Raw genomic sequence first — 129,917 nt, 5'->3', positions numbered from 1 at the left:
TTCAATGAACATTCGAACAGTCCGGCCCTCGGCTTGTAGCTAAATTTTTTATTTGGCCCTCCGTCCATTTGACTTTGACACCCCTGCTCTATAGCATCCGAACGGTTTTGGCTACACACATGACCCTTTTCTGGAAAGATGACACTCACACGAACACGATGATGTTCTCTGTTTTGCTCTAAAATCCCCACAAGTGTCAAGGGACTCATAATCTGGTACCAGGCAAAAGAATGTATAGAAGTGAATAGGGCATTTCCATGTAAAAGGTATATTGCTAATTCCACTGAATAAATATATACACTGAACAATAATATAAACGCAACATGTAAAGTGTTGGTCCAATGTTTGATGAGCTGAAATAAAATATCCCAGAAATGTTCCATACGCTCAAAAAACTTATTTCTCCCCCCAACAAAATGCACAAATTTGTTTATATCCCTAAAATATTCAGAACCCTTGACTTTTTCCACATTTTGTTACGTTACAGCCTTAGTGTTAGTCTTAGTGTTTGCCTAAGGGTGGTTAAAACTCACTATTCTCTTACGTATGCTGCGGTGGACAGCCATGATATTCATGGTTGAGGGACAATGTTCTTTCAAAATTCCTGAGTAATGGCATTTTTTTCACCCTGCGTCCCACCTGGCACTGCAGACCCTCTTACTCAGATAGTGGATGGAGAGCAGTCAGGAAATACAATGCATTTGGAAAGTATTCAGACCCCTTGACTTTTACACATTTTGTTACGTTACAGCCTTATTATAAAATGTATTAAATAGTTTTTTCCATCAATCTACACACAATACCCCATAATGACAAAGCAAAAGCGGGTTTGTAAAAATAAAAAATAAATCATATTTACATAAGTATTCAGACCCTTACTCAGTACTTTGTTGAAGCACCTTTGGCAGCAATTACAGCCTTGAGTGCTCTTGGGTATGACGCTACAAGCTTGGTACACCTGTATTTGGGGAGTTTATCCCATACTTCTCTGCATATCCTCTCAAGCTCTGTCAGGTTGGATGGGGAGTGTCGCTGCACAGCTATTTTCAGGTCTCTCCAGAGATGTTCAATCGGGTTCAAGTCCGGGCTTTGGCTCGGCCACTCAAGGACATTCAGAGACTTGTCCCGAAGCCACTCCTGCGTTATCTTGGCTGTGTGCTTAGGGTTGTTGTCCTGTTGGAAGGTGAACCTGTAGCCATTATGTTCTTGGGGACCTTCAATGCTGCAGAAATATTTTGGTACCATTCCCCAGATCTGTGACTCGACACAATCCTGTTTCGGAGCTCTATGGAAAATTCCTTCAAGCTCATGGCTTGGTATTTGCTCTGACATGCACTGTCAACTGTGCAACCTTATATAAACAGGTGTGTGCCTTTCCAAATCATGTTCAATCAATTGAATTTACCACAGGTGGACTCCAATCAAGTTGTAGAAACGTCTCAAGGGTGATCACTGGAAACAGGATGCACCTGAGCTCAATTTGGAGTCTCATAGCAAAGGGTCTGACTACTTATGTAAATAAGGCATTTCTGTGTAAAGACATTTCCTAAAATTTCAACAAAAACTTTATGTGCTTTGTCATTATGGGGTATTGTGTGTAGATTGCTGAATATTTGTATTTATTTAATGCATTTCAGAATAAGTCTGTAACGTAACAAAATGTGGAAAAAGTCAGGGGGTCTGAATACTTTCCAAAAGCCCTGGACGTCATAAAATATATAATATTTGTATCATATTTGTACTATGTACTTGAGCTTGTGTCCTCAAAAGTGACGACACCTCAGCAATTTATAACTAGAGTATGCAGCATTACTAGCTATTGTTTATGGTCCTCTCATAATAAATAATTTATTTTGGGGATTACGTAGATTACATTTTAGATTACATATAGTTACATTAAATTAAAGGCAGTGAAGTACTTCATGTTATTTAGGATGTTGCAGCTGAACATTTTGAAATGGCAGCATCCTGATCCTCAGGACTGTTGATAGAGCATACAGCTGATAATGCTATCTCACTACAAATTACTTTGAGCAAATGCTTATCAGAGAGAAGCACATTATAAAAGAGGGAGAGGTTTGAGTCAATAAGAAGTGTCTACAGTCATGCTCATGGAGATCCTATTAAATTACTAGAGAGGCCATGTCATAAACTCTCAAAGTTTCAGAATGGGGTGGAAATAGCAGCCATGTTGGCCAGGGAGAAATCCACACCAGTCTAATTGGAATTAATGGCAGTAGAGACATAATACTGATTCTATGGTCGTGCTACTATGTCATGTATTCTATAGGGGATATTTTGTTAACTCTCGTGCTCCCCCTGTAAAGACAACACACACAGTATGGGAATGTGTCATTGGGTTGTGTAGCCTACTGGCCTCTATGCAAAGTTTTGTTTAAAATAATACAATATCCTACAGCTAATCAAACATTAGTCCTGTCTCTCTCTCTCTAACACATACACACACACAAAATGTGAAATTATAAATTATAGGTTTACTAATGCTTACTAAGGTAACGGTGCATTCGCATGTCATTTCGAGGTAGCGCAGTGCATTATTGTTACCATTAGAACTTCAGCTATAAACATATGCTATTTGTGATCTAGGCTACTCCGTACAGTTTACATGCACAGTGTTTGGTAAATTCGTTTGTTAAAATAATTTAATCCCAAAAACTGTGCATCGAAATTATTAGAAGTTTCTCTGACAAACGCTTGGCTACATCATTCGGATTCTACTCATATCCTCTCCCCAATTAGACTCTTAAGAGCGTTTGGCATGTGCAGTTTCAGAGTTCGTTATGAGTAAAACGATTTACTTACATGAAATGTGGTGGGATGCTATCACATTCAAACGCGCTCAATTTTCCCCACATAAAGTTGGTGGGTGTTATTCTTTTGACCCAACAGATTTGCTCCAGTTGTCGACTCGAGTCATTTGTCCCAAAAAATTGCAAACTGGGGCTGCATTCATTCCTAAAGCGGTATGGTGGTGGTGGCGGCGGGGGACACATGCAAATAAGCAGGGGACCCGGCTGTTGCAAATTCCACCAGAAACAGGGATTTTTACAAATCCAGGATTTAAATAATTTTGCCTACCTACTATAAGAATTTGCATCATAACATGTACTGAAGTTTATTGGCTTACAATGGAACGTTAGCCTACACAGATGTGGCATTGAACACTATCCATTCTGATGATAAGCATCCTAATATGTGAAAAACAAAGCCAGAGCAAACTCAATGTTTGAAGCAAACCTCCCTGTGGACACTGGCGGAATTAGCATTAGACAGAATATGCAATTGCCTGCCTTATAGGCCTCATCATCAAGGGGCGTCATGAGCTGGGCATAAAAAAACATTAAATCAACACTTTTGTGTTTGTTTTACTAATTTCCCCGCTTGAGTCCACCCCCCCCCCCCCCCCCATGCTCTGCTTAAGGCATTTTGATTGTGATTTATATATATATATATATATATATATATATTTAAATCACAATCTATCTAATCTAATATATATATATATATTTAAATCACAATCTATCTAATCTAATATATATATATATATATATATATATATACTGCTCAAAAAAATAAAGGGAACACTTAAACAACACAATGTAACTCCAAGTCAATCACACTTCTGTGAAATCAAACTGTCCACTTAGGAAGCAACACTGATTGACAATAAATTTCACATGCTGTTGTGCAAAGGAGCTAGACAAAAGGTGGAAATTATAGGCAATTAGCAAGACACCCCCAATAAAGGAGTGGTTCTGCAGACGGTGACCACAGACCACTTCTCAGTTCCTATGCTTCCTGGCTGATGTTTTGGTCACTTTTGAATGCTGGCGGTGCTTTCACTCTAGTGGTAGCATGAGACGGAGTCTACAACCCACACAAGTGGCTTAGGTAGTGCAGCTCATCCAGGATGGCACATCAATGCGAGCTGTGGCAAGAAGGTTTGCTGTGTCTGTCAGCGTAGTGTCCAGAGCATGGAGGCGCTACAAGGACACAGGCCAGTACATCAGGAGATGTGGAGGAGGCTGTAGGAGGGCAACAACCCAGCAGCAGGACCGCTACCTCCGTCTTTGTGCAAGGAGGAGCACTTCCAGAGCCCTGCAAAATGACCTCCAGCAGGCCACAAATGTGCATGTGTCTGCTCAAACGGTCAGAAACAGACTCCATGAGGGTGGTATGAGGGCCCGACGTCCACAGGTGGGGGTTGTGCTTACAGCCCAACACCGTGCAGGACGTTTGGCATTTGCCAGAGAACACCAAGATTGGCAAATTCGCCACTGGCGCCCTGTGCTCTTCACAGATGAAAGCAGGTTCACACGCACATGTGACAGACGTGACAGAGTCTGGAGACGCCGTGGAGAACGTTCTGCTGCCTGCTACATCCTCCAGCATGACCGGTTTGGCGGTGGGTCAGTCATGGTGTGGGGTGGCATTTCTTTGGGGGGCCGCACAGCCCTCCATGTGCTCTTCAGAGGTAGCCTGACTGCCATTAGGTACCGAGATGAGATCCTCAGACCCCTTGTGAGACCATATGCTGGTGCGGTTGGCCCTGGGTTCCTCCTAATGCAAGACAATGCTAGACCTCATGTGGCTGGAGTGTGTCAGCAGTTCCTGCAAGAGGAAGGCATTGATGCTATTGTCATGACGTTGGGTTGGGGGTAGGTTTACGACAGTCATAAATACCTCTTTCCCCCTTTTTCTCTCTCCCCACTATAACTGATGTGACATAAGGAAACCCATGGGTTAACATAGAGATTCTGGGTAACATCAGAAGTTGGGGGAAATGAACTATATTCTGGTAATCCAACCAACTGTACATATGCGGTGGTACTTAAGGTATATTATGTCAGTTCGGTTGCCCTCTGACACATTCTCATCAATGATAGAATGACATAAACGCTACTGTGAAAAGTCTAAACGTCAGAGGTATCGGATTCACATGGAATTGTTGTTTAATTCAAATGTTTGAATATGACATTGTTTGTGAAGAGGTGAAATGTAATTTTACCATCCAAATGAGAGATCTGTGTTTTCATAAATGTGGCTTCTGCTCAACCAGGGGCCCGCCCCTGTGAAGAGACCTGGGTAATAGACTTTTCACACACACCCCTCTACCTCCACTATATAAAGGCAGTGACAAAAATGTAACTTCCTGTTCCGGGTATGCTAGGATGACGATCCAGTGTCAGAATGGTTCAGATAATCACTTTAGATGAAGCCAACATCAGCATGGACTTTGATTGCGAATGGTATGAACTTTGAACTCGTGTTCACTACAGAAGTGATATCTCCTAGCCGTTGAGTTGGCAACAGCTGCTACAAACGCAGGTTAGGAAGGACCGTCCGAGTATCCCGTCTTCCACACACAAGGGTACTACGAAGTATCCCGTGACTACCAGAGACCAGAGACATCCTCCAAAGGACAGAGGACTCGGGTCGTCGATACGGCCTTCCATCTACCACCAACCTACTGAAGCGCAGCTCAGAGTAAATATGTATTGCATTTTCCTTGTCAAATGGGCGGTATTTAGAATGCATAAGAAACTATATTTACGAGAGCACAGCTTTTGCCCTGTTCCGAATCTCCCGCTCTTTCACTAAAATCCCGCCCCTTCCCTTTGTGTAACAAGCTGTCATATCTATTCCGCCCGCTAGGGACGTTTTCTGTATGACGTAATTTGTGATCAAGTTATGATTTAATCGTATATGTGTGATTCTGTGTGATTAGTTAGGTATTTAGTAAATAAATAATTAAACCCAATTTTGTATTGCTGATTCAACTTGTTAGCCAGGATTCTTGCAGACAATCAAGGACTTACAACCTTCAGATGAGACTGAATAAAATGACGATTAATGTGACTGTTATTTAGTAAAATATTACAAAATCTTTAAGAGTTTATTCGAAAGATAACAGCTCTATAAATATTCTTCCGTGGTGTCCCTCTCTAGTTAATTAATATTTACATGATTAGTTCAATCAGGTAATATTGATACCGGAGAAATTATTTTATAGAATAGCATGTCATAGCAATCAATCTGGCATAGTCAAAGACACGACACTATGGACTGGCCCGCCCGTTCCCCAGACCTGAATCCAATTGAGCACATCTGGGACATCATGTCTCGCTCCATCCACCAACGCCACGTTGCACCACAGACTGTACAGGAGTTGGCGGATGTTTTAGTCCAGGTCTGGAAGGAGATCCCTCAGGAGACCATCCGCCACCTCATCAGGAGCATGCCCAGGCATTGTAGGGAGGTCATACAGGCACGTGGAGGCCACACACACTACTGAGCCTCATTTTGACTTGTTTTAAGGACATTACATCAAAGTTGGATCAGCCTGTAGTGTGGTTTTCCACTTTAATTTTGAGTGTGACTCCAAATCCAGACCTCCATGGGTTGATAAATTTGATTTCCATTGATAATTTTTGTGTGATTTTTTTTGTCAGCACATTCAACTATGTAAAGAAAAAAGTATTTAATAAGAATATTCCATTCATTCAGATCTAGGATGTGTTCTTTTAGTGTTCCCTTTATTTTTTTGAGCAGTGTGTGTATATACAGTGGGGAGAACAAGTATTTGATACACTGTCAATTTTGCAGGTTTTCCTACTTACAAAGCATGTAGAGGTCTGTCATTTTTATCATAGGTACACTTCAACTGTGAGAGATGGAATCTAAAACAAAAATCCAGAAAATCACATTGTATGACTTTTAAGTAATTAATTTGCATTTTATTGCATGACATAAGTATTTGATCACCTACCAACCAGTAAGAATTCCGGCTCTCACAGACCTGTTAGTTTTTCTTTGAGAAGCCCTCCTGTTCTCCACTCATTACCTGTATTAACTCCACCTGTTTGAACTCGTTACCTGTATAAAAGACACCTGTCCACACACTTAATCAAACAGACTCCAACCTCTCCACAATGGCCAAGACCAGAGAGCTGTGTAAGGACATCAGGGATAAAATTGTAGACCTGCACAAGGCTGGGATGGGCTACAGGACAATAGAAAAACAGCTTGGTGAGAAGGCAACAACTGTTGGCGCAATTATTAGAAAATGGAAGAAGTTCAAGATGACGGTCAATCACCCTCGGTCTGGGGCTCCATGCAAGATCTCACCTCGTGGGGCATCAATGATCATGAAGAAGGTGAGGGATCAGCCCAGAACTACACGGCAGGACCTGGTCAATGACTTGAAGAGAGCTGGGACCACAGTCTCAAAGAAAACCATTAGTAACACACCACGCCGTCATGGATTAAAATCCTGCAGTGCACGCAAGGTCCCCCTGCTCAAGCCAGTGCATGTCCAGGCCCGTCTGAAGTTTGCCAATGACCATCTGGATGATCCAGAGGAGGAATGGGAGAAGGTCATGTGGTCTGATGAGACAAAAATAGAGCTTTTTGGTCTAAACTCCACTCGCCGTGTTTGGAGGAAGAAGAAGGATGAGTACAACCCCAAGAACACCATCCCAACCGTGAAGCATGGAGGTGGAAACATCATTCTTTGGGGATGCTTTTCTGCAAAGGGGACAGGACGACTGCACCGTATTGAGGGGAGGATGGATGGGGCCATGTATCGCGAGATCTTGGCCAACAACCTCCTTCCCTCAGTAAGAGCATTGAAGATGGGTCGTGGCTGGGTCTTCCAGCATGACAACGACCCGAAACACACAGCCAGGGAAACTAAGGAGTGGCTCCGTAAGAAGCATTTCAAGGTCCTGGAGTGGCCTAGACAGTCTCCAGACCTGAACCCAATAGAAAATCTTTGGAGGGAGCTGAAAGTCCGTATTGCCCAGCGACAGCCCCGAAACCTGAAGGATCTGGAGAAGGTCTGTATGGAGGAGTGGGCCAAAATCCCTGCTGCAGTGTGTGCAAACCTGGTCAAGAACTACAGGAAACGTATGAACTCTGTAATTGCAAACAAAGGTTTCTGTACCAAATATTAAGTTCTGCTTTTCTGATGTATCAAATACTTATGTCATGCAATAAAATGCAAATTAAATACTTAAAAATTATACAATGTGATTTTCTGGATTTTTGTTTTAGATTCTGTCTCTCACAGTTGAAGTGTACCTATGATAAAAATGACAGACCTCTACATGCTTTGTAAGTAGGAAAACCTGCAAAATCGGCAGTGTATCAAATACTTGTTCTCCCCACTGTATATATTTTTAAATCACAATCAAAATCCGTCTGTTTAAGATTGAGATAATTTCTGTTTTGCATGGGCTTTGTCTGCATCCGCATTCCGCATAGCTACAGCTGTGTTTCAGACCAGGAGACATCCCGAAAATCCGGTATTCTCATGAAAACTTCTATAGCATCTGAACGGTTTTGGCTACACACATGACCCTTTTCTGGAAGGATGACACTCACACGAACACGATGATGTTCTCTGTTTTGCTCTAAAACCCCCACAAGTGTCAAGGGACTCGTAATCTGATACCAGGCAAAAAAAATTATAGAAGTGAATAGGGCATTTCCATGTGAAAGGTATATCGGTAATTCCACTGAATAAATATATACACTGAACAAAAATATAAACGCAACATGTAAAGTGTTGGTCCAATGTTTGATGAGCTGAAATAAAATATCCCAGAAATGTTCCATACGCTCAAAAAGCTTATTTCTCCCCCCAACAAAATGCACAAATGTGTTTATATCCCTGTTAGTGAGCATTTAACCTTTGCCAAGATAATCCATCCACCTGACAGGTGTGGCATATCAAGTAGTTGATTAAACAGAATCATCATTACACAGGTGCACCTTGTGCTGGGGGACAATAAAAGGCCACTCTAAAATGTGCAGTTTTGTCACACAACACAATGCCATGTCTCAAGTTTTGAGGGAGCATGCAATTGGCATGCTGACTGCAGGAATGTCCACCAGAGCCGTTGCCAGAGAATTGAATGTTAATTTCTCTACCATAAGCCGCCTCCAACGTCGTTTCAGAGAATTTGGCAGTACGTACAACAGGCTGATGGAGTGCTGCATCAGATAACCTGGCCTCCACAATCACCCGACCTCAATCAAATTAAGATGGTTTGGGTTGAGTTGGACCCCAGAGGGAAGGAAAAGCAGCCAACAAGTGCTAAGCATATGTCGGAACTCCTTCAAGACTGTTGGAAAAGTATTCCAGGTGAAGCTGGTTGAGAGAATGCCAAGAGTGTGCAAAGCTGCCATCAAGGCAAAGGGTGGCTGCTTTGAATGATCTCAAATATACAATTTATTTTGATTTGTTGAACACTTTTTGATTTCTACATGATTCCATATGTGTTATTTCATAGTTTTGATGTCTTCACTATTATTCTACAAAGTAGAAAATAGTAACAATAAAGAACAACCCTAGAATGAGTAGGTGTGTCCAAACTTTTGACTGGCTCATTGTTTCAATTTGCCTCCTTGTTCATTTCACTCTCCATTACTGACATGACTCAGCACCTCCCAAATAGGAAGCCACTGACACTGGTGGTGACTCACAAAAGTCTGACATAAAGATCCATTTGAGGGGCTATTTTGGTGGGCCTTATTTATTTCTATACCCTCTCCTATACAACTGTGCTAGTCCACCAAGAATATCAAAGCAACTGTAACAGCATCACGTTGTCCTGTTTTAATAGCAGTCACTCAGCCAACCCTAACAGTAGTGACATCTAGGGTAGCAGGTGTGACCTCCTCTAGTGATATTGTTTATGCATTATAAATTAATGCAGGCTCATGCAGTCAAGGGCAAGGAATTCCAGAGGAGATAAAGAGTTTTGTCTTGCTACTGAGCTGATGTGTAAATACCACATGAACTTCTCCATCAAGGCAACATTAGTTGTTTTGTTTGAGTAGGCCTATGTGGACTGAAGTTTTTGAACTACCTTACCCTACTATACATTATGACAAGAATGTAGAAGCACTTGTGAAATCCTCTTTAAATAAATGTTTTATTGTGGATTGTAAGTAAATCCCATTTCTTTGATAACTTTATGGTTTTGAAAAAAGTTTAAAATATTTTTTTCATTCACATAAGAATTGGATGATGAGTCAATCGAGTCCAGAATACATGTGAGGAACTTGGTCATTTCTCCTTGTCAGACCTTCCTCCTCAGAACACCACTCCCTAGTCATGTCTCACCCTTCCTCCTTAATCCTCACCCTATTGGTGAGATTGACTGATGCACGGGTGAGAGAGGTGAGGCAAATGGGTGATACCTGACCAATGCAGGGGTGAGGGTTGAGGAGGGGTGACACTTGACCAGTGCAGGTTTGAGACTTGACTAGGGGAGGGTGACGTCTGACTGGGAGGAATGACAACATTTATAATATCTATTCTATAATCCAGACCTCATGTCTGCCTCATTCAACAAGTCATTCTGTTGTGTATGGGGGGTTGGGAAGTTTCAATTAAATACTTTTTTGAAACAGTACTTCTGTGTCCTGTTTCCAGATAAGTTTTGCAGTTGTCTACTTCCTCTGTCTCCCTCTCTCACCTCTGGCTAAAAATAGCACAACATGGGTGTGACATGACCGCCCAAACGGCCAGATGGTTTTTGGCTCTGGTTGTGTAGGCACCAAACTCCCCTCTGAAAGCCCCCCAAATCCTGGTAATCTATGGTGACATTACAGTCGCTGGCCTGACCCTTATAAAGACAATCCTTAAAATTCTCTTGAATAATTAGCACATAATTTAACTTTGCAGGAGATTAACTTTTTTTCTGAAACATGTGTGGCGGCCAACCCCAGGAAGCCTGATGGAAGTCCTGCAGCCAGAAGTTATTTAATCCACTGTAATACCCTAGTCTTGTATGAGGAATTTTAGCAACCTGGGGGGCAGACAGTGAAATATGATTTTAAACCGGTGTGTCTGATCTGTCTTGTGATAACATTGTCTTCCATTGTTAAATCAAGTTAATTGTGCCGTTGGGGTGATTTTTGTAGCTAAGGTAGATAGTTGTTTCCCTATTTTGGCAGGGGCACCAAGAATAAGTCCTATAGTTGGCACTTTGGGCTTGTATTCTTTGAATCATCCCTCTGTAAGAAAACTACTACTACTTATGTTCCTTGCATTCCAATCCTCATTGTCCAAAGAACCAAAAGCTTTGCGCAATAGCCAAATCTGGTGAAATATAATATGTTTCATGCTGCTCCCAGTCCCTGCCACTGAAAAACATCCCCACAGCACTTTGCTGCCACCACCATGCTTCACCATAGGGAAGGTGCCAGGTTTCCTCCAGACGTGACGCTTGGCATTCAGGCCAAAGAGTTCAATCTTGGTTTCATCAGACCAGAGAATCTTGTTTCTCATGGTCTGAGAGTCTTTTGGTGCCTTTTGGCAAACTCCAAGCGGGCTGTCATGTGCCTTTTACTGAGCAGTGGCTTCCGTCTGGGCACTCTACCATAAAGACCTGATTGGTGGAGTGCTGCAGAGATGGTTGTCCTTCTGGATGTTTCTCCCATCTCCACAGAGAAACTCTAGAGCTCTGTCAAAGTGACTATCGGGTTCTTGGTCACCTCCCTGACCAAGGCCCTTATCTCCTGGTTGCTCAGTTTGGCCGGGCGGCCAAAGGAAGTGCCTTGGTGGTTGCAAACTTCTTCCATTTAAGAATGATGGAGGCCAATGTGTTTTTGGGGACCTTCAATGCTGCAGACATTTTTTGGTACCCTTCCCTAGAACTGTGCCTCGACACAATCCGGTCTCGGCGCTCTACAGACAATTCCTTCAACCTTATGGCTTGGTGTTTGCTCTGACATGCAATGCCAATTGTGGGACATTATATAGACAGGTGTGTGCCTTTCCAAATCATGTCCAATCAATTCTATTTACCACATGTGGACTCCAATCAAGTTGTAGAATCATCTCAAGGATGATCAATGGAAACAGGATGCACCGGAGCTCAATTTGAGTCTCACATAGCAAAGGGTCTCAATACTTATCTAAATAAGGTATAAAAAACAGTTTTTGCTTTTTCATTATGGGGTATTGTGTCTAGATTGCTGAGGATATTTTTTTATTTAATCCATTTTAGAATAAGGCTGTAAAGTAAACAAAATGTGTAAAAAGTCAAGGGATCTGAATACTTTCCGAAGGCACTGTATGCTGTATGAAACTGTTACTAGTAACACATTACTTAATCTGTAAGTAGGCGTATTCAATTAACTGCAAAGTTAGATGGATGTTTCCTCCCATCTTCTGGTCAAACAGGGGATTGGTTCCAGGTTTCTTTCTATAAACCAGGGGTTTCCATGGAGGGCCGAGTGTGCTGGTTGTTGATTTCACCTTTCAATTTGTGTCCAATTAAGACATATACAACCAGGTGAGGGGAGTACCTAACTAATCAGTGACCTTAATTAGGAACAATGGAGTGAAAACCCGCAGACACTCGGCCCTCCATGGAACGAGTTGGACACATAAACAGTAAACACAACAGTCAAAGTGATCAGTAAAACAGTCCTGGGGCCTGTTGCACAAAAGTAGAATTAAGACATCCGGGATAAATGACTCAGCTGAGCTCAATGAAGCCAAAACATGTGCGTCCAGGCTTAATTGGTTGCACAAAGACCAAGCCAGGATGAGCAGACACGGATTCATTAAGCCAGGTGAAACCAATCCTGGATAGGTGCGCGCTCACGGCTCACTCAAATAGACCCCGCCACAGATCACAGATTAACTGATTTACCATGGCAACTAGAGCCGCGTACTTTTCCCCGTCGGAAGCACAAATCCTCATGGAGGCATACGAGGAGGTAAAATATATAATTAAGAAGAAAGGCAACACCGCCACAGTGATAAAGCAAAGAGAAAAAGCGTGGCAAAGTATTGCAGACCGCCTGAATGCGTAAGTAGTGCACAATTACACACTCACCGCTCCGCTGAAACATCACAATTACAATTCAAATATTTAATTCACATCTCCAAAAATGCAGTTGTACTGTAATTATGAAACGGTTAAATTTTTAATTGAAATGCACTGCAGATATGAGTGAAATTGTGTAAAGTAACTCCATCACACTGTATAAAGCTATGATAAATTTTTTGATATTTTTACTGAAAACAAGACAAAAATACCAAGTAATTTTTTGCAGTGTGACTCCATTAAATGTGTGTGTGTGTGTGTGTGTGTGTGTGTAGATTAAACATGAACGGGCCAAAACGGACATGGCAGCAGGTCAAAATCAAATACAAGAACATTCTGCAGAATGGTATGGTCCCTGACTAATATTTAACAAAGCACAAGCATATATTGTACCCAGAAGGTGCCTGCTCACACATTGTCTGTACTGTTTTAGCAGTGAAAAAGAATACCCACAGACAAGGCACGGGTGGTGGGTCACCAAAGGCTGACCTTACCCCAGCAGAGGACATGGCCTTGGAGCTAAATAAAGGCAGGCCCGTCTTAGAGGGGATCCCTGGGGGGAAAGAGACGAGCATAGGTTCCTCCCAAGATGCCACCCGCTTCATTCAAGGTATGTCCTTCCATCTCTACATGGGATACAACCACATTCATATTGAATCAATTTGGACTGTCTGACTTTGGTTTACCTATTGCCTTGCAGTGTCTGGCAGCACTGTGTTCCTGTTAGAGCCACCAGCACAAGCACCAGACGATGCTGATCCAGTGAGTACTCCATCAAAGGCATACTGTAGGCCTGGCATGTCTTGTCTACTAGCTTCAATATTAATCCGATTAAATGTGATAGGGTGAAGGCCCCAGTGCAGCAGCAACAGCACATGATGGAGACGATGATGAGGAGGAGACCATCTCTCTGGATTCCAGAAGGCATGAGGTATCATGTTAAGACTGTGAAAGTACTATTTACTCTACAATGGTGAGGAGTCCTCATCAAAATCAAAAAATCTAATTTCTTTTACAGGACCCAGATGCTATACAGTGGGAAAACCAGCCTGGCAACATAGTGCGTATTAATAAAAGGACACCACATCCTGCCAAATTCCAGCTGCGCTAATTGTATTGTGTTCACAGAGCTCACAAGCTATCAGAAAGTTGTATGGCAACCACCTCCGGCGCCAAATAGAACTGGCAGACATAGACATTCAGTACAAGAAGAAAAAGATGGAAAATCTTGCACTGGAGTCCGAAATAAAAGAGGACAATTAGGAAACTGGACCTTGAAATAAAAAAACTTGAGAGGGAGGTGAGATATGCCTTCAATGTACACTGTATGCTAACTGTAACACAAATGTATTAATCATTATTTTTCTTTCCTCCCCCAGCTCCAAGAAGATGACACAGCTCAAAATAAAAATTAGGTATATTCTCGTAAAGTCAAGTGAGCCATGACATGAGCTCTTATTGTGAGCACACAGGACGGTGGCATCTTTCTAAGGTTTTTTTTATTTTCCCAGCAATCAGTACAACCAAGTCATCGTTATAAGGCATCGCCCTCTTTTGCCCACCCCCCCAGCACCAGGTGTGGCCACTAGCCTATATGAAGGCCCAAAATTGTGTGTTCCTTTCTGCTCTGACAATGGCATGCCCATTCGTGCGAGATGTGGTGGATGAAGAAGCACTTGTGCTGAGGAGAGCCTTCAGGCGAGAAAGGGTCTTCAGGGACCGGTTGGACCCACTGGCCTTCCCTGATGACCATCTATATGAAAGATACAGGTTTTCTGCAGATGGCATCAGGTATCTATGCAGACTACTGGGTCCCAGGATTAAGCACCGCACTGCACGGAGCCATGCACTGAGTGTGGAGCAAATGGTTTGTGTGGCCTTGCGCTTTTTTGCTAGTGGAGCCTTCCTGTACTCAGTGGGGGATGCAGAACAGCTGAACAAGGCCACAATTTGCCGCACAATAAGGAGTGTGTGTCTGGCTATCAAAGCATTAGCAGATGTCTTCATCTCCTTCCCTGGCCACAGAAGACTCTGTGACATCAAAGAGGAGTTCTATAGGATTGCAGGTAAGAGGATCTACAAATTACAGGACAACTGTTAACACATAGTAGGATACTCATTACTTTGTGTGACAGGTTTCCCCAATGTCATTGGTGCAGTGGACTGCACACACATAAGGATAAAAGCCCCCTCAGGTGCCCATGAGGCCGATTTTGTGAATAGGAAATCCTTTCACAGCATTAATGTTCAGGTGAACATAACTTTTTGATATTGTCCATTGACGAACACTCTGCATTGCCAGTGATGTGCATTGATTGGTGTAATATTCCTCATCTTATGATTTCAGATGGTCTGCAATGCTGACTGTGTGATCAGCAATGTTGTGGCAAAATGGCCTGGCTCAGTCCATGACTCCAGAATCTTTCGGGCCTCTGAAATCTATCAGTGCCTATCACAAGGTAAGCCACACAACCCCTATTTATAACCATCATGGCTGTGTCAAGAATATCACTGTGTTTATGAGGTAGTAATGATGAGATTTTGTGTTGACAGGTGAATTCTCTGGTGTGTTGCTGGGAGACAGGGGGTATGGCTGCCAGCCTTTTCTCCTGACACCTTTCACAGACCCCCAGGAAGCACAGCAGGCCTACAACCATGCCCATGCCAGGACCAGGGCCAGAGTTGAAATGACCTTTGGCCTCCTGAAGGCACGCTTTCACTGCCTTCACAAATTAAGGGTCAGCCCTGTTAGGGCATGTGATATTACTGTGGCTTGTGCTGTCCTCCACAATGTGGCCTGCCTGAGGAAGGAGAGGGCCCCCAGAGTGCCACCAGCCATGGACTGGGACAATCCGGCAATCTTCCCTGATGACGACAGTGGTCGGCTGCTGAGGGACCAATATGTGTTGAATTATTTTAGTTAGTATGTGTGCTTTCCATCTTGTAGAGTCACTGTGACTTCAGTTTCGAAAGGAGCTGATGGTTTACCTGCTTTGTTTTGTCCTTATTCAATAAAGGAACATAATGTTACACATTGTGTTTTTATATTCATATGGAATGTGTATTTGTTTATATGACAGAGTACTAGGGCCACACTGAAGAAAAAGGATAAAGTCATAAATTTATGAGGCTGGTTCTTTCTGCAGAAAAGCTACATATTGTTTTTACAGTTTTGATACTTATGACAATGTGATACTTAATATTCTGGCACATCAGCATGTCTTTGTTTATGAAACCATACTGAAGTACAATTTCACGAAATGCCCCACATCTGTCATTTTAACAACTGTCCTCCTTTAAAACAACTGGTTACAATATTATGACTTGTGTTTTTTTCCCCTCTGTGGCCCTAATATTCTATAATTTTATATATAGCCTTATAGTCTATGGGAAACTGTAAATTATCTAATGATAGCAACATCATCTAAAAATCATTTTTTATCCAAAATCATTGAAATTAATGATCACAAACGTTTAAATAATAACAGTGGGTCTAGTTATATGTGATAACAATGTATAGTGAGCAGTGAAATAACTATTGGTTTCCATTTGTGGTGACTGCTGACTGACATTAGGGATGAGATTAAATAGATCCTGGAATTTAGCCTGGTCTGGAGCAGGCTAGCTCCACAGAATAAATCTCCATGGTAATTTATACCATAACATATCCTCCTGCCCCCTATCCATCTTTAGTGCAACCGGATTACGGATCAATTGAGCCAGGATCACCAAGATATCCTGGCTTAATCCCTTATCCTAGTTTTGTGCAACAGGCCCCTGTGCAGCGACACATTAATGTTTTGATATTTTAATGTTTTATACAGATTACGTTTTAACACAATGCAATACTATACTACTGATCAATGTTTATGTTTTGGCTACATGTATTTGTTTACTTATGGTAATCTACGTTTTGAGAATGTAAATAGTCTGCAACTTTTTTTTTTTTTACCTTTAGTTAACCAGGTAGGCCAGTTGAGAACAAGTTGTCATTTACAACTGCGACCTGGCCAAGATAAAGCAAAGCAGTGCAACCAAAACAACACAGAGTTACACATAAACAAACTACGCATGTGAAAAGCAACATGTCAGTGCCCTTGAGCATCAAAAAATTATTATAAAAACAACACTGTCTTTGGTGATGGTTAGCTAGCTAGCTAGGATAGGTGAACATCCAGACATAAATGTGAATGGAAAATAGTTGTTATGGTCGACACAACTGCAGCTACATACTATCCAAAAAGCTTCAGAACATCATACCACTTCAATTAGCTGTCGTTGTGTAGTGTTAACGTTAGCTAGCATGATAAAATGCAAAACAAATCAACAAATGATAGTAATATTTTTCCAATGTTGAATTGAGCCTTTAATGCAAACCCTTGTGTAGTGTGGCTTTTACACAAGCTGTCAAAATGCACTTAGAGAACGTGTATGGCCGATCCTTGATGTTGTAACGGCTTTCATAATCTTCCTCCTCGGTCGAGGAGAAGGAGTAGGGATCGGACCAAAACGCAGCGTTGTATGCAGACATAATGAATTTATTTAAACAAGACGAAAACACGAAGAACACTTGAATAGATTACAAAACAACGTAGACAGACCTGAACATAAGAACTTACAATATAGCACGCACGCACGCACGCACGCACGCACGCACGCACGCACGCACGCACGCACGCACGCACGCACGCACGCACCAGTCCCGTGTGGTGCGACAGACACAGGAACAATCACCCCCAAACAAACAGTGAGAACAGCCTACCTTAATATGGTTCTCAATCAGAGGAAACGTAAAACACCTGTCCCTGATTGAGAACCATATCAGGCCAATAGACAAATAACCTAAACATAGAAACACATAACATAGAATGCCCACCCCAACTCACGCCCTGACCAACTAAACACATACAAAAACAAGGAAAACAGGTCAGGAACGTGACAGATGTCCTCTAATCAGAGGTAGTCCACTGTCATGTTTCAAAGAGATTACCGAGCAGTAGATGCGGTAGATGCCGAAATCCGTCTCCAAAGCTTTGCCCAAATAGTAGAGTTATGCATGCAACTCAGCCGTTGATGATTACGAAGTTACTGTCTGTGGACGACATCTTTGCTAGAAGATCACTACAGGACTAACGTTACTTGAAGAAGACGTAGACAGAGTACTGTGATAGTCTGACAGACAAAGAGACAGCAGGATGGTGAAGAGGAATTGAGAGTGAAGAGAACATCTCCTTCTGTACTAGCCCCAGTGATCCAATACTTCAGAGAGCTTCAGACAAAACAGCAGAAATTTGGTGAAACTGAAACATTACTGAAAGGTGAGGCCACACCTCATGTGTGATATTCTATCAACAGATGCAGAAGGACTTTGGGAATCTCATGGCCATTAGGTCTCAGCAGCTTGAGAGTTTGCTTATGTCATAAACTACTCATTCCTTCATTCGGTGACTGTCGGCCCTTCATGGAACGAGTTTGACACATAAACAGTAAACACAACAGTCAAAGTGATCAGTAAGACAGTCCTGTGCAGCGACACAGGACACAAACTACACACATACAAGAATGTTGCTGTTCAAAATTGTTATGTCAGGAATGGATATCAAAATCCAGTTAAAAGTTTAACGTATGTTTCCTACATAGTCATATATAAAACCTAGGATTGAGCTTGCCAAAAGAAAGTGTTGAATAAAGACAATGGACAGCAATCTAAAATCACTTTTTTTTTTTTTTTTACCTTTATTTAACTAGGCAAGTCAGTAAAGAACAAATTCGTATTTACAATTACAGCCTACACCATGGGCAACAATTAATATGGTTTACACTGAAAGAATAGAATAGGCATGACTGACAGAGGTAAGAAGGTTGTCTCTTGGAGGGGTATTTACTGCTTTGAAAGTGGAAGGTGAGATGGGCTTGGGTGTGTTGGGGAAGAGGGAATGCAAATAGTTGCCAGCTGTCTGTTGGATACAAAAGTTTTATATTAAGTGTTGGTCTATACTGTAGCACATTTTGTGTATTGACTTTTTTAATCTATCCTTTTTAATATATCCAAAGGTAGATCTGAGAAAATCAGGAACTACAACTTTCCCCAGGAACCGAATCACAGATCATTGGATTGGAAAAATGGTGCATGATGTCCGCGAGCTCCTTGAGGAAATTAATCACTACAGGAGCTCCCTAACCAGGAGAGTCATTGACATTCTTGGAGAAAATGACTCCGATCAATAATAGCCCAGTGTATTTGTTTGCCCAACTCACATACTTAGAGCTCACTTAACACATTCCGCCCACGAGTGTGAAATGCCAGTCCTCAAACTGCTTTTGTTGCTCATTTTGCAGGAAAACGTCAAAATATGTCAGTATAGAACTTTTCTAAAATCCTTTCTTTTGAGAACCGAACACCATCATCAAGTTTGCCAATGACACAACAGTGGTAGGCCTGATCACCGACAGCAATGAGACAGCCTATAGGGAGGAGGTCAGAGACCTGGTCGTGTGGTGCCAGGAGAACATCCTCTCCCTCAACGTGAGCAAGACAAAGGAGATGATTGTGGACTACAGGAAAAGGAAAAGGAGGACCGAGCACGCCCCCCATTCTCATCGACGGGGCTGTAGGGGAGCTGGTTGAGAGCTTCAAGTTCCTTGGTGTCCACATTACCAACAAACTATCATGGTCCAAACACACTAAGACAGTCATGAAGAGGGTACGACAAAGCCTATTCCTCCTCAGGAGACTGAAAAGATTTGGCATGGGTCCTCAGATCCTCAAAAGGTTCTACAGCTGCACCATCGAGAGCATCCTGACTGGTTGCATCACTGCCTGGTATGGCAACTGCTCGGCTTCCGACCGCAAGGCACTACAGAGGGTAGTGCGTACGGCCCAGTACATCACTGAGGCTAAGCTGCCTGCCATCCAGGACCTCTACACCAGGCGGTGTCAGAGGAAGGCCCTAAAAATTGTCAAAGACCCCAGTCACCCCAGTCATAGACTGTTCTCTCTACTACCGCACGGCAAGCGGTACCGGAGTGCCAAGTCGAGGACAAACAGTTTTTACCCCCAAGCCATAAGACTCCTGAACAGGTAATCAAATGGCTACCCGGACTATCTGCATTGTGTGTATGTAAAATTCTGACCCACTGGCATTGTGATACAGTGAATTATAAGTGAAATAATCTGTCTGTAAACAATTGTTGGTAAAATGACTTGTGTCATGCACAAAGTAGATGTCCTAACCGACTTGCCAAAACAATAGTTTGTTAACAATAAATTTGTGGAGCGGTTGAAAAACTAGTTTTAATGACTCCAACCTAAGTGTACGTAAACTTCTGACTTCACCTATACTGTATGTCTATAGGCAGCAGCCTCTGATGTGCTGGACATGGCTGTTTAACAGTCAGTGGTGTATTATAGAATACAATACAGTATATACATATGAAAAGGATGATGCAATATGTAAACACAATTTAAAAGTGACTAAGATACCGTAGAATAGTGTGGAGTGTAGTTTATACATATAAGATGAGTCATGCTAGATACTGAACATTATTACAGTGGCTAGTGATCAATTTCTAAAGGTGGCCAGTGATTCCTATAGGCAGCTGCCCCTGATGTGCTAGTGATGGCTGTTTAGCAGTCTGATGGTCTTGAGATAGAATTAAAAACAGCTTCTAACGGTCACAGCTTTGATGCAACTGTACTGATCTCGCCTTCTCGATGATAGCGGGGGGAACATGCAGTGGCTCGGGTGGTTGATGTCCTTGATGATCATTTTGACCTTCCTCGGGTGCTGTAGGTGTCCAGGAGGGCGGGAAATTGCCCCCGGTAATGCGTTGGGCGGTGCAGTTGCCGTACCAGGTGGTGATACAGCCCGACAGGATGCTCTCAATTGTGCATCTGTAAATGTTTGTGAGGGTTTTAGGTTTTATGTCAAATTTCTTTAGCCTCTCCTGAGGTTGAAGAGGCGGTGTTGACCCTTCTTCACCATACTGTCTGTGTGGGTGCACCATCTCAGTTTGTCAGTGATGTGTACGCCAAGGAACTTGAAGCTTTCCACCTTCTCCACTGCAGTCCCATCAATGTGGATAGGGGGGTGCTCCCTCTGCTGTTTCCTGAAGTCTACGATCATCTCCTTAGTTTTGTTGACGTTGAGTGAGAAGTTATTTTCCTGGGACCACACTCCCAGAGCCCTCACCTCCTCCCTGTAGGCTGTCTCATCGTTGGTAATCAAGCCTACTACTGTTGTGTTGTCTGCAAACTTGATGATTGAGTTGGAGGCGTGCTTGGCCACGCAGTCATGGTTGAACAGGGACTACAGGAGGGGGCTGAGCACACACCCTTGTGGAGCCCCAGTGTTGAGGATCAGCAAATAGGTGTTGTTTCCTACCTTCCCCACCTGGGGGTGACCCGTCAGGGAGTCCAGGACCCAGCTGCACAGGACGGGGTTCAGGCCCAGGGCCTTGAGCTTGATGATGAGCTTGGAGGGTACTATGGTGTTGAATGCTGAGCTATAGTCAATGAACAGCATTCGGGCCTCCCGTGTGGCGCAGTGGTCTAAGGCACTGCATCGCAGTGCTAGCTGTGCCACTAGAGATTCTGGGTTTGAGTCCAGGCTCTGTCGCAGCCGGCCGCGACCGGGAGGCCCATGGTGCGGCGCACAATTGGCCCAGCGTTGTCCGGGTTAGGGAGGGTTTGGCCGGCAGGGATATCCTTGTCTCATCACGCACTAGCAACTCCTGTGGTGGGCCGGGCGCAGTGCACGCTGACACGGTCGCCAGGTGCACGGTGTTTCCTCCGACACATTGGTGCGGCTGGCTTCCGGGTTGGATGGGCATTGTGTCAAGAAGCAGTGGGGCTTGGTTGGGTTGTGTTTCGGAGGATGCATGGCTCACGACCTTCGCCTCTCCCGAGTCCGTACGGGAGTTGCAGCGATGAGACAAGACTAACTACTACCAATTGGATACCACGAAATTGGGGAGAAAAAAGGGTGGCACTGTATTATCCTCAAAGCGAGCGAAGAAGGTGTTTAGCCTGTCTGGAAGTAAGACGTTGGTGTCTGCGACGTGGCTGGTTTTCCCTTTATAATCCGTGATTGTCTGTAGACCCTGCCACATACGTCTTGTGTCTGAGCCTTTGAACTGGTACTCAACTTTGTCTCTATACTGACATTTAGCCTGCTCGATTGCTTTGCGGAGTGAATAACTACACTGTTTGTAGTCTTCCATATTCCCAGTCTTCTTGCCCTGGTTAAATTTACATTTACATTACATTTAAGTCATTTAGTAGACGCTCTTATCCAGAGCGACTTACAAGTTGGATGCGGTGGTTCGCGCTTTCAGTTTTGTGCGAATGCTCCCATGTTTCTTGGCCCAAAGCAAGTCTCTTCTTCTTATTGGTGTCCCTTAGTAGTGTTTTATTTTGCAGCAATTCGACCATAAAGGCCTGATTCAAACAGTCTCCTCTGTTACTTGAACTCTGTGAAGCATTTATTTGGGCTGCAATTTCTGAGGCTGGTAACTCTAATGAACTTATCCTCTGCAGCAGAAGTAACTCTAGGTCTTCTGCTGGGCCCTTGAATGAGTAGGCGTGTCCAAACTTTTGACTTGTACTGTATATATAAAAAAACATGTTTTATCTCAGTAATGTTGTGAAGAGGTTCATTTGCAGAATGAGAGGTAACTCTGGGTCTTCCATTCATGTGGCGGTCCTCATGAGAGCCAGTTTCATCATAGTGTTTGATGGTTTTTGCGACTGCACTTGAAGAAACTTTAAAAGTTCCTTAAATATACCAGATTGACTGACCTTCGCGTCTTAAAGTAATGATGGACTGTCGTTTCTCCTTGTTAATTTGAGCTGTTCTTGGACTTGGTCTTTTACCAAATAGGGATATCTTCTGTATACTTTTTTGGTTACTTTATGATTCCATATGTGTTATTTAATTGTTTTGATGTCTTCACTGTTATTCTACATTGTAGCATGAGTAGGTGTTCTAAAACCTTTGACTGATAGTGTATTTCTAACAAAAAAGAAAAAACATTGCACCAATATTTTAACGAATCTCCTCTACCTCGGTGTATTTCTATTCTATTTGCAAAGAAAGATAACTAGTACATGTTTGAAATGGTCGGAAAAAAATGTAGTGGGCCTTATGCAGTTTAAGCTCTGACGTCAGACGTCAGTTTGCGCTTTTCTGTTCTCTCATTGGTTCCCCGGTTTAAAGGTAACTTCCCTCATTGGTTTGTGACATTTTGGATACGGATTTCAAAGGTGCAGCGAACTGGCGCTTTTTCCATATTTTCCTCATTCAAGTATCAAGAAAGTTGCCGAACCCAGTCTAGCTGCTAATGTCGGTGGCAGACCAGAAATAGGTGAAGTTACCTTAAAGGTATGCAATATTTTTCTTACCTCAATCAACAAGCGTGTTGTTATATTGTTTGCTAGGCTAATAGCTATTACTCATTTCATTTGATTCAGGCTAGTTACGCAAAACGTTTGACGTTAATTTGAGAAAGCATATCCTTATAACCATGATGACCCTAGTTTTGTTACAATGTTAGCTAGCTAACGCTACTCGCTTGCCAACTTGTCTACCAAGCTAGTTATCTACTTGACTAACTAGCTAACTAGCGGTAGCTAGCCATACCTGGCCTAGCTATGTCACTGTAGTTATCTAACGTTAGTTAACTGTGTAGGTAACTTAACTAGGTAGTTGTAGTTAGCCAACTATTGCAAAGTGTACATGTGTATTTTTGATGTCGTTATAGATTTGTTTTAAATCCACCTAAGTTAACTGCTCAATTAGACTAGTTCGCATTACCAATGCCATTGGCTATCCTATGAATATAGCTAACATGATGGTGGAAACGACTGAAGTTATAACTATTAAAATAATTTAATACGTTATGGTACGTTAAATGCTTATTTTGTACTAAATTACTATGCATGTAACAGTAGTTATTTAACGTTAGCTATTGTGATATCAAAGACCTTAATGCCAAATTAGTTGGCTACCTAGCTATGCTACAAAGTAAATTTGGGGGGAACAAGGAAGGCGCACTATTGAGAGATTGCAGCTAGTTGGCAACTTTTTTATAACTAGGTGTATGTTATATTGGTTTAACGTTAATGTTATGTTTTATTTAGCTAACTCGAGTAACTGAGTTGGGCAATCCACTCTGGTTTGAAACAATTTATGTACTGTAGCTAGCCATTTTGGCGCGTTTTGATTGTGAGATGGAACTGGCTAATGCAGTGTATCTTCACTACTGGCTCAGGGATACAGTTTGAAGTCAATGAAAAATGAAGTGTCAGTCCAACAACAATGAACTCCGGTTTCCGTGCAACATGAAGAAACATGTCACATACGAGGAGTCAGTCCTCAAAACCTCACCACTCATGGGATGCATCCAAGTAGTAGTCAAACAACTCTCTCCAGGTGTCACCTCTGCCAACATTTGCCTCAACGATGACGTGAAATGTGTTCACAATAAGGAGAACAACCAATATGACCGTATCCTTGACGAGGTGAACCTAGGCTGTGAAGCATTCGAGGACAGTGGTTACTTGTCTTTACAGAACAGCCAGATGGAGGACTTTTATAATGTTAAGGAACAAGGGGAGTCTCTAGGACTGGAGATATTCTCCCCATGTACTCCAGTAGCTGATTATCACAAGGCTAAGCACTCTGCCTCTCAACTCCCCATACTGAAGTTTCAACATGCCATATGCCAAGAACTCACCAATGGCTTCAAGAGGACCCAGAGCTATGACTGGACTGTCATTAGCTGGCTAGCAGAGGACTCTGGCCTTGAAAGGGTTATTGGTGGGAACATGGGCCTTGAGTCTATGGATGTTTTAAAAGCGCTGCTGGAGAGGGACATGAAGCACATCCTAACCAGGATCCTGCGTCTTCTTGATATTGACTTGATAAGGTAAACATTTAACCTTTACTGCTCTTATGATTTTGTAGAGGTTTTTCAACATAAATTGTTTTGTACTCTAATCATATATTCATGGTTGTTTTTCTTTTTTTCTTCACAGCTGTAGAAAAGTGAGCAAGAGCTGGAGAAAAATAATCTGCCAAGACAAGTCTGCACTCCGTAAATGCGACCAGGCTGAACAGAGACTACAGGTAAGTGCTAACATTTTTTATGGATTTCCTTTAGTCATGTATATCGGGTATCAATGGTTTCAATTCACATTGACGGTTCAGTTTTTTAAGCTTGCAGAGGCTCCCAAATTTGCTGATATGTTTGATATTTACATTTATTTAGAGGCCCTTTCCAGTACTTAAATCTTAATTGCCTAACCATAGGGTAATCCATTGTATGCTAAATAGCAATGTCCTTTTTTGTTATAGGACTCAAGAATCCCTGTAGGACTGGAGAATGTGGGTTCTTTGACACGAGACACCACCCTGTCCAGGGTTGTAATGTCCTGTATGCAGAGAGTTGCTTCAACCCCTATCCAGAAGTCTACCAAGAGGATGCTCTCCCAGAGAGCATACACGCAGGTGCCACACTGCTCCCAGCAATCTCGCTTCAGAGAATACCAAGAGGTGAGGGTTCCTCTATTCACTTTGCATGTGAAGGTTCAGAGGACATGATGGTGATCAGTGTGTGTGTACTTATTGGGTTGGTCACCTTCCAATCAGTTCCAAAAAATAAATTTACATTGTTCATGTTACCAATGATACATATTGTGAGTTATTCTCTGTAGCCTTATACTTTGTTTGTGTTCTCTAGGCTGCCAGTTCGCTGAAGCAGCACGAGTCGCTGAAGCCCTGTAAGCGCTGCGGCTCTCCAGCCAAGCACAACGCAGACGCAATGAGGGCCACCTGTACCCGCTTTAGTTGTGCCTTTGACTTCTGCACCCAGTGCCAGGGCCCCTTCCACGGCTCCTCAGCCTGCTGCACCCGACTGACATGGCGGCCTAGCAACTCCACAGCCACCCCCATCCTCATTGGCAGCGCTCGCAGTAAGAGGAACGTCAGGCGCCTGTGAAATGAATGCAGCCTGGGATAAGACCCAATCGCTCACCTTTTAAAACTAACATAATTTCTATGGAATATTTGTTTTATTCATAGCCCTTTTAGCCACTGCTGCCTCCGCCGAAGACCAAAGGTATCTCGGCTATTGGAATACTCTGCATTAGAGTACACTGTATTCTGTGACAATCAAGTGATTCCAGTTGTCCGACAATGTCATCAGAAAGCGACAATCATACTGAAAGCACCAAAAAAGAACATCCCACTGGATGCAGGGGAATTTTTCCTAGACTTTTATTTTTCTAATGAGATGGCCTTGTCCTCGTCGGATATTTGTAAATATTTTAAATGTGAGATATGTAAATATTTATATTGTTTAAATAAATGTCTCTTGGGATTTTCAAGAACTGATCTTTTGTTTTTCTCAAATTTTTCAAGCCACATACTACCAGAAATCACGAAACATGCACCCACTTTCTTTCAGAATTTAACAAGCAGAACATGTGTTACAATGCCAATAAGGGTATGAAAGTTACGTCATACTTCCAGGGTCAGTTCCCAGATATTGTCATTCCCTTTAAAAAAATATATATCTTAATTTGTGAAAATGCAGCCATTTAAAAAAATATATGTATAGATACTTTAAGTTATTGCACTGAAGACCATTGTGCTATGTATTTGTCTGAAGACTATTCAAAAAGCCTACAAATGTTCAAAAACTACAAAGCTACTTCCTGGAAAATGACATCACTGTCGTAGCTTGTTTGCCACTTGCTTCTAAAGCTGTAACAACTAGTGAAACTAAGCCATTCATCCATTAGATGGTGCCATAATGTAGCTCTAAAAACCTCATGGCTCACTATCTGGAAAGATTAAGGAATTTAGAAGACTACATATAGCTGAGAACAGCCAATATTTACACACACTTAATGGTGATTTAATGATTCACGGTTATAATACCAGTATTTTCTAATAACAAAATTACATTCAATGTGTAGGCTTATCTGAAAGTAAGGTCTTCTACAGCTGGATGATTCAGTTCAGTGAAGGAGTAGCGTCGATGGTACAGCCAGGGAGAAACAGTCCGATAGGCAGGCCCAGAGCTCTTCATCAGGCACCTCCGTTTCTGTTCACAGCTAGTCCTCTAAGTAGGCTGGAACAGATCCACCACCGAAAGGGTAGCACCCACCTACCTATTAGGGGCATTTAAATTCATAATTGTGATTTTTATTTAATCATTATTTAACTAGGCAAGTCAGTTAAGATCAAATTCTTACTAACAATGATGGCCCACCCCGGCCAAACCTGGACAACGCTGGGCCAATTGTGCACCCGCCCTATGGGACTCCCAATGACAGCCGGATGTGATACAGCCTGGATTCGAACCAGGTACTGTAGTGACGCCTCTTGCAGTGAGATGCAGTGCCTTAGACTGCTGCGCCAATCGGGATATGTAACATGTTCAATTAAAATGTCTGGGTAATACAGTTTCTCCCCAGTCTGACTGAAATTGATTTCATAGGCCCCATTTCCTGGTTGAAATATTCTGTGGTGCACAGAATATTCCTGGGAAATGAGAAGGGACAAGAAATATGTGTCATGAAGAGAGGTTGTTTTCTGGGTACATTTTAGAGGAGGCTCAAATTTGGGTGGTAAGCCTACATATCTTTCAATAGTGATTAGTGATGCCAATCTACATATTTTTTTAAATGGCTATTAGTGATGCCGAATACAATATGTGACCACATGAAACATGCTATCTGTGCATTAAAAGCATTTTGCTGTCATTTTAAAGGGTTGTCATTGTTTTTCTCCTGCAGACCCAATACATCAGTGTTTTTTCCAATTAGCCTCCCCCTCAGTGTGTGTCTGCCCCTTCCATCAGTGTCTGGCCACAGTTGTGTCAGTTCCCTCTGTGCACCTCTATCCTGGGGCTACACTCTTTAGCTGCCTGCTACACAAAATGTCAATGTCCAGTTGACTGTTCTATCACTGTCCCTAAATGTCCTGCCAGCCGTGGTGACAAGTAGCCATTTTTGTGACTTCCCCCTCCTGCTCTGGGCAACGCCTACAGTGGTGGAACTAAATGTAGCACTCCCACCTCTCAACCACCCCCTGTTTATTTCTTCCACTAATTGATTGGATGGAGTGTATGGGCAAAGGAGAAAAAAATAATTCATATATGTAGAGTATACAAACAAGAAAATAAGATGCCCAACGTTACCACTGTATCTGTTTGCTATGAGTCAAACACGGCTGTTGATTGGGATTTTCTGTCAAATTGGATTGTTTGCTCTTTCTCACATACACAGATGCATTCTTATTCTAATCTAGATAGTTTCTTAAAGTGAGTAAAGCCATGCAAATTGAATTAAATGTTTAATGGATGCCCCAAATGCCATCTCCATCTTTCAGGACACTGCATTTGACTGTGCGTATGTATCAGATGGCCTTTTTGCTCTCAGCACACCAGATAATTGATCTCTTAGCTGCCCTTTCCAGGACAGAGCACCACATGGGTCATTCATTACTCTGATTTATTGAACTCCAGCGACACTGGGACACTTCTCCAAATGAAAGCTCATAATTGAAGTAATTAGACTTTCACACAATCAGGTGTTTACCTATTGTTTACCATCCCTGTTTACGTCAACAGTGGAATTGTGTATGAGTCATACAAGGCTTGTAACTAGTTACGACAGTAACTTACTTTCACTGATCTGATTCGGACAATTTTCTGATAGTAGCCTTTTTTCTGCCATGACAAAACAGACAATTTCCATGATTGTGTTTGTCAACATCTGCAGCGACAGTCTTATGTACCAGCAATACTTTCCCTGTTTCCACAAAGATGCATAGGTAGATACACTATATACAGTACACACAAGTATGTGGAGACCCCTTCAAATTAGTGGATTTGGCTATTTCAGCCACACCCGTTGCTGACAGGTGTATACAATCGAGCACACAGCCATGCAATCTCCATAGACAAACATTGACAGTAGAATGGCCTTACTGAAAAGCTCAGTGACATAGGATGCCACCTTTCCAACAAGTCAGTTCGTAAAATTTCTGCCCTTGTTAGAGCTGCCCCGGTCAACTGGAAGTGCTGTTATTGTGAAGTGAAAATGTCTAGGAGCACAAATGGCTCAGCCGCGAAGTGGTAGGCCACACAAGCACACAGAACGGGACCGCCAAGACCTGAAGTGCGTAGCACGTAAAAATCATCTGTCCTCACTAATGAGTTCCAAATTGCCTTTGGAAGCAACGTCAGCACAAGAACTGTTCGTCAGGTGCTTAATGAAATGGGTTTCCATGGCCGAGCAGCCGCACACAAGCCTAAGATCATCATGCGCAATGTCAAGCGTCGGCTGGAATGGTGTAAAGCTCGCCACCATTGGACTCTGGAGCAGTGGAAACCTTCTCTGGAGTGATAAATCACACTTCACCATCTGGCAGTCGGACGAATCTGGGTTTGGCGGATACCAGGAGAATGTTACCTGCCCCAATGCATGCCAACTGTAAAGTTTGGTGGAGGAGGAATAATGGTCTGGGTGTTTTTAATGGTTCGGGCTAGGCCCCTTATTCTTAACACTACAGCATACGATTACATTTTAAACGATTCTGTGGTTCCAAATTTGTCGCAACATTTTGGGGAAGGCCCTTTCCTGTTTCAGCATGACAATGCCCTTGTGCACGAGGTCCATACAGAAATGGTTTGTCGAGATCGGTGTGGAAGAAATTGACTGGCCTAAACAGAGCCCTGACCTCAACCCCATCGAACACCTTTGGGATGAATTGGAACGCCAACTGCGAGCCAGGCCTAATCGCCCAACATCAGTGCCCAATCTCACTAATGCTCTTGTGGCTGAATGGACTAAGTCCCTGCAGCAATATTCAAACATCTAGTGGAAAGATTTCCCAGAAGAGTGTTGTTATAGCAGCAAAGGGGGGACCAACTCCATACGTGCACCTTTACTACACGGAACCCTACTAATCCATCACTGCTGGTCTGCCGACGGAACCGCACGAGGAGGCTCTGCACGAGGAGGCTACAACAGACTTCTTCCGTCGCGACGTACCTCTAAGGCCCTTCTGTTAGCTTGCTAGCCCCGGCCCGCTAGCTGTCTGAATCGCCGTGTCTCCAGCCAGCTTAACTACTCACTGGACCCCTATGATCACTCGGCTACGCATGCCTCTCCCTAATGTCAATATGCCTTGTCCATTGCTGTTCTGGTTAGTGATTATTGTCTTATTTCACTGTAGAGGCTCTAGCCCTGCTATATATGCCTTAGCTAACCCTTCAGTTCCACCTCCCACACATGCGGTGACATCACCTGGTTTAAATTATGTTTCTAGAGACAATATCTCTCTCATCGTCACTCTATGCCTAGGTTAACCTCCACTCTATTCACATCCTACCATACCTTTGTCTGTACATTATACCTTGAATCTATTATATCGCGTCCAGAAACCTGCTCCTTTTACTCTCTGTTCCGAACGTACTAGACGACCAGTTCTTATAGCCTTTAGTCGTACCCTTACCCTTACCCTACTCCTCCTCTGTTCCTCTGGTGATGTAGAGGTTAATCCAGGCCCAGCAGTGCCTAGCTCCACTCCCATTCCCCAGGCGCTCTCATTTGTTGACTTCTGTAACCGTAAAAGCCTTGGTTTCATGCATGTTAACATTAGAAGCCTCCTCCCTAAGTTTGTTTTATTCACTGCCTTAGCACACTCTGCCAACCCGGATGTCCTAGCCATGTCTGAATCCTGGTTTAGGAAGACCACCAAAACCCCAGAAATTTCCATCCCTAACTTTAACATTTTCCGACAAGATAGAACTGCCAAAGGGGGCGGAGTGGCAATCTACTGCAGAGATAGCCTGCAAAGTTCTGTCATACTATCCAGGTCTGTATCCAAACAATTCGAGCTTCTACTTCTAAAAATCCACCTTTCCAGAAACAAGTCTCTCACCGTTGCCGTTTGCTATAGACCACCCTCTGCCCCCAGCTGTGCCCTGGACACCATATGTGAATTGATTGCCCCCCATATCTTCAGAGCTCGTGCTGCTAGGTGACCTAAACTGGTCACATGCTTAACACCCCGGCCATCCTACAATCTAAGCTTGATGCCCTCAATCTCACACAAATTATCAATAACCTACCGGGTACAACCCCAAATCCGTAAACATGGGCACCCCCATAGATATCATCCTAACCAACTTGCCCTCCAAATACACCTCTGCAGTCTTCAACCAAGATCTCAGCGATCACTGCCTCGTTGCCTGCATCCGTAATGGGTCTGCGGTCAAACGACCACCCCTCATCACTGTCAAACGCTCCCTAAAACACTTCAGCGAGCAGGCCTTTCTAATCGACCTGGCTCGGTATCCTGGAAGGATATTGACCTCATCCCGTCAGTAGAGGATGCCTGGTTATTCTTTAAAAGTGCCTTCCTCACCATCTTAAATAAGCATGCCCCATTCAAAAAATGTAGAACCATGAACAGATATAGCCCTTGGTTCACTCCAGACCTCCAGACCTCACTCTAGACTGCCCTTGACCAGCACAAAAACATCCTGTGGCGTACTGCATTAGCATCAAATAGCCCCCGTGATATGCAACTTTTCAGGGAATTTAGGAACCAATATACATACACAAGCAGTTAGGAAAACTAAGGCTAGCATTTTCAAACAGAAATTTGCATCCTGTAGAACAAACTCCAAAAAGTTCTGGGACACTGTAAAGTCCATGGAGAATAATAGCACCTCCTCCCAGCTGCCCACTGCACTGAGGCTAGGAAACACTGTCACCACCGATAAATCCACAATAATTGAGAATTTCAATAAGCATTTTTCTCCGGCTGGCCATGCTTTCCACCTGGCTACCCTTACCCCGGTCAACTGCCCTGCACCCCCCACAGAAACTCGCCCAAGCCTCCCCCATTTCTCCTTTACCCAAATCCAGATAGCTGATGTTCTGACAGAGCTGCAAAATCTGGACCCCTACAAATCAGCCGGGCTAGACAATCTCTCTTTTTAAAATTATCTGCCGAAATTGTTGCAACCCCTATTATTAGCCTGTTCAACCTCTCTTTCGTATCGTCTGAGATCCCCAAAGATTGGAAAGCTGCCGCGGTCATCCCCCTCTTCAAAGGGGGAGACACTCTAGACCCAAACTGCTACAGACCTATATCTATCCTACCCTGCCTTTCTAAGGTCTTCGAAAGCTAAGTTAACAAACAGATCACCGACCATTTTGAATCCCACCGTACCTTCTCCGCTATGCAATCTGGCTTCCAAGCTGGTCATGGGTGCACCTCAGCCACGCTCAAGGTCCTAAACGATATCATAACTGCCATCGATAAGAGACAATATCGTTCAGCCGTATTCATTGACCTGGCCAAGGCTTTCGACTCTGTCAATCACCACATTCTTATCGGCAGACTCAACAGCCTTGGTTTCTCAAATGACCGCCTCGCCTGGTTCACCAACTACTTCTCTGATAGAGTTCAGTGTGTCAAATCAGAGGGCCTGCTGTCCGGACCTCTGGCAGTCTCTGTGGGGGTGCCACATGGTTCAATTCTCGGGCCGACTCTCTGCTCTGTATACATCAATGATGTCGCTCTTGCTGCTGGTGATTCTCTGATCCACCTCTACGCAGACGACACCGTTCTGTATACTTCTGGCCCTTCTTTGGACACTGTGCTAACTAACCTCCAGACGAACTTCAATGCCATACAACTCTCCTTCCGTGCTCTTAAATGCAAGTAAAACTAAATGCATGCTCTTCAACCGATCACTGCCCACACCTGCCCGCCCGTCCATCATCACTACTCTGGACGGTTCTGAATTAGAATATGTGAACAACTACAAATATCTAGGTGTCTGGTTAGACTGTAAACTCTCCTTCTAGACCCACAATAAGCATCTCCAATCCAAAATTAAATCTAGACTCGGCTTCCTATTTCGCAACAAAGCATCCTTCACTCATGCTGCCAAACATACCCTCGTAAAACTGACTATCCTACCGATAATCGACTTCGGCGATGTCATTTACAAAATAGCCTCCAACACTCTACTCAACAAATTGGATGCAGTCTATCACAGTGCCGTCCGTTTTGTCACCAAAGCCCCATATTACTACCCACCACTGCGACCTGTACACTCTCGTTGGCTGGCCCTCGCTTCATACTCATCGCCAAACCCACTGGCTCCAGTGTTTAATTGCTATATCGTAATTACCTCGCCATTATGGCCTATTTTATTGCCTTACCTCCCTTATCTTACCTCATTTTCACACACTGTATATATACTTTTTTCCTACTGTATTATTGACTGTATGTTTGTTTATTCCATGTGTAACTCTGTGTTGCTATATGTGTCGAACTGCTTTGCTTTATCTTGACCAGGTCGCAGTTGTAAATGAGAACTTGTTCTCAACTAGTCTACCTGGTTAAATAAAGGTGAAAGGAAATATATGAATGCCCATGATTTTGGAATGAGATGTTCGACGAGCATGTTTCCACATACGTTTGGCCATGTAGTGTATGATGTGTGTGTCCTGACCTTCAGGTTTGCCATGGCCTTATAGAGCAGTTTGACAGTCTGGAACCCAGCGCCCAGAGACAACAGCCTATACAATTAGCCTGAATGACGGTTTCATGAGCCAGAGGAATTCTGAACATGTTCCTCTGTAGTGTGACTGAGGGGGCATTGTGATCGACAGATCTTCCACTCTACTAGAACATTGGGGTAAGGCTGGCTGTTTGGGTAATTTCGCTAGCCTGACAGCCCATCCATATTGCTCCAGCCAAACGCCACGTCATTAGTGTTTCTGAATCTCCTTTCCTCCCCAACGTCTTGTAGTGAACACTGACCCTTCTGATTGGTCACAGAAACTGATGGGTTGTGCCAGAGCCGGCCTAAACAAATCATGAGTCACATTAAATACAGTACCTGCGAAGGGCCTCCCGAGTGGTGCAGCTGTCTAAGGTATCACTACAGACCCGGGTTCGATCCCAGGCTGTGTCACAACCGGCTGTGATCTGCGAATAGAACACAATCGCCTCAATCTCTCACTAAAGATAGGAAAACAGCAGCAGAAACTACAGATCACTTCCTCCTTCATTGTCAAACTTATGAACATCATAGGCAAACACTCAGAAGAACAATCACATCCCTGGGAATAAGCTTCACCCTCTCCAATTTACTGAAAACCCGGCCAGAACAGACTGTAATCCATTTAGCAGTCATTTCCTTCCTCCAGTCATGTAGGCTAGTGCAGAATCTAAGAACACCTCCATAGTCTCATCACACTCCAACCCGGTAGGTGGCGGCAATAAACCTAATACTGGTTCTCACACTGCCATAAAGCCCCAACGCAGAAGAACAAGACAGTACAGTATGACGAGAGGAAATCCCTTATCACACTTGTAGGCGATGTCATGGCGTTGGCTAGCTAAAATCAAGATGTAGAAACACGTCATCGGGTCTAACGTTCATCTCGTGCCAAAAGCCACTCCTTCAATATAAGGTCATTTTTATGAAAATGAAAACGTGTCAGTTTGTCACTTTCGCGAGGTTGGAGTAATAACATGTTCAACTACTTAAGATGTTGTCTCGAATCTAGGTTGTGCCTTCAGATTTTGAGAAAATTAACAACTAAGGAAGAACCTTTCACTCTCTCATTGACTTCTCAAACCCCATCGCAGCGTTCCCAGAGGTCTTGCGGTGTTGCACCTTTGGGTTTAGAAACGCTGTGATCACGTCATTGGCTTTCATCAAACTCTGTGCTTTCATACTCTGTTTAGAGATGATCCAATTGCTGATGAATTTGTTTTGTACAACGCCTCTCATCTAGGCAACCATTTAGCTACCTTTCTCTATTCTCTGCTTCTCTCTCAACCTCATATGTCTCAGAATGTGATGGTGAAAAGCACACATCATTAATCACACACAGTGGTTGATGCGCATGTACAGACACAACCCGCAGGTTGGTGTATGATGGAGCTTTGGACGATGTGACACTGATAAGGAGTGACCGGCACCTGTCGCCCGGCCATATGTCACACAGCCAAAGGTCGATCCCGTTACACGCTGTCACAAACATTATGTGGCAACACCGCTGGGCAAGAAACAGGGAGTGGGGTGGCCAGGAAGAAGTACTATCCCCCCTTGAAATCAGCAACCCCCCCCCCCCCCCCCCCCCCCAAACACTCTGATCCCCTGAGTCAAGACTGAATCACCACACACTGACCGTATCATTAGAGTGTAAAACTGGTCTAGGAAGAGTGGCCCAACACTCAACTAAGTAATTACCAAGATATGTTGAGAGCATTAGAAGGGTACACTTATCAGGATGCCAGTCACATTGCGACTGAATATTTGTTTTCCCACATTGAGAAAGAAGTGTGGTTGGAGGGCTGGGTGGAAAGGCATAGGTACATACTGTAAACGCAGGGGCATACACACACACTGTCCATTTGTCCATATCTGTAAGGATGGGTCGCTTTACTGGTAGTGTTCCAATTACTGCCCGGAGCCCGTGAGAGCAGTCAGTTAGAGCTCAGAGTAAAAATGCTGGACCTGACCGTGCTTGAGCCTCTCTATTTTTACACCCAGGGGGCCTGCAGGGGCCATTAAGATCAACAGTAATGAGAGTTAATGAGTCTGGCCTCCACAAGGCAGAGAATAATGACATATCATTCGCTTTACACTGGGGAGTGGACACAAAAACACACATATGCACAGGCCAGTGGTGGCTGGTGACACTTTAAATGGGGAGGATGGGGTTCATAGTAATGGCTGGAACGGAATAAATTAAATGATCTCAAACACATAAAACACATGGTTTCCATGTGTTTGATACCGTTCAATTTACACCACTCCATTCATTATTATGACCCGTCCTTCCCTCACCAGCCTCCTCTGGTGCAGACACGCACACACGCACACACACACACACACACACACACACACACACACACACATTATTTTACTTATTGGGGATTGATTGAATAGGGCCCTAAGGTTGACCACCCTATTCAACTGGAAATGTTTGTGTCTTTGTTTGCTGTCCTTAGTCACCGCCATGGAGTTTTGCTTAACCCCAAGCACCGTAACGATGGGAATATGATGTGACAAATTGAGATGCATGGAGCCCAGAAGAAACTTTATCAGTGTAAAGTGTTTTTGTTTGCCCTGCCTTCAGAGAACATGGTTGTTGGTGATACTGAAAGATGATGGAAAACAAAACCAACCAGTGCACAGCACTGCTGTATTTGATTTATAAGGACATTTAATAATCACAAAGATAGGTAATGTCAAATTGTGCTTGAAACAGGTGCATGGTTACCACAGCAATGTGGTGAGAGGATAGTTTTGATAATGTGTTGGTCAAAGAAATCATCATGTGATTGTTTTCCATATCTACAATATGTGGATCCCTGTACATACTGTTGGAATTGTTGTTTCCTGGTAATTAAAAGCTTTGACATAAATGCAACTTGACAGTGATTTGAATGTATTTTCTCATTTTAGATCCCACATAAGTCCCTGCTAATAATGTCATTTAATTTTGACCCCCCTCCCCCCTCCCAGCGTATTGCTTATGACATTTATGAGTCAAATATCCTGTGCCATTTCGATACTTGTAAACACACTGAGTCATGACTTTTGTGGCACGTTTTCACACTGGCTTCGATGATTCTAACATAGTGAGTATTCATCCCAAAATAATGTAGTAAATGTGATTGTGTTTTTTGTTCATATGAGTTAAGAATTTAACATCACCATGTAAGAGGGTTAGTGAACACTTTTTTACTTGTCGATGAAGAAAGCACATTCTATTCAAAGAGGTAGGATAGTAGGTCTCATACCATGCCAGAAACTATACAGTGAACTAAGCATTGTACAATTAAGCAATAAGGCACGAAGGGATGTGGTATATGGCCAATATACCACGGCTAAGGGATGTTCTTAAGCACGACGCAACGCGGAGTGCCTGGTACAGCCCTTAGCTGTGGTATATTGGCCATATACCACAAACCCCCGAGGTACCTTATTGTTATTATAAAATGGTTAACAACGTAATTAGAGCAGTAAAAATAAATGTTTTGTCATACTCATGGTATACGGTCTGATATACCATGGCTGTCAGCCAATCAGCATTCAGGGCTCGAACCACCCAGTTTATAATACATTATAGTCAATGACATGGATTGTTTACAGTCCTTTTCACTCCCATGATTACACTTAGCTTGTTAGGAGGCCGAGGAGGCCATCAAAATAGCCCTGGCGGCTGGCACGGATTACGATAGTGATTGTACACAGGTTAACATACAGTGAGATAGACACACTACCACACCATATGTAGCCTACACTGTATACAGTGGGGAGAACAAGTATTTGATACACTGCCGATTTTGCAGGTTTTCCTACTTACAAAGCATGTAGAGGTCTGTAATTTTTATCAAAGGTACACTTCAACTATGAGAGACGGAATCTAAAACAAAAATCCAGAAAATCACATTGTATGATTTTTAAGTAATTAATTTGCATTTTATTGCATGACATAAGTATTTGATACATCAGAAAAGCAGAACTTAATATTTGGTACAGAAACCTTTGTTTGCAATTACAGAGATCATACGTTTCCTGTAGTTCTTGACTAGGTTTGCACACACTGCAGCAGGGATTTTGGCCCACTCCTCCCTACAGATCTTCTCCAGATCCTTCAGGTTTCGGGGCTGTCGCTGGGCAATACGGACTTTCAGCTCCCTCCAAAGATTTTCTATTGGGTTCAGGTCTGGAGACTGGCTAGGCCACTCCAGGACCTTGAGATGCTTCTTACGGAGCCACTCCTTAGTTGCCATGGCTGTGTGCTTCGTGTCGTTGTCATGCTGGAAGACCCAGCCACGACCCATCTTCAATGCTCTTACTGAGGGAAGGAGGTTGTTGGCCAAGATCTCGCGATACATGGCCCCATCCATCCTCCCCTCAATACGGTGCAGTCGTCCTGTCCCCTTTGCAGAAAAGCATCCCCAAAGAATGATGTTTCCACCTCCATGCTTCACGGTTGGGATGGTGTTCTTGGGGTTGTACTCATACTTCTTCTTCCTCCAAACACGGCGAGTGGAGTTAGACCAAAAAGCTCTATTTTTGTCTCATCAGACCACATGACCTTCTCCCATTCCTCCTCTGGATCATCCAGATGGTCATTGGCAAACTTCAGACGGGCCTGGACATGCACTGGCTTAAGCAGGGGGACCTTGCGTGCGCTGCAGGATTTTAATCCATGACGGCGTAGTGTGTTACTAATGGTTTTCTTTGAGACTGTGGTCCCAGCTCTCTTCAGGTCATTGACCAGGTCCTGCCGTGTAGTTCTGGGCTGATCCCTCACCTTCCTCATGATCATTGATGCCCCACGAGGTGAAATCTTGCATGGAGCCCCAGACCGAGGGTGATTGACCGTCATCTTGAACTTCTTCCATTTTCTAATAATTGCGCCAACAGTTGTTTCCTTCTCACCAAGCTGCTTGCCTATTGTCCTGTAGCCCATCCCAGCCTTGTGCAGGTCTACAATTTTATCCCTGATGTCCTTACACAGCTCTCTGGTCTTGGCCATTGTGGAGAGGTTGGAATCTGTTTGATTGAGTGTGTGGACAGGTGTCTTTTATACAGGTAACGAGTTCAAACAGGTGCAGTTAATACAGGTAATGAGTGGAGAACAGGAGGGCTTCTTAAAGAAAAACTAACAGGTCTGTGAGAGCCGGAATTCTTACTGGTTGGTAGGTGATCAAATACTTATGTCATGCAATAAAATGCAAATTAATTATTTAAAAATCATACAAGGTGATTTTCTGGATTTTTGTTTTAGATTCCGTCTCTCATAGTTGAAGTGTACCTATGATAAAAATGACAGACCTCTACATGCTTTGTAAGTAGGAAAACCTGCAAAATCGGCAGTGTATCAAATACTTGTTCTCCCCACTGTACATGCTGAGGCCAATGCATATTGCAAAACAATTTTACCTTGATCAATATGCTTACTATGTAACTGTAAATAACGACCAAAATATATTTTAAAATAACTATCATAATATGTCAATGCTTCATAATGCAAATTGGATATGTTCATTGTGATTGAGATTATACTTATAGAGGTGAGATTAGAGGTGTACACAAATGTCATGTCTGTTCAGGTCCCTATTTTTATATATATATATTTATACATTTCTCTAGCAAAAAGCTAAATGTAGATGTAAAATCCAAGGCTATTCTTTGTTATTCATTATGCCAATTGAATCCTTCTATAATGGCAAGAAGAATCACACATAAAAACAATTGCACAAGTATAGCCTATGTCATTTTATTCACTGAATATATTCGAAGTTACATTCGTTTAAAAAATGGAACAATAATTCTCGCTTTGTGGAAACAATCTTTCTCACAGTCCTCTAATAATTTTGATGATTAGAAGACAGCCTATGATTTATCTATGTCTGTTGAAATAAATCTATGTAAATGTGTATCTGTTATGCTATTCTTTGTCTCATGTCTTTGAAGTGAATAATGAAAAAAGTTAAGATCCGTGCCAACCTTAATTGAGACAGAAGGTAGTTACATTCAAGTCCTTCTCTATGTTTTGATCATTTGATCTGATAGCCAATAACATGCTAATTTAGCATTTGTATTGTCATGAAACTGATCATGTCATTTCAAATGGTATGAAGTTGATATGAAATGAAATCAAATGTAGTATTCTTTGTTTACCATCTTCATTCAGGTGAGCAGGTCATCAAAGCACATGTTGAGTGCAACTAGAAGTTTGTGGTGTAATTTGTCCTTTTGTGCAATACTTTTTCACATGAAAAGAAATAATCAACATCAATATTGACTTACAAAATTACTCAGCTTTGAAAAATAAATGGACATCTTTTATTTGGATGCACGGTTTTACATAACTAAATGCTCTAGGTAAGTTTATGCACAAGGTATAGCGTTGTTCCACATGGATATGAAGTGATTATATGCATCAGTGTCGCTCTAAATGTGGTCCTCTACTGTAGGAGCTGATTATACTTTATACCAATATAAAGTTTGTTTTAGGAATGCATTTATTGAACTACCATTTACAGTCCTGGTCAAAGCAAATCTATCTGATCCCAGGTGGACGTATATAGTATTTACTGTGGCCTACATCTTCAGACCAATATTTGTAGTTTTAGTATATCTTGTATACAATGTAAACATTTCCTTTATACTGTAGAGATAACCACACTTGACTTTGAAACATGTCCATTGTTGAAGAACTTAAATATTGTTTTGGATGGCAAATCGATGAGGTTGATGGATTGAGGTAATCGCACCAGTGGGTCTTCCTCAGAGTGGCTGAAAAAGACAGTTGGAGCAGAGGGAAAGAGTGAGGGAGAGAGGGAGGAAGAGAAAGGTGCAGATAATTGATTATTGATCAGAATAGTGAGAGAATCACAAGTACATGCAACAGAGTTTCAAATCATGGTATGAGAAGACGTGATAAGGGCATTCATTTAGTAGAAACATCATACTCTATTGCCCATACATTTTCAATAGCTGAGCTCCTGTAGTAAAATGAAAGTAGCCCTATGGCTATACAGTATGTTCTTAGCAGTACAATGTACTGTAAATGCAGCTACGTTTGTCCCACTACAACTCCACTATACAGATGTCAGGTCTTGCTGTCTGTATGCGTAGCAGTGCGACCACACTGTGTTCCATACCCTCTCTATGCAATGACCACCACAGTAACAACCCAATTGATATGGCGTTCAACTAAACTTATAAATGAGAGTGGAGTGAAAGTGAATGGAGAAGGAGGAGGAGAGAGACTGAACCTACCAATTGGAAGTTATTGAGAAGGTGATCTACATCGACGTCATCATAGCTCTCAAGAAATGAGGGCTCACTTCTGGATTCTTCTTGCATGGGAGGGTCTTCTTGACTGAAAAGACAAGAAGGGTACATTTGACTTTCCTCACACTGTGGAGGCACACTGCAAAAATGCACATTCGGACATACACATGCATGCACACTGGCAAACACACAATACATTATTGTGCTCTGTACTTGTTCCCACCTTCTCTTTCCCGTCAGAACTGAGTTCAGGTATTTCTTCACAGCCATCTGTTTGCGGAAGCGACTGTAGTTGTCTGTGAAAATGGCATCTGAGTGGCGCTTCACTGGTACCTGGTCCTCCATCATATCATCACTGTGACAAATTAACCATAACACATTTTAGTCCATCATTTTTGAGACATTTGCTAACCTGTTTTGGCTTTTACTGAACTTATCCAATAAATAGGGGTTTTTAAACCAGAAGTAAATCACAATTGTGATGACAAATATAATACAATTACAACAATTGAGATTATTAACCGTTTTCAAGGCAGATATGCTAATACAACTTTTTTAAGGATATTTCAATTTTTTTTCAATGAGACTAAAATCCCAAAATAGGCATACCGGAAGAACATTTTGTGGAATATATATTTCTGTCATGATTCCTGACTCTAAATGTTTTCAATAAACCTGAATGTCCCTGAAAATATGTTGATATCAATATTATCATACTGTTAAAATACTTTGAATTCGAGTTTAATAGGGGCATTAAACTCTGCGCGCTAATCTGAAGGAAAAGCATAAACTACAGTCTACCTGACTCGCATAAACTACAGTCTACCTGACTCGCTTTCCAATCAAGGATTCCAGGTACCGCCGCGCCGATAGCTGTCCAAGAAGTTTGCTGTATCCACTTGTAAAGAGACCGTCTGCGTGTCTCGTCGGTCTGCCAACAGATTAAAACAGTTATTAGTCACACTGTCTAGCATAAATCTGAAAAGGTGGTTTAGGAGTCATTTATGGGCGGAGCGTTTCAATAGGCTAATATTGGGGTAAAACAAATATGGGCCTATGTCGATTACTCTTAGACAATACCAAAACGACATTAAGTCACGAGGCAGACATTTTTTGTATCCTGACATTCAATATTCCATTGGAAGAAATGACCACGTTCCACTGATTATTCATCACTTTCTTAATCATCCAGAGAACACAATCAATATTCACGTATATGAAAGTAGCCTGTGGAAAACAATTACATAACATTTCTCAAGACTTAAATGTTATTGTTAGAAAGTACTATTGTTCTAGGATATAGTCGACGAATTAATTGTTGACTATCTTGTTTATGGATTAATCCAGATTTAGAATAAGTTAAAACACGTTAACACTATAGCCTATAATGTATTTGTCCATGATGATATAAATTCCTATTGGTACACATAAAGTTATTGGCCGATAGCCTATAATAGAAAAAGTTAGTACATCGTTGCAGTTCTTGAACTCTTTGGCAAAAGTAACTAATGATGCTCTTTTAAACCTTTATGTCCTCATGCACAAAAACAATACATTTTTAAATGAGTAATAGTGGTATTATTCCTACCTCATAGATGCATATGGCAAACACTGAGTCCGGGAATATAACACACTGCACAGGGCTATTAGGAAAAGGAGCTGGGAGCCGTTCCTTTGTAACATCGCTTTATACCTGTAAAAAGAGATATGGGTTTCATTCAATAATGTTTCTTTCAGATAGCCTACATTCTTATGGTCAATATGAAAACGAGAGGGAATTCTTAAAACTATTGTCTCGTCATTCGGTACCACGTTATGCACAGAAAAACAAGTTTATCAACACTTTCTATTGTATATTTTTAAGGAATAAGAGTAAACCAGATGCGCAAACCACAAGATTCAAGTTCGCCAATTGTGCTACCCAGTGACACCAGAAAACAAAAACGTTGAGAATGAAGACAAATGTGCAGTTGCGCACGTATCCAATTGGTGAGGACTTGTTTTCAACTATTGTATGAACATTTGTTTATGTGATCAAATGCTAATGCCAATCAAAAATAATTCTTATATTTGGAATCAATAACTATTTACAGTTATTTATTTGCTGGAAGATGGATACAATGACAAAAACTTTAGAATATAGAATGTGATGTGAAGCCTAACTGAAAAGAATATCTAACAAATATCATAATTATCAAAAACCAATAGCATCATTTGAAAAAGTCTTACATTTTCTTTAGTAAATGATCTGCTGTTCCTCTTGGGTACCGGGTGCTGTCCAAGGTCCTGGAATACTTTGTGTTTGTATCTCCTAGAGAAGTCACGGAACACTGTTCAGTACCTCAGTTGCTTCTTCGCTGGTCAGCGTCTCTTACTATACCTTCAACCCTTCCCTCGTTTTATACATCTGAATACTTTTCATCAAGCAGGAAGGCAATCAGATTTGATCAGGGTTGATACGTCATATAAGTCCCATTGGGAGTGATGCATTCGTCATTGGCTTGTTGGCATGTTCATTCAAATCAACCTTATGGTAAAATTAGGTTTTGCTCATACAATAATTCCTTATTTCATATCATGGGGGTTGACTCATCTTATATTATACACATTTGAAATGGTATAGGCCTAATAGTAATGAATAGGGGGAAACAAAGCACTAAGATACATAAACAGTAAAAATACCTTTTAACATTTGGTAAGCAAAGTAAATATAATGTTATACACAATGTGGACACAGTGGCTATTTCCATCTCCCCAGATTGTATTTCCGGTACATAACTTGAAATTGGTTTATGTCATTTTGTGATATCTTGGACTATAACTCCCTCTGAGTGGTTGTACAGTGTCTGCCTGATAGCCACGAAGAAAAAAACAATTCTTGAAACCATGAATAGTCTTTATCAGTTTCAGCACCTACATCTCCTTCCCTTTCTCCTCTTCTACCACCTCTCTCCACCTTTCTCATCTCATCATCTTTCTAATCTATATCACTCTCTCCTCCTAACCACACTCTCCTCCTAACCACATTGTCTCTCCCAATATAACGACATTAAACATTGACATTCCTTTACACAATGCAGATAAAAGGCTCAGTTGACACAGATGTCAGATACTCTCATGCAATAACTTTGCACACTTCCATTACACAAGAACCAATCACATACAAATCCCATCATCCCCTCATTAGGTTGAACTAAGTAAAGATGTGCACAGATGTTCTGATTGGAGAGAGTGTATTGAACAGAGTTTATCCCAGAGGGAATTAATACTATAGATTTTGTGATCTTATTTGTAGTCTGGTAGATGAAAGACCGTATGTATGGCTGTTGTGCTGGAATGTTGGTGGTTCCATGGGAAAATAGATCAATCATGTATATCTCTCAAGGCTCAAGTACTGACAAATGTGTTTTTATAACTCATAATGGTTTTGCGGGTTAATTTTAGTGATATGCTTCAGGTTTGAGCCACAGTGTTGTACTTCGGCATCTGGATTCAGTATCAGCGTTGGACTCTAGTTTAGCTGTACTGATTCTCAGTGTTGGGTCCTATGTTTGCATCTCATGTCTTCAAGACTGGGTGACATTGTTGAATGCATCTCATATATTCAAGAATGGGTGGCTGTAGTCCTATCTCAACCAGCAGCCTCTGGAAGCCTAATCACAATTGTAATGTAATCATGCCAAACATCAAGTAGATTACGGACAAAGGACTGGGAAACATGCTCATTTAATTGACAGTGATGATTTCTGGATGAGTCTGGAAAGGACCCTGTCATACAGGAAACACATGCATTATTTTTTTGGAATGTGCAGAATTTGCAAGTTCCATTGGATGAGCCAGTTATAGATCCTCATAAACTACTGCGTTGCTGAAACCATACCTTTGGTGTTATGATGCACAGACATCCAGTCATCCAGCAATAATGTCAGCATCACGTCACATGAATATGGATAATACATTACGTGAGCTATAAATTGATCCTTCGTCATGCTCCAATACCTAATGGACAGAACACACAACAGAAAACACCTGGCTATGAGTCGGATGCTGGGGAATGCCACAGCTTGTTAGAGCCTATTGTGGTTTAGATTATCTAGCCGCTGAATAATGGAAATGTGTTTGTTGCCAAATTGGCACTGACAGACTGATTTACGGGCCAGGGTCTAATATGACAGACAGCCACGCCCTCATGGTGAGTCAGTTTTACATAGTTTGCCTGAGGAACTCACTACCCAGTGGATTACTTTATTCCCATTTATGGGTTCCTTCACCAGGGTAAAGGTCCACCTGGATCTTCTGAGTAATGGATCCCAAATAGAGGAAATTATATGGCAAAACTAGGTCCAATAAATCAAGACTGAGGGAGAGGACTTTCCTCAGATTGAAGACCATGATTGATACATATCATCTTCCGTTTTGCTGGCAAACCAAGGGCAAGTTGAACATGGAAATTGAACATTTACAAACATAGATCATTGGTATGTTCTAAACCGTGTACTTAGTTTTATTTAAAGAACAAAATCCACATTTCATTCCCATGGGGGACCTGTTATCATTGTCCTGTTTTAGGCTGAAATCTATGCAATGGATCAATTAAGCAAAGTTCTTCTTCATTGCATCCCAACTAATTCTGTAAATACATTTGTGTCTCAAGCCATATGGAAAACATTATGACCAGTAATGGTCTCAGTGCTTCATTAGTCCAGTAATCAAAGCCACAAACCACCCTACAACACTCCTGAGATCACCAGTCATCAGATCCAATCACATTACAGCTTTGCCTCTCTGCTCTGCTCTCAGAGGTAGAGCCATGCTTTACATTTCCTTCAATACTAACAAGATAAATAGTGAATTTAACTCTCTGAGGAGTTGGCTCTCTGGATATCATCTACACTGTATATAGTGCATTCGGAAAGTATTCAGACCCCTTCCCTTTTCCCACATTTTGTCATCATTCTACACACAATACCCCATAATGACAAAAAACAGAAATACCTTATTTACTTAAGTATTCATACCATTTGCTATGAGACTAGACATTGAGCTCAGGTGTATCCTGTTTCCATTGATCATCCTTGAGATGCTTCTGCAAATTGATTGGAGTCCACCTGTGGTAAATTCAATGGATTGGACTTGATTTGGAAAGGCACACACCTGTCTATTTAAGGTTCCACAGTTGGCAGTGCATGTCAGAGCAAAAACCAAGCCATGAGGTCGAAGGAATTGTCCGTAGAGCTCTGAGACAGGATTGGGTCGAGGCAAAGATCTGTGGAAGGGTAAAAAAAATATTTTGCAGCATTGAAGGTCCACAAGAACACAGTGGCCTCCATCATTTTTAAATGTAAGAAGTTTGGAACTACCAAGACCCTTCCTAGAGCTGGTCGCCTGGCCAAACTGAGCAATCGGGGGAGAAGGGCCTTGGTCAGGGAGGTGACCAAGAACCCATTGGTCACTCTGACAGAGCTCTTGAGTTCCTCTGTGGACCTTCCAGGACAACCATCTCTGCAGCACTCCACCAATCAGGCCTTTATGGTAGAGTGGCCAGACAGAAGCCACACCTCAGTAAAATACACAACAGCCCTCTTGCCAAAAGGCACCTAAAGACTCTCAGACCATGAGAAGCAAGATTCTCTGGTCTTATGAAACCAAGATTGAACTCTTTGACCTGAATGTCAAGCGTCACGTCTGGAGGAAACCTGGCACCATCCCTACGGTGAAGCATGGTGGTGGCGGCATCATGCTGTGGGGATTTCAGCGGCTGGGACTGGGAGACTAGTCAGGATCGAGGCAAAGATGAACTGAGCAATGTACAGAGAGAGATTCTTGATGAAAACCTTCTACATAGCGCTCAGGACCTCAGACTGGGGCGAAGGTTCACTTTCCAACAGGACAACGACCCTAAGCACACAGCCAATACAACGCAGGATTGGACTCGAGGCTGTAATCGCTGCCAAAGGTGCTTCAACAAATACTTATGTAAATGTGATATTTTCGGTTTTACATTTTTTATACATTTGCAAAATATTCTAAACACCTGTTTATGCTTTGTTATTATGGGGTATTATGTGTACATTGATGACGAAAGAAACGATTTAATACATTTTAGAATAAGTCTGTAACATAACAAAATGTGGAAAAAGTCAAAGGTGTGAATACTTTCCGAATGCACTGTATGAAAAATCAATAACAGGTGTGGAGGCACACTCTTTTGTGATGTACCTCGGGACAAACAGGATTATTGGCAGCGAGGTCTACCTAGTTTAGCAGGCACACTGTGGGAAGGAATAGCTTACTAAATCTTTCTATTAAACTCATATTGATCAGGCACATCCGTCTCTAGTCCCTATGTCACCTGCATTTGTGAACATCAATCACAATGTAAAATAATGGAGACAAATATAAGAATTTGGGCATGGCCTATATTAAAATCTCTACGGGATCGGTGTCCCCCCGCCAGATAGTTGAGCTAACGTAGGCTAATGTGATTAGCATGAGGTTGTAAGTAAAAAAAAAAAAATCCCAGGACATAGACAAATCTGATATGGGGAGAAAGCTTAAATTCTTGTTAATCTAACTGCACTGTACAATTTACAGTAGCTATTACAGTGAAATAATACCATGATATTGTTTGAGGAGAGTGCACAATTATGTATTAACAAACCAATTAGGCCCATTTGGGCAATCTTGATACAACATTTTGAACATGTATGCAATGGTTCATTGGATCAGTCTAAAACTTTGCACATACACTGCTGTCATCTAGTGTGCAAAATCTAAATTTCTCCTGTGCTGGAATAATACATTATGGCCTTTCTCTTGCGTTTCAAAGATGATGGTACAAAAAAACGCATGTTTTTTTCTTTGTATTATCTTTTACGAGATATAATGTGTTATATTCTCCTACATTAATTTCACATTTCCACAAACTTCAGTGTTTCCTTTCAAATGGTATCAAGAGTACGCATATCTTTGCTTCTGGATTTGAGCTACAGGCAGTTAAATTTGGGTATGTCATTTAAGGCAAAAATGTAAATAAAGGGTAAATAAATAAAATAAAAGGTGGCCTCCTATGATGGTGTCACGTTGAAAGTCAGTTAGCTCTTCAGTAAGGCCATTCTACTACCAATGTTTGTCTATGGAGATTGCATGGCTGTGTGCTCGATTTTATATGCCTGTCAGCAACGGGTGTGGCTGAAATAGCCGAATCCACTCATTTGAAGGGGTGTCCACATACTTTTGTATATATAGTGTATGTTCCATAGTCAAACAGACTTAATTTACTTTGTACATTCTCTCTGGCTACAATGTATCTATTGCTGAAAATATAAATATGGAAATATAACCACTTGACACGTCACTTTCCTCCTTCGTACTTGATTGGTTGATAAAGTGAGGAGAAGAATCTCGGGACAGCAAGATGTCCGCGCACATTTGAAAAACTGATGTAGCTAGCTATATTCTTATTTTATGTGTTGCTTTAAGGTGTTTTTATGTTGACAATACTGACTAAGTGGTACTCCAGGAAGAGTCATATAAAGAAAAGACAAGGACTCCAAGACAAGAGCCAGACTATTCCTTATTATCAGGTTCGCGCCTGTGCCACGGTAGCATGCTAGCTAGCTAACGTTAGCTAGCCAGCTAGACACTGCATGTATGACAGTATGCTAATCTAAACATGGTTGCTAGCTAGTTAGCCAGACACAAAGATGCGACACTCAACGTTATTTATATGTGTACTTGAAGTTTACGCAATGTGTCCAGCTAATATTAGCAATCTGTTATAACGTGAGTCTTTCATGCTGAACGTTTTGCTACTGAAATAGTTAACCGGCTGGCCTAGCTTCAAGCCAATTGCTTGCTAGCTAGTTAGCTTAAGTCATGATACAACAAAAATAATGATGACCACGGACAGTAGCTAGCTACAATTATTATATTATTATTATAATTACTATATCTTTAAGGCTATTGCTAGCTGTAGTATTTTAATAGTTATCTAGCTATAATTAGTAAGTTGTTATAGTTAGCTACGTGTCTTCCGTTGAGCATGTTCTATCTAAGTTAGCAGTTGAGTTGGCTACCAAAATAAACAATTCACAATGAGCTGCCCAACTAACGTTAGTATAACTTATTGACTCTGACCAACATGTTGTCATGTCAATTCACTCAAGTTTCCAGACCTGAGCATCCCTTCAGTCTGGTGAACACTCTGCCTCATCACTGGTCTCATTGGATTTTCGAAGTATTTCACAGCATTCTACAGGTGAAGTGTAACAGGATATCGCTAAGTGATGTACTGTCAGATGTTTATAATGTATTTGACTTCATGCTGTAACATACACTATCTCTCTCTGTCTCTCGCTCAGAAATAATGCTGATATCTGGAACTCATGTCGAACGTCTATGAAGAGAGAGCCACAATGATAGCCGCAGGGGAATTGCAGTCGTTTGGCCCGTTTGGCCGTGAGCACTGCAAGAACCACCCAAACGCTGTGAACCTGCAGCTCCGGCAGTTGCAGCCAGCCTCTGAGCTCTGGTCCTCAGATGGAGCAGCCGGTCTGGTGGGCTCTCTCCAGGAGGTCACTCTACAGGAGAAGAAGAGGGTAAGACTGGGGGGAAACTCTTGGTCATCTTCTCTCACATTTACAGGGTGCTACTGATAAATATGTATAGCTATATCTAGGATAAATAACATGTTTGCCAGATAGCTTCCTTGCTTTGGTTCAAATAAGATCTCCTTCCTCGGCTTATGGTTTCAGGTGCATACTTTTCTTTAAAGCGCTTTCTATTGTGTGCTGGTTCTGTTTGATACATAAGCCGAGTAAGGAGATTGTTTTCACTATTGTGTGTCTGTTTGCAGGAATGCTGGTTGCTGAGAAAGGGTTCCAGTGTGGACAGTGATGAGATGGAGTATGATGAGGAGCTCTATGCAGCAGGAAACATGGTCATATGGAGCAAAGGGAGCAAGAGTCAAGCCTCCCATGTCTACAAAGCTTTTACCGTGGACAGTCCAGTACAACAGGTAATCAAAATCACCAGATCAAACTAAACATGTCATATTAAACATACATGCATACCTACATACTCTGTGTGTATATTATATGGCATGTCTGTTGTCATCGTCAACATTAAGATTTTAGTCAGCTTATCAATAAATACTTTTTTTTCAGGATGTATATCCAATAATATCTCTCTCCCTCCCTTTTCAGGCATTATGGTGTAACTTTGGTATTCCACAAAATAAGAAAGATGGTAAGTAGGCCGATGCCACATCCTCATCGTCACAATTTATTTACATTAAATTCTAGAGCTCATTGATGTACAGTACCAGTCAAAATTTTGGACACACCTACTCATTCAATGGCGTTTCTTTATATCGACTATTTTCTACATTGTATAATAATAGTGAAGACATCAAAATAACACATGGAATCATGTAGTAACCCAAAAAGTGTGAAACAAATCAAAATATATTTGAGATTTTTCAAAGTAGCCACACTTTGCCTTGATGACAGCTTTGCACACTCAACCAGCTTCACCTGGAATGCTTTTCCAACAGTCTTGAAGGATTTCCCACATATGATAAGCACTTGTTGGCTGCTTTTCCTTCACTCTGCGGTCCAATTCATCCCAAACCATCTTAATTGGGTTGAGGTTGGGTGATTGTGGAGGCCAGGTAATCTGATGCATTACTCTCCTTCTTGGTGAAATAGCCCTTACACAGCCTCGGTGGAAACCACACATGCAGAGATTATCCGTTAACCTACTCTGCGTCTCATAAAATCTATAATTTGGCCTCATCAGACCAAAGGACAGATTTCCACCGGTCTAATGTCCATTGCTCGTGTTTCTTGGCCCAAGCAAGTCTCTTTTTCTTATTGGTGTCCTTTAGTAGTGGCTTCTTTGCAGCAATTGGACCATGAAGGCCTGATTCACGCAGTCCCCTCTGCAGTTGGTGTTGGGATGTGTCTCTTACTTCAACTCTGTGAAGCATTTATTTGGGCTGCAATTTCTGAGTCTGGTAACTCGAATGAATTTATCCTCTGCAGCAGAAGTAGCTCTGGGTCTTCTGCTGGGCTCTTGAATGAGTAGGTGTGTCCAAACTTTTGACTTGTACTGTATATTTAAAATATATATATATATATATTTTTTTATATCTCAGTTATATTGTGAAGAGGTTTTAATTTGCTCTATTGTACTCCAGAGCAGGAGATTTTGGAACAGACAGTGTGTATTGTCCAGAGCAGCTGTGTGAATGTGCACAGTGTGACAGGGAAGGACTTTATCTCCCCTCTACCCTTTCAGGTGAGTTCCTCATCACTGATTGGTATGCTGTTACATTGTCTAAAATGTGTGCTATCATCGCTGGATGATCTGTCATTTGACGTTTCATGGTGTTCATTACATGTTGAATTTGGTGATGTACTACTTGTGATGAAATGTGATTTACTTTGAACATTTGTTAGATAAATCCTTATTTGTACATTTTGTAAAATATGTCTCCTAGTCCTGGCTGTTTTAATTTCCTCGTTAGAATCCCTTAAGGAGAACTAGCAGATATGGACAGTAATTATTGTTGTTTACACAGTTATTGATATTCTCCAGGACCAGTCCATTGTCTTTTTAACTAATGGTAATGGGGGATTTGGCTCACTGACAGCTGACAAGAGGCTTCAGATTACAATGAAAAAAACCATCATGCAATTAACTGCCTCTGCATTTATGTGTGATTCTTTTTCACATCGAAGTCCACTTGATATGATTTGAATTTGGTTTTGTTTTCCTGGTGATTTGCGGGGAAAACATTGCGTAAGTCTACGTTGTGACATGCAGGGTAGATTACGTTGCTTTCTTGGGAGCTAATTTAGCTGATGTTGATTGGGTCCACATTTACAGACCAGATTTGTATTGGTGGATGCATTTTTTTTTTTAAATACATTTTTTAATCGGTTCAGTTGTATTTGATAAGACATGACTCACTAGCTGCCGTCAGACTCCACCATTATTCTACTGTAAATAGGGACATGTCTCTTTTCCCACGAGATACTATGAAAATGCAAACTGCCTGTTTCTTTAGTGAGCCATTCAAGTGTTGACAAATCATGTTTATCAAATTTTTCTCCAACATCACCTTGATAGAATTTCATGAAATTAAGTTCTGTGACTCTCGCCTTTTACAGGTCTCTAATCTGTGGCCTACTAAGTTTGGTCTGCTGTTAGAACGCAAAAACTCTGCACCCGATGCTTCTCAGAGTCCTCCCAGGTACACAGCAGAAACCTGTAATGCACACACCCTGCTGTTTCTGATATATTTTGGTTCATGCTAGTGTGTCAGTAGTTTGTTTTGAACATACCACTGTTTGTTTCTCTGTTATCAGGGAACCTCTTCCCACAGTATTCAGCATGCTGCACCCTCTGGATGAGATTGCCCCAGTGGTGTGCAGGCCTACAGGTGAGACTCTCAAACACGCATACATAGAAATTGTCACAATTTGTTTGACATTGTGTTTACAAAGAGCACGGCGGAAACCACCATACAAATAAACTATAATGGATGTTGAAACATGAATGTTGGAGCCAGCATATTGTTGGCCCTCTTGCACTCCTTGGCTGCCCTGTTAGCTGACTACCGGTACCTTAATTGCTGGCCCCATTATGGCTTGTTAATTGCTCATCTCCTGTGTCTCTGGCAGGTCTGTTCGAGGCTGCACGTGTGCAGTACGTCTCTGACAGCACCATGAAAATCGTCTTCTCCAACTGCGAGCCCTCCATAGTCATGACATACGACACCGTGCAGTGCATACACTCTGTGTGGGCGCTGCGCAAAGTCACTCCAGATGTAAGATAACATGCAAGAACAACACTGTTATTACTGTTCCATTACTGCTTCCTCTGTGGTTCTTCAGTAATAGAAAATGTAATGTTCATGGCATCAATGGAATTGGTAAATAATCCTCATCATAGCAAGAGTGATGACTCAAAGGCCTATCTACGACCCCTAAGGATGGATTTAAATTGGTCCGACTTGGCCAGGGATAATTACAAAAGGACACATTGGTTTCCTTACACCAGTGGTTACTTAACTTTTTATAGTCCCGTACCCCTTAAAACATTCAACCTCCAGCTGCATACCCCTTTTAGCACCAGGGTCAAATGTTGTTTTTTTGCCATCATTGTAAGCCTGCCACACACTATACGGTACATTTATTAAACATAATAATGAGTGTGAGTTTTTGTCACAACTCGGCTCGTGGGAAGTGACAAAGAGCTCTTATAGGACCAGGGCACAAATACAGTTGAAGTCAGAAGTTTACATACACCTTAGCCAAATACATTTAAACTCAGTTTTTCACAATTCCTGACATTTAATCCTAGTAAAAATTCCCTGTCTTAGGTCAGTTAGGATCACCACTTTATTTTTAGAATGTGAAATGTCAGAATAATAGTAACGAGAATGATTTATTTCAGCTTTTATTTCTTTCATCACATTCCCAGTGGGTCAGAAGTTTACATACACTCAATTAGTATTTGGTAGCATTGCCTTTAAATTGTGTAACTTGGGTCAAACGTTTCGGGTAGCCTTCCCCAAGCTTCCCACAATAAGTTGGGTGAATTTTGGCCCATTCCTCCTGACAGAGCTGGTGTAACTGAGTCAGGTTTTTAGGCCTCCTTGCTCGCACACACTTTTTCAGTTCTGCCCACAAATTTTCTATAGGATTGAGGTCAGGGCTTTGTGATAGCCACTTCAATACCTTGACCTTGTTGTCCTTAAGCCATTTTGCCACAACTTTGGAAGTATGCTTGGGGTCATTGTCCATTTGGAAGACCCATTTGCGACCAAGCTTTAACTTACTGACTGATGTCTTGAAATGTTGCTTCAATATATCCACATAATTTTCCACCCTCATGATGCCATCTATTTTGTGAAGTGCAGCAGTCCCTCCTGCAGCAAAGCACCCCCACAACATGATGCTGCCACCCCCATGCTTCACGGTTGGGTTGGTGTTCGGCTTGCAAGCCTCCCCCTTTTCCCTCCAAACATAATGATGGTCATTATGGCCAAACAGTTCTATTTTTGTTTCATCACACCAGAGGATATTTCTCTAAAAAGTATGATCTTTGTCCCCATGTGCAGTTGCAAACCGTAGTCTGGCTTTTTTATGGTGGTTTTGGAGCAGTGGCTTCTTCCTTGATGAGCGGCCTTTCAGGTTTTGTCGATATAGGACTCGTTTTACTGTGGATATAGATACTTTTGTACCTGTTTCCTCCAGCATCTTCACAAGGTCCTTTTGCTGCTGTTCTGGGATTGATTTGCACTTTTCGCACCAAAGTACGTTCATCTCTAGGAGACAGAACACGTCTCTTCCTGAGCGGTATGACGGCTGCGTGGTCCCATGGTGTTTATATTTGCGTACTATTGTTTGTGCAGATGAACGTGGTACCTTCAGGCATTTGGAAATTGCTCCCAAGGATGAACCAGACTTGTGGAGGTCTACAATTTTTTTCTGAGGTCTTGGCTGATTTCTTTTGATTTTCCAATGATGTCAAGCAAAGAGGCGCTAGGTTTGAAGGTAGGCCTTGAAATACATCTACAGGTACGCCTCCAATTGACTCAAATTATGTCAATTAGCCTATCAGAAGCTTCTAAAGCCATGACATCATTTTCTGGAAGTTTCCAAGTTGTTTAAAGGCACAGTCAACTTAGTGTATGTAAACTTCTGATTCACTGGAATTGTGAAACAGTGAATTATAAGTGAAATAATCTGTCTGTAAACAATTGTTGGAAAAATTACTTGTGTCATGCACAAAGTAGATGTCCTAACCGACTTGCCAAACTACAGTTTGTTAACAAGAAGTTAGTGGATTGGTTGAAAAACAAGTTTTAATGACTCCAACCTAAGTGTATATAAACTTCCCACTTCAACTGTAATAATAATCAATCATTTTGCTCTTTATGTAACCATCTTACATATAAAACCATATTTGTTAATCGAAAATTGTGAATAACTCACCACAGGTTAATAAGGAGGGTGTGCTTGAAAGGATGCACATAACTGCGATGTTGGGTTGTATTGGAGAGAGTCTCAGTATTAAATCCTTTTCCACTCGGTCTTTGCCTGTATTTAGTTTTCATGCTAGTGAAGGCCGAGAATCCACTCTCAAATAGGTACATGGTTGCAAAAGGCATCAGTGTCTTAACAGCTCAATTTTCCAAGGCAGGATACTCTGAGCGCAGCCCAATCCAGAAATCTGGCAGTGGCTTCTGATTTAAATTAAATTTTCACAGAACAGTTTGTTGCATTTTCGGCTCTCTTGTTCAGACATCGCTAAGTGGATTGGAGGCAGGGCATGAAAGGGATAACAAATCCAGTTGTTTGTGTCATACGTTTCGGGAAAGTACCTGCGTAATTGCGCACACAACTCACTCAGGTGCTTCGCTATATCACATTTGACATTGTAAGCTTGAGTTCATTTGCACACAAAAAAATCATACGATGGAAAGACCTGTGTGTTGTCTTTGTTAATGCAGACAGAGAAGAGCTCCAACTTCTTAATCATAGCCTCAATTTTGTCCTGCACATTGAATATAGTTGCGGAGAGTTCCTGTAATCCTAGATTCAGATCATTCAGGTGATGAAAAAACATCATCCAGATAGGCCAGTCGTGTGTGAAACTCGTCTGACCGCTTGCATGATGACAAGTGAAAATTATGGGTCAGTAAAGAACTTTTAAGCTCGTCTCTCAATTTAAAAAGAAATGTGTCAATACTTTGCCCCTTGATAACCAGCGCACTTCTGTATGTTGTAAAAGCGTTACATGCCCATATCATTGCATAGTGCAGAAAATACACGAGAGTTCAGGGGCCTTGCTTTAACAAAGTTAATCATTTTCACTGTAGTGTCCAAATCGTCTTTCAAGCTGTCAGGCATTCCCTTGGCAGCAAGAGCCTCTCGGTGGATACTGCAGTGTACCCAAGTGTTGTCGGGAGCAACTGCTTGCACGCGCGTTACCACTCCACTATGTTTCCCTGTCATGGCTTTTGCCCCATCAGTACAGATACCAACGCATTTTGACCACGAGAGTCCATTTCATGTCACAAAGCTGTCCAGTACTTTAAAAATATACTCTCCTGTTGTCCTGGTTTCCAGTGATTTGCAGAAGAGGATGTCTTCCTTAATTGACCCACCCATAAACGTAACGGACATATACCAGGAGCTGTGCCAGGCCCGCCACGTCTGTTGACTCATCCAGCTGTAACGCATAGAATTCACTGCCTTTTATGCGAAGCAGTAATAAAAAATAAAAAAACATCTCCTGCCATGTCACTGATGCATCGTGAAACAGTGTGGTTTGATGAAGGCATTGTCTGTATAGTTTTTTTGGCCTTTTCCCCCAGCATTGTCCCAGCCATATCCTCAGCCCGCAGGAAGAATTAAGTCCTCCACAATAGTATGGGGCTTGCCTCTCCTAGCCACTCAGTAGCTCACCATATAAGACACTTCTAGCCCCTTCTTGTTAATGGTATCTGTTGGTTTTATACTTGTCTTACTACTTGAAAGTTGTCTTAATTCTCGCTCAAAAAACTCCTGTGGCTTATTTTTCAAATGGGCATGTTTTGTTTCTAAATGTCTGCGCAAGAGTGAAGGTTTCATTGAGTTGTGAGATCGTACTTTTGCACATATAACACACTGTGGCTGAGGAAAGGCACTACTCACAATATAAGTAAACCCCAAATCAATGTAGTTATCATATTTGCGCCTCTTCGATGGTCCAACGTCCCGGTCTGTTCGGTGCTTTACCGGGTAAAGGGGCAGTAGCTCTTCGGCTGCGTCAGATTCACAACTGTCAGTGTCCATGCTAGCTGGGCTAACAACAAATTTAGAATTACTGATGCTAGCATTGGATGTGTGGTCGTGGAAGCAGAAGAACTTGTGTCGTTGACAGGTGCAGGTGTAGTACTGCTGGTAGTAGCAGTACTACTAGTAGAGCTGGTATGTGTCTTTATGGCCTTACTTTTTTTTCACCATTTATCAATTTTCGCGCAAATGGAATGAGCAGCAGCTACGTTTGGCTACATATGGACCGTTAGTGGAATTCCCGCAAGAGAGTAACGGTTAATGTGATTGGATGTTAATTATTTGACTAGGCTACCTGTATTTGACATTGTGTTATTTCGCTTAACACTAGATGGTTTAATTTTGTTTTTGGCGGTGAAACGAGGCAACTCGGGTGAGGGGGAAAAAAACTCACCCAAATGTATAGCCCCGTTGGAAATTATAAATGGACTGTTTGAAAATGTGAAGAAAATCCTAACAATGAAAATAATATATATTTAAAAAAAAAACTTTCACCTCTAAAACACACTAATTCCCCTAAACTCAATGATTTGAGTTGCTGACATGAATTGACCAGGTCGATGACCTCTTGCAAAGTAGTCGCACATTTCTGTCTTAAACATTATGATTAGGCTACACAGCACACTCTAGATTGGGAGTAATAGATTAAGAGCTCAGACACAGCAATTGTGTTTTCTGGCTGAGTGTACTTAGCACCTATGAACCTAATTAGCGAACCGAGTGTGCACTGATTTAACATTTTAGAATCACGTGAAAAAAGTTGGCAGTCATACATCTACAGCGAGTTGTCCCTAAAACAAAGCACGATGAGTGATTGGCAGACGAACGCTAGATCCACGTTCGTGTGTGAGCCTTAAGTACTCTGAAAGCCAGCCTATGGAACAACCACCCTGGTCTCCCCTATTTACTGTGCATGTTGTTGGAAGATCAACAAATGTGACGATTGGGACACTCAAGTTATACTCCATGATTAGACTATCATAGATGGATTTAAGGTGAGCATTTTTGTCCAATAAATGACTTGCATGTATACATGGTTTTGTTTAGGCATTTTAGTTAGTTTGACATTTTGACAAAGGAAACCAACTGGACCAAATGGGGGTAAAAAATACAATGTAACAAATATTCCAACTCTGACCCGAACTATAGCAACCAAACTGTGTGAAAATGGCACCCGGACCCTGCCCCTTTTTGTTTGCGCACCACCAGGACCACGTCAGACTGATCTAAATTGCTAGTTTGGTCATAGGGTGGGGGCTTTCTGATGAGTTGTGTCTGGGGGGGTTGGAACAGAATCTGTTGCTTGTATATCATTTGAGTTGAACCTTTCACCTTTTAACTCTGTCCCACAGGAGCAGTCCACAGTGCTGAAGTGTCCGGAGCAGGTAGCCACGCCCCAAGGCCTGATGCCACCCAGCTTTCTGACCACACACCTGAGGAACGTCTCCAGGATGGACTCGCCCGGTTCACCCTTTCATTGCCACGCCCTGCACAACCAAAACAGGATGACCTCATCACCAGGCCTCCACTCACGGACACACTCACCCAGCATCTCCAGCATGGCTGCACTCAGGTGAGTTTATACCAGGTGTCTTCAGTTGTGGTCCTCAGTTGTGGTCCTGGAACGCTACAGAGTGCAGGCTTTGAGTCAAATACCCAAAGAGGATGTAAATACCATATACAGAAAACAGGATCTCTGCCGTCCCACAAGATTATACACAGTTTCCGTCAAACATTCACCCTCAAAAGCTCATGACTCATTTACAACCACCACACTATGGACCATAACCAACCATCCTTCTGCGCTCTTCTGACATGTCTGTAGCCGGTCCCACTCCCCTGGCATGGCGGCACCCTCCTTTTCGGTCGCGGCACGGTTTAACATGTCGTACCACTCATCGTCCCCCAGAGGGCACAGCTTCCTGCCCTCGCCCAACAGCACGGCCAATGAGTCTGTGCTGGTCCCGGAGATGGAGCCCATAGTGCCTGACCTATGCATTGAGCAGCTGTGGAGTGAGACGGCTTCCTCCCACAGGTCAGTGTCCGACATTCACCTCTGCACTGCTGGCTACAGTAGTTGTCATGAATCCTGCTCTGGGGTCTAGTTGTTTGAACCACTCCTAGTTTATAATTAGGGCTGGGAATTACCAGGGACCTGACGATACGATATCACGATACTTAGATGCTGATACGATATGTATTGCAATTCTCGCTATTGCATATGTATTGAAATTCGATATTGCGATTTGATGTTTCAAATGTTTTGATGTTTCAATGTTGCTCACTATATACCACCCTGCATACCACTGCTGGCTTGCTTCTGAAGCTAAGCAGGGTTGGTCCTGGTCAGTCTCTGAATGGGAGACCAGGTGCTGCTGGAAGTGGTGTTGGAGGGCCAGTAGGAGGCACTCTTTCCTCTGGTCTAAAAAATATCCCAATGCCCCAGGGCAGTGATTGAGGACACTGCCCTGTGTAGGGTGCCGTCTTTCGGATGGGACGTTAAATGGGTGTCCTGACTCTCTGAGGTCATTAAAGATCCCATGGCACTTGTCGTAAGAGTAGGGATGTTAACCCCGGTGTCCTGGCTAAATTCCCAATCTGGCCCTCTAACCATCACGGTCACCTAATAACCAGTTTACAATTGGCTCATTCATCCCCCTCCTCTCCCCTGTAACTATTCCCCAGGTCGTTGCTGTAAATGAGAACGTGTTCTCAGTCAACTTACCTGGTAAAGTAACGGATAAATAAAAAAATATACAGTTGAAGTTGGAAGTTTACATACACTTAGATTGGAGTCATTTAAAACTCAATTTTCAACCACTACACATTTCTTGTTAACAAACTGTAGTTTTGGCAAGTCGGTTAGGACATCTACTTCGTGCAGGGCACAAGTACTTTTTCCAAAAATTGTTTACAGACAGATTATTTCACTTATTATTCACTGTATCACAATTCCAGTGGGTCAGAAGTTTACATACACTAAGTTGACTGTGCCTTTTACACAGCTTGGAAAATTCCAGAAAATGATGTCATGGCTTTAGAAGCTTCTGATAGGCTAATTGACGTCATTTGAGTCAATTGGAGGTGTACATGTGGATGTATTTCAAGGCCTACCTTCAAACGCAGTGCCTCTTTGCTTGACATCATGGGAAAATAAAAAGAAATCAGCCAAGACCTCAGAAAAACCATTGTAGACCTCCACAAGTCTGGTTCATCCTTGGGAGCAATTTCCAAACGCCTGAAGGTACCACGTTCATCTGTACAAACAATAATACGCAAGTATAAACACCATGGGACCACGCAGCCGTCATACCGCTCAGGAAGGAGACGCGTTCTGTGTCCTAGAGATGAACGTACTTTGGTGCGAAAAGTGCAAATCAATCCCAGAACAAGAGCAAAGGACCTTGTGAAGATGCTGGAGGAAACAGGTACAAAGTATCTATATCCACAGTAAAACGAGTCCTATATCGACATAACCTGAAAGGCTGCTCATCAAGGAAGAAGCCACTGCTCCAAAACCTCCATAAAAAAGCCAGACTACGGTTTGCAACTGCACATGGGGACAAAGATCATACTTTTTGGAGAAATGTCCTCTGGTGTGATGAAACAAAAATAGAACTGTTTGGCCATAATGACCATCGTTATGTTTGGAGGAAAAAGGGGGAGGCTTGCAAGCCGAAGAACACCATCCCAACTGTGAAGCATGGGGGTGGCAGCATCAGGTTGTGGGGGTGCTTTGCTGCAGGAGAGACTGGTGCACTTCACAAAATAGATGGCTCCATGAGGAAGGAAAATTATGTGGATATATTGAAGCAACATTTCAAGACATCAGTCAGGAAGTTAAAGCTTGGTCGCAAATGGGTCTTCCAAATGGACAATGACCCCAAGCATTCTTCCAAAGTTGTGGCAAAATGGCTTAAGGACAACAAAGTCAAGGTATTGGAGTGGCTATCACAAAGCCCTGACCTCAATCCTATAGAAAATTTGTGGGCAGAACTGAAAAAGCGTGTGCGAGCAAGGAGGCCTACAAACCTGACTCAGTTACACCAGCTCTGTCAGGAGGAATGGGCCAAAATTCACCCAACTTATTGTGGGAAGCTTGTGGAAGGCTACCCAAAACGTTTGACCCAAGTTAAACAATTTAAAGGCAATGCTACCAAATACTAATTGAGTGTATGTAAACTTCTGACACACTGGGAAAGTGATGAAATAAATAAATCACTCTCTACTATTATTCTGACATTTCACATTCTTAAAATAAAGTAGTGATCCTAACTGACCTAAAACAGGGAATTTTTACTAGGATTAAATGTCAGGAATTGTGAAAAACTGAGTTTAAATGTATTTGGCTAAGGTGTATGTAAACTTCCGACTTCAACTGTATCTGCTCCAGAGAGACGAGAGCGCATGAAAATATTTGTCTTGGAAATAAAAGCGCTGAAAACATTTTGGCTCACTATTTGTAAAGAAGAGGAAGAACAAACTATAGGATGAAAAATATCCAGATTTTGATTTTGAAGTCCTATATATATATATATATATATATATATAGATATATCGTTCCATAATAATATTGCGAAAAAAATCTATGAATGTTTGTCACTATTTTTGTCAGTTAGACACTGCTGATCTTTCCATGTTACTGTGTTTTTTTAGTTGGACTATATTATGATAACATTATCTATTGTCGATGATAGATGACAATTGTGATGCAACAATGGTTTAGCCTATTTGAACTTGACTGACGCAGCGCAGTAAAGAACGGAGTCTTGCATTGCACAGCAGGGCAGCACACAAGTGACGTTCTCAGTAATTTGCCTATTCCTATTTGCTATAGCCTATTTCAATAAATATGTTCTATACAGAACGCAAGAGAGGAATGTAGGACAGACGGAGCAGAGAATTCCACCAAAACAGCACAAAATGTCCAGAAAATATTGTTTGTCTCTCTCTCTCTCTCTGTCAGATGTGTGGGCCTCATAGCCTAAACATTTTCATTGGTTTTTATAACGGACACTCCTTAACTATCTTTTCTAGTTGTTTAAAAAAAACGTAGCCTATGTTCCCTTCTCTCTCCATTCGATACGTTAGGAATATGACTTTGGGCTATAGGCTGCGCTTTCTTTGTTTTATGCATGTCTTTCTCCCGCTCAAACAATGAACGTAACAGAGTTCCATGTCAAAAAGTTGTTTGAATAGCCTAAAAACGTAAGGTAGCCAGGATAATAATAATGAGAGGGAAAAAATCGTATCAATAGCCTATGAATGACAGTTTCATCAAGTTAGAAATGATCTATGGGAAAAACATTCCTCCATGCCAGGTTGAAGACCAAATGGCCAATAACCTATCCTCCTCCGAGGCCTATCATACAATCTTTAAGACAAGTTAAAGTTATGAACAGTAACACATTTCTCAAATAGTCTAACCTGAGAAGGTGTTGTGCTGAAATTGACGCTTTCAAAAATAACAAGAATGAAAGTGTTTAGCCTAGGCATAGGTTTTTCTCAATCATAGCTTTATGAGAGAGAGGACAAACAATATTATTCATTCACCTTTATTTTGAGGCATATAAAGCAATTATTATCCAGTTTTGAAGACGGTAGACTCCATGATCTATAACCTAATCAGACTGTCATGACTCCATCATGTGTGGCCATAATGGGGTCGGCCAATAGGGGCCGATAACATTTTAAATCACAATGTTTTATGGGTACATATTCACGATGGGACAATGGTTGACATCGCTCAACCCTACAGTGTTTACAATATGTTTTTAAATGCTGAAAAATATTTTATTACTCCTAAGGTTGGAATAATTAAAGTCCTGAGAACATATAGCAGAATTGTAATGACATTTCTAGTACCATGGAATCCATAATTGTAGGGCACAATGTGATCATAGGTGTGAGAATGCAATTAAATATATCTTTATTGTCTCTGTGGGGCAATTCTTGTGCTGAATAAATGTACATACATATACACAGCAACTATCCATTTGACAAGGGGAAGATAAAAAATAATTGAACAGTAAATATATGGCTGTTATACAGTTATGGTGTTTAAAGGTGATGCTGTGTGTCTGAGAGAGAGGTTAACAACACTCTGCTTCTACAGGGAGATGAGCTGCCAGGCCTCTAAGGTGTTCATCACCTCTGACTTGTGTGAGAACAAGTACTTGTGCTTCCTCGTGGAGTCCCACCAACAGCTCAGGTCAGGGAACACGCATCTTATCTTTGTAGCTTTCGGTGTCCTATCTCTGTCTTTCTTTCTCAGTCTCAGTAAATCACTCTCTCTCACATGTTGATTTGTTTATCTTCACAGATGTGTAAAATTCATTGAGAGCAACAATCCTTCCCAGCTTATCTTTGCATCTGTTGCCACTATCCCTGCAAAAGACGCAGCACCATTGCAGGTAAAGTCAATTTGACTAATTGCTTTGCGTTTCCCTTAGCGGTGGCAACGATTCTATGTCTCTCAGGACCCAATTAAGCTATTTTAGGCTAGATCTTAATCCTCTACTTATCAAAGGCATACTGTACTTTTATGATGGTCAAGGTCCTATCTTATTGACTGCTTTATTCTGCATGTGTAAAATGGTGTGTTGCTGTGTCCATACAGTGTATTCGGAAAGTATACAGACCCCTTGACTTTTTCCACATTTTGTACCATACAGCCTTATTCTAAAATGTATTAAATAGTTTCCTTCCCCCTCATCAATCTACACACAATACCCCATAATGACCCAAAAATTGTTTTTAGATTTTCTTGCAAATGTATAAAATAAAAAATAACTGAAATATCACATTTACATAACTATTCAGATCCTTTACTCAGTACTTTGTTGAAACAGCTTTTGGCAGTGATTACAGCATCGAGTCTTCTTGGATATGATGCTACAAACTTGGCACACCTGTATTTGGGGAGTTTCTCCCATTCTTCTCTGCGGATCCTCTCAAGCTCTGTCAGGTTGGATGGGGAGTGTTGCTGCACAGCTATTTTCAGGTCTCTCCAGAGATGTTCGATCTTGTTAAAGTCCGAGCTCTGGCTGGGCCACTCAAGGACATTGAGACTTGTCTCGAAGCCACTCCTGCGTTGTCTTGGCTGTGTGCTTAGGGTTGTTGTCCTGTTGGAAGGTGAAGCTTCGTCCCAGTCTGAGGTCCTGAGCGCTCTGGAGCAGGTTTTCATCAAGGATCTCTCTGTACTTTTCTCAGTTAATCTTTCCCTTGATCCTGACTAGTCTCCCAGTCCCTGCCGCTGAAAAACATGTTGCCACAACCATGATTCATAGTAGGGATGGTTCCAGGTTTCCTCCAGATTTGACACTTGGCATTCAGGCCAAAGAGTTCAATCTTGGTTTTATCAGACCAGATGGAGTGGTGGAGTGCTGCAGAGATGGGAGAACCTTCCAGAAGGAAAACCATCTCCACAGAGGAACTCTGGAGCTCTGTCAGTGACCATCAGGTTCTTGGTCACCTCCCTGACCAAGGCCCTTCTCCCCTGATTGCTCTAAGAACAGTCTTGGTTCCAAACTTGATCCATTTAAGAATGATGGAGGCCACTGTGTTCTTGGGGACCTTCAATGCTGCAGACGTACCCTTCCCTAGATCTGTGCCTCGACACAATCCTGTCTTGGAGCTCTACGGACAATTCCTTCTACCTCATGGCTTGGTTTTTGCTCTGACATGCACTGTCAACTGTGGGACCTTGTATAGGCAGGTGTGTGCCTTTCCAAATAATGTCCAATCAATTGAATTTAGCACAGGTGTACTCCAATCAGGATGATCAATGGAAACCGAATGCACCTGAGCTCAATTTTGAGTCTCATAGCAAAGGGTCTGAAATACTAACTTAAATAAGGTATTTTAATTTTTTATACATTTGCAAAAAATTATATAAACTTGTTTTCGCTTTGTCATTAGGGGATTTTGTGTGTGTATTGATAATAAAAAAAAATATTTAATACATTTTAGAATAAGGCTGTAATGTAACAAAATGTTGAAAAAGTCAAGGGGTCTGAATACTTTCCGAATACACTATGTGCTTGTGTACTATGTTATTACATGATTATTACATCATTGGTTTGGTCTCATCTCAAACTGTTACTTTTCCTCTCAGGATATAGATGCCATGCTAGTTCTGGAAGCCAATGGAAGCTTGGTTCTGTACACTGGAGTGACGAGGGTAACTAGAAAGTAGTGCTCACACTGTTTAAATGTGTTTATTGGTGATGCAAGTTCAAATGGTAAAATGTGGTCTGTCCACAGGTGAGCAAGGTGTTTGTTCCTGGCCTCCTGTCTCCCACCTTCAGCCTGTCCAACCACGTAACCCACCTGAGTACCCCCATGGACAGTGTGAGCACTCCCGCCAAGGCCACAGGGAGACACATAGGAAGACTAGAGGAGGTACCACTGAAACCTGAGATAGGGGTGTATATCTATTGGGTTGGTTATTAGAATGATAAGTGCAATTGCAATGAATGCATCAAAATAATTAAGCTGCTGTCATGGAAATTAAGTCAGATTGCTATGACAGAGTATAACTAACCACCAAACTGAAAGCAGGTAGTTAATGGAAATGGTGCAATCTCAATATGAATTACAGTGAAGAACTGCTGTCCCTCTGACGTCCCTCCATTGACAGTCGAGTGAAGCTGCAGTATTAGTCTGCAGTAGACCAGCCAGTGACTAATGGAGACTATATTATGGATCCTGATCAATACTCTAATTAGATTTAAACTTCAGACTGTGTGACGTCTGTTTTTTAAGGATATAGATTGGGAGAAACGAACAGTAGATTAATCAATTTAATATATGTTGCATTCATTACGGAATTGCTTTAGAAGGTAGAGTTGAAGTGTATGGATTAGTTCCCCTAACTTGCCACAAATTATCTTGATTGTGTCTATATATCCTGGGTAGCTGAGTTCTTGTTTGTCCCTCCTCCACTCCCTTCCTGTTGGCCAGGTGGCCATGCCCTCCCCTGTATCAGAGCTGAGGGGCTTCACCAAGCACCACGAGACCTCCTGGCTGGGCGACTACACCTTTCAACAGTCTGTACCCTACATCCACGCCCTCAGAGACCCCGTCAGCAGCAGAGTCACCCTGGTGTGTGTGTGTGTGGGGGTCGGTGGGTGGTTGGGTGTGTGTGTGTGGGGGTCGGTGGGTGGTTGGGTGTGTGTGTGGGGGGGTCGGTGGGTGGTTGGGTGTGTGTGGGGGGGTCGGTGGGTGGTTGGGTGTGTGTGTGGGGGTCGGTGGGTGGTTGGGTGTGTGTGTGTGGGGGTCGGTGGGCGGTTGGGTGTGTGTGTGTGGGGGTCGGTGGGCGGTTGGGTGTGTGTGTGTGGGGGTCGGTGGGCGGTTGGGTGTGTGTGTGTGGGGGTCGGTGGGCGGTTGGGTGTGTGTGTGTGGGGGTCGGTGGGCGGTTGGGTGTGTGTGTGTGGGGGTCGGTGGGCGGTTGGGTGTGTGTGTGTGTGGGGGTCGGTGGGCGGTTGGGTGTGTGTGTGTGTGGGGGTCGGTGGGCGGTTGGGTGTGTGTGTGTGGGGGTCGGTGGGTGGTTGGGTGTGTGTGTGTGGGGGTCGGTGGGTGGTTGGGTGTGTGTGTGTGGGGGTCGGTGGGTGGTTCTGTTGGGGGTGTGTGGGGATGTCGGTGGGTGGTTGGGTGTGTGGCTGGGTGTGTATGTGGTGGTGGGGGGGGGGGTTCGGTGGGTGGCTGTGTGTGTGTGTGTGTGTGGTGGGGGGGGGTCGGTGGGTGGCTGGGTGTGTGTGTCTGTGGTGGGGGGGGCCGGTGGCTGGGTGTGTTTTGTGGGGGTCGGTGGGTGGTTGGGTGTGTGGGGGTCGGTGGGTGGTTGGGTGTGTATCTTGGGTGTGGGTGGTTGGGTGTGTGTGGGTCGGTGGGTGGGTGGGTGTGTGTGTGTGTGTGGTGGGGGGGGGTCTTTGGGTGGCTGGGTGTGTGTGTCTGTGGTGGGGGGGGCCGGTGGCTGGGTGTGTGTGTGGGGGTCGGTGGGTGGTTGGGTGTGTGAGGGTCGGTGGCTGGGTGTGTGTGTGTGGTGGGGGGGGGTCGGTGGGTGGCTGTGTGTGTGTGCGTGTGGTCGGTGTGTGGCTGGGTGTGTGTGGTGGGGGGGGGGAGGTGGGTGGCTGGGTGTGTGTGTGGGTGGTTGGGTGTGTGGTGGGTGGTTGGGTGTGTGTGGTGGGTCGGTGGGTGGTTGGGTGTGTGTGGGTGGTTGTGTCGGTGGGTGGTTGGGTGTGTGTGTGTGTGGGTGGTGGGTTGTGGTTGGGTGTGTGTGTGTGTTGTGTGGGTGGGTGGTTGGGGGTGTGTGTGTGTCGGTGTGTGGTTGGGTGTGTGGGTTGTTGGGTGTGTGTATGTATTGATATGAGTGAAAGGTGGAGGGTATAATGAGTTTGAGTCTGGCTGGTTGATATGTGAGTACTTAGACCTCCAGGGGTGAATGTTTTTTAAGCGGACACTAATTGAACGTCTTAATTTGATGAATTGGAATGGAGAAAAGCTCAGCCTGTGTACAGAACTGAGCACCAGAGGCCTGTCAGTATGGTTACTGGGTCCAATAAGGTTACAATTCTCTTGGTGGACATCGCTACCTGCAGGGGCAGTTTTGTCAAGACCGGTAAAGACATGCCGCTCAGCCAAGGGACCTTTTTCCTCTCAGACCTGTCAGTCATTTTCAAGCTCTTTTGAGAGAGCCCCTCTTGACTGAGATGTTTATTTTTTAAGATTTTAACTGTCAAAGTCCAACTGCATATGTTATGACATGTCAAATTGATTCGATTTTTTTTATCCCTTGATGTCATTTATGTCAAATTATTTAATTGATCAAAGCTTTCAAGAGTTGACTGAAAGGTAGTGTGTAGACATCTCTAACTTATGGTGAAATGATCTATATCCCTCTGATTCATATGTTATTTTTTTTTGTAGGAGCTAAGCAACGGCACAATGCTGAGGATAACTATCCCTGAAATTGCTACCTCAGAGCTGGGTAAGTTTTAACACAACAATGTGCAAAACCAATGTGCGTGACAAGATATTGTGTATTGGATTAGGTGTCTCACACAGCTGAGTCATCCAGCGTTGATGGCCTGAAAATTGGGTTTAAGTGCTGCCAGCCTCCCGCTGTCACATTGACGTAAACCTAAGGGGACCCCACCCCACTGTTCCTCGCTCGTACTTACACACTCACCATTCCCCTACACACACTTGACATCCCCCACCCACTCTCATTTCTCCTGTCATGCCACATGACGTACACACACAGTGACTATATACATTCCATTCTATCTGGGTAAGCCACAGCATTACCCAGATATTACCTATCAGCATTACCTATCACAGGGTAAGCCATTGGCTTCCTATTCCGCAACAAAGCATCCTTCACTCATGCTGCCAAACATACCCTTGTAAAACTGACCATCCTACCAATCCTCGACTTCGGTGATGTCATTTACAAAATTGCCTCCAAAACCCTACTCAATAAATTGGATGCAGTCTATCACAGTGCCATCCGTTTTGTCACCAAAGCCCCATATACTACCCACCACTGCGACCTGTACACTCTCGTTGGCTGGCCCTCGCTTCATACTCGTCGCCAAACCCACTGGCTCCAGGTCATCTACAAGACCCTGCTAGGTAAAGTCCCCCCTTATCTCAGCTCGCTGGTCACCATAGCAGCACCTACCTGTAGCACGCGCTCCAGCAGGTATATCTCTGGTCACCCCCAAAACCAATTCTTCCTTTGGCCGCCTCTCCTTCCAGTTCTCTGCTGCCAATGACTGGAACGAACTACAAAAATCTCTGAAACTGGAAACACTTATCTCCCTCACTAGCTTTAAGCACCAGCTGTCAGAGCAGCTCATAGATTACTGCACCTGTACATAGCCCATCTATAATTTAGCCCAAACAACTACCTCTTTACCTACTGTATTTATTTATTTATTTTGCTCCTTTGCACCCCATTATTTCTATCTCTACTTTACACTTTCTTCCACTGCAAACCAACCATTCCAGTGTTTTTTTTATTTTTTACTTGCTATATTGTATTTACTTCGCCACCATGGCCTTTTTATATTTTTATTTATTTATATATATATTTTGTTTGCCTTCACCTCCCTTATCTCACCTCACTTGCTCACATTGTATATAGACTTATTTTTCACTGTATTATTGACTGTATGTTTGTTTTACTCCATGTGTAACTATGTGTTGTTGTATGTGTCGAACTGCTTTGCTTTATGTTGGCCAGGTCGCAATTGTAAATGAGAACGTGTTCTCAATTTGCCTACCTGGTTAAATAAAGGTGAAATAAAAATAAATAAATAAAAATTACGAAGGCATTACCACAGCAGCTACTCCACACTAGGCAGTTGTAGTTGCTGTTTGTTATGGTGGGATTCCCATGCCCTTATTCAGCCAAATATTCGATTGGGCCCTGGAGTGTCGATTCTCCAGCTCAGTTGGGGGGGGCGGGGGATGCTCTGGAACATGTTGATGAGGGTGGAAAGGAGGGAAGGGGGAGTAGATGAGAGGGAGAGATGATTCTGCTCCGTTCCTATCCTGCCCAATGACATGCTCTGTAGTGCTGGTATATAATGGAAGTCTGTGTTCAGGTATATTATTGCTTAAGCAAAAGACCATTTCTGTTCCTGTCAGTAAGTGGGTATATTGACCTTGCTTCCTTGCGTTTGTGCGTGAAGAGTCTGTGACAGTAATATCTAAAGATGGGTACTTTTTTTTGTAAATGACTTTATGTATGGCGACCTATACTGAAACCATGCATGTCTTTCCTGTGGCGACATTTGAGCCTCTGCTGACGCAGCCTTATCCACCAGTGCATGCATGTACTGTAAAACATGCTGTGGCTCATCTTTCTACCCAGCTGTAGATAAGTGTAATAGCGTATCATTTTACACTGTAATTGAGGAAATGGAGCACTCGGGTGTACCGGTATTTGCCTTACAACCCTAATTGGCTTTTTGTGCGTTTTTTAAGGTCTCTGTCTTTGTTTAAACCATGAACTTTCGACTCTTTGATTCCACATCTTTTGTTTTGTGAAACCACTACTGATTACAGCGTAGTGTTGTTCCCAGTTCCCACATATTAGTGCCTAATTGATCCAAAAGCCAGGACTTCTCAGTCTAATGAAATGGCATTTCTCCTGCTTTGCCTTGACCTTTTGGAGTTTGTTGTCCAATTAGAGATTGCGGGTGGAGTTAATTACCTGTATGATTGGGTGGACCTGGGAGACGACACGGACACTAATCACAGACCTTCGTGTAATTTGATGTCAATGTAGGCACAATGAATATATGTACTGAACAAAAATATAAACACAACATGCAACAAGTTAAAATCAGTCACTTAAAATAAATTCATTTGGCCCTAATCTATGGATTTCACATGACTGGGAATACAGATATGCATCTGTTGGTCACAGATGCCTTTAAAAATAAAAAGGGGGCATGGATTAGAAAAACAGCAGTATCTGGTGTGACCACCATTTGCCTCATGCAGCGTGACACATCTCCTTCGCGTAGAGTTGATCAGGCTGTTGATTGTGGCCTGTGGAATGTTGTCCCACTCCTCTTCATTGGCTGTGCGAAGTTCCTGGATATTGGCGGGAACTAGGACATGCTGTCATACTTGTTGATTCAGAGCATCCTTAACAAGCTCAATTGGTGACATTTCTGGTGAGTATGCAGGCCATGGGAAGAACTGGGACATTTTCAGCTTCCAGGAATTGTGTACAGATCCTTACGACATGGGGGCCGTGCATGAACATGCTGAAACATGAGGTGATGGCGGCAGATGAATGGCACGACAATGGGCCTCAGGAACCTTGTTACGGTATCTCTGTTTGAAATTGCCATCGATAACATACAATTGTGTTCGTTGTCCGTAGCTTATGCCTGCCCATACCATAACCCCACCATGGGGCACTCTGTTCACAACGTTGACATCCGCGAACCGCTGGTTCACATGACGCCATACACGTGGTCTGCGGTTGTGAGGCCAGTTGGACATACTGCCAAATTCTCGAAAAACGATGTTGGAGGAGGCAGCTTATGGTAGAGAAATGAACATTACATTCTCTGGTAACAGCTCTGGTGAACATTCCTGCAGCCAGCATGCCAATTGCACGCTCCTTCAAAACTTGAGACATCTGTTGTGGTGTTTGACAAACCGGCACTTTTTCGAGTGGCCTTTTATAAAGCTCCTTTCTGTGTTTGCAAACATTGCTGCACGAGGGCGACGCGCACAAGGTGGTGGCAGAACACAGGGGAGTTCTTATAGAACGCCAGCAACAACAAAAAAAGTATTTTGAGTGCATTTCACACTACTTTAGGATTCTAATAGGATTTTGAGGCTTGTATGAATGTCCTGCCTTAAATAATGTTTGTCATCGCAAATTAATTGCATTATACTTAAACACTTCAACCAGTAAAATGGTTCTTTGGCTGGCTTTTGCTACAGCCTATGTCAATGACCGTTAGCATTCTAGCTAACAACTGCTGCATCCTAAATAGTTATTTAACAAAGATCACAACCAAATATAGTCTTAGCGACTGTTAAAGAAGGAATCAAAACATAATTTGTAACCGTGTGAGAACCCAAAAATGTGTTTTGTTTAGAAGTAATAAAAAAGGTAAATCTAGGCCATGTTGAATGGGCTCAGATGGTGAAAGCTTTCTTACTGCAGCCAAGAGTTGCGCGCATCTGTGCGTGACATCAGTGTGTTGTGAACTGTAAAGGGGTCAATCCACCCTAGCACAAGGTGGCTGCTGTTTAAGCTGCTTCTAGATATGCCACATGTGTCAGGTGGCTGGATTGTCTTGGCTAAAGAGAAATGCTCACTAACAGGGATGTAAACACATTTTTTGCATATGGAACTTTTCTGTGAAATTTTATTTCAACTCATGAAACATGGGACCAACACTTTACATGTTGCGTTTATATTTTTGTTCAGTGTAGATCTTTTTTTTTTAACCACGCCACTTTAAAAAAACATGACAGTTATATAAATCAGCACAAGTTTGATACATACAAATGTTCATTTTCTGTGTGAAATGGATGTAATTGTGCACCGTCTTACATATGCTTCCTAATCCCCCTCGTGTCCGTAGTGAGGAAGTGCCTCCAGGCGGTGCGCTTCATCCTGCCCAAGGAAACGGCCATGAAGGTGCTGATAAAGTGGTACAACATCTACAACGCCCCCGGGGGGCCCAGCGCACACCTGGAGTGGAACCTGTTTGTCACCTGCTTCATGACTCTCATGGGCTACAACACAGAGCGGCTGGGCTGGACACGTAACGTGAGTCGCCTTGGCAACGGTGCTGTCATTCACAGGAGAGGGAGTGACTTAAAGTAGAGAGTTCAGATCCCGTTAGGAGGATAGTCTTACTGAATGTACAGTATACCCAAGTACATAGAAGTTCCTCAATCTAGGTCATACCGATGTCACCTTAGCCTGCACATCTCTGAAATCCAGACATGGAGACTAAGCCACAAATGGTAGGTTGGCAAGGCAACACAGGAAGGACCTATGTTGTTTATCAGATGGTTAATTGGTCTGTAGCCCTACCATGCTCTTGACCTTTGTTTTCCCCCCACAGCTCCATTTTGAAGTGTCCCTCTCTCCTGTGATCGCACCAAAGAAGGCCCGGCCTTCGGACACAGGGTCTGATGAGGTAGGTAGGGGTTACCCCCGTAGACCATGCTTTACGTGGAAAGCATAAGACTATTCATGTTACTCTCAAGCTCTGAATCCAGACAGAGGCTAAAAGGAGGTAGCGATGAGGTCAACTTATGAGTGAATTCGCTTTTCTGTCATGCATAATAAGCATTTCAGTAATATGTTGAGTTCATATACAGGCCACTACTTTGAAATGGTTGAAATCTGCTCCAAGTGCACTGTTATTTATAGATGTATAAAAAACTAAAGTATTGAAGATGATGGTTAGGTTGATAAATAACCTGTAGTCCATCTTACCTTCATCTGTTTGCCCTGTGCATTATAAATTAATGTGGTATGTTAGTGGTGTTGTGGAGGGAAAGTGGCGCTCTGCTGTAGCATGGAATCCTGGAAGGGGTCATGGCCCAGGGTTAAGGGTGCACAGTTGAACTGGGGAGGTGTCGTGTAGAGTTCACCCTCTGGCTGAGAGCTGTTACTTAAGAAAGGAAGTGCATGTTGGGAAACTGCTGATTCAGACCAGGCACAAATATTGGTCCTTAACCCACTGACCTTTTTGTATGTGTGGCTTTGGGCCCTGTTTCTGTGTATGCATTTAATTTAAGTGTGAGTGTTTCTGTGTGGCTTTGTGCGTGTGTCTATGCATATAATCCACCAGGACTGGGACTACATGTGGTGCTCAGACTACCACAGACAGGTGGTGTTCAGGCATGCGTGTGGTGCTGTGAGTCTGGAGTCCACCGACACCTCTGGCTGTGAAGAGTCTCTGTCTTCCACCCCTGCCCTGCGTCTGGACCCCTCTGCCCCACTCTTCCCCCACATCCCAGCCCTGTTCTACGTGCTGCACTTGCTCTATGAGGAGCTGAAGCTGGACGAGCTGCAGAGGAGCGGGGGGCGATCACTGGTGGGCCTTCTGCAACAGCTGGCCAGGTACTGGTGCTCTGTCTTCACAATCTAGGTTAACGCTCTTAAATAATCTTGGAAACCCATAAATAAAACCTTGCGTAATTGCGTCAGATGCTCGATTAGGTTCTAGGGAGATGAGAAAAGAAAATATACTAATGAGACTAGTGAAGGTCCCCCCCTAAACGTAAACTCTCAGCCAAAGTATGTGCCAAATGTCCCCTCTCCCTCTGAAATTCAAGAGATGTGAAATCGTAATTTTTCCAAATAATAATTGAAGGAATCTGCACACCAGAACAAAGTTCCTCGTTAGTTGTCGCATCCCACAGTCTATTGACAGACACCTGGATAACATCCTGTCCACGAGAGAATTACTCTCAAATGACTCCAGTTAAATGTTGTGGATTTATTATTGTCACTCGGATAGCGATGGCCATTCAGAGGCGAACTAAAGCGACAGGTCGCAGGTGCATCTTTTCAATTCAGATATTCAATTCAGAACGAACACAACAATTTCATGAAGCTGTTAAACATTTAAATGGAGAAGTATGTCCGATGAGTCACTGCTCAATAAAACCTGATGAGTTTGGTCTCTCCTAAAACGTTAATATTACCAGGATAAGAAAATGGCATTAAAACGGTTTCAAGTGTGTCAAGTGACCTCGTCAACAGTCCCATTTTACATTTAAAAGAAGAGCTGAAGTGGGAGAATCAACTGGCACTTGAATTGCTTAGTGCTTATTTGGGCCTTGTTTTATTGTCCTGGTCATTTAGTATTACCAGGCTGGTTGACACAACAGTTGGTGCTTCAGCCAATTAATAATTGTATTCACTGTCATTGCCATACATACTGTACAAAGAGATACAGTAGCTAAACCAAAGCACAGACCAATCTGGTAACCCGGCTAGGCCTGTACCGTAATGACCTCACTACATCTAACCCAGCCTGAAACCCCCACGTTAGTACTAGAAGTTTACGTGGGTGTTCGCTTAGTCATAGTTCTGATTGGTTTATCTGCTTCTGGTTGTGGTTAGCTGTCTGTGTAAGTGCTTCACGGTGAGGGTAGAGCAGGTTGGGTATTAAAAGTATTGATTCAATGGCTCAGGTTAGATTAACAGCCCCTCTTATGACCTGCTAATTGTTGTACTGTTTATTAAAAGGGATCTGCAGCTGGAGGAGTATATCGATCTGTACTGGCGAGATTACCCCTCATTCATCACCACGTTCAAGGAGTCCTGCATCATAGATCAGGGTAAGAGGCAAATCAACTTCTAAAGCATGTGTAGTCCTCTCTGCTCACGTAGAAGAGAGGGCATGTCTACCACTTTGACTTTTCATTTTCTTGATATTGATTGAAAGGATGGTCTGACTGAGTGATAAGGACAGGTGTGTCTGTAGTCGCAGAGCCTGTTGTGACACTTTGAATGACAGTCTCCGTGGCCCCTCCCTCTCCTGCAGCCCAGATGGAGCAGATGCTGCGTCCGTCCTTCCTGAGGGCGGAGCCTCCGTGCGTGTTCAGCTGGCTCAGCAGCTGTCTGAGGGGTGAGGAGGTAGCACCCTTCCCCTACCTGCCCGGCATCTGTGAGAGAACCAAACTACTGGTGCTGGTATGCTATCATCGTCTATCTTTTCTAACTTTGCCTCATGATGACAAGGGAAATTGATGACACCGTCTATCGCTAGGGATATGAATACAATACACTTTTTTTCTCAAGGGACAATGGCCATGCAGGTGGGAGTTTTAGAGTTGGGTTGCGATATAGACATCTCCAATAGGGGGTGCCACAGACAACTGAAAACCCTATTAGGGAATTACTATTTATGTTGTCCTTGGTGTTGTGTGAGGAAAGTAGATTTCCCATCACCTTGGTTAGCTACAGCATGTGTGCCCAGCTAGATGACCTCACCACCTGACTGACATGTTATATAAATACTGTTTGGACAACAAATAATTCCTGAATATTTTGAGTGACCAATGTCAACACGTAGCCATTCGTGTTCTAAATAAACATTCTACTCCCTGGGTTGGTTTGCGGGCCCTAGCCCCTGTGTTGCCAATGGCAGTTTCTGTTCAAACATGATTTCCCAATTAAAAGGGGTCATCAAGCATTGACACACACACACACACACACTGCTTAAATGTCAAAGGGAGAGAGAAAGGCATTTTGCCTATTCGTAAAGACTAGGGATGTGCATCTCTCCTTTCCTTCGATTCGATGGGCATCTACATACAGTTGAAGTTGGAAATTTACATACACTTAGGTTGGAGTCATTAACTCGTTTTTCAACCACTCCACAAATGTCTTGTTAACAAACTATAGTTTTGGCAAGTCGGTTAGGACATATACTTCGTGCATGACACAAGTCATTTTTCCAACAATTGTTTACAGACTTATAATTCACTGTATCACAATTCTAGTGGGTCAGAAGTTTACATACACTAAGTTGACTGTGCCTTTAAACAGTTTGGAAAATTCCAGAAAATTATTTCATGGCTTTAGAAGCTTCTGATAGGCTAATTGACATCATTTGAGTCAATTGGAGGTGTACCTGTGGATGTATTTCAAGGCCTTACCTTCAAACTCAGTGCCTCTTTGCTTGACATCATGGGAAAATCAAAAGAAATCAGCCAAGACCTCAGAAAAAAATTGTAGACCTCCACAAGTTTGGTTCATCCTTGGGAGCAATTTCCAAACGCATGGAGGTACCACGTTCAAATTAAATCCAAGTGTATTTGTCACGTCCGCCGAACACAACAGGTGTAGACCTTACAGTGAAATGCTTACTTACAGGCTCTAACCAATAGTGCAACAAAGCTGTTTGGTGAACAGTAGGTAAGTAAAGAAATAAAACAACAGTAAAAAGACAGGCTATATACAGTAGCGAGGCTATAAAATAGCGAGGCTACATACAGACACCGGTAAGTCAGGCTGATTGAGATAGTATGTACAGTGAGGGAAAAAAGTATTTGATCCCCTGCTGATTTTGTACGTTTGCCCACTGACAAAGAAATGATCTGTCTATAATTTTAATGGTAGGTTTATTTGAACAGTGAGAGACAGAATAACAACAAAAAAATCCTGAAAAACGCATGTCAAAAAAGTTATAAATTTATTTGCATTTCAATGAGGGAAATAAGTATTTGACCCCCTCTCAATCAGAAAGATTTCTGGCTCCCAGGTGTCTTTTATACAGGTAACGAGCTGAGATTAGGAGCACAGTCTTAAAGGGAATGCTCCTAATCTCAGTTTGTTACCTGTATAAAAGACACCTGTCCACAGAAGCAATCAATCAGATTCCAAACTCTCCACCATGGCCAAGACCAAAGAGCTCTCCAAGGATGTCAGGGACAAGATTGTAGACCTACATAAGGCTGGATTGGGCTACAAGACCATCGCAAAGCAGCTTGGTGAGAAGGTGACAACAGTTGGTGCGATTATTCGCAAATGGAAGAAACACAAAAGAACTGTCAATCTCCCTTGGCTTGGGGCTCCATGCAAGATCTCACCTCGTGGAGTTGCAATGATCATGAGAACGGTGAGGAATCAGCTCAGAACTACACGGGAGGATCTTGTCAATGATCTCAAGGCAGCTGGGACCATAGTCACCAAGAAAACAATTGATAACATACTACGCCGTGAAGGACTGAAATCCTGCAGCGCCCGCAAGGTCCCCCTGCTCAAGAAAGCACATATACATGCCCGTCTGAAGTTTGCCAATGAACATCTGAATGATTCAGAGGACAACTGGGTGAAAGTGTTGTGGTCAGATGAGACCAAAATGGTGCTCTTTGGCATCAACTCAACTCGCCGTGTTTGGAGGAGGAGGAATGCTGCCTATGACCCCAATAATACCATCCCCACTGTCAAACATGGAGGTGGAAACATTATGCTTTGGGGGTGTTTTTCTGCTAAGGGGACAGGACAACTTCACCGCATCAAAGGGACGATGGACGGGGCCATGTACCGTCAAATCTTGGGTGAGAACCTCCTTCCCTCAGCCAGGGCATTGAAAATGGGTCATGGATGGGTATTCCAGCATGACATTGACCCAAAACACACGGCCAAGGCAACAAAGGAGTGGCTCAAGAAGAAGCACATTAAGGTCCTGGAGTGGCCTAGCCAGTCTCCAGACCTTAATCCCATAGAAAATCTGTGGAGGGAGCTGAAGGTTCGAGTTGCCAAACGTCAGCCTCGAAACCTTAATGACTTGGAGAAGATCTGCAAAGAGGAGTGGGACAAAATCCCTCCTGAGATGTGTGCAAACCTGGTGGCCAACTACAAGAAACGTCTGACCTCTGTGATTGCCAACAAGGGTTTTGCCACCAAGTACTAAGTCATGTTTTGCAGAGGGGTCAAATACTTATTTCCCTCATTAAAATGCAAATCAATTTCTAACTTTTTTGACATGCATTTTTCTGGATTTTTTTGTTGTTATTCTGTCTCTCACTGTTCAAATATACCTACCATTAAAATTATAGACGGATCATTTCTTTGTCAGTGGGCAAACGTACAAAATCAGCAGGGGATCAAATACTTTTTTCCCTCACTGTACATATGGTTAAAGTGACTATGCATAAGCCGATGTGCGGGAGCATTGGTTGGTCGGCCCAATTGAGGTAGAATGTACATGAATGTATAGATAAAGTGACTGCATATATGATAATCAGAGAGTAGCAGCAGCGTAAAAAGGGGGGTTGGATGGGGGGGGGTTGGGGGGGGCACACTGTGGATAGTCCGGGTAGCCATTTGATTACCTGTTCAGGAGTCTTATGGCTTGGGAGTAAAAACTGTTTGTCCTAGACTTGGCACTCTGGTACCGCTTGCCATGCGGTAGAACAGAGAACAGTCTATGACTGGGGTGGCTGGGGCCTTTGACAATTTTTAGGGCCTTCCTCTGACACCGCCTGGTGTAGAGGTCCTGGATGCAGGCAGCTTAGCCTCAGTGATGTACTGGGCCGTACGCACTACCCTCTGTAGTGCCTTGCGGTCAGAGGCCGAGCAACTGCCGTACCAGGCAGTGATGCAACCAGTCAGGATGCTCTTGATGTTGCAGCTGTAGAACCTTTTGAGGATCTGAGGACCCATGCCAAATCTGTTTAGTTTCCTGAGGGGGAATAGGCTTTGTTGTGCCCTCTTCACGATTGTCTTGGTGTGTTTGTACCTTTCTAGTTTGATGTTGATGTGGACACCAAGGAACTTGAACTTTCATCTGGACAAACAATAGTGCGCAAGTATAAACACCATGGGACCACGCAGCCGTCATACCGCTCAGGAAGGAGACCGTCCCAACCGTGAAGCACGGGGGTGGCAGCATCATGTTGTGGGGGTGCTTTGCTGCAGTACACCTTAGCCAAATATATTTGAACTCAGTTTTTCACAATTCCTGACATTTAATCCTAGTAAAAAATCCCTGTCTTAGGTCAGTTAGGATCACCACTTTATTTTAAGAATGTGAAATGTCAAAATAATAGTAGAGAGAATTTTTTTTCCTCAGCTTTTATTGCTTTCATCACATTCCCAGTGGGTCAGAAGTTTACATACACTCAAATAGTATTTGGTAGCATTGGCTTTAAATTGTTTAACTTGGGTCAAACGTTTCGGGTATCCTTCCACAAGCTTCCCACAATAAGTTGGATGAATTTTGATCCGTTCCTCCTGACAGAGCTGGTGTAACTGAGTCAGGTTTGTAAGACCTCCTTGCTCGCACACGCTTTTTCAGTTCTGCCCACAACATTTCTATGGGATTGAGGTCAGGGCGTTGTGATGGCCACTCCAATACCTTTACTTTGTTGTCCTTAAACCATTTTGCCACAACTTTGGAAGAATGCCTTGGGTCATTGTCCATTTGAAAGACCCATTTGCGACCAAGCTTTAACTTCCTGACTGATGTCGTGAGATGTTGCTTCAATATATCCACATAATTTTCCTTCCTCATGAAGCCATCTATTTTGTGAAGTGCACCAGTCCCTCCTGCAGCAAAGCACCCCCACATCATGATGCTGCCACCCCCATGCTTCACAGTTGAGATGGTGTTCTTCGGCTTGCAAGCCTCCCCCTTTTTCCTCCAAACATAACGATGGTCATTATGGCCAAACAGTTATATTTTTGTTTAATCAGACCAGAGGACATTTCTACAAAAAGTACAGTCTTTGTCCCCATGTGCAGTTGCAAACCGTAAGTCTGGTTTATTATTGCAGTTTTGGAGCAGTGGCTTCTTCCTTGCTGAGCGGCCTTTCAGGTTATGGCGATATAGGACTCGTTTTACTGTGGATATAGATACTTTTATACCTGTTTCCTCCAGCATCTTCACAAGGTTCTTTGCTGTTGTTCTGGGATTGATTTGCACTTTTCACACCAAAGTACGTTAATCTCTAGGAGACAGAACGCGTCTCTTTCCTGGGCGGTATGACGGCTGCGTGGTCCCATGGTGTTTATACTTGCGTACTATTGTTTGTACAGATGGACGTGGTACCTTAAGGCGTTTGGAAATTGCTAGTCTGTAAACAATTGTTGGGAAAATGACTTGTCATGCACAAAGTAGATGTCCTAACCGACTTGCCAAAACTATAGTTTGTTAACAAGCAATTTGTGGAGGGGTTGAAAATAGAGTTATGTCTCCAAACTAAGTCTTTGCAAACTTCTGACTTCAACTGTGTATAAGGTCCATGAGGTTGATAGAATTGTCCGTAGAGCTCTGAGACAGGATTGTGTCGAGGCACAGATCTGAGGAAGGGCACCAAAAAAATTATTGAATGTCCTCAAGAACACAGGGGCCTCCATCGGTCTTAAATGGAGGAAGTTTGGAACCACCAAGACTCTTCCTAGAGCTGGCCGCCCGGCCAAACTGAGCCATTGGGGGAGAAGGGCCTTTGTCAGGGAGGTGATAAAGAACCTGATGGCCACTCTGACAGAGCTCCAGACTCCCTCTGTGGAAATGGGAGAACCTTCCAGAAGGACAACCATCTCTGCAGCACCACCAATCAGGCCTTTATGGTAGAGTGGCCAGACAGAAGCCATTCCTCAGTAAAAGGTACATGACAGCCCACTTGGAGTTTGCCAAAAGGCACCTGAACGACTCTCAGACCATGAGAAACAAGATTCTCTGGTCTGATGAAACCAAGATTAAACGCTTTGGCCTGAATGTCAAACGTCACATCTGGAGGAAACCTGGCACCATCCCTACAGTGAAGCATGGTGGTGGCAGCATCATGCTGTGGGGATGATTTTCAGTGATAGGGACTGGGAGACTAGTCAGCATCGAGGGAACGATGAACGGAGCAAAGTACAGAGAGATCCTTGACAATAACCTGCTCCAGAGTGCTCAGGACATGTTCCCCGGGCGCCGAAGACGTGGATGTCGATTATGGCAGCCCCCCGCACTTCTCTGATTCAGCGGAAGACGCATTCAGTTGTACAACTGACTGGGTATCCCCCTTTCAACAAAGTACTGAGGAAAGTGTCTGAATACTTATGTAAATGTGATATTTCAGTAAAAAAAAAGTTAAAATGCCTAAAAACCTGTTTTTGCTTAGTCTTGGGGTATTGTGTGTAGATTGATTAGGGGGGAAAAAAACAATTTAATCAATTAGAATAAGGCTGTAATGTAACAGAATGTGGAAAAATTCAAGGGGTATTTTCCAAATGGACTGTACATGTGTGAGAGTAAGAGACAACGCGTGTGTGTTTTTGTCTATGTACTCTGCCATAATTAAGCCCTGGTCGGATGGAGGGCTGAATCACTAGCGGGTTAGGTGTAGGTGGATCAGGGGGACTGTGCTGATGACCAGGCCTTGTGCGTCTCCTTCCATCAGGCTAAGTGAGGTGACGCACGTCACCACTGAGAGACTGACAGCCTGTCATGCAATTACAGATTCTCTTTACCACATCACTGTCTCGTTCTCTCTCTCTCGCTCTCTTTCTCTCTCTCATTGACCCTCTCTCTCTCTTGTTGACTCTTACTTGCACACACACCCTTTCGTTCTCTGCCCCTGTCTCTCACTCACCCTTTCTCTTGCACACTAAGCATCTCTCTCTCTCTCTCTGTCTCTCTGTCTCTGTCTCAATAGGCCAGACACTGACATTTGTTTCTCTGTTCTTCTGCCTCTCCCTCTCTTCCTCCCCCTCTCAGAGCTACGCCCTGTACATCATTGGAGATGACAACGCCACTTCAATTGATGTGTCCAAGTATCTGGCCAAGCTCTCTGCAGGTGGGTTTGTGTGTGTCTGATTACTGAGCAGTGTGCGCCCAAGATAACGAACAACCATCCCTGGGACATGCCTCCCACATGCCTTATGCGTGCCCACATGTTTCCCACATGCTTGTCACAGCGGTCAGTCATTTCCGCACATGAAAGGGAAGAGGTTGTAAGGCAGTACTGCCATGCTGTCTCTGTCCTGTTTCTTTGTTTAAAGAGAGACTGCGAGATTCTGCCATTTAAGGCCTTGTTCTACTTACCAAGAGTTAGATGAACGCCGGACCTATTGGCTCCCGAGTGGCGCATCGGTCTAAGGCACTTCATCTCCGTGCAACAGGCGTCACTACAGTCCCTGGTTCGAATCCAGGCTGTATCACATCCGGCCGTGATTGGGAGTCGCATAGGCCGGTGCACAATTGGCCCAGCATCGTCCGGGTTTGGCCGGGGTAGGCCGTCATTGTAAATAAGATTTTGTTCTTAACTGACTTGCCTAGTTAAATAAAGATTAAAATAAATAAAATGTCCAGTCATTGTGCTAACGCTAGTTAGCATTAGCTCGCAAACCAACCGCTAACTTCCTTCATACTGCACGCAGATACAAATGGTATCCACGAGTTCATCTGACTCTGGGTAAGCAAAACAAATGCCAGAGTCTCGCAGTATTCCTTAAAGTCAAGTCTTCATTTGGCTATTGTTACTTTTACCTTTTAAAGGGGCTGCTATCAGCAGTAGCAAAGCGCTAATAGCAAAGCGCCCTCCTTGCCCCATTTTGGTAAAAAGCTGAGGGATGGGGCTGGAGAACTGTAACCACTCTCAAATTCATAGACTGACCATGATCCATGATATTAAAATTATAGTTTTAACCATGTTTTGAGGCTATATAGTGTTTGTAAACAAAGTATATTTAAACAAGCTTATTTTTTGGGTACAACAGTTGAACTAAGCTCATGAGGCATTTATAATTTATATTCTTCAAGAATCAATGGGTACATGTCATTTTAATTTGTAAGTCCAAAAATGTGTGTAGCAACTGCAGATTGCCCTTTTAATGAAGTTTCCAAAGAAATGTCCTTTGAAGTAGAGCTGTACATGTAAAGCTTCATTATTTGCAAGCATGATAATCTAAATGACATTTTGGAATCGAGTATGGGCATTATGGTGAGTCTTTGTCATTCTCCTGTTTTCTGACCCATTTCACAATTCCTTTACTGTGACAACTGAACTACAGCACTTGTGTGGCGTCTCTCTCTCTCACAGGCCAGAAGAAGACTGTCATTGAATCAGCTTTGAGGAGGTAAAAACTTACCAGGAGCACATCTTGAATCACTTCATTCTTAGACTCTTTATTCCCCATAAAGCATTTCCCCATAAAGCCAAAAGAAGGGTTCACTCCGTTTTATTAACTGCGTAGTTTGCTGATTTGCTGAAAGCCATGGTATTTCAGACAATATACAATGGGTAGGACTCAAAAATACTTGTTTACTGTTATATTTATGTTGGTAACCAGTTTATAATGGCAGTAAGACACCTCTCAAGTTTGTGGTATATGGCCCAATATACCACAGCTAAGGACTGTATCCAGGCACTCCACGAGGCGTCGGGCATAATAACAGCCCTTAGCCGTGGTATATTGCTTAAATATACCTCTAGTAATAGTAACAGCTATAAACTAGACTCTTGTCCTAACATTTTAACCATGATTTTCCAACTTGAGACTGAGAAATGTAATATCTGTTTCTCTTCCAGACCGAGCTGTATGAAGCCTGATGCTCCAAATGAAAGTTTGGCTGTAACGCTTGTGGTTTGGCTAACATCAGAAGGTACGACTTTACATCAGGCCTAGAAACATCTCCACAGCCTGTCTGTTATTGCTATGCTATGGAGTATTTGCTGGTGTGAGACTCTTTTACATTCATGTGTTGTGTTTAGGTTTCACATTGAAAGACCTGGAATCTGTGCCCTTTGGTGTGGCTCTGCCCATCAGAGATGCTATCTACCAGTGTCGAGAGCAACCCTGCTCTGACTGGTCAGAGGACGTCTGCCTATTGATTGGGCGACAGGATCTCACCAAACAAGCACACAAAGTGACCGTGGCCAAAGGCAAAGCTGTAAGTGTGAGTTTCTGGGGTTATTGGATGGTTTGGGCTTCATCCTTTACAACCTTGTGGATTTAGAGTTAATGTTTCTGTTTCGTGTGTGTTTATTTCTCTCTGTGTGTGTGTGTGTACTCAGACGGTGGGTCTGGGGCTGATGCTGGAGGCTCCGGCCACCACAGAGGCAGAGGAGGAGGAGGATGGTATGACAGATCTGAACCAGGACGTAATTGGTCTTATCTGGAGCCAGGACCTGCGCGTCCATGAGGCCAGACGTCTACTCCAGAGCTCCCGACCAGTCAGGGTCAGTGTGGTCCACCTGCCCGAGGTCAGTGACCACGAGTACATAGAGGAGAAGGAGAACAAGTGAGTAATATCGTTCAAGTGATGGCAGCTATCGTTCAAAAGCAGTCTGGGCCCACGTTACAGGCTATATCCAAAATCTTCTTAGTTTCAACCTTGCTTTTAAATATATATATTTTTTTTTTGGTGTGCTCTGTAGTTAGCGGTTGGTATGTAGTTGTGTTGGCTATTGTTCTGATGCCTCTGTCTCTCCATCCCTCTCTCTGCTTTCTCTCTGGGCAGACTGTTGCAGCTTTGCCAGCGTACCATGGCTCTGCCAGTTGGCAGAGGCCTGTTTACCCTCTTCTCCTACCACCCTGTGCCAACGGAGCCCCTACCAGTGCCCAAACTCAACCTTACTGGTACTGTATCCCTCAGGCCTTTCTCATACGTGTGTGTCTGAGAGAACGTGTCTGTCTTCAAACTAGGGCTGGCCGATATATCAAATTCAAATGATATATCAAATGTTTTTGCGTGATATTTCAAATGCCTGTATCGCAAGAATCAAGTTTTTTGTATTTTTGGTGCACCTTCCCATTTACACCAGAGAGCTGAATATAATGACAAGATGCTCATGTCTCCGCCCTAACAATGGGAGTCATTGTCCCAAAACCGGGAAGGCAGGTGACAAGCTTAGGTCCAAAATTAGCCCATAGAAACGCATTGGGCTTATTTTGGACAGGTTTTGGCAAGTGTGAAACCTCTCGCTTTGCCTCTTCCTCTCTGTTTACACACACCAAGCCTCTGCCACTCACACCAACAAAGTTGAGAGATCACTTCTTCCTCTCTGACAAGTGGTTTCAACTCGCTATTTGCATTTGAGGTTTGGTCCAACAGAATTGGTAGTATGGCCACTGAAACACATGGAGACATTATTTTACTGTAACAGAGAAGATAAGCCTTCTAACGAGACCCTTTTTTATGTCTCAACTACACAAATTGCGCCCAGAGCAGACACTACTAAAACAGGAGTATCAATGAACATTGATTCTGGAAAATGAATGCTCAGTTTGTTGCACGCGGCATTGCGGTACCACATACCACAAACAGCATTTTAGCCAAAGACTGTTATATTAGCTGTCTAGTCTGTGTTTTCTAAATGTGCAATAAGCATAAAACACAATTATATAAGGAATGGGCAGCTCGTTCTCATTCTGAGGAATAAGGTAGGCCACTTGATTTGAACATCTGAACAAAGTGGACAGGCTAGCATGCTGTTCAAACAGTTGGAGACGGACAGAAGGTTGTGTTCATAACGATTCCACTGTTCTACCTTGTTAGCTAGCAAATGGATCCAAGTTGGCATATATAAAGATTAGCAAGCTACTCACTAGCACGTTGACTTGTGCTTGAGAGATTGTTTGAGACCTGTTTTTAATTTTCTATAATGCCTGCTACAAGAAGTTAGTCATTACATTTGTAACAAAAAGGGCATTTTCATAGACAGACTTGAAATCCAGATCAGGGGTTATTGCAAAAAAGCAGGTTAAACTAACTAACTATTTTGATAAAATAATTAAATTGTTAGTGGGGCTTATATTTAGCCTTCATTTCACAGCCCTCAATTTTTGAAATGCAGTGTATTTGACATTTAATTGTACATAAAGCTTATTTAGAGAAAACAAAGAAATCGTAAGTTTGAATTTTTTGGGGATATTTTTAGGCCATACCGCCCAACCCTACTTCAAACACGTTTACAGAAATAGTTATGAAAAAGCATCAAGTACAGGAATATGTTGTTTTTCCTTTGAAGATCTGAGTAAAAAGGCTTTTCCCAGTCTGTCTATACAAGTTCAATCTCTGGGTGTGTTTTTAACAGCAGCCCACAAGAAAGCTCACTTTAGTCAGTCTGGATCTGTAATTACAGCTGGTGCTTCAGTGTGTTGTGTTTTAGGACAAGGGAAAGAATGCAATGTGTGTGATCACTGTGATGAGAAGCAGAAACTTATTATGAACCCGGCAGGCCATGTTTACATTGCTCCTTGGTGCCAACGTGATTATGGCCTAAATGTCGAGAATGCGTGTAGAGTTTGTCAGAATCCGATATGGAGTCTTGTGTTTCTGGTGACAGGTCGTGCGCCCCCTCAGAACACCATGGTAGATCTGAACAGCGGGAACATTGACGTTCCTCCCAACATGACGAGCTGGTCCAGCTTTCACAATGGGGTGGCTGCGGGCCTGAAAATCGCTCCGGCCTCCCAGGTGGACTCTGCCTGGATCGCCTACAACAAACCCAAGAGCCCCGAGCTGGCCAACGAGTATGCAGGATTCCTCATGGCTCTGGGCCTCAACGGACACCTCACCAAGCTGGCCACACTCAACATACATGACTACTTAACCAAGGTGAGCATGCATGCAAACACAGGTTCTGCGGTTGAGTTTTGTCGTCGTACTTTTTCTCATTACATGTTTTGAAGCTTCTCTAGATTGCACGTTGGTTTTAGCAGAAATTGTCTCTCGGCATCCTGTTATTTTTCTCACATGAAAGTGGGAAGGCCTCAGCGTGCTGAGAGCGGAGTTTCACTTTGACTTTTCCCTGGCAGTGACGCATAGCAACTTTCTCATTTCCAGTTAGGCCTGCCATAGAAGGCTGTGTGGTCATATCTATCACATCTCTCAGCTCAGGAAAGATCAGTGGTTATTTACTACAGTATACGATTTTACTACTATTCTCATTCTTGCTAGCTTATCACCTGTGCCAGGACAGATGAGCCTACATTGGAGCACAACGTGTGGACTTTTAAAGGTCTACTGCTGTACTGTTAATTAGGATATAGTACAGCAGTCTTTGATGGCTGGAAATTAATATTGAATTATTTAAGTATGAAAGGGATCAGGTGATTTACGCAAAATTAGTACTTTCAAATGTTTTCATTCATTTTGTTATGTAACGTAATTCTGTGATGAAGGAGAAAATAACTTATTTTAGGCTGAACTACAGTATAGTTTGGTTCCCCCAAAAAGAGGATGAGGGCAAAAAATGACCTCACTCAGCACATGTTGAGCAAAGAGCTCTGATCTGTTATAACCTCGTTGTTTTATACTAGCTCTCCATTCAGCCCTACACAGTAACTCATAATCTCTCTATTTGTTAATAAACAAGTGAACCCCTCTGTGTATAAAGTCCATGGGGGACTAATGAAAATGGCTGCCGGTGTGTCCTCAGGGCCACGAGATGACAAGCATCGGGCTGCTCCTGGGTGTGTCTGCAGCCAAGCTGAGCACCATGGACATGTCAATCACCCGCCTGCTGAGCATCCACATTCCCGCACTGCTCCCGCCCACCTCCACTGAGCTGGATGTACCGCACAACGTTCAGGTTGCGGCCGTGGTGGGCATCGGCCTGGTCTACCAGGGCACAGGACACCGCCACAACGCGGAGGTGCTGCTCGCTGAGATCGGTCAGTGATAGATACGTCCCTAATGAAGTAAATGTTTTGTTGTCCCGTGGGGATATTTGCAGGGAGGAGGGCATACAACACTAAATACAATACAAGACACAAACTGTTTTGACATGGAACTGCTGGTACCACTTAAAACAAACAACTTATAATTGCTTTATAATAGCATATGTAGACTTCAGATGCAACAGATGCGTCACATATCATTTATAAGCTTATGTCATGTTGTAAAGGGTGACATAACAGCTCTCAACGTAGGATGCATTGCACAACCTAATTTCTTATGAGATTTTAGGATGGTTGCCCAAATTGTCGCGTTTAATTCTTCAAGTTTTACTGGGAAATGTCCATACAGCATCTGCATGCCAACCATTTAATTTCATGGGGATATTCATTTAGATCTTGGGTTAACAACAGTGTTGTTTTGAATTATGTACGCTGAGCAAATTTTAGCGCAGATGGTGTTAGCAAACTGTAGGATACCTGTATTTTGTTTCAATCGAAGCACATATTTTGCCTAGTGGTGCACGCTGTTGTTTTGGCCGCATGAGAGAGAGATTTGACCATTTGTACAATCATCCAGTAAGAAATTAGATATTTGTCTTACGGTAACTTTCTATGCTATTCGGTTCTGTTATGTAGAGTACTATCATGTGATCTTGCAGACATTGATTTGCTCATGCGCAGAATCATCTGACCTTTAGCTGTCGGAAGCAGGGTTTCTGAGAACTCTGATCCGCAGCTTTGCCCTTTTATTTATTCACCGTCTTTATTTAACCTGGTCAGTTTACTTAGAGCATGTGTCATTGGCTTAGCATCACACTGTAGGCCTCACATGCCAGTTAGCCCTGACCTGCTCCAGGCCAGAACACAAGGTTTTCACCAGGTATGGCAGTTGCATCACATCAATACAGTTTCACACTGTTTCGATGGGGCAAGTAATGTCAGGTGGAATCTCACACTTCATATCAGCATCTTCATTTGCATGGGTTATGTCAGCCTTTTATAAAGCACATTCTTTTTGGGGGGAAATATACATAGTGTGTTATCACATTTAGCAACGCACCCTACATATGGAGCTGTTATGTCACCCTTTAATAGTCCCTTTAGTTACAGTATGCTTATACCAGATGATTTGTGAAGCGTCTATGTTGTCCCTGGATATTGAATAGATTATAGGTGCTGGTGCTCCAACCAAGATTTAAAAAATGGTCTGGACTGCTGAAGTGGTGCTCAGTCCTTAGAATGTACAACTGAAATGTCTAAGGAAGGTTCAGCACGGCAGCCTTATTCTCTTCAATGATATGTATTGCTGACACGTTTCGGAGCAAGCTTTGTTGTCAAGGCAGAACTTTCTCTAAGATGCGCCAGCAAAAAAATATATAATTGAAGTAAAATGTATTCCTTCAAATATGGTGCTTTGATGATGGAGCTTACTCCGAAACTCCAATAAATATTGAAGTTAACAGATGTTGCTGCTTCCTGCAGGTCGACCCCCTGGTCCTGAGATGGAGTACTGTACAGACCGCGAGTCCTACTCCCTTGCCGCTGGGCTGGCCCTGGGCATGGTCTGTCTGGGGGTAAGTCTAGTTGTACACACTGCAATTACACTACTGGATCAGCTCTGCAGTAAGTAACTTACTCCTGTGTATGTAGAGAGGTAATAGAAAGAGGAAATGTTCTCACGTGGAAAGCACTCTTCATACGTCAAAAGGCTGAGAAATCATAAAAGGGTGCTGAATGAAAAAGGTGACTAAATGCATCACTAGCGTTCCCTCAGGACGTGGATCATCTAAAAAAACAGAAGAGGAGAGTTTCTCAGTCACTGAATGACCCCTTCTCCTCACACCCTCTCTCTCTCTCCATAGCATGGCAGTAACCTAATAGGTATGTCTGACCTGAATGTCCCTGAGCAGCTCTACCAGTACATGGTGGGGGGGCATCGACGCACCCACGCCGGCATCAACAGAGAAAAACACAAGTCCCCCAGCTACCAGATCAAGGTAAAGGGGGAAAAAAGCAAATTGCGAGACAACTTTCCTCACTTGTAGGCTGTTAGGTTTTAAATAAACGGAGTATAAACTCACGGACCGCTAGTAAAGCTCAAACAAAGTTTATTCACCCAATGGGTCAGACAGCTGAACAGACAAAGACATGATCGCACCAGTACAAGTTTATATATACCCCACTTTAGGTGGAGTCCTCCTTTCCTCTAAACATTACATCTTTGTTGCTAGGCAGGAAGTTAAGTGATGTGGGTAATAAACTGTTCCTTCTCCCGTAATCTGACCTGACCTCAGCCCCCATTCCTCACTAATCCACAGCTATCCACCCTTATCAGTGACCACAACCATGTGATTGCCTTTTCCCTTAGTAACATTTCAAGCCCCTGGCTCATATCCAAAGTCCATTGACCCCACCATATACATTCCTTCTATATATAAACATTAACTTATGGTGTAGCAAGTATTTCAAATTATAACCCAACAAAGCCTACTGTCCAGTTCATCCCCATCTAACATATAATTTTTTTTCCTGATGGCACAAAACCAAGGTCTGACAGAATACACTGCCCCGATACTTTGTCCCAACTGTGAGGGTTTCTGGTTATTGTCTCAGGTTGAACTTTTTTTTAAACTAATGCCCATGTTCTTTGTGACAGGAGGGTGACACCATCAACGTGGACGTCACCTGTCCTGGAGCGACCCTAGCCCTGGCCATGATTTACCTGAAAACCAACAACAGGTGAGAATGGATTCCACCACCACCACTCTTACTCTCATATTAGATTAGCCTTCAACGAGACACAATGTCCTATTCTCTCAGTATGCTCCCTGTAAGTAATGGACTCCATCTAATCTTACACGGTGCATCACAGCACATCTTGACCCCAGCGCTCCAGCACATACAAAATTACTTCTTCAGTTAGAAGCTATCACCTGGTTCTGGCTCAGGCTGCCATTAACACCTATTTGTCACCCCTTCACAGGTCTATCGCTGATTGGCTGAAAGCTCCAGACACCATGTTCCTCCTGGACTTCATCAAACCAGAGTTTCTGCTTCTCAGGGTGAGTCAGTGCAGAGAAGCTCAGCTACTGTAGCCACTGTGTACTGGCCACTACGGATCTGCCTTATTCACTATGCCAGAACCCAGAGTGTGCAAAGCTGTCATCAAGGCAAAGGGTGGCTACTTTGAAGAATCTAAAATATATTTTGATTTGTTTAACACTTTTTTGCTTTCTACTTGATTTCATACGTGTTATTTCAGAGTTTTGATGTTTTCACTTATTCTACAATGTAGAAAATAGTAAAAATAAAGAAAAACCCTGGAATGAGTAGTTGTGTCCAAACTTTTGACTGGTACTGTATATAATTCAAAATGTCTGATCCACTACCCTCACACATTGTCACTGTCTCCTCTCCCTCCTCAGACACTGGCCAGGTGTATCATCATGTGGGATGAGATTCTACCCAACTCGGAGTGGGTGAGCAGCAATGTGCCTCAGGTAACTGCCCTGAATATGCACACATGCACGAACTCCTCAGCTCATTAGACACAAGTCACTGCCAGCACAAACCTCTACTCCGGACAACTGGTAATATCATTTCGGCCTCGGGTTCTTGGGGTCAACAGTGCAGATGTCCCAGTCCATAGACATTAGAGGTTCAATATGAGGCTCTTAATGTTGTTAGTTAGTCATACTGTGTGATGAACTTGTTAATGAATGACATCAGTGCTAATAAGGAAACCAAGTTTCAGTCCTCAAATTACTCTTTACTGCCAAGCGCATACGACTGAGGCAACGAGGCTCAATGGCATTTCCTCCATCTGGACCATTTACACGTCAACAAGATCAAATTAGTTAATATCCCCAAAACAATGATAACAATGATTATAGAATCAAAGATCAATTTGCTTTGTTTTGAATTCAGATAATCCAAGAGAACATTGGGAACCCAGTGGTTTCAGAGGATTTGAACATGGAAACTTTAGCGTGAGTACAAACTGACTTTACTTAAAGTTTCCTTAGCTCTCTCCGCATGGCTGGATTTGAGTTGATGTGTGTGACGATTCCTGTCCTCAGCCAAGCCCATGACTACATAATCGCTGGAGCGTGCATGGCGGTGGGATTTCGCTTCGCTGGCTCGGCCAACTCAGACGCATTCGACTGCTTGGTAAGAAGCGCGAACTTCAAAATAAGTTTGTTATTTGGCTAGTTCGTCTCTAACCCTTCTGTTTCTCGCACAGTACAAGTTTGCAAGGAGTTTCATGCAGTGTTTGACATCAGCGACAGCGACGGTTGTAAGTTTCACTGCTTTCATATTTCTCCCAACCATAATGTCCATTTAAGCCAATAGAATACACTCAAGCTCCAAATCACCACAACCAATTTTTCTCTCTCACCTTGTCTCTGTGTGTCTCCTATGCCAGACGGGCCACTATAACCTGCAGACATGTCTGAGCATGGTGCTGCTGGCCCTGTCCATGGTGATGGCTGGCTCTGGTAACCTGAAGGTGCTGCAGCTCTGCCGCTTCCTCCACAAGAGGACCAGTGGAGAGATGAACTATGGCTTCCACATGGCCCACCACATGGCCCTGGGCCTGCTCTTCCTAGGAGGAGGGAGGTGAGACATGTTTCCACAACAGGTTTCAGCCAGCCTCTCCAATGGTCATAGCTGACATAAATATGGCTTGTACTGTCTTTTGCATTGAAAGTAAATCAAACATAATCTAGTCAATGGATATTTTACTTTTCACCTGTCATTTGTACCTGTATCAATATTGATTGCATGTTTTGCTACAACACGTGTATAATGTGTTGACGTGTTAGGGGTGTCCTGTTATGTGAGTGTTCTTTATAACAAATAGTTCAAATATCCCAGGGCTATGCAAACAGTGACTATGGGGTATCTAGTTTTATGTAACAATACTCATTACTGATGCTAAATCTGTCTCCTTATCAACATTTACTAGACAAACCCTTTGATTTTAGACTTGCTTATTTTAGGGCTGACAATTGCAGGCCCACAACTTCAAGGTCGCAATTTGAATGGCCTTATTGTAGTATTCTCAGCCTATTCCGGCCTTGAACATACGCCTGCGTAAGGAAAGATTGTAGTGGGGAGCAGACACATGGCGTCTTTCTTTTAATATTTTCTTGCACTCACTCTATCTCTTTTTCTCTCTCTGGATGTGGTCTGTGGAGAATTATTTCATCCTGCATAGTAACCAATCACCATACAGCCCTGCCAGTCTGGCTTTCATCATAGAACCTGAAGTGAAACAATTATCTTCTCATTTTGTGTAGCTACAGAGTTCCACAATGAGCCTAGTCTCAGCATAGGGAATGGGTCAATTCAAACATAGTAATATTGCTCAGGGACAAGTTTCTGAAAATGAATTTGAGAAGCGCTAAATGAGCAGCCATTCTCAGTGAATATGTTACTCTACAGTTCAAGATGAGATCAGTGTTGAGCAAACAGAAGTTGACTGTTGCTCTGTATGTTTGTGGGTCTTGTTATCAAGCTGACTCGTGTAGTAAATAGTGCTGTTTTTTACACCTCTGTCTGTAATACACTTTGTAAAAACAGGTACATCCCAGCCAATTCTCTTTATCCGTTGCCATGGAGAGCGGATGAGTGGCAGCTCGTGGGTTGAGAACTATTCTCTTCAGTTGGTATTTTAAGAGGAGGCGAGGCAACCCCTCACCTACACTAACCCAAACAAGTGATTTTTCTCTCCAAGCCGACACAATGGTTTGAACCAGCCTAAGCACACACTTAGGTGCTGTCATTTTTTTATTTAATTTTTTTATATTTTTAAGTAGGGCTTTTATGAGCACAAATTCAGGTGCCTAGCAATTCAAAACGGTTTTGCCCAGGCCAAATTCCTCATTTGTTCTTTGGACCTATTCACCAAAAAAGGATTCTATTGTAATATGTGCCAACATCAACACTCTGATGTGATGTGCCTGTTTGTTTACATTTATGTCTGTATCCATTATGTAGTGGTCTGATGTTAGCCCATTGTCCTCTCCCAGGTACACTCTCAGCACCTCCAACTCGGCCATCGCTGCCTTGCTTTGTGCTCTCTACCCCCATTTCCCTGCCCACAGCACAGACAACCGGTAAGACACACAACCGCAGGGAATACAAACAGTAGGTACAGCTTATCAGAGCTCGAAAATGGCAGGACAGACAGAGCTCTAACGTAACGGCATAGACTTTCAATGACCATAATGAATTTGGTGTGTACTGTTTGAAAGTATTGCTGTTTTGAGCTGCAGATTTTAAGAATAACAAAATGGGCCGTGTGAGTGTTACACTCCCTCCCCGTCACACGGCCCATTTTGTTATTCTTAAAACTTGCAGGGAGATAAGAAATTCATCAGAACTTCTACTGACAGAGCCAAGTCAAGCGCTCTAAGTCAATGACCATAATTAAGAATAGTTAAAGAATACCATATAGACGAGGGCTATGCAAGTATTGCAGATTTTTCGTTTCTACCTGGTTGGTGGTTTTTCAATTGATTTGTAAATGATTAGACAATGTTCACTCATCTGGTCAGTTCCGACCGGGTCTGACTCAGTTGTTGATTAAATCCAATCAAGTTGATTTGATTTAGAAGGAAAGGGTGAAAAGCAGCAATGCTGTGGCCCTCCAGGTCCTTAATGTAAAATGTTTATGTGTGTGATCTCTGTGCTTCAGGTACCACCTGCAGGCTTTGCGTCACCTGGGTGTCCTGGCGGCTGAGCCTCGTCTGCTGGTCCCAGTCGATGTGGACACACTGAAACCCTGCTACGCACTGCTGGACGTCACATACAAGGTATTCAACTCAATGAGTTAGTCCCCAGTCAAAATACAACCCGTTGAGACCAATGCATGGTCATAACGCCCATTTAGTGTCAACCTAGCTGTGTCTGCTATGACCTTCATATGTGATACCTTCAAGATGAGTCTGACTCATTCATTCAGAATTAAAGCCACGTGTTAAAACAATCACTGGAGACCCATGAACTTGAAAATGATGAAACTAAACAGGTGTTAATAGAGGGAAGTTAACATTTTGGAATGCACTTCCCAGTTTCAGTTTTGCATGTACTCATCTGATCCCTCACTATAGAGTTGATTGGTACAGTGTGCACTTGTATTAGTAAGAGGCAATAGCAGAAGTGCTACATGTAATACCTCAGAATTTGGCCCTGCTAATAGTAGTAACAACAAGCAACTGTTTACTTCCCTGTATTTAATAGTGATCTTGTTACACAGGAGAACTCAAGTTGAACCTTTTCGCTCTCATTTACTGAAAGCGTCATAGGTGTCCGACTGGGCGCTCTCTTGCGTCATACATTTTCCTGTGAACATAGCCATAGTTGTCACTTCCTCTATTTAGCCTTATTTGAGGAGGCTTTGGTACTGTATGTCTGTCATTTCATTATTAGCCTAAAATGGCATTACATGCGCACAATCTTTTTTGTTACCTTTATTTAACTAGGCAAGTCAGTTCAGGACAAATTCTTATTTACAATTATGGCCTACCAAAAGGCCTCCTGCCGGGACGGGGGATTAAAAATAAAATTAATTAAAATAGAAATATAGGACATAACACAGATCACGACAAGAGAGCCAACACAACATTACATAGAGTCCGAAGATGACAACACAGCATGGTAGCAACACAACATGACAACAACATGGCAGCAGCACAACATGGTAGCAGCACAAAACATAGTACAAACATTATTGGGCATAGACAATAGCACAAAGGGCAAGAAGGTAGAGACAACAATACATCATGCAAAGCAGCCAGAACTGTCAGTAAGAGCGTCCACGATTGAGTCTTTGAATGAAGAGATTGAGATAAAACTGTCCAGTTTGAGTATTTGTTGTAGCTCGTTCCAGTTGCTAGCTGCAGCAAACTGAAAAGGCGAGCGACCCAGGGATGTGGGTGCTGTGGCAGAACAGGTGTTCTATGTGCTCAAGATATTGTTCTTGGGCACAGGGACATACAACAAGGTAACCTGCCTAAATTACTACCGACCCGTAGCATTCACGTCTGTAGCCATGAAGTTCTTTGAAAGGCTGGTCATGGCTCACATCAACACCATTATCCCAGAAACCCTAGACCCACTCCAATTTGCATACCACCCCAACAGATCCACAGTTGATGCAATCTCTATTGCACTCCACACTGCCCTTTCACACCTGAACAAAAGGAACAGCTATGTGAGAATGCTATTCATTGACTACAGCTCAGCGTTCAACACCATAATGCCCTCAAAGCTCATCACTAAGCTAAGGACCCTGGGACTAAATAACTCCCTCTGCAACTAGATCCTAGACTTCTTGACGGGCCGTCCCCAGGTGGTAAGGGTAGATAACAACACATCCGCCACGCTGTTCCTCAACACGGGGGCCCCTCAGGGGTGCGTGCTCAGTCCCCTCCTGTACTCCCTCTTCACTCATTGCACGGCCAGGCACGACTCCAACACCATTATTAAGTTGGCAGATGACACAACAGTGGTAGGCCTGATCACCGACAAAGATGAGACCGCCTATAGGGAGGAGGTGTGAGACCTGGCCGTGTGGTGCCAAGGCAACAACCTCTCCCTCAACGTGATCAAGATAAAGGAGATGATTGTGGACTACAGGAAAAGGAGGACAGAGCACACCCCCGTTCTCATCGACGGGGCTGTAGGGGAGCAGGTTGAGAGCTTTAAGTTCCTTGGTGTCCCCATCACCAATAAACTATCATGGTCCAAACACACCAAGAGTCGTGAAGAGGGCACGACAAAGCCTATTCCCCCTCAGGAGACTGAAAAGATTTGGCATGGGTCCTCAGATCTTCAAAAAGTTTACAGCTGCACAATCGAGAGCATCCGGTCTGGTTGCATCACTGCCTGGTATGGCAACTGCTCGGCCTCCGACCGCAAGGCACTACAAAGGGTAGTGTGTATGGCCCAGTACATCACTGGGGCCAAGCTTCCTGCCATCCAGGACCTCTATACCAGGTGGTGTCAGAGGAAGAACCTAACAATTGTCAGACTCCAGCCATCCAAGTCATAGACTGTTCTCTCTGCTACCGCACGGCAAGCAGTACCGGAGCGCCAAGTCTAGGTCCAAGAGGCTTCTAAACAGCTTCTAGCCCCAAACCATAAGACTCCTGAACATCTAATCAAATGGCTACCCAGACTATTTGCATTGCCCCCCCCCCCCCCCCATCTTTTACGATGTTGCTAGTCTCTTATCTATGCATAGTCACTTTAACTCTACCTACATGTACAAATTACCTCGACTAACCGGTGCCCACTGCACATTGACTCTGTACCGGTACCCAAATCAAAATCAAATCAAGTTTATTTTATATAGCCCTTCGTACATCAGCTAATATCTCGAAGTGCTGTACAGACACCCAGCCTAAAACCCCAAACAGCAAGCAATGTAGGTGTAGAAGCACGGTGGCTAGGAAAAACTCCCTAGAAAGGCCAAAACCTAGGAAGAAACCTAGAGAGGAACCAGGCTATGAGGGGTGGCCAGTCCTCTTCTGGCTGTGCTGGGTGGAGATTATAACAGAACTATGCCAAGATGTTCAAAATGTTCATAAGTGACAAGCATGGTCAAATAATAATCATGAATAATTTTCAGTTGGCTTTTCATAGCCGATCATCAAGAGTTGAAAATAGCAGGTCCGGGACAGGTGGCGGTTCCATAACCGCAGGCAGAACAGCTGAAACTGGAATAGCAGCAAGGCCAGGTGGACTGGGGACAGCAAGGAGCCATCACGCCCGGCAGCCCCGACGCACGGTCCCAGGGCTCAGGTCCTCCGAGAGAGAGAAAGAGAGAGAGAAGGAGAGAATTAGAGAGAGCCAAGATTTTCAAAATGTTCATAAATGACAAGCATGGTCAAATAATAATCAGGAATGAATGTCAGTTGGCTTTTCATAGCCGATCATTAAGAATTGAAAACAGCAGGTCTGGGACAGGTAGGGGTTCCATAACCGCAGGCAGAACAGTTGAAACTGGAATAGCAGCAGGGCCAGGCGGACTGGGGACAGCAAGGAGTCATCATGCCCGGTTTGCCGTGACGTATGGTCCTAGGGCTCAGGTTCTCCGAGAGAGAGAAAGAAAGAGAGAACGAGAGAATTAGAGAGAGCATACTTAAATTCACACAGGACACTGGATAAGATAGGAGAAGTACTCCAGGTATAACCAACTGACCCTAGCCCCCCGACACATAAACTACTGCAGCATAAATACTGGAGGCTGAGACAGGAGGGGTCAGGAGACACTGTGGCCCCATCCGATGATACCCCCGGACAGGGCCAAACAGGAAGGATATAACCCCACCCACTCTGCCAAAGCACAGCCCCCACACCACTAGAGGGATATCTTCAACCACCAACTTACAGTCCTGAGACAAGGCCGAGTATAGCCCACAAAGATCTCCACCACAGCACAAACCAAGGGGGGTATACCCCCTGTATATAGCCTCGGTCTTGTTATTTTACTGCTGCTCTTTAATTATTTATTTCTTTAGGTATTTTTCTTAAAACTGTATTGTTGGTTAAGGGCTTGTAAGTAAGCATTTCACTGTCAGGTCTGTATATATACCTGTTGTATTCGGTGCATGTGACAAATAAAATGTAATTTGATATGGAGGATGAGGGCTGCAGTTAATATCTCAGATAGGGGGGAGTGAGGCCTAAGATGATGATGTGGCCGGGGACACTTTGCTTCTTCAAAGTCCAATATCTTGAAAACATGACTGCTGACATGCAACTGATTTTGGGACTGTATCAACAGTGGACTAATTGAAAAAATACCAAAATATAATTTTCGACTGGAGTTTTCCTTGAAGGTCTGCTGAAGGTTGGGTTTGCGGGTTCACCATGAAGTGCTCCTTATTTCAATTACTCTGGAACAGCAGAGGGAGAGACATGTTGCGCACATCAATTATAATGACACCCCCTGCATATGTGCAATCACACACTTCACCTCTGCACGTACACACACACTGCATATTTCGAAGTTCACTATGATGTTGCATGCAGCACACGTGTACATGATTTGAATGTGTACATGGTGAATTTACATTTTAATTTTTTGGCACGCACAGCTTTAGTCACAGTTTCAGTTCATGTTATGTATAATGGCTGTGTGTTTCTGTGTTAATTTCTTCTTGAAAGTCTTCAGAGTATATTTATTGTTTTTTTCTCCATTTCAGGAGACTCCATGGTATGAGGAGACTACAGTGGAACTGATGGCCCCCACCATGTTGCCTGAGCTGCAGCTCCTCAAAAAGGTAGAAGGAAATGTAGTACTTTATCAGACAAATGTAGTCAGGCTGCACAATCTTTCTGTTTAGTCTTGTCAAGCAGGATGGTTGATGTCAACATTAAGATTTACAAAATGTTTGTTTGGAAATGAGTAATGCGATTTGGACTTGTATGCAATTTATAAGCTTTTCTTACTTCCTTTTTATAATACAATACAGGGAAGAAAGGTCACTTAGGGCGGTCAAACTCAGCTATTACAAGAAAATAATATGATATTTTCACATTGTTCTCAAAATAAAGTTTAAAAAAGTATTGACTGACCTACTTGTTTTAATGTGCTTACAGGTGAAAGTAAAAGGACCAAGATACTGGGAGCTGTCCATAGACATGAGTAAAGGGACTCAACATCTAGAGTAAGTCCTCCACTTGTATGTGAAAGGTTTCTGGCCCAATATACAGATTCATATCATGATATTTCTGTGTGTGAGAAGTTCCCAGGTCTATGTTCAGTGATGTCTTTACGATACAGAGAGTTTGTGATGTGCTGCTGTAATGGTTGATAATGGCCGCAAATGTTGTTTTGTCCATCCTAACGGGCGACCCAAAATGTGTGTATTTGACTATATAAACTCAGCAAAAAAAGAAACGTCCCCTTTTCAGGACCCTGTCTTTCAAAGATAATTTGTAAAAATCCAAATAACTTCACAGATCTTCATTGTGAAGGGTTTAAACACTTTCCCATGCTTGTTCAATGAACCATAAACAGTTAATGAACATGCACCTGTGGAACGGTCGTTAATACACTAACAGCTTACAGACGGTAGGCAATTAAGGTCACAGTTATGAAAACTTAGGACACTAAAGAGGCCTTTCTACTTACTCTGAAAAACACCAAAAGAAAGATGCCCAGGGTCCCTGCTAATCTGCATGAACGTGCCTTTGGCATGCTGCAAGGAGGCATGAGGACTGCAGATGTGGCCAGGGCAATAAATTGCAATGTCCGTACTGAGATGCCTAAGACAGCGCTACAGGGAGACAGGACGGACAGCTGATCATCCTCGCAGTGGCAGACCACGTATGACAACACCTGCACAGGATCGGTACATCCGAACATCACACCTGCGGGACAGGTACATCACAACTGCTCGGGCAGTTATTGTTGCCATCCAAATCAAATTGTATTGGTCACATACACATGGTTAACATTTGCTAAACATGTGTATGTGACCAATAAAATTTGATTTGATTTGGATGGCAACAACAACTGCCCGAGTTACACCAGGAATGCACAATCCCTCCATCAGTGCTCAGACTGTCCGCAATAGGCTGAGAGAGGCTGGACTGAGGGCTTGTAGGCCTGTTGTAAGGCAGGTCCTCACCAGACATCACCGGCAACAACGTCGCCTATGGGCACAAACCCACGGTCGCTGGACCAGACAGGACTGGCAAAAAGTGCTCTTCACTGACGAGTCGCGGTTTTGTCTCACCAGGGATGATGGTCGAATTTGCGTTTATCGTCGAAGGTATGAGCGTTACACCGAGGCCTGTACTCTGGAGCAGGATCGATTTGAGGTGGCGGGTCCGTCATGGTCTGGGGCGGTGTGTCACAGCATCATCGAACTGAGCTTGTTGTCATTGCAGGCAACCTCAATGCTGTGCGTTACAGGGAAGACATCCTCCTCCCTCATGTGGTACCCTTCCTGCAGGCTCATCCTGACATGACCCTCCAGCATGACAATGCCACCAGCCATACTGCTCGTTCAGACAGGAATGTCAGTGTTCTGCCATGGCCAGCGAAGAGCCCGGATCTCAATCCCATTGAGCACGTCTGGGACCTGTTGGATCGGAAGGTGAGGGCTAGGGCCATTCCCCCCCAGAAATGTCTGGAAACTTGCAGGTGCCTTGGTGGAAGAGTGGGGTAACGTCTCACAGCAAGAACTGGCAAATCTGGTGCAGTCCATGAGGAGGAGATGCACTGCAGTACTTAATGCAGCTGGTGGCCACACCAGATACTGACTGTTACTTTTGATTTTGACCCCCCCTTTGTTCAGGGACACATTATTCAATTTCTGTTTGTCACATGTCTGTGGAACTTGTTCAGTTTATTTCTGTGGTTGAATCTTATGTTCATACAAATATTTACACATGTTTGATGAAAATAAACGCAGTTGACAGTGAGAGGACATTTCTTTTTTTGCTGAGTATATTTCTCTCTATACAGTGGGGCAAAAAAGTATTTAGTCAGCCACCAATTGTGCAAGTTCTCCCACTTAAAAAGATGAGAGAGGCCTGTAATTTATCATAGGTACACTTCAACTATGACAGACAAAATGAGGAAAAAAAAATCCAGAAAATCACATTGTAGGATTTTTAATGAATTTATTTGCAAATTATGGTGGAAAATAAGTATTTGGTCACCTACAAACAAGCAAGATTTCTGGCTCTCACAGACCTGTAACTTCTTCTTTAAGAGGCTCCTCTGTCCTCCACTCGTTACCTGTATTAATGGCACCTGTTTGAACTTGTTATAAAAGTATAAAAGACACCTGTTCACAACCTCAAACAGTCACACTCCAAACTCCACTATGGCCAAGACCAAAGAGCTGTCAAAGGACACCAGAAACAAAATTGTAGACCTGCACCAGGCTGGGAAGACTGAATCTGTAATAGGTAAGCAGCTTGGTTTGAAGAAATCAACTGTGGGAGCAATTATTAGGAAATGGAAGACATACAAGACCACTGATAATCTCCCTCGATCTGGGGCTCCACGCAAGATCTCACCCCGTGGGGTCAAAATGATCACAAGAACGGTGAGCAAAAATCCCAGAACCACACGGGGGGACTTAGTGAATGACCTGCAGAGAGCTGGGACCAAAGTAACAAAGCCTACCATCAGTAACACACTACGCCGCCAGGGACTCAAATCCTGCAGTGCCAGACGTGTCCCCCTGCTTAAGCCAGTACATGTCCAGGCCCGTCTGAAGTTTGCTAGAGAGCATTTGGATGATCCAGAAGAAGATTGGGAGAATGTCATATGGTCAGATGAAACCAAAATATAACTTTTTGGTAAACTCAACTCGTCGTGTTTGGAGGACAAAGAATGCTGAGTTGCATCCAAAGAACACCATACCTACTGTGAAGCATGGGGGTGGAAACATCATGCTTTGTGGCTGTTTTTCTGCAAAGGGACCAGGACGACTGATCCGCGTAAAGGAAAGAATGAATGGGGCCATGTATCGTGAGATTTTGAGTGAAAACCTCCTTCCATCAGCAAGGGCATTGAAGATGAAACATGGCTGGGTCTTTCAGCATGACAATGATCCCAAACACACCGCCCGGGCAACGAAGGAGTGGCTTCGTAAGAAGCATTTCAAGGTCCTGGAGTGGCCTAGCCAGTCTCTAGATCTCAACCCCATAGAAAATCTTTGGAGGGAGTTGAAAGTCTGTGTTGCCCAGCAACAGCCCCAAAACATCACTGCTCTAGAGGAGATCTGCATGGAGGAATGGGCCAAAATACCAGCAACAGTGTGTGAAAACCTTGTGAGGACCTTGTGAGGACTTGACCTCTGTCATTGCCAACAAAGGGTATACTGTATAACAAAGTATTGAGAAACTTTTGTTATTGACCAAATACTTATTTTCCACCATAATTTGCAAATAAATTCATAAAAAATCCTACAATGTGATTTTCTGGATTTTTCTTCTCATTTTGTCTGTCATAGTTGAAGTGTACCTATGATGAAAATTACAGGCCTCTCTCATCTTTTTAAGTGGGAGAACTTGCACAATTGGTGGCTGACTAAATACTTTTTTGCCCCACTGTATGTGTTGTAGGTCCATTCTTTCCAGAGATGGGGTTCTGTATGTGAAGCTGCGTGCGGGGCAGCTGCCCTATAAGGACGACCCTCGGGGTTGGAAGAGTCTATTAGCCCCCAACGTCAATAACAGGAACTCAGAAGTCCGCACATTCAAGGTACAAACATCCTGGCCCTCCGCTTACAATCCAATCCTTTTATGGTGCAAAAAAGGCACATGTTTCTACGTTAATGCTACTTTAGCACTATAGTAATATTGTATACATAGAAGGTTCAGTCATACTTTACCATTCAGGTCATATTTGAGAAGGTCTGGTCACAAATTTCCTAGGTGGCAAAGGTCCTGTTGAGAATGGCTGGCATACAGTATTTTTTATTTGAACATTTATTTAACTAGGCAAGTCAGTTAAGAACAAATTTTTTTTTTTACAATGACGGCCTACCGAGACAGAGGGTTAACTGCCTTGTTCAGGGGCAGAACGACAGATTTGTACCTTGTCAGCTCGGGGATTCGATCCAGCAACCTTTCGGTTACTGGCCCAACGCACTAACCACTGGGCTATCTGCTAGACCAGTACACACATTTATTTTCATTAGTATGTCAAGGTTGAGGAAATTGAATAGCTGAAATCAGTATAATAGACCTAGTATAATGAGTCAGAAAGGGTAAAAATAGGTCATATTGATGCTCATATAATCCCAGTATAACAAGGAGTAGTCACTTGACGTCACTCTGGAGTGGCGGAACGAAACCAATATGTCTTGACAGTATGTGTGACCACTTATTTCCCTGTTCAGTCAATGTCAACATCCGTACCTGTCTATTGCCCAATAGCCTTCTCAGTCAATATGTCCCACTAGGTGCAATACATCATCCCTCATTGGAAATCTCCCAGAGCCCTTCAGTGTGAGTGCACAATCAGGAGACCTTGTTGTAGCAGTTTTTTTTCTCCCACAGCCCGAGGCCATCTCAACCTTCACCTCCGACGCTGCCTTGGTCTCCTTTGCTGAATACTTTTGTAAAGCCTCGGATAGCGTGAAACATGTGAGTTGATTAGGAAAGTATGGTATATGGTGCAGCAGGAGGCACGTTTCAGCTATAGGTTAACATGTCTCTCCCCTTGTGAATGCACTTGTTAATCACTTGAATCCCATTTACATATTACATCCGTATATGTAATTGGAGACACTGTGAAATTGAAGGAGATTGGTGATAACCTTTTTGTTCATGATTCTATTTAAATTATTGAAACACCCTTCACTGTCCTATTTTATAATTCCAGTTTGTTTCTGATTGTTCAATTGATAAGCTCGCACTGAATGGCGCTTATATTTGCTGTTGTTGTCTTTGTCCAGAAACAGGACACTTTGGCTTTATTCTCTGCCATTCTATATGAGTGTGTCACTCAGGAGAACCCTGAGATGCTGCCGACATACATCGCTATTGATCAGGTAAGAAACATAGAAATTACCCATACAATAGCAGCAGTGGTCTCTCCAACCCTGTTCCTGGAGAGCTAACCTGTAGGTTTTCGCTCCAACCCCAGTTGTAACTAACCTGATTCAGTTTGTCAACATGCTAATTATTAGAATAATGTGCACTAGATTAGGGTTGGAGTAAAAACCTACAGGACGGTAGTTCTCCAGGAACAGGGTTGGATAGCCCTGATGTACATGCTCCCACTCATAGAATGCAACTGTATTACTGTTAGTTAAAGATTCACTTTGCAGAAATTGCTCTGCCATTTCCTGGTTGCTAAAGTTCTAATAGTTCCCTAATTTCCGTTTATGTGACGAAACAAGCAAGTATAGTGTAGAGAATCATTCACCATCTAAACCGCTGTGAAATATACTTTCCGTAACCAAAAGTAAAAGACACAAAAAACAAAACTTAAGCACGGGAAGCATAGAAATAGAGTACATGGAACAGATCTACCGCTTCTTAGACTTGCTTTCAATGAGAATGACAGATCTATAATAAGTTTTCATAGATTGACTTTTCCCAATGCATACTGATGTCACTTTAATGTGCTCTCGATTGTATTTCTCCAATGTCTTCTCTCTGTGTGTGTGTGTGTGTGTTGACTGTTTTCTCCCCCAGGCGGTACGGACCCTGGAGCAAACGGAGATGTGTGAGACGTTTGCTCTGTGGCAGATGAGACTGGTGTTGGAGCTGTGTGAGAGCAGGGTGCTGCAGCACAGACTGAGGGAGGGGGCACAAGGCAGGGGGCTGCTGCTCAGCTCTGAGTTCCTGCCTGTCATGAAAAACTCTGCTGATGGCACCCTGGACCGCTGGCTCACTGGTGAGCAGTCTCAACACAGTGGGAGAGGCACAGAGGATAGACTGTTAACACATCAATTTGAAGGAACTGTACATTTGAATGTACACAGGGCAGTTTGTACCAGTGTGTACCTGTACTGTGACACACAGTTCCCATCAATGGGACTGTACGTGCCAGAACATGTCTTTGGGTGTGACAACTAAAGACGTGGGAGGTGATTATGGCAGGCTTTCTTTCTCATGAAATATTTGCAAGTGGCAACCATCAATAGAAAACGGATTGTGATAGTCTTAAATTAGGAATAAATAAAATAAAATGTTATTTGTCACATGCGCCGAACACAACAGGTGTAGACAATACCGTGAAATGCTTACTTACAAGCCCTTAACCAACAACGCAGTTTTAAGAAAATATTTATAAAATAAACTAAAGTAATTTTTATTAGATTTTTTTTTTGTAAGATAATAAACTAACAGTAACGAGGCTATATAAAGGTGGTACCAGTACCGAGTCAATGTGCGGGGGTACAGGTTAGTCGAGGTAATTAGTATGGGTAAAGTGACTATGCATAGATAATAAACAGCGAGTAGCAGCAGTGTAAAAACAAAGGGGGCAGGAGCCTTTTGGACCTAGACTTGGCACGCCGGTAATGCTTGCCATGCGGTAGCACTGAGAAAAGTCTGACTTGGGTGACTGGAGTCTCTGACAATTTTTTGGGGCCTTCCTCTGACACCGCCTAGTATATAGATCCTGGGTGGCAGGAAGCTTGGCCCCAGTGATGTACTGGGCTGTACGCACTACCCACTGCAGAGCCTTATGGTCAGATGCCGAGCAGTTGCCATACCAGGCGGTGATGCATCCGGTCAGGATGCGCTCAAGGGTGCAGCTGTAAACTTTGAGGATCTGGGGACCCATGCCAAATCTTTTCAGTCTCCTGAGGGGGAAAAGGTGTTGTTGTGCCCTCTTCACAACTGTCTTGGTGTGTTTGGACCATGATAGGTTGTTGGTGATGTGGACACCAAGGAACTTGAAGCTCTCAACCTGCTCCAGTACAGCCCTGTCTATGTGAATGGGGGTGTGTTCGGCCCTCCTTTTCCTGTAGTCCATGATCAGCTCCTTTGTCTTGCTCACGTTGAGGGAGAGGTTGTTGTCCATGCATCACACTGACAGGTCTCTGACCTCCCTATAGGCTGTGTCGTCGGCCTACCGCTGTTGTCTTGTCAGCAAACTTAATGATGGTGTTGGAGTCGTTAGGCCACACAGTCGTGTGTGAACAGGGAGTACAGGAGGGTACTGAGCACACACTCCTGAGGTGCCCCCGTGTTGAGGATCAGCGTGGCAGATGTGTTGTTTCCTACCCTTACCACCTGGGGGCGGCCCGTCAGGAAGTCCAGGATTCAGTTGCAGAGGGAGGTGTTTGGTCCCAGGGTCCTTAGCTTAGTGATGAGCTTTGCGGATGTAGCCTGTAATCAATGTCTTCTGGTGGGGTTATGTATGTACGGTCACTGTGGGGACGATGTCGTCGATGCACTTATTGATGAAGCCGGTGACTGAGGTGGTATACTCCTCTATGCTATTGGATGAATCCTGGAACATATTTCAGTCTGTGCTAGCAAAACAGTCCCGTAGCTAAGCATCTGCGTCATCTGACCACTTCCGTATTGAGTGAGTAACTGGTGTTTCTTGCTTTAGTTTTTGCTTGTAAGCAGGAATCAGTAAGATAGAATTATGGTCAGATTTGCCAAAAGGAGGGCGAGGGAGAGCTTTGTATGCGTCTGTGTGTGGAGTAAAGATGGTCTAGAGTTTTTTTTTTTTTACCTCTGGTTGCACATGTGACATGCTAGTAGAAATAAGGTAGAACAGATTTAAGTTTGCCTGCATTAAAGTCCCCGGCCAGCTAGGAGCTGGAATTATCTTGGTAGATAGTGTGGTCTACTGCTTATCATGAGGTGCTCTACCTCAGGCCAGCAATACCTCAAGACTTTCTTAATATTAGACATTGCGCACCAGCTGTTATTGACAAATAATCCGGTCCATTACATGATTGCAGGTAACCTCTTTACATCTGACCTGTGTGTGCGAAAACCCGCCCCCTCCCCTGTCTCCACAGATAACAGCCATGTATTGAGGGCATACATGAGTGGCCAGTCCCTTACTGAAGACATGCTGTCCAACATGCTGGCGTGCTTCCTGGTTTACCACTCCATCCCCTGCCTCAGTAAGATGTCTGCCACACACCTGGAAGGTAAACAACTGTTAGCTGAATGTTGTGGTTAGATTTACGTTTAGTTTGAACCTAACATGTTTGACACTGGTGGTCTCTTATTTGGCTGACTGCTGGATTCTTATATCTGACTCCTTTTGTCTCGTGTGGAGAAGTCGTCATGTCTCTGCTGGTCTCTCATGTTTCTACCAATCCGCTCACTTGTTTCCACAGGAAGTACATCGTTCCCTGAGCTCCTGTTGAAGTTCAGTCAGCTGGGCATACCTGTACGCGCTCTGCTGCGTTTGGGCCCTCTGCTCCTAGGGACTGCAGGCTTCTGGACCGGACAACTGGCCTGTTGATATTACCCTGAACTTTGACCGCTAACCTTGGTCTCTGACTTTACCCTGGTCTTGACCCACAAGGGTCACTCTGCAATGCTTGTTGCAGCTCGCAAGAAATGGATATGATATAACATTTCATTGTAAAGGCTTTCTTGATACAGATTGTATGTCAAATGTTTGTACTGTACTTGTTTGTTTTCAATATATAATAATACAGTAAATAAAATGTGATTTGAGACTAATGTTAGTGTAAGTGACAAGAATTTACACTGAATGTATTTAAAGCTGTTAACTAACATGGATGTGGACGACCAAGAACTTTAAGCATTGTAAATGTTATTTTGGCCAACTCTGTGTGGTTGCAGTATTGCCATTTTCTATTTTCCATTACAAGAGCCATTTCGGCACCGGATATAGTCTAGACTGTTACCTTGAATTATCAGAAAATTTGTTCCGGAAAAGTTGTTCAGATATTAGTTCAGTCTCTGCAGTATGTGTTGGGAAGTAGTGCGTGGGCTGTGGTGAAACAGAATGCATTGGCCAGAGCTGTGATCTAACAACATAACTGCTCTGGGAACATTCCACAGTATAATGGAAAACATCCTGCAACAAATACCACACCCGCCTCACCCCATACAAATCTCTGTTTTCTTTTGGCTTTGTACAGTGCATTCGGAAAGTATTCAGACCCCTTCCACGCAGTAAATAACGTTTGCCTCATGTAAATTAGGTATTTGTTTTTTGTTTGTAATAAATGTGCAAACATTTCTAAACCTATTTTGGCTCTGTCATTATGGGGTATTGTGTGTAGATTGAGGGGAAAATAAATAAATTGATTACATTTAGAATAAGGCTGTAACACAACAAAATGTGGAAAAGGTCAAGGGGCCTGAATACTTTCTGGATGCTCTGTATAGCCAAATAGCTTTGTCCTCATCTTGACCATGAATTGTTAAACATGGCCTAGCTGTTTACCAGTCTCCCCATGGTATACATTCAGACTCTAAAAAAAACTAAGTTGACTATAGCTCTTTTGTGGCATCTGTAGGACCAACTGGCATGAAAGGCACACAGAGCAGTGGCAGATGGATTGCATACATACCACGTTCGTAGAAGTGCTGTCATGTGGTTCAGTGAACATTACAGACACACAGGAAAGTATTTGATTTTGTGAGGGAGAAGCATCAGAATGTAGGGAATTTAAAGGCCCAGTGCAGTCAAAAACTTGATTTCCTGTTTTTATGTACATTTCCATACATAAGGTTAGAATAATACTGTGAAATTGTGAAAATTATGATAATGCCCTTTCAGTGTAAAAGCTGTTTGAAAAGAACACCTGATATTTCAGCCTGTTTTGGTGGGATGGAGTTTTGGCCTTCCATGGTGATGTCACCATGCATTAAATCAATTAATAGACCAATAAGAGAGTCCCAAACCCCTCTCCCAATAACAGCACATTTTTCAGTTTTTCCTTCCCAACTCATACCACTCAGACAGTCCTAGCCAAATTCTTGCTTGAGAAATTGCCCCTTTCTAAGAAGCTTTTTTTGTTTATTTTTGACCTTTCTAATGGAAAACAATCACCGTAAGGAGATAAAAACTGCTGCATTGGACCTTTTAAAATTGTGCGGTGCAACTTTTCTCTGTTAACTAATTGGAAGGGAAGTACATTGTGGGTAACTAATTCTCTTGTAGTTTCGATACAGTATAATTGAATACTGTTTTGGAACATTGTGGAAACCAGCCAAGTGAAGTGAGTAATAGTGCAAATCCTCTGGGGAGGCAGCAACCAGTTCCAAAGTTGGTACAAAGAGGCAGTGATGCTGTGTATTTTTTCCTTTGTAGGAAGTATGACATTGCCATTTGGTTTGTTCTTCTATGGACATCCAGGAAATGTGTAACAGGATCTACAACTTCATATTCCAAAAATGTAATGGGATTTTACAGGTCAATGGCCAACCGGAACTGTAGTCAGAGTGGGTTTATTCATGAGTTTATGACCTTCGAAGGTGATTCCTTTAATAAGCTGTGGGAACCAGTGCCCTAGGGAGCGGGCTGTTTACACAAAACATTCTATGTATGTCATACTGGTACACCCTGTGGTCCTGGAGGTTCTCACTTCCAAAGTCAACATTGAAACAAGGCCATAAAAATAACACAAAACAAACAAATTAGAAATGCATCTTGGTCCTTAATCTTTAAAAAATAAGTTTAATAAAAAAATTGCAGAAAGAGAATCAAATGTCCAGTTTTTAAATAGGCTATATTTTTTATGATTCTAGGCAGGTGTTTACTGGCATTTCGGGCACATGCCAGATGGGCTGGTCTAGATTTAGCCTAGTGGCCCTGACAAACTTTGATTTTTGGCACAAAATTATAATTATATGGCAAATATTGGTAGCCTCAAGGGAAACAATTAGCCGATACTGGGACCTTAAAAAATGGTCCGTTTGGGGGCATCAAAGGAGAAGAATTGTCCTGTGTGTTCTAAATGTCTGGGACGATTTTTGGTACGCTTCTGCCCCAAATTAAGTTGTTTTAAAAGTGCCTACTTATGTGCACAAACAGACATTAAATTAATTCAGACAACGTTTGAATGGAAAAGTTGTCAGTTCGTGGAGGGAGGTGGGTGTGACCAATTACGAAGAAAAGTGTCACAGTTCAACTCCAAAGCGATGAATGACTACAGAACTACAAACGCCTAGTGTTACTGTATATGAAAAGGCAGGACTTCGATCAGTTAGGTAGCTAACGTTACACTGCTTAGTCCGGTTTAGAATGACTTTTGCCAACATCGACATCAACATAACTTGGTCAAAATGTATTATCCACCTAACTCGTTCCTGAACTGGGGCAAACCAGAAATATTCTGCACTACTTTTAATAATGGGTAAGTAGTAATTACATACGAAATAACTTATTTGATACATTTTTGTTAGTGAGTAGACATACACGAAGACCGAACGAATATTTTACATCTTAAATACTATTTTGTAGTTTGAGGAAGCCATACAGTGATACTTGAATTGAAATATAAGTACTGTACACATATAAGGGCCAACTAGGGTGCAGTTAAATGGATGCAATAAGAGTCATTATTTACATATTTATGGATACATTTGAACGATAACTTCCCTCTGAAATTGACGTTTCGGAAGTGAAACACGAATGACGCGCTGGCTGATAAATTAAAAAAATGTGTGGACTACAGAGCACTCGTGTAAAGGGCGGTTTACAGAGATAAAAGGAAGCATGCAATGTCAGCATGAGATTGAAGTCGAGCTTCCTGTTCCTTTTTGTATTTTTAAAAACGAAGTGTAAAACTTTTTCAAATCCAATAGTCTTTGAACCGTTGGCAATCTTATAAAGCCCTTTGGAGAACTGTCTTATTACGCACATTTAATTCTGCCAATCCAAAATATGAACGGAATGCATACTCAATATATTATTTATCAACATTTCTATAGGGCCCGTGTTTGTGATGAGACTAGAGTGCCGAGTCATATACTTTCATTTCTGAGTGACAAGAAGATAGGGGGGCGTGAGCTATCTAGAATGCAGCACCTGTTTCATGGACATTATCCCAAGTGCACTGGTTCAGTTTAGATTGCAGTTCTTTCGTTACCACAAACATAAAACGACTGGAAGAGGTGAATGCAAACACCCATCTATCCAATTCAGCCCATTCACCTCAGATGGGACAGGAGACAAGGACAGGTTGCCTCTAGATAACACATTTCCAAAATATTTAAGCCCTAGTGTTCCATATACTCTACAACCAAAAAGCTATGTCTTTTCCCTGGCCTGAATGAAACAAATTTTCTGTCTCAGAATGAGTACTCTGGGACTTCCCTCTCTCTCTCATATCCATTCATGTGGTTTATGTTTGGCTCAGTTAGCTGGCTACATTCATCAGATAAGCTGTGAATAGAACAGTCATTTTCATATTGCTCTTCAGAAACCACAAAGGTGACCTTAATCTAAAGTTCCTCCCTCCCTGTATTCTGTGTTTTAGCTTAGGTAGACTGAAAGACAGGTCCCACCCAAATCAGTTTACATTTAAGATGGACAGAAAACCAACTGTATTTACATGCACGGCACACAGTTGACAGAATTACACTGAGCGAGGTCATCTCCTCTTCCCATGATTGATGGGAGTGGAACTAGAACACATTCTGGTGATTCTCATTTAGAATGAACTCCCCCCTCGTATTAGCTTCATCAACAGGAGCTGCATTTTGCTGTATCACAGGATGGAGGTAATGGTAATTCTGCAGAATAGTGTATGTCTTTCTGTACTTGTGGAGCTCTGGTCACTGCATACTGAAAACGCTAAACAGAAATAGTTGATGGTGGTTGGAGCTTGTGGCACTATATGGTTAACAGTTGTGAAGGTTCACATGTAAAACCTAGTTTTGTAACGATACGTCAGTTTACAACGGCACCCCAGTCTGTTTTTAGTCAGTGGGACTGGTTTCCAGTAAAAACCTGCCATTGTTGAGTAGAAGAGAAAAGGAAGTGGTGGCCTTGAAACTTGCATTCATAAAACAACGTGTGTAGTGTTGAAATGGCAGTCTGAGTCTGAACACGTTTGATTTTAGTATTGTACTCAAAACTGGTGTCAGTACTGGTGGTGCAATAGTCTAATATTCACAACTTGAATAAAGCTAATGTTGAGTATATTGCGTTTAATATCTACAGTTATGGAGAAGAGCAATAAAAGAGGAATTGGCCAATAGGTAATCAGAACAGTTGATGAAGTGATAGCAAAGTGAAGTCCTTAAAATCATACTTCAGAATAAATTTAAATATTTTTGGTGTTTAGTATTTTATTAGGATCTTCATTAGCTGTTGCAAATAGAGGTCGACCGATAATGATTTTTCAACAACGATACCGATACCGATTATTGGAGGACCAAAAACATCCGATACCGATTAATCGGCCGATTTGTTTTTGTTTATTTGTAATAATGACAATTACAACAATACTGAATGAACACTTATTTTAACTTAATATAATACATCAATAAAATCAATTTAGCCTCAATTAAATAATGAAACATGTTTAATTTGGTTTAAATAATCCAAAAACAAAGTGTTGGAGAAGAAAGTAAAAGTGCAATATGTGCCATGTAAGAAAGCTAACGTTTAAGTTCCTTGCTCAGAACATGAGAACATATGAAAGCTGGTGGTTCCTTTTAACATGAATCTTCAATATTCCCAGGTAAGAAGTTTTAGGTTGTAGTTATTATAGGACTATTTCTCTCTATACCATTTGTATTTCATTAACCTTTGACTATTGGATGTTCTTATAGGCACTTTAGTATTGCCAGTGTAACAGTATAGGTTCCATCCCTCTCCTCGCTCCTACCTGGGCTCGAACCAGGAACACAACGACAACAGACACCCTCGAAGCAGCCTTACCCATGCAGAGCAAGGGGAACAACTACTCCAAGTCTCAGAGCGAGTGACGTTTGAAACGCTATTAGCGCGCACTCCGCTAACTAGCTAGCCATTTCACATCGATTACACCAGCCTAATCTCAGGAGTTGATAGGCTTGAAGCACAGCGAAGAGCTTCTGGCAAAACGCAGGAAAGTGCTGTTTGAATTAATGCTTACGAGCCTGCTGCTGTCTACCACCGTTCAGTCAGACTGCTCTATCAAATCATAGACTTAGTTATAACATAATAACACACAGAAATACGAGCCTTAGGTCATTAATATGGTAGAATCCGGAAACTATAATCTCGAAAACAAAACGTTTATTCTTTCAGTGAAATACGGAACCGTTCCGTATTTTATCTAACGGGTTGCATCCATAAGTCTAAATATTCCTGTTACATTGCACAACCTTCAATGTTATGTCATAATTACGTAGAATTCTGGCAAATTAGGCGGCCCAAACTGTTGCATATTCACTGACTCTGCGTGCAATGAACGCAAGAGAAGTGACACAATTTAACCTGGTTAATATTGCCTGCTAACCTGGATTTCTTTTAGCTAAATATGCAGGTTTAAAAAATATATACTTCTGTGTATTGATTTTAAGAAAGGCATTGATGTTTATGGTTAGGTACACATTGGAGCAACGATACGCACCGCATCGATTATATGCAACGCAGGACACACTAGATAAACTAGTAATATCATCAACCATGTGTAGTTAACTAGTGATTATGATTGATTGATTGATTGATTGTTTTTTATAAGATAAGTTTAATGCTAGCTAGCAACTTACCTTGGCTTCTACTGCATTCGCGTAACAGGCAGGCTCCTCGTGGAGTGCAATTTAATCAGGTGGATAGAGTGTTGGACTAGTTAACTGTAAGGTTGCAAGATTGAATCCCCCGAGCTGACAAGGTAAAAATCTGTCGTTCTGCCCCTGAACGAGGCAGTTAACCCACCGTTCCTAGGCCGTCATTGAAAATAAGAATGTGTTCTTAACTGACTTGCCTAGTTAAATAAAGATTAAATAAAGGTGTAAAAAAAAAACGGCCAAATCCGTGTCCAAAAATACCGATTCCCGATTGTTATGAAAACTTGAAATCGGCCCTAATTAATCAGCCATTCCAATTATCATAATATCATATTGTACGCTTTCTTGAATTTGTTCTGGATTTGGAGATTGTGAAAAGACTCTTGGTGGCATGTTTGGTGGGGTAAGTGTGTGTATCAGAGCTGTGTGTAAGTTGACTATGCAAACAATTTGAAATTTTCAACACATTAATGTTTCTTATTAAAAGAAGAAGTGGTGCAGTCAGTCTCTCCTCAACTCTTAGCTAAGAGAGACTGGCATGCACAGCATTAATATCGGTGGAGGCTGCTGAGGGGAGGATGCCTCATAATAATGTCTGGAACAGAGCGAATGGAATGGCATCAAACACATGGAAACCATGTGTTTAATGTTGTTGATACCTTTCCACTTATTCCGCTCCAGCCATTACCACGTGTCCGTCGTCCCCAATTAAGGTACCACCAACCTCCTGTGATTAATTTTAGCCCTCTGATTACAACGAAGAGCAAGACATGCCACTCTGTTCTGGGCCAGCTGCAGCTTAACTAAGTCTTTCTTTGTAGCACTTGACCACATGACTGGACAATAATCAAGATAAGACAAAACTAGAGCCTGCAGGACTTGCTCTTTGGAGTGTGGTGTCAAAAAAGCAGAGCATCTCTTTAATATGGACAGACCTCTCCCCGTATTTACAACCATTGAATCTATATGTTTTGACCATGCCTGTTTACACTCTAAGGTAACACCAATTATTTTGGTCTCTTTAACTTGTTCAACAGCCACATCATTCATTACCAGATTCAGCTGAGGTTTAGAGCTTAGGGAATGATTTGTACCAAATACAATACTCTTAGTTTTAGAGAACTTCAGGACCAGTTTATTACTGGCCACCCAGCCCAAAACTGACTGCAACTCTTTGTTAAGGGTTTCAGTGACTTCATTAGCTGTGGTTGCTGATACATATATGGTTGAATCATCAGCCTACATGGACACACAAGCTTTGTTTAATACCAGTGGCAGGTCATTGGTAAAAAAATAAAAAGAGTAGAAGGCCTAGAGAGCTGCCCTGCAGTACACCACACCCTGAATGTTTGACATAAGAGAGGCTTCTATTAAAGAAAACCTTTTAAGTTCTGTTAGATACAGTTGAAGTCGGAAGTTTACATACACTGACACGGAACCCAAACCGGCTGCGCGCGTGTGCCATTGTGCATAAATTTATTTTGCCCCCCCCACACCAAACGCGATCACGACACACAGGTACAATTATCAAAACAAACTCTGAACCAATTACATTAATTTGGGGACAGGTCGAAAGGAAATGCACAAATGAAATGCACAATGACCTCTACTCCGACAATTAATCCACACATAAAACGGCCAACCGAATCGTTTCTAGTCATCTCTCCTACTTCCAGGCCTTTTCATCGTTTAACTTATATGGTGATCGCATCTAAACTTTCATTGTATTACCACGACTACCGGCAAAACAGTTTGTCTTTCAATCACCCACGTGGGTATAACTAATGAGGAGATGGCACGTGGGTACCAGCTTCTATAAACCAATGAGGAGATGGGAGAGGCAGGACTTGCAGCGCGATCTGCGTCAGAAATAGGAATGAGTTCTATTTTAGCCCTTGGCGTCGCAGACGCTCGTTGGCGCGCGCGAGCAGTGTGGGTGCAATAATTGAATAACAAGGATTTCTTCATTTATTTTGCGACGCTCGCGCACGCGACGTGTCCGGTCTGGTCAGCATGTTAGGTTGGAGTCATTAAAACTTGTTTATCAACCACTCCACAAATTTCTTGTTAACAAACTATAGTTTTGGCAAGTCGGTTAGGACATCTACTTTGTGCATGACACAAGTAATTTTTCCATCAATTGTTTACAGACCGATTATTTCACTTATTTCACTGTATCACAATTCCAGTGGGTCAGAAGTTTACATACACTGAGTTGACTGTGCCTTTAAACAGCTTGGAAAATTCCAGAAAATTATGTCATGGCTTTAGAGGCTTCTGATAGGCTAATTGACATCATTTGAGTCAATTAGAGGTGTACCTGTGGATGTATTTCAAGGCCTACTTTCAAACTCAGTGCCTCTTTGCTTGACATCATGGGAAAATCAAAAACAAATCAGCCAAGACCTCAGAAAGAAAATTGTAGACCTCCACAATTCTGGTTCATCCTTGGGAGCAATTTCCAAACATCTGAAGGTACCACATTCATCTGTACAAACAATAGTACGCAAGTATAAACACCATGGGACCACGCAACTGTCATACTGCTCAGGAAGGAGATGCATTCTGTCTCCTAGAGATGAACGTACTTTGGTGCGAAAAGTGCAAATCAATCCCAGAACAACAGCAAAGGACCTTGTGAAGATGCTGGAGGAAACAGGTACAAAAGTATCTATATCCACAGTAAAAAGAGTCCTATATCGACATAATCCGAAAGACCGATTAGCAAGGAAGAAGCCACTGCTCCAAAACCACCATAAAAAAGCCAGACTACGGTTTGCAACTGCACATGGGGACAAAGATTGTACTTTTTGGAGAAATGTCCTCTGGTCTGATGAAACAAAAATAGAACTGTTTGGCCATAATGACCATAGTTATGTTTGGAGGGAAAAGGAGGCTTGCAAGCCGAAGAACACCAACCCAACCGTGAAGCATGGGGGTGGCAGCATCATGTTGTGGGGGTGCTTTGCTGCAGGATGGACTGGTGGACTTCACAAAATAGATGGCATCATGAGGGGGACAATTATGTGGATATATTGAAGCAACATCTCAAGACATCAGTCAGGAAGTTAAAGCTTGGTTCTTCCAAATGGACAATGACCCCAAGCATACTTTCAAAGTTGTGGGAAAATGGCTTAAGGACAACAAAGTCAAGGTATTGGAGTGGCCATCACAAAGCCCTGACCTCAATCCTATAGAAAATTTGTGGGCAGAACTGAAAAAGCGTGTGCGAGCAAGGAAGCCTACAAACCTGACTCAGTTACACCAGCTCTGTCAGGAGGAATGCATATTCAAAATTCACCCAACTTATTGTCAGAAGCTTGTGGAAGCCTACCCAAAACGTTTGACCCAAGTTAAACAATGTAAAGGCAATGCTACTAAATACTAATTGAGTGTATGTAAACTTCTGACCCACTGGAAATGTGATGAAAGAAATAAAAGCTGAAATAAATAATTCTCTCTACTATTATTCTGACATTTCACATTCTTAAAATAAAGTGGTGATCCTAACTGACCTAAGACAGGGAATTTTTACTAGGATTAAACGTCAGGAATTGTGAAAAACTGAGTGTAAATGTATTTGGCTAAGGTGTATGTAAACTTCCGACTTTGATGTTGAAAAGCCATAAAACATACAGTACCAGTTTGGACACACCTACTCATTCAAGGGTTTTTCTTTATTTTTACTATTTTCTACATTGTAGAATAATAGTGAAGACATCAAAACTATGAAATAACACATACAGTTGAAGTCGGAAGTTTACATTTACGTTTATATTTGAGATCCTTCAAAGGAGCCACCCCCTTTGCCTTGATGACAGCTTTGCACACTCTTGGCATTCTCTCAACCAGCTTCACCTGGAATGCTTTTCCAACAGTCTTGAATGAGTTCCCACATATGCAGAGCACTTGTTGGCTGCTTTTCCTTCACTCTGGGGTCCAACACATCCCAAATCATCTCAATCGGGTTGAGGTCGGGTGATTGTGGAGGCCAGGTCATCTGATGCAGCACTCCATCAGTGTCTTTCTTGGTAAAATAGCCCTTACACAGCCTGGAGGTGTGTTGGGTCATTGTCCTGTTGAAAAACAAATTATAGTCCTACTAAGCGCAAACCAGATGGGATGGCGTATCGCTGCATAATGCTGTGGTAGCCATGCTGGTTAAGTGTGCCTTGAATTCTAAATAAATCACTGACATTGTCACCAGCAAAGCACCCCCAAACCATCACACCTCCTCCTCCATGCTTCACGGTTGGAACTACACATGCGGACATCATCCGTTCACCTACTCTGCGTCTCACAAAGACACAGCTGTTGGATCCAAAAACCTAAAATTTGGCCTCATCAGACCAAAGGACAGATTTCCACTGGTCTAATGTTCATTGCACGTGTTTCTTGTCCCAAGCAAGTCTTTTCTTATTATTGGTGTCATTTAGTAGTGGTTTCTTTGCAGCAATTCGACCATGAAGGCACAATTCACGCAGTCGTCTCTGAACAGTTGATGTTGAGATGTGTCTTTTACCTGAACTCTGTGAAGCATTTATTTGGCCTGCAATCTTAGGTGCAGTTAACTCTAATGAACTTATCCTTTGCAGCATTGGTAACTCTGGGTCTTCCTTTCCTGTGGCAGTCCTCATGAGAGCCAGTTTCATCATAGTGCTTGATGGTTTTAGCAACTGCTTTTGAAGAAACTTTCAAGTTCTTGAAGTTTTCCAGATTGACTAACCTTCATGTCTTAAAGTAATGATGGACTGTCGTTCCTCTTTGCTCATTTGAGCTGTTCTTACCATAATATGGACTTGGTCTGTATACCACCCCTAACTTGTCACAACAGAACTGATTGGCTCAAACACATTAAGAAGGACAGAAATTCCACAAATGAACTTTTAACAAGTCACATCTGTTAATTGAAATGCATTCTTGGTGACTACCTCATGAAGCTGGTTGAGAGAATATCAAGAGTGTGCAAAGTTGTCATCAAGGCAAAGGGTGGCTAGTTTGAAGAATCTCAAATATTAAATATATTTTGATTTAACAATTTTTTGGTTACTACATGATTCTATATGTTTTATTTCATAGTTTCGATGTATTCACTATTATTCTACATAGTAGAAAATAGTAAAAAATAAAGAAAAACTCTTGAATGAGTAGGTGTGTACAAACTTTTCACTGGTACTGTTTGTTTTCTCAGCAACAGGTTATGGTCAATAATATCAAAGGCTGACTGAAATCTAACAGTACAGGTCCCACAATGTTCTTGCTATCAATTTATTTCAAACAATCATCAGTAATTCGTGTCATTGCAGTACATGTTTGTGTCAGTGCAGTACATATTTGAATCTAATGAAAGTGTATTTTCTATAAAGCAGTGAAGAGCTGTTCTCCTCCTGCTCCTGTTGAATGGGTTGTGGTATGCAATATCAGATACATTAGGTTTTAGTGCCATCTAGTGAAATTTTTTAGAGACGTTGGCTTTTACCCTTCCACTTGGTAGGGTTGTGTCTCTGTCTCAAGGTGGCACTGTTTTCACAGTAACCGTAGAAGAGTTTTTCCAATAATAATGTGAGCACCTCACAATGGTCAAATCATAATGGATAATGATGTACATTGTTGTTCCCACTAACACAAACTTTTTCTCAGTTGCTTACTAAAAAGTAAATTGATGGATTTGTCCTTTATCAAGACTGTTGATACACTAGGTGAAAATGTAATTCTGCTTTGATAACATGTAATCACCTAGTCTCTTTTATATGTAATGAGCCCTGTAACATTGTGTTGCATGTCTAGTTACTAGTATACCAGTATCAAAATGGTAAATGGGAAACACTAGAGTATGTTCTGTATTGTAGTGTAGGTCAAAGGTCATCCATCAGATGTTGACTGGCTCTCATTCAAGGGAATGTGGAGAGTGTGTTATCATGGTGTCTGTGATAGATCTCAGAATATTGACTTCCTCATGAAATCACACCCAACATCATTGTCTGTCTGAATGCTTCCTGCCCGTCTGCCTGGGCTGGGCTGGTGAGCTGCTCTATTCTCTCTGTCCCCTCTAGGATTGGAGGATATTGATTGGTTGTTTTGTGTCAGGTAGATTTATTGATAGGCATATTCTAAGCAGTGGGGAAGGAGGGGATGAGCAGTGAGAAAGTGTACAAACCAGTTTCACACTGTAGATTATTATAATGAGGACAGGGACACAGCTGTTGGCCTACACTGGCCTACTTTTCCTGACAAAGACATTGTGTGTGTGGGGTGTGTGTGTCTGTTCAGTATGCACGTGAGGGATTTCAGTTCCCACTTATTGTGTAAAATGGATCGAACTAATACATATAAGACATAACATAACATAAGACTTCATGCCCAGTAATTTTGTTGGCAGGTGTGGGGCTCTATTTCTTTTTCTACAAACTATAGTGATTTGTAGAATGTGTTATGAGAGACTAATGTAGTCAGATGGTCGACTAGGGCTGTGATGATTATGGATTTTTGGGGAACAATTGTCATACAAATGACCATGGTTATTGTCATAAAAGTATTTTTATTTGTTTTGCTTGTAATGCATCTTTGAAAATGAGCTACAGTATACAGTACATACCTAATGAATACAGCACAGCTTTGGTGACACCCCCGTCTCAAAAACGAATGGTTTTGACCGGTTGGAACTTTTGGAAATTAAGCTTTTCCTCCCGACCATGCCGTTCTTCTCGTAAAATAATTACCAATTTTACCCACTTCATGTGAAGAAAAAAAAGGTGGTTTTTGTGCCAGCCCGATGGTCGACATCACTCCCTGTACTAGGATAATACTAACATCCTGCTATTAACAACTCTGGGTGTCTCAGAACAGGCTTTACTCCTCCACTATACCTCCCACAAATTAATATTATTCCCACCTGTGGTGTCTCATCGTTGGTGGTCAGACACACTGTGAATCACCCACACAGTACAGTAGTTTATTTTGTCTGGAGTTGGAACTGAGGGGTAGGAAAGGAAATGTTGTGCATGCAATCTCACCCCCGCATATCTGACATGGTAGTGTAATTAATGAAGAATATGTCTGTGACCTGGCTGAGAACTAACTCTGTTAATCCTAATCCAGTCCTGACTCAGTTCCTCTTCTCCCCCGATTTAACCCAGACCTCCTGTAGGGCTGTAGAACTGTCCTCAGTCACGAGTTTGAAATGTCTCTACATTTCATGTAGTTGCCAAGTGGGCAAACATACACCATTCGTAGTTCCTACTCTCACATCAAGGTCATACTGTAATTCCAGTATTTTTTGTTTCCCATTACGGACTGGCTCAGTGCCTATGTGGGTGTGTGACAGAGTGTGGGAATGTCTGTTTTTGTAGCATCATGACTGACTCATCTCTCTTAGTTGCAAAAGGCTCTTCCTGTGTACCAGATGACAAGCGCATGTATGGAAGTACAGAAATATATCCTTCTCAGGCCTCGAAAAGGAGCTTACTTAAAGATGCACTATACAAAAATCACTCCGCCATTTTGTGGTTACAAAAATTCAAATTGTTCGCCTAATTTCAGTTTATGTGACAAAACAAGCAAGTATAGTGTAGAGAATAATTGTTGCGTCTAAACCACTGTTAAATATCTTTTCCATAAACAAACATGTTGTAATGTAAAAACGTGAAACATAGAAATAGCGCATATAGAACACATCTACCGCTTCTTAGACTTGCTTTCAATGAGAATGACAGATCTTTACTGTTAACAGTTTTTATTGTTTTTCACCATAGAAACAACACGAATGACAGTACATGCAGTACAGAACAAAGAACAGGGGAAGGGAAGTGCATCAAATAGAGTTACAAGGTTTCTACTTCGTACAAATGATCTTGGCAGATATTCAAGTATGGACTACAGGATTAAAACTTGAATGTGTACATTTCCAGAGTCCAATAACTTGCGTACAGTGACCCAGCGATCATATAAACCTAGATTGAAGTCCTTAAACAGGCAAGCTGCACGTTCCATGTATAAAAGGTCTAAGTAGTCTTCCGGCCAGCGGCCCACAGAAAAGCAAGTTGGTTTAGATTCTTTCCAGTTAAGAAGAATGATTCTCTTGACTGAAAGTATATAGACAGTATATTTTCTGGGCTTTGACCAAGTAAACACGAGATGGGGCGGCAGGTATCCTAGTGGTTAGAGCATTGGGCCAGTAACCGAAAGGTTGCTGGATCGAGTCCCTGAGCTGACAAGGTTAAACAGGCTGTTGTTCTGCCCCTGAACAAAGCAGTTAACCCACTGTTCCCCGGAAGGCCGTCATTGTAAATAAGAATTTGTTCTTAACTGACTTGCCTAGTTAAATATAAAAAAAATGGAACACCTTGGAAATTGAACTTAAAAAATGTTGGACAAAACTGAAATAACTTCAGACCAAAATGTTTTCACTCCAGGGCATTCCCACAATATGTGAAGTAAAGAGCTGTTGCTACCACAGTTGTGCCAGCATAAGTTAGATAGATTTTAATACATCTTTGAGATACGTACATGGGTGATATAGGCTAGACACTATACACATGATCTTATGCCTAACACATGTTGAAGTGGTCAGACCCCTTGTCCAAATAGTGTCCCATTGCGATGGGGACATTGTTCAAGTCACACTCCTATGCTAACTGAATGGGAGAATATGCATTTGGGACGGAGAAAAACAACAGTCTATAAATGCCTGATACAGTTCCTCTCTTGGAGGCAGCGTTGCTGAGGTTCTGATCTAACTCTGTACCCGAGTCAGATTCAGCATCCTCCTTTTTACGAACGGTACATATGACTGTCTTAAGCTGTAGGTATGCTAAACATGAAGAATCGCTCAAACCTAAATCTGCCTTCACTTGGGAAAAGTGTAGAATATCATCTTTAACAATCTGTCCAATAGATGAAATACTGTGGCTATGCCGAGTATTATTCAAAGTGTTTTCCCCAGCTGTAAACAGGGGGTTATGCCAGATGGGACAGGATGGAAGAGAAATACCTTTTACACCCAACCTTCTGCACATCATCTTAACAATGCTACATGAGAACCTGATAATTACACTGTCAAAGGCAGTAGGGGGTTTGGGGCAGTACCACATTGATGCCAGGGAAACAGACCTGTGTTCAGACATTATCCTGCCAATCTTATAGATTTATAAACCCATGTAAGGGGATATCTTGAATTATGTCACAACTAGTAGATTAATACAACTGAGACAGCCAGCCCACCTTTGAATCTAGGTGCAGCCAGTTTCCAAACCCTATCCTGGGTTTCTGATTGGTCTATGAGAACTGTGAGGAGAGAGTTTGTACCTCCTTAAACCATGACTAGAACTGGACAGGGATGAAAGAGATATCACAGGCTAGCCTAGGTAATACATTCATCTTCAAAATGTCAGCTCTGCCCCATAAAGATAGGGGGAGAGTTATCCATCTCTTAATATCATCACTGACGACCTGGACAACTCCTTTTAGACTGAATATCTTGGTTATGGGGAATACTATATTAATTCCTAGATACTTCATGCCACTAGTCTTCCAAACAAATGGGGAACCCACTAAGTCAGCCTGAAATGTGTGTGGGTTGAGAGGCATAGCCTCACTCTTACTCCAGTTGATCTTGTATCTTGAGAGGGAGCCAAATGAGTCAGTCAGCTTTAAGACTGCTGGTAGGAGATTGGAGGGTTACTAAGGGTGAGTAGGATGTCGTCAGCATATAGATTTAATTTGAACTCATGTTCATAAATGCGCACACCTGAGATGGTCTTTTCAGCACGTATCGCACATGTCAGGGGATCTAAGAATAAAATAAATAGGAGTGGACTAGCGGGGAAACCCTGTCTCACACCTCGTGGAGACAAAATTATCAGACACTATTCCATACGTTTTGACGGACGAGACCCAACTAATGAACATGGGACCAAAGCCAAACTTGGTGAGTGTATGAAACAGGTATGAGAATGACAGAACTGTAACTTACATTTATTTGTATGTGAATTTTGTCAGGTCGCCCAAAAAGTTACATTTTGCAGTTCTTAGAAATAGCATGCCTGTCCAGTGTTCCAGATTTTTATGAAATATGACCTAAAATCAATTACAATATGAATTAAATAGTATAATTAAAAAAGTATAATTAAACATGTTAAAAAGCAGCTTTTCTCTGTGACCCTGATTGGCCTGCTTGGAAACAACAGGGTTGTTTGGTGTATATTGGTAAAAAAAAGAGAGGATTTGACCGCAAAGCCAATGAAACGCCCATACACTTTGATATTCAAATTAGATCCCACGTGGGGACACTGGGGCAGACTGGCCGAGCCCGGCTGCACCAAGTCAAGTGATGGATTCAGGATGCACAATGGAACTACTAGGGCACTTTAACAGCAATAAATGCAGACTGATTATTTCATATGATTGAGTCCTTTCTGTCCTTTGCTTTGTCACTATATTCCTAATATTTATTTTGTTAGCTACCTAACTAGCAAGCCGTGAAGCTAGCTGGCTAGCTACTGCTAGTACCTACAGTACCAGTCAAAGGTTTGGACACAGCTACTCATTCCAGGGTTTTTCTTTATTTTTAATATTATCTACATTGTAGAAACGCTGAAATAACACATATGGAATCATGTAGTAACCAAAAAAGTGTAAAACAAATTAGATTCTTCAAAGTAGCCACCCTTTGCCTTAATGACCTTCTTTGCACACTCTTGGCATTCTCTCAACCAACTTCATGAGGTAGTCACCTGGAATGCATTTCAATTAGCAGGTGTGACTTGTTAAAAGTTAATTTGTGGAATTTCTTTCCTTAATGTATTTGAGCCAATCAGTTGTGTTATGACAAGGTAGGGGTGGTATACAGAAGATAGCCCTACATGGTAAAATACCAAGTCCATATTATGGCAAGAACAGCTCAAATAAGCAAAGAGAAATGACAGTCCATCATTACTTTAAGACATGAAGGTCAGTCATTGCGGAACATTTCAAGAACTTTGAGTTTCTTCAAGTGCTGTCGCAAAAACTATCAAGCGCTATGATGAAACTGGCTCTCATGAGGACCGCCACAGGAAAGGAAGACCCAGAGTTACCTCTGCTGCAGAGGATACGTTCATTAGAGTTACCAGCCTCAGAAATTGCTGCCCAAATAAATGCTTCACAGAGTTCAAGTAACAGACACATCTCAACATCAACTGTTCATAGGAGACTGCATGAATCAGGCCTTCATGGGCGAATTAATGCAAAGAAACCACTACTAAAGGACAACATTAAGAAGATAAGACTTGCTTGGGCCAAGAAACACGAGCAATGGACATTAGACCGGTGGAAATCTGTCCTTTGGTCTGATGAGTCCAAATGTGAGATTTTTGGTTCCAACCGCCGTGTCTTTGTGAGACGCAGAGTAGGTGAACAGATGATCTCCGCATGTGTGGTTCCCACCACGAAGCGTGGAGGTGTGATGGTGTTAGGGTGCTTTTCTCGTGACAATGTCAGTGATTTATTTAGAATTAAAGGCACACTTAACCAGCATGGCTACCACAGCATTCTGCAGCGATACGCCATCCCATATGGTTTGTGCTTATTGGGACTATCATTTGGTTTTCAACAGGACAATGACCCAACACACCTCCAATCTGTGTAAGGGCTATTTGACCAAGAAGGAGAGTGATGGAGTTCTGCATCAGATGACCTGGCCTCCACAATCACCTGACCTCAACCCGATTGAGATGGTTTGGGATGTGTTGCACCGCAGAGTGAAGGAAAAGCAGCCAACATGTGCTCTGCATATGTGGGAACTCCTTCAAGACTGTTGGAAAAGCATTACAGGTGAAGCTGGTTGAGAGAATGCCAAGAGTGTGTAAAGTTGTCATCAAGGCAAAGGGTGGCTACTTTGAAGAATCTTTATTTGTTTAAAATGTTTTGGTTACTACATGATTCCATATGTGGTTTTTCATAGTTTTGATGTCTTCACTATTATTCTACAATGTAGAAAATAATAAAATAAAGAAAAACCTTTGAATGAGTAGGTGTGTCCAAACTTTTGACTGGTACTGTATATCAGTCAACAATGGCTAACTAGGTTTCCTCTTGACATAACATTTTAGCTACAAACCATAGGATTGAAGATAGAATGGAATGGCGAGGTGATTGTTTTGTGAAGGATCTGCTTTGACTTGCTTTCTTGTTGGCTAGCCAGCTAGCTAAGTTAGCTGCGAAAGCTAACTGCTTCCAAACAGCCAGCGGGCCGGGCCAACTGTTACTAACCACATAATTTGAAATAGTAGTGACTGGCGAGATAGTTGTTGCATAGGCTTTGTCCTGTATGCTAACACCAGCTGTGGATTGCTTGGTTTGCTAGCTAGCTTGCTTGTATGCAGTGAGTGTGCACTCCTGAGCCTGTGTCTCCCATAGTCTCGAGAAGAATACTTTCCCCAACCGGAGAATTTGGAAAACAGCAAAAAGCTGCTGGACTAATCACATACAGACCTGTCTTGGCAAAAGAGGATGATGTCATTATCCCAGCAAATTTCAAGCATTTTTTAAAACTGTTTTTAACTAAAAACAAGTTTGAGATGGGGTTATACGGAGCGTTTGTTCTCTAATTTATGCTTTGGCCACAACTACAAGTAAAGGACGAGTCAACAATATTATTTGGGTATGAGCAAACAGAATATGAGCTTTTACTAAATAAAAAAATCTAGCATTGCAAAGACCAAAAACAGTCTTACAATCCCCCTTTATCTTATGAACTGATGGACATACCGTGTATGTAACTTTACATATAGTATGAGCTCCTCCATGACAGAGCAATATCTAGTGAAAGAAGGATTCACAATGCACATATCTGTAGAGACCAGCAACAACAGGGCTATGAGTCAGAAGTTAGATTCAGTGGTGAAATGACTGTGTAGTGACATGCTGGATATCTGTGTGTTCTGAGATACCAAGCAAATAGACATGGGCAGGGGCGCAACTTTCAATGGGGACGGGGGGGACATGTCCCCCCCCACATTCTGAAATCGCATTTTTGTCCCCCCCAGTATTATCATTGGAATGGGATACAAAACGATGCAACGTTGTGCTTTAGGACCATTCGGAGGCCTCTGAGCGGTCGGGTAGGCTGTTTGAGTGTTTAAAATAATTATGACTATTATGTCCCCCCCACTTCTAAAACCAACGTTGCGTTCCTGGGCATAAGTATCGGTTAGGGACCAAAATCACGTAGGACAAATGTCCATCCTATCTGCTTGTGGTAGAATGCTAAATACAGTATATTTTTACGAGTTGTCTTCCCTTTTAGAAAAATTATAGGGTAAGGTGAATAGTGCAAGAGCAGCAATCAGAGCACAACCCTTTATTTTCTTTTTGATAAGAAGTTAGCATTCTTTACAGTTCACATTGACTTGAGTGGAGAGAGCCAAACCCTCCTATCCTCCTTCACGCATTTACACTGAGCAAGCATTTCCAAGTCATAATGTCTCTACAGTTTTTATTTGATGTTTAAAACATACTTCTCTGTACATATACATAGTACATACTTTGTTTCTTATTAAAACAAGCCGTGGCAGCATTCTATATGATGTACTAATATACTGTAGCCTGTGTGTGTGTTGTATGGAATGGGACGTCCACCAGCGTGGGAACTGCAGCAGAGGAAGTTTCTATTTACAGAAGAGCTCCTAGGTTCACATGGAAACTTCTGGAGAATAGGAGAGCCTATTTAATTTGATTTGTATTTATTATTTATTTATTCAGGGGAAACCCATTGAGACCAGGGTCTCATTTTTAAGTGAGCCCTGGTCACAGTAATAAAACAATCAAATACAAAGTGAAGCAAAACAGCAATCAATACAATGTGAAGCAAAACAGCAATCAATACGATGTGAAGCAAAACAGCAATCAATACGATGTGAAGCAAAACAACAATCAATACGATGTCAAAAAAAGTATAATAATATAGGACAACACAAAATGTAAGAAAAACAGTTACATTCCTCAGCTACTAGGTCCTCAATCATCACTTTAAATTGCCCGAACAGCACCAGAAGGTGAGGTGCATTAAAACTAAAAGGGGATTTACCTAATTTGGCGGAGACCCAAGGAACCTCAAGAGTTAACCAACCCTGTGAACAGGATGCAGTATCAAAAGGTTGGCTGGTCGTCATTAAAGTCCCGTAGATCATGTCACTATTCCCTTTTTGTTGTCAAAGCTTTACTACACAAGCTTCCGATTTACCTAAGTTTGTTGGTGTAGTATAAAAACATGAGTTACCAAACCCGTTCCTAGTGGGCTGCTCAGCTGCAAAGGCCTGGGATACTGATGTATAACATGATAATGGCCAAAGAATCTCCTCCTGTACTCTACTATCATCACACAAAAGGTTATCGCGATGACGGAGGCATGGTATGCATTTGTCCAACTGAGACAGGTGTGCGTGCATGCGCACACTCATATACAGTGCCTTCGAAAAGTATTCAGACCCCTTGACTTTTTCCACATTTTGTTACGTTACAGCCTTATTCTAAAATGTATGAAATATTTTTTTTCATCAGCAATCTACACACAATACCCCATAATGACAAAGCGAAAACAGGTTTTTATAAATGTTTGCAAATTTATTAAAAATAAAAACCAGAAATACCTTATTTACAAAATAATTCGAACCCTTCGCTATGAGACTCGAAATTGAGCATCCTGTTTCCATTGATCATCCTTGAGATGTTTCCACAACTTGATTGGCGTCCACCTGTGATAAATTCAGTCGATTGGACATGATTTGGAAAGGCACACACCTGTCTATATAAGGTCACACAGTTGACCGTTGTCAGAGCAAAATGACAGAATCCGATGGTCACTCTGACAGAGCTCTAGAGTTCCTCTGTGAAGATGGGAGAACCTTCCAGAATGACAACCATCTTTGCAGCACTCCACCAATCCAGCCTTTATGGTAGAGTGGCCAGACGGAAACCACTACTCAGTAAAAGGCACATGACAGCCCGCGTGGAGTTTGCCAAAAGGCATCTAAAGACTCTCAGACCATGAGAAACAAGATTCAACTCTTTGGCCTGAATGCTGAGCATCACATCTGGAGGAAACCTGGAACTATGCCTATGGTGAAGCATGGTGGTGGCAGCATCATGCTGTGGGGATGCTTTTCAGTGGCAGGGACTGGGAGACTAGTCAGGATCGAGGGAAAGGTGAACGGAGCAAAGTACAGAGAGATCCTTGATAAAAACCTGCTCCAGAGCGCTCAGGACCTCAGATTGGGGCAAATTTTCACCTTCCAACAGGACAACGACCCTAAGCACACAGCCAAGACAACGCAGGAGTGGCTTCGGGACAAGTCTCTGAATGTCCTTGAGTGGCCCAGCCATAGCCCGGACTTGAACCCGATCTAATGTTTCTGGAGAGATCTGAAAATAGCTGTGCACCAACGCTCCCCATCCAACCTGAGAGCTTGACAGGATCTGCAGAGAGGAATGTGAGAAACTCCCCAAATTCAGGTGTGCCAAGCTTGTAGTGTCAAACCCAAGAAGACTCGAGGCTGTAATCGCTGCCAAAGGCGCTTCAACAAAGTATTGAGTAAAGGGTCTGAATACTTATGTAAATGTTATATTTCAGTTTTTTATTTGTATAAATTTGCAAAAATGTATAAATACCTGTTTTTGCTTTGTCATTATGGGGTATCATGTGTAGCTTGATGAGGAAAATAACGATTTAATCTATTTTAGAATTAGGCTGTTGCGTAACAAAATGTGGACGAAGTCAAGGGGTCTGAATACTTTCCAAATGCACTGTACACACACACAAAGTGTATGTCCAACTCAGAGGTCAATTTAATTTCTCCCCCAACCCCCTCAATCTGGTTCAGGAACACACACTGTCCCACATCCAGTCTTCCCATGGTTCAGTGTGGATTCCTGAGAACTTGACCAGTCATTAGGGGAGTTATGACATGCATGCAAAGATAGGAAGTGGTAATTTTGGTGAGTCAGCTAAGGCATGAGCGATTGTGTTCTGCTAGCTGCTCACTCTGTTTTTGCTCTCTCTGACTCATCTGGATATCTGTAATCTTCTTGGGTGGGGGTGCTGTTTGAGTGGGTCATTCAGCTATGTGTGTGGGCAGGGAACCGGTCTCACTCATTGTGATGAAACTGACCTATTTCAGATGGATGGAGTCTGTCTGTTGTTCTTTGTGTTCAGAGGGTCTGGGTTCTTAAGAGGTCCAGGAGGGAGTGAGTGAATGGTAAGCATATCCTGGGTCATCCATGTTTGAGTGCCGTTTGTGTTGTCAATTTCTTTAGTGTTTGACGATGTTCCTACTATTAGGTTAAATGATATAGAGATCAGATGGATGTCCGCAGGCGTATTACTACTTCAAATGATTGACATAATGATTTCTGTCTGAGTAGTAATATATGCTGCCTGCCAAACTTAACCACAAATTGTATTCATTTGGCAGACCAACATGGCATAATGCATTAATTGCAGCTGACTTTCAATTGAGAATTCAGTTTTTCTCTCAG

At 42.6% G+C, this 129,917-nt stretch overlaps 5 protein-coding genes across 8 annotated transcripts in view; 3 read left to right on the top strand and 2 right to left on the bottom strand.

Annotated features, from left to right (window-relative positions):
* The window catches only part of LOC139571019 (equilibrative nucleoside transporter 1-like), a 58,490-nt gene extending 55,294 nt beyond the window's left edge, over nt 1-3,196 (bottom strand). For both annotated transcript variants that reach the window (XM_071393481.1, XM_071393483.1), the window contains exon 1: nt 2,824-3,196. The gene's annotated coding sequence lies outside the window, so the exon portion shown is untranslated. The remainder of the gene's footprint in view (nt 1-2,823) is intronic.
* Nucleotides 3,197-11,029: 7,833 nt separating this feature from the next.
* Nucleotides 11,030-15,923, top strand: LOC139571010 (putative nuclease HARBI1). 2 transcript variants are annotated; one of them, XM_071393449.1, is made up of 11 exons: nt 11,030-13,218; nt 13,306-13,482; nt 13,573-13,634; nt 13,717-13,803; nt 13,891-13,932; nt 14,001-14,172; nt 14,252-14,287; nt 14,384-14,938; nt 15,008-15,123; nt 15,220-15,331; nt 15,426-15,923. In XM_071393449.1, the coding sequence occupies exons 8-11, from the start codon at nt 14,467-14,469 to the stop codon at nt 15,794-15,796; spliced, it is 1,071 nt and encodes a 356-aa protein (XP_071249550.1). In that variant the 5' UTR covers nt 11,030-13,218; nt 13,306-13,482; nt 13,573-13,634; nt 13,717-13,803; nt 13,891-13,932; nt 14,001-14,172; nt 14,252-14,287; nt 14,384-14,466; the 3' UTR covers nt 15,797-15,923. The 2 variants fall into 2 exon arrangements, 1 of the variants encoding a protein (XP_071249550.1); XR_011674219.1 differs by lacking the exon at nt 15,008-15,123 and having other exon boundaries at nt 12,792-13,482.
* Nucleotides 15,924-23,097: 7,174 nt separating this feature from the next.
* On the top strand, nt 23,098-26,266 carry LOC139571008 (F-box only protein 5-like). The gene is made up of 5 exons (XM_071393448.1): nt 23,098-23,254; nt 24,144-24,800; nt 24,910-25,000; nt 25,229-25,426; nt 25,614-26,266. Exons 2-5 carry the CDS (start codon nt 24,169-24,171, stop codon nt 25,869-25,871), a joined length of 1,179 nt encoding a protein of 392 aa, XP_071249549.1. The 5' UTR covers nt 23,098-23,254; nt 24,144-24,168; the 3' UTR covers nt 25,872-26,266.
* A 12,934-nt stretch (nt 26,267-39,200) lies between these two features.
* On the bottom strand, nt 39,201-43,159 carry LOC139571007 (VIP peptides-like). The gene is made up of 6 exons (XM_071393447.1): nt 42,978-43,159; nt 42,337-42,441; nt 41,575-41,679; nt 40,972-41,103; nt 40,734-40,836; nt 39,201-40,247 (listed from the first exon to the last, which is right to left on the bottom strand). Coding segments are annotated over exons 1-6 (456 nt in total). The 5' UTR covers nt 42,980-43,159; the 3' UTR covers nt 39,201-40,238.
* A 4,196-nt stretch (nt 43,160-47,355) lies between these two features.
* On the top strand, nt 47,356-107,393 carry LOC139571006 (anaphase-promoting complex subunit 1-like). 2 transcript variants are annotated; one of them, XM_071393446.1, is made up of 49 exons: nt 47,356-48,334; nt 48,917-49,008; nt 49,112-49,348; nt 49,606-49,767; nt 49,955-49,997; nt 50,950-51,050; nt 51,926-52,008; nt 52,124-52,197; nt 52,439-52,584; nt 57,955-58,175; nt 58,428-58,637; nt 62,718-62,813; nt 62,925-63,015; nt 64,719-64,784; nt 64,868-65,005; nt 65,567-65,707; nt 67,529-67,589; nt 71,728-71,915; nt 72,217-72,291; nt 72,952-73,223; nt 74,358-74,449; nt 74,656-74,804; nt 81,328-81,406; nt 82,652-82,688; nt 83,141-83,214; nt 83,324-83,502; nt 83,627-83,853; nt 84,073-84,191; nt 85,901-86,172; nt 86,996-87,230; nt 88,719-88,810; nt 89,099-89,233; nt 89,893-89,975; nt 90,220-90,298; nt 90,662-90,736; nt 91,164-91,225; nt 91,316-91,406; nt 91,480-91,533; nt 91,663-91,856; nt 93,272-93,358; nt 93,940-94,057; nt 98,456-98,533; nt 98,853-98,920; nt 102,342-102,480; nt 103,281-103,367; nt 103,679-103,774; nt 104,424-104,625; nt 106,715-106,849; nt 107,042-107,393. In XM_071393446.1, exons 3-49 carry the CDS (start codon nt 49,136-49,138, stop codon nt 107,167-107,169), a joined length of 5,847 nt encoding a protein of 1,948 aa, XP_071249547.1. In that variant the 5' UTR covers nt 47,356-48,334; nt 48,917-49,008; nt 49,112-49,135; the 3' UTR covers nt 107,170-107,393. The 2 variants fall into 2 exon arrangements, with proteins under 2 accessions (XP_071249547.1, XP_071249546.1); XM_071393445.1 differs by having other exon boundaries at nt 83,324-83,508.
* The last annotated feature ends 22,524 nt before the right edge of the window (nt 107,394-129,917 follow it).

The sequence above is a fragment of the Salvelinus alpinus genome, chromosome 3 (assembly GCF_045679555.1).
Source record: "Salvelinus alpinus chromosome 3, SLU_Salpinus.1, whole genome shotgun sequence".
Lineage (NCBI taxonomy): Eukaryota > Metazoa > Chordata > Actinopteri > Salmoniformes > Salmonidae > Salvelinus > Salvelinus alpinus.
This window is presented reverse-complemented; position numbering and strand designations above follow the sequence as displayed.

Bases quoted from the DNA above. Each gene is read 5' to 3' on its own strand.
- LOC139571010 (XM_071393449.1), top strand. From the start codon at position 14,467: ATGAAGGCCCAAAATTGTGTGTTCCTTTCTGCTCTGACAATGGCATGC. The intron at 15,124-15,219 runs GTGAACATAACT...TTATGATTTCAG, and splicing joins TTCACAGCATTAATGTTCAG to ATGGTCTGCAATGCTGACTG. The intron at 15,332-15,425 runs GTAAGCCACACA...TTGTGTTGACAG, and splicing joins CTATCAGTGCCTATCACAAG to GTGAATTCTCTGGTGTGTTG.
- LOC139571008 (XM_071393448.1), top strand. From the start codon at position 24,169: ATGAAGTGTCAGTCCAACAACAATGAACTCCGGTTTCCGTGCAACATG. The intron at 24,801-24,909 runs GTAAACATTTAA...TTTTCTTCACAG, and splicing joins CTTGATATTGACTTGATAAG to CTGTAGAAAAGTGAGCAAGA. The intron at 25,001-25,228 runs GTAAGTGCTAAC...TTTTTGTTATAG, and splicing joins AGGCTGAACAGAGACTACAG to GACTCAAGAATCCCTGTAGG.
- LOC139571007 (XM_071393447.1), bottom strand. The intron at 41,680-42,336 runs GTAGGAATAATA...ATCTGTTGGCAG, and splicing joins TTGCCATATGCATCTATGAG to ACCGACGAGACACGCAGACG. The intron at 41,104-41,574 runs GTAGACTGTAGT...AATTTGTCACAG, and splicing joins TTGATTGGAAAGCGAGTCAG to TGATGATATGATGGAGGACC.
- LOC139571006 (XM_071393445.1), top strand. From the start codon at position 49,136: ATGTCGAACGTCTATGAAGAGAGAGCCACAATGATAGCCGCAGGGGAA. The intron at 67,590-71,727 runs GTAAGTTTTAAC...TCGTGTCCGTAG, and splicing joins AATTGCTACCTCAGAGCTGG to TGAGGAAGTGCCTCCAGGCG. The intron at 102,481-103,280 runs GTACAAACATCC...TTTCTCCCACAG, and splicing joins CAGAAGTCCGCACATTCAAG to CCCGAGGCCATCTCAACCTT.